The 144,179-nt window shown below is 43.5% G+C and overlaps 1 protein-coding gene across 3 annotated transcripts; it reads left to right on the forward strand.

Moving 5' to 3' along the window:
* Positions 1–33,496: 33,496 nt before the first annotated feature.
* LOC147458351 (protein GAMETE EXPRESSED 1-like) lies at positions 33,497–109,154 on the forward strand. Of its 3 annotated transcripts, XM_086513006.1 has the most exons (10): positions 33,497–33,638; positions 59,719–60,413; positions 60,724–60,964; positions 62,117–62,403; positions 67,558–67,684; positions 67,782–67,968; positions 68,054–68,210; positions 108,311–108,549; positions 108,641–108,875; positions 109,020–109,154. In XM_086513006.1, the coding sequence occupies exons 2-10, from the start codon at positions 59,794–59,796 to the stop codon at positions 109,057–109,059; spliced, it is 2,133 nt and encodes a 710-aa protein (XP_086369132.1). In that variant the 5' UTR covers positions 33,497–33,638; positions 59,719–59,793; the 3' UTR covers positions 109,060–109,154. The 3 variants fall into 3 exon arrangements, with proteins under 3 accessions (XP_086369132.1, XP_086369131.1, XP_086369130.1); XM_086513005.1 differs by lacking the exon at positions 109,020–109,154 and having other exon boundaries at positions 33,497–33,642; positions 108,641–109,003; XM_086513004.1 differs by lacking the exon at positions 109,020–109,154 and having other exon boundaries at positions 108,641–109,003.
* The last annotated feature ends 35,025 nt before the right edge of the window (positions 109,155–144,179 follow it).

Below are 144,179 nucleotides of genomic sequence, written 5' to 3' on the forward strand. Positions count from 1 at the left end.
AGAGAGAGAGAGAGATGAAATGAAATGTGTGTGTGTGTGTGTGTGTTTGTGTGTGTGAGAGAGAGAGAGAGAGAAAGAAACAGGGAAAGGAACATGAGAGAGAGGACAGGGAGGGAGCATACCTGGCTCTCCTTGCGTGTGTGTGTGTGTGTGTGTGTGTGTGTGTGTGTGTGTGTGTGTGTGTGTGTGTGTGTGTGTGTGTGTGTGTGTGTGTGTGTGTGTGTGTGTGTGTGTGTGTGTGTGTGTGTGTGTGTGTGTGTGTGTGTGTGAGAGAGAGAGAGAGAGAGAGAGAGAGAGAGACGGGGGAGGGGCGGGTATACCTGTTTCCTCCCTTTTGTTTTCTTAGGGTGCATGGGCACTAGAAAAAGGAGATATCTTACACACAAAATGCTAGCTCCCAATTGATTCCTTTTCTCTTCCCTAGGGGGAAATGCAGTAATACATGCAATATGAGTTACGATTCAAGATGCAACTCATGGGGGAGAAAATTAAAAGGCAAGAGATGGAAATTTAAGCTAACAGATCAAGAGAGAAGGTTTTAGGAACCTATAGTACTCAACAAGAGACACGAACTTGAAGGTTTCATATATTGATCTCAATTGATTTGATCCCCAAACAAGGCATCAAGATCTTGAGAAATTTTTCATGTAAATTTTATGTCTTTTTGACATGCTCATTCTTATGTGACCTTAGCAATAATCTCTTGAGATTACATCTTATGCCTCATTAACCCTTCAAAGCCATGATAAAGCTTCCACTGATAAAAGGTTTTCTCATTACTTGGACCTATGCATTCAAGAGATTGATTCTATTACATTGTTGTTACCACTAGGACTACATCATTCCAAGAACTGTTTTCCTCTTTTGGTCCAAATTTCTAATTTCCCCTTGCTCATTTGGTCCTTTCTCTACAGCATATCCAACCCATCATCTCCCCCATATGCAAGCTTTGACCATGAATCCTACTAAGAGAGGTACCTATTATCTCCATGTTGAGTTGGAAGATGCATATTCCCCTCTCCAATTATGACATTGAAGCAATGAGATCAGAGAAAAAGAAGAACATTGACCTATGGATGGATGGTAGAATGTATCCTGTAGACCCCATCTCTAAATGCACCGCACCCCACCATTTTCAATTGCTCTTCATTGATGAGATTGATAAGATTTGTAGGAGATGGTAAGTATGAAAGGGCTATTAGGGTATACACAAAACCTTGCATCAATAGAGAGGGGCATTCTTAAGCTGGAGAATCATTTGCTACCATTCACTTAATCATCAACTTCAAGAAAAGAAGGGGAAGGTAAAAAACTTGCAATCATTATTGAATATAGCCAGAAAAGAGGACAGAGCTTGGGCTAAGACAAAGATAAAGGAAGTTGAAGAATATTCAGAGTCTCAAGAGAGGAGGTGGATGCTGCAGCATAAGAATCAAAGTAGTGAGGTAAAACTTATTTATTTTTTGAATTGGTATCTTTGTTTTACAAGTTGGTATCTTTGGGTGCTATAGTCTTTGTTTGTGTTTATCACAGCTCCTTAGTTCATCATAATCATTTTGTGAAGTGATTCAACCTATTCTTACTGGTAACCTATTGGATGAAAGAAGATTTAAGAAGGCTAGGAAGAAATGCATCAATGGATTTTTAAATATTTTTACCTTGGACAAGGCTGAAGTTCAAGGCACTATGAACAAAGTTCGAATTAGTAGGGAAAGTTACCAAAATCTATTCAAAATCATGAATAAAAACCTAAAGCAATTAAGAGTGAAGGGCTCCTTGCTACCAAAGCCATCAATACTTCAATAACCAAGGCTCAGCATTGATTCTAGAGTCATAGAGATACTTGGAGAGCCTTTCCACACCAATATGGTATATATCCAGGAAAGAAGAGAGACCTCAAGTTTAACTCTTTCAATAATCTGTTCTTTGACTTGAAAATTTTGCAAAGGGCAATGATACAATTCTATGATCTTCAATATACTGAGGTGAATGGGCAAGCCATTTTTGTGATCAAATTAGATGAAAGTGAAATTGTACAAGGTAGAAAACTTGAGAGAGTATCAATAACCTTCATGAATAGAGCTCTTGATACCATAGACAGAGAAAAGACCCTAAAAGTGTGCAATCAAAGAAGAATATATGGTGGCTGGGTGCCTTTGAGGTTGATAGTGAGGATTTTGATGTGTTAAATTGGGTGTTCCACCACACTAATATCCTTGCGTCCACCAACAAGCTAGGGAGAAATTAGATGTCGAGGATTTTGGAGGTACAAGGTGGAATGGCACATGGGGGGAGACCTAAATACATTAAAGTGTATGTAAAATGTGTCAACGGGTGCCAATGCTAGAGAAACTAACATTAAAATTATTGAAAGGGAATTGTCTGATGTTGGACTTCATGGGGAAAATATGGTGATTGAGCTAGATCCCAAGAGATCATCTGGTGGAAATAATGTTCTTAGAACAGCTCCTATTGGTGGAAGTACAGGACCTTCTTAGGATTCCATGGAAAAGTGGGTAGGGGTGCATATTCTAAAGTCCAATACAATGTTAAATGAGCCACCGTCAATTAACAAAAGCTGCTAAAGACCGAAGATGTACAAAGGCACATCAAAGATGAATACAAAGAAGCACTGAAGATTGGGTTACACATTTTTTACAATTTCCCAAAATGGCTATGTATTGTAATTTCCCGATTTATTTCAAGCCATTGTAATATTTGAAATGTATTACGAGCTCAATGAGAGTTCCAAGCTATAAAGAATAGGTCAGTTAATTTGCCTAGGTGACAGATTCAGTAAGTTGTGGAGCCCTAAAGGCCTTGGGCACTCGGACATTGCATATTTTTACCCAACGTATATATGTAAATGAAATTATGGTTCTCAGTCTCATATGTTGAGACCACTCTTTGGTGAGAGCTCATGAGGTGTATGGCTATGGAATTCTTGAGCTTCTCCTTGCTCATGTGACTTGATTAATACTAATCAAAGCTTAATTCTCTTTCACTATGCCTCTCTCATAAATCTTATGATTGTTAATGGTGCTTTGATTAGCTAGATCATAACTAATTAGTGGTTAATCTTGCTCTGATCTTGTGTCATTTCCCTCTATTCTTTGTGTGTGTATGTAGGTTTGATTGGAGTGTGGATTCTCAATGGATTATGTGTGTGCGCTTGTGATTAGTGTGTTGCATCATGAGATTAGTGATGTGTGTGTTTTTCAATCGTTAGTGTTTGTGATTGGGTTGATTTGAGGTGAAGAGAAGTGGATGTGGAGATTGCCAATCTTTGTGGCTTAGCTTCTCCATAGGCCGAGAAGCCCACTTCATAGAGTTACCGTTTGTGTTGCCATGACTAGCTCACTAATCGGTGAGTGTTTCCATGCCCTAGCCGGGTAGCTCATCCCTCCGGATTGACAATTATTGTTGGTCATTAGAGCTATGCTACGATGGAACCCCCAACATACAACAAATAAAAGGCTCTATGCAATGCTAAAAAGGACCTTGGAGTTGATGGTAGAGCAAGAAACAAGAAGATAGAAGTGTGAGAAGCATTGGAACAATATTCTCTTACTAAATTCATTGGGAAAAGAATGTTCTCTCCAGCTTCGAGAAAGAGCTCAACAGATCCCAAAAGGCTATGACAAATGCTTCGCACACTACATGGTGATAATTATGAATTTTGATTCCGGTAATTTTCTGCATTATTTGCATAACTAGCTAAAGAAAATCTCTTATTTGTGTAGCATATTATCTACAATCACACTCCTTGTTTTATAAAGAAATATAGAAGCTTGTCAATTTGGTCTACTCAAGGTATGGAGAAGTCCCACTACCAAGCAAGAACCAAGTTTTTCACACACATTATAATGGAGGAGCTCAAAAACCTAATAGCTTCCTTGAAGTATTCTAGTGGTTTTTTTGACAATTGTGGCACAAAATAAGAACAAAGAAGCCAAAAAAATATTAGACGATTCTGATATTGCTACAACTATACAAAGGAGTATACAAAAAACGAAAGATGCATATAGTAGGTCATCTATAAGTGAAAGGTTCTGATAATGGCTTTCCACTAGAGGAGAGGCAAAGTAGAAATGGGGAATAATACGAGGATCAATTGTGGATTGTGGTTTTTTAAGACAACATTATTGGACTTTTCATTTGTTCCCCTCCACTTCAAGTACTCTCACTTCTTGTAACCCTGCAACGAATTGCCTATGTCACCGGAAGAGGCAAGGACATTACTAGCCATAGTTCCATAGTATGCACTTCTTGAGTAGACAATACCATCTCTCTTTGAGAATACAAAAAGGGACAATTGAGGGGGGGTAAATGAAACTCTGTGATTACAAACATTATTGCACTTTGCATTGGCTTCTTGAGAAAATAGATAGGGTTAAAGTCAGCGAGGTGCTCAAGCCAATGATTGTGTGAGCTCGTCGAGTAGTTCATCTATGTTGAACTTAGTACTTCTAGGCTTGGGAGATGGGTCTCCAAGTCCTTTTTGAAAAGGAACAAACTGTTCTGGCAGAGGTCCGTACAACGCGGCATATTGTTGCAGCTTGGCTTGGACCTCTGATAGCTCTATCTCAAGCTCAAGGATTTTGTCGTGTAACATGTCAGGTGTCTCTCCTTGGCTTGCAAGATCCTACACTGGTTCGCTAATGCGACAAGCATCTCTGATTCTTTGGGAAGTAGAACTATAGGATGTTTGTGTGCAAGCTTTGGGTTATTAGCGTTACTTGCTGCCACTTTCACTGTAATCCAATCATGCCCGATGCCAAGCTTTTTTGGGCGGTCTAACCAATCTACCCGTCTCCCAAGGATATCGTAAACATAGCACTGTTGTTTAAATTAAAGTGCCATTTGGTTATTGTTTGGCATGATTCCCTCTCTCTCGTTGTATGAATCTTTGTAGTGGTACTCGTGCTGGCTTTTTGTGCGGCAAAATCTGATAGCTTTACTGGAGCTGATTCCTTTGCATTGCCGTTGATTCAAAATAGTTATTGACGCACAAAGTGGTTTGGGCATAGCTTCCTGCACTCTTTGAGGCTGAGAGGCTCGCCTTGCAACCCAGACTCGCAACCCAGACTCGTCCTCTTTGATTCTAGAAATAGCTTTGAGGTCTTTCTCCTCACCATAGCTCTCTCTCTCTCTCTTCTTTGTATATCACCTGAGCTTCAGCATGGTGAAGTTATTCTTCCATATCTACAAATCAAGAGAATATGTTATCATTAAAAAGTCAAATCATAAAGTTAACAAGTCATCACATTTGAATTGCTTATTGAATACTACTTATAACCTTGAAAGAAAGAAAAAAAATAACTTAATCATGCTGCAAAAAAGAGCAGAATATCTATCACCATGTCATAGGAAAGAGACAAGATAACTTGATCAATTATATAATTTACATTTGCTACTAGAGATAAGACAACAATCAAATCATCACTTTAGTCATTAGCTGGTCGTAGACCAGAAGTCACTACAATGTCATAGCCCACTCTATGGGCATCATTTAGACAGAGAGAAAGATCAAAAGCGTTAGGTCGGGTTGAGGGATTGTTTTGCTTGCCACTCTCAAGTTGGGTGAGTGCATTGCTTTAAAAATCCCTTTTGTTTTGCTCTTGAGACATGAACATGCACGTTAAGAGACATTTACAAGTATGACATATGGAGAAGATGTCCATGGCTTTATTCTAGGGAGGGGGATTGGTAGATATGCATTTCAAGGCGGCCCATGGAAAATCTCTCTCGCTTTGCTTTCTAGTTTCTATTTGCAAGTCACGGAGAGGAGGAAAGCATGTTGTTATTGTGGTCTTTGTACATGACCCCCAATCCAAAATTCCTGTATAGACCCCCTTTTGTCCAAAATGAAGCATCATGTTGCAGGAGTGCAGGTCATTGTGGAGATAGTCATACACATGTAGATACTTCAGGGTCTAAAGAAGAGCGTTAATTTTTTGCAAAATGTTATTTTGGAACAACTCTTTTGTTCCTTCAATGGTCACATAATCGCGTTGACTGCCATTTGCATTGCACTCTTTTATCCACTGCTCTACATGGTCACCATTCCAAAAACATGAAATGAGCATTGGATGATCCATGTGGCAAACCATGGAAAGTGGATAAATAATTATGCGATGAGCGATGTCCAAAACTATGGCCTCATCTTTAACCTATTGATCCAATGTGGCTCCATGCAAATGGACTTTGAAGATCTTTGCCGCATACAATGGATCTTTAAATGCAGGATGGGTGACACCCACAAGCTTCACATCTGCCCATCTCCCTTCTCCCAGTTGTGGAGCCTGTATGTTAAAGATTGCAATATCTAGTAAAAGATGCAATACAAAGGGGAGATGTGACTGGTCCAGAGTGAGAGCGGCACTAGCAATAGGCTCTATTCTAATGGTAGCTCCTGGATCTTTGCCAACATCGGAAGAGCTAGCTTCCACTCTCATTTGCTTTGCTGATCTTTTCAGCTTCTCCTTGCTCTTGAACTCGGTATACAATTGTTGTACAAGTTGTATGCGAGTAGCTATGTCTAGCAAAGTAATGATTTTGGGATTTTTTAGGTCTTAAAAAATCTTTGCAATCTGCCCAATAGACTGCTTGACCACGTTCATTAATGGACCTAATTTCATTAGAGATATGTCAAAAGCAACCATATAAATATGAGTTGGAGCTCCTCAAATACAGCCTTTGCTAAGGCCTCTGTGAACTAGTAATGAGCTGAAGGGTTTAGGCAATGACGAATCTTATGCTCTGACATGTGATGAAAGTGGTGTACTTTAACTTCGACGATGAACTTTTGCTGATGTTTTGCCAACTTGGCATTCGCCATATTTGTAAGATATAATTTTAAAACATTAATTTTATAAGATGAGAGGGCAAACTATCAAAATTGTGTCATGATCCTAAACCATAAACAACTAACATAATTTGTAGCAAAAAACACTATGTTATGATTACAAACCAAACACTATACAATAAAATGATTGAAAGTTTAAGAAAAGACAAAGCACACACAAAGAGAGAGATAGAGAGAGGTGAACATGCTAGGAGTGCGAGGAACGTTCATCTCACAAGAATTGGACCCTGTTACGTGCATTATAGAATACAAATAAATGATCAGAGCGTACATGTGAACAACCCAGCTTGTGTGAGGTACGCTCAACACAAGTCTTGGACGTTGTTGTAATGTTGACTAATAGTTTAATCAATTTAATCCCTGATGAAGTGTGTGGAATGAACATCACAACCATCACTAGTAGTTTAACAAGCTCAGATTGTGGCCAAACATCATACGTATCTACATTCAAGACAACACGAAGTCATCTAGTGATGAACATTGGCATATCTATGGATCAGAAAGTACAAGGGAAATGTGCATCATGCTAAGATAAAGAGGGCATATGTATGCATCCCTCCACTCTTAGGTAGACGAGCATAACCCTCATATTTCTATGTAATAAGAATGATGATGTGACCTAATCTGATTTCTGATGAAGTGTGTGGAACTCACAACACAAACATCAACAGGACAACTTAACAATCTCAAATGTAGGCCAAATATCATATGTATCTACATCCAAGACAACACCAAGTCATCTAGTGATGAACAATGACGTATCTTTGGAGTTCAAAGACAAGGGTAAATAGTGTGTCACACAAAGATCAAGAGGACATGGAGTATGCATCTCTCCACTCTCTGTTTGACGAGCAATACTCTTGTGTTTCTATGTAGTACAAATGATGGATGGTGTATCGTGATCTAAAATTGAGAAACCTATAGGTCACTCCAAAGTGAGAGGTGTAGCATCATGCCTAGTGCACTCCACAAGCCGACCACTAAATTCTAACTCAGCTCTGTGGTGAGAGATAAACTATTGTACCACACGAGTGAGAATCTAAGTCTATCATAAAACCCTTCCCTATAGTGAGCCATGTGGTTGCACAACACGAGAAGAGCGAGTAGATTCTACTCACTTCTGGAGTGATCCATATGGATAGCATGCAAGCCAACTCCATGGTGAGAGAAAAATTGTTACACCACACGAGTCTGGCACAACATAGAAAAACAAGTTAGGATGCATAAGCGTTAAAAATTATAGCTCAATAGTCTCTATCTATCGGTAAATGCATTGGAGCTCTTCAATTTGGTAGTCTCTCAAAACTCTACAATGCAAAACACAGTCCCTGATTTTGATCAAAATTGCCGCCTGTTCTTTATATAAGTAGTTTTTCTATCAAAAGATACTTTGATCGAAACTAAAAAGGTACGAGTATTTAACCATTATTCCAGATTTCAGCATATAGTAGTGTTTTATATGTATAATTTTCAGCAGTAGATACTCCTTAGTGTTAATTTTGTAAGTGGGCATGGTTGCTATACATAGCAAGGGATCAAGCTCTTCCTCTTGAATATGAATGGACTCCTCTACCTTGGTAATGTTCCTTGCCTTGAATTGTGCCATATCCAAAATCTCTTTGCTTTGGAGATTCTCCATTCTTCTTTGAAATCTTTAGGTATTTCTTCAACATCTATGTCATTCATAGCTCTTGTGGTTTGCAAGGGCTTGGACTCTCCTTCCTCTATTGGAATAAGATTTGAAAAGAGAAAAAATGCAATGTCTTCAATCACAAGCTTACAACCATACTTTCCATACTTAGTACTCACAAGTGTTATGAACCTTCTTCCATTCATTTTAAAGTATTGTCAAGTTCTTAAACCATGTGCTCTTTGTTAAGGTTCTTGCTTTATAAATATCATTGTAATGTACAAAGTTACCAACCTTATGCTCCTTGTTAGGTCAGTAAAAACCTTATGAAAGTCAAAAAACTCATTGTTGAAGCCTTCAAGAAAGCCCTCCAATTGAAAGGGAACATTAAATATTTCCCTAACATATGCAAACTTTGATAAATGCTTTACTTGGTAGAGTAGGTCCATCAACCTAAAATCGCTTGCCTCTTCAACATCTTTAATGTCTATACCTTCCAAAATCATTTTGCTAGATGCCTTTTATACAAAAAGAGAAAAGCAGTCAACCATATACATCACACCATATTCCACAACTCTATACATATGGAAGGTGTTCACCTTAAGTAATTATGTATTTAATACATGTGTATTTTACACATGGGTCCTCCCTACGCCAAAATGCAATGCATAGAGAGCCATCCGTATACACATATTTCACACAAGGAGGACACACGTTCAACAAACTTGATTAAAAATTCTACACTCCAACATGTCCTCTGTATGCAACTTTAGAAGGCTCGACGAGCATCCAACTACAAAGAATTCGTGTAGGGAGAAAAAGTGAGAGATGTGTCCTCCCTACGCTACAATACAAGGTGAGGAGAGCCATCCGTATACACACATTTTGTGCAAGAAGGACACGTGTCCAAAATACTTGATACAAAGCTTACACTCCAACATGTGTCCTCCCTACGCGGTTTCTTTGTAAACGGATGCCCATCGAGGCCTTTTGAAATCGCATAGGGAGGACACATGTTGGAGTGTAAACTTTTGAGAGATGTCTCCTCCTTTACGATTACTCTAAATTCGTTTAGAGATGATGCAAGTTCATTGATGAAAATAGATTTTTTTTTAAAAATTTATTAAGGAAAAAATGCAGCTTTATGTCCTCTAATCATCATTGTAGATTGAGAGTCACACTCAAATATTTTGGCAAAATAGAGAAGAATGAAAAAAAAAGATTTATAGGAATTTTGAGCTATATAATATAGCATGTCAATTATGAGCTTTGATGTTTGTGCACAATAGTCAAATCCATGCTTCATAATTCGAGCAAGCGAGACACTATTTTTAAACCTTTCTGAAAAGAGGTGTGTTCTCCTTGTACAAAATATGTATAGATGGAGGCTCATTTGACTACGCATATTTTGTGTAAGGATGAAACATGCTTTAAGAATTTATAAAAGAGGATGTGTAAAAAGTTTGTGAGAAAAAAATCAATATGTGTCTCCCTTGCGCGAAATATGGGTAGTCAATTTTTTGTGCAAGGGAGACACATCTTTATCTTACAAGTCCAAATTCTTACTGAGCTAGGTAGCATCCAAGGCTTTGAAGAGGATATTGAATAGTAGTTAGTGCTAGTGTCAAAATGTCATTGTAATTCAAGCCTCCGAAACATATAGAACTGAATATAGTGTTGAGAATTGTGAAGCATCCAAAAAGGTTGAAGAAAGGAGACGGAGAGGAAGAAGTACTTGCTCAAAGGAAATCTAAAAAAAAACTGTGCAAAAATAAAGCAGTTGAAGCAACCTCTGGCTGCCCTATTGCAAGGGGGACACATCTTTCTTTTCCAAAAAAATTTCAACCTAGCTTTTGATTACTCTATTTTTGCACAAGGGGGATACATCTTTTTTTCATGACATGACATGTGTCCCTCTTGCGCAAAAACAAAGTAGTCGGACTAGCTTTCGTCTACTTGATTTTCGCACAAAGGAGACATTAATTAATTTTATAACTATCAATACATTGTTTCTAATACTTGAATATAGTGTTGTACTATATTCGAGATCTTGTTATGGCAAGGATGAAATGAACTGCAAGGAAGGTCCTTAGAGACGATATCAAACCAAGAGATGCTAAAGGAGAAAGCAATGAGCCAGATAAAGGTGAGAGGTCGAAGGAAGTGAAAGGTGTTGCACCCTCAAAGCAAGAGATACCAAAGGAGCACCCGATGAGCCAAATAAAGGTGAGAGCTCAAAGGAAGTGAAAGGTGCTACACCCTTAAGAAACCAAAAAGGGAGTTGATATGAAGCCCCCACCTGCAAACAAGAGGAGATTTTCTCTGAACGTGAATGTTTGAGATAGATTAGGAGAGCACACAAGGCCCTTACTAGTTGCAATTCCTAGGCTACCTTTTCAAAGGCTCTACAGGTAGGTAACAGAGCAGTTTAAGATCAATATGAGGTGAACACGAGGTGCCTTAGATTGTGTGCAATAGGCTGATGAATACTTTTCAATTAATCTCTTCCAAGATGCATACATATGTAAAGCCTACTCTCACAAGGTCATAATTTATGGACAAAGATACGATTATCTTGAGGAGATTACGGTATAGATTCACCAAAATTCTTGAGCCAATATCTCTATAGGATGAGAAAACCTTCAACATCCTTAACCTATCTCTATTGAGAAAGCCAAAATAGCTTGACATTGTGATTTAGGAGATCATACAAAAGGAGTATGATGATGTGGAAGAAGGGGCGGAGATGAAAATTGATAGGGAGGAGCTAAAAACAAAGGAGCTTAGGGAGATTGGATTTGAACTCCCTTCATTGGTGAGAAGTGTCAATACCAATGGCTTCAGGGTGGTTGCCTTCTTAGAGGAGGATGACCTTCTTCAAAGGAAAGATTATGTTTCCTTGGATGTTGAATCTCTTGACATTCTTAAAGACTAGCAAAAAGAGATTAATGATTCTATTGTCTTTGCATCCTTTAGGTTTGCTTTCCCACCCAACTCCTTGCATTCAAGAATTATATTGATAGTTCATAATTGTTCTTTGTTTTCTTTTTGTAGATTATTGATGCATGATATAAGTTAGATGACCACCAACATAAAGTGGATGTGGTTGATCCAACCATCTCTCACTTTTTAAAAATTGATTCTGACATTAAGAATTGGGTAGTCAATATTGATTTTGAGACTTGTGAGCTTCTTCTATGTCCATATCATGAGAGATATGGTTTTTTTGCAACCCTTGTTCAATATGAGGTTTGATTCTAGCATAAAGAATTGGCCAGCAAATATTGATTTTGAGTGTGCATTTTCTCCAACTTTAGTTCAATATGAGGGTTTAATCTTTGAGACTTTTAACAATGTCCTTTGCTCTTGCCACAACTCACACTAGATTCTTATAGCAATTGATATCACTGATAAAACATGTTTCATATTGAACTCCCTTGAGGGCCACCATGAAATGGATGGGTTGTTACTGTAATTGTCCAATACTTAAGCTAATGCTCCCACTTTTAGTTTTCTTGTCTTTGGTTAAGCCAAAGCTTTAGATCTTTGTTATTAGGATTGCCTCAAGGATGATAGAGGCACTTGAGCAGTATCCTCCCATCATAAAGCTCTTGGATGACATAAAAATCTTAAATGTGACGGTATGGTGCTGATAGGTTGTAAAAGTAAATATTTTTTTAACAATAAATTAATGCTTTCCCTTGTGTTTTTGTATCCCCTATCCCCCCTTGCAAGAGGAGTCTTTCTCATGTGGCTGAAGAGTGATAACAAATGCAAAGCAAGTGGTTGACAACACCTATTGCAACCCAAAAAAGAATGCTAGGGTAAGCATGTGACCATATATATATATATATATATATATATATATATAGTTGTTACGTGAAATTCTCTTGTCAAGAGCTAACATACTCATCATTCTTGGCTAGATCAATAGGAATTGCTACACCCACAACCATGTTTGGTGGGTTAGAGAAAATTTGATTAAATATATGGTCATTGTCTAGATGCCACTACCCACAACAACATCAAAGGCAATCCCAAAGGGCCAAAGGAAGAGGCTAGGCACCAGAGATGGCAGTAAGGCACACCCATAGAAAAGAGCAAAGGGGAAGGAAGAAAAGCCCAAGGCAGAGGAGGTCCAAAGGAAGGGAAGAAAGCAAGGGAGCTTGTTGCCCTCAAAAAGATCCCTAGAAAAACACAAACACATGCCAAAGAGGAGTAGAAGAAGGAGACAAATAAGAAGTAGATAACGACACCGAAAGAAGGACACAAAGAGGGTAGTAGAGAAAGACACCAGAAGATCCAAATCCCAAGAAGGAGGAGGAAGAAAAGTAGAAGAGGACACAAAAAGTTCTAGAGCCCAAAAAAGAGGGAAAAAAGGAAGACGAAGAGCAGAAGAAAGAGCCAAACACTCCAAGAAAGAGCCAAAAAAGAACAGAGGAGGCCAGCACAAGGAAGAGTCTTGGGACTCCTAAAATTCCCAAAACATTTTGTAAAAACCTTTTATAAACATTACATATTCTCTCCTTGAGAGCATTTTGTAAGCATTACATATTCTCTCCTTGAGAACCAATACTTTTTGTAAAGAGCAAACATTATTTCTCTTGTAAATTCTATAACTTTCATTGGCTCCACCAGCACTCACGTAGCTCCAAATATAGTCTTTTAGTTTTTGTTGTTTTGGTGGAACATAAATACGATCTTAAAAAAATAGCCCTTTTTCTACCAGAGACCCATGAGTTCTACCTTTGTAAAGCTCCTCACCAATGGATCCATGCCAGGCATTCTAAATATCTATGATTCACTCCGCAGATTGACATTTTTCTATGCTTGAGGGATATAGGTTTGTAACAATCAGAAATAATCTAATGTGTACATATGCACCACTTACAGTTAGCTCTATGCACAAGATTCGAGCTCTCAAGATGGAGGTGAAGCTCCTTGTGCATGTAAACATGATGATGGGGAGGAGCTGGGAGCACAACGGAAGAAGAATACGCACGCACACACTCACACACACACCACCATAGCTACACACAGTTTGAAGGGGGAGAGCCAACGTACTGTATGCCCCCTTTCTTTCTTCTCTTATCTTATGCACGAAGGAACAATACACATTGTACTTAGTGTTAGTGGCTCACACAAGTGTATAGCTGTACACTTAGGGTTAGCTGCAGTTAGTGATGGGCGGTCAGCCACATGGCCATTAAACCTAACATTCTCCCGCTTGATGCCCAATGTGGGAGACTATAAAAATGGAAGAGCACCACTCTTCACCCAATGCCCATCAACTCATGACAGTGTTGAAACTGATGGCTGGAGAGACTCTTAGTGAGTGCATCCGCTGTGTTCTCTGACGTAGGAATCTTCACTAAATCAAGGCTCTTGTTTGCCAAGCATTCACGACTAAAGTGATAGCGCACATCAATGTGTTTCGTTCTGGAATGAAACACTGGATTGTTAGCCAAGGCAATAGCACTTTGACTGTCACAATGAATAAGTGATGTACACTGCTCCAATCCAAGATCTTTCACTAGGCGAGCAAGCCAAATAGCTTCTTTGCATGCTTCACTCAATGCAACATACTCTGCCTCTGTGGTAGAAATGGATGTACAATCTTGAAGAACAGATCTCCAAGAAATAGCAGAACCAGCAAATGTGTAAATCCAACCTGTTGTTGATTTACGAATGTCAACACAGCCTGCATAGTCACTGTCTACAAATCCCTCAATGGATGACTCTCCACGACCATAGCATAATTGTCTATCTACAGTGCCACTCAAGTATCTGAGAATCGACTTGACAGCATCCCAATTCTTTTTACCAGGGTTAGACATAAATCTGCTGACAACTCCCACTGCATGTGCAATGTCAGGTCTTGTAGCCACCATGGCATACATGAGACTACCACAAGCTAAAGCATAAGGAATTTTAGCCATCGCAGCTTTTTCCTCAGCAGATTTGGGACAATCGTTCTTGCTAAGTTTCAAATATCCAGGCAATGGAGTACTCAAGGCCTTCCCCTTCTGCATGTTGAAACGATCAAGAACCTTGTGCACATACTCTTTTTGAGAAAGGTACAACAACCTCTTCTTACGATCACGAGTAATGCACATACCCAAAATGTGATTGGCTTCACCCAAATCTTTCATGTTGAATTGACTTTTCAGCTTGGTTTTCAAGTCAGCAATGTCCTTCTTAGAATGACCAGCAATAAGCATGTCATCTACATAAAGGATAATCATAATAAGTTGTCCATTTGGTTGTCTTTTCATGTAAAGACATGGATCCTCATTACTGCGCTTATAGCCTAGGGAACGCATAAATGCATCAAACTTTTGATACCATTGTCTGGACGATTGCTTCAATCCATAGAGACTTTTCAGAAGCTTACAGACCAAATGTTCCTTGCCCTTGAGCACAAACCCTTCAGGTTGCTGCATATAAATCTCTTCCTCAAGATCACCATGTAAGAAAGTTGTAATGACATCCATTTGATCAAGTTCCATATCTTCAGTGGCAACCAAAGCAAGCAACATTCTTAGTGTCGTCATCTTGACCACTAGAGAAAAGATTTCCTGGAAATCTACACCATATTCTTGCTTGAAACCTTTGGCCACTAAACGAGCTTTATAATTCTCAACATTGGATGCAATCTTCTTCTTGTAAACCCATTTACAAGGCAAAGCTTTCCTACCTTTTGGCAATGGAACAAGTTCCCATGTTTTGTTCTTTGCAATACTGGATAGCTCATAGCATGTTCCCACTGAACCTTATCATTGGCTAGCATAGCCTCTTTGTAACAAGAAGGCTCACCACTATCTGTCAGCAACACAAAGTCCACGTTTGGAACAAACTGTTCTGGTGGATGTGAGACTCTTTGAGATCTCCTGGGCTGATCAGAGCTTGTACTAGCATGTGTAGTAATTGGCTCTGGAGCTATCTGTACAGGAGATGATACATCGGAAAACGTCATTTTCCGAAATTCAACCTCTTTCGTTGGCTGCCTATGCATCTTGGTCTCATTGAAGACAACATCACTGCTACGGATTACTGATTGACTTTCCGGATCCCATAAACGATAGCCAAATTGACTATCTACACCATAGCCAATAAAGATGCATTTCCTGGACTTAGGGTCAAGCTTAGCACGCAACTCCTTGGGTACATGTGCATAAGCTTCGCAGCCAAATGTACAAAGTTTTTCATAAGACAACTTATGTCCTGACCATAACTCCAAAGGTACACGAAACTGTAATGAAGCATGTGGTGATCTATTGATCAAATACACAATAGTGTATAATGCTTCAGCCCAAAACGCTTGCGGTAAATTAGCCTGCAATAGCATAGACATAATCCTCTCTTGGATGGTCCTATTCATTCGTTCGGCAACACCATTTTGTGCAGGCGTATAAGGAGCTGTAAACTTGTGTTGAATTCCCCTACTTGAACAGAAGTCTGCAAACTCTTTGGAGACATATTCTCCACCATTGTCTGAGCGTAAAGCTTTCAACTTATGTTCAGACTGAGTTTCCACACTAGATAAGAACTTTTTGAAACAAGAAAAAGTCTCATCTTTAGACTTCATGGCATAAACCCAAACATGTCGCGTTGCATCGTCAATGAATGTAACATAATAAGACGCACCACCATGGGATTTAGAAGTCATAGGCCCACATAAATCACTATGCACAAGCTTTAAGGGCTTTCTTTCTTTGTCAAAAGACTGTGTACGATGTGCTCGTGTTTGCTTACCATATTGACAGTGTTCACAAAAGGGAAAATCAAAAAATGATAAAGACGATAAGTAGCCCAAACGAGAAACAATTTCCATTCCCTTCTTTGACATATGACCTAACCGGCTATGCCATAAAGCAACATTTGGCATCTCGGTTACAGAAAGAACACTGTTCTTGTCAGATACATAAAGAGGATAAAGTGTACCAACTTTAGAACCATGGGCTAAAATAAGATGACCTTTCGCATACGCCAAGACTGCTGATGAAAAGTGACTTTGTAACCCAAGTCATCAAGACGTCCAACCGAAATCAAATTTCGTGTCAAAGCTGGAACATGACGCACATTATGTATGGTAAACCTCACCCCATTTGCCATAACCATAGCAATATCACCTATGCCCACAATGTCACAAGAGTAGCTGTCACCTAGCATAACAGTGCCAATGGTTTCCTCATATGTAGTAAACCAATGCCTATGAGGTGTGACATGCAACGAAGCGCCCGAATCAAGAATCCATGTATGGGACACTTCACCACTAACAAGTAGCTCTGCTGGCATAGAACTCTGCAAAGATAGAGTTTCTTGTGCATCATAAAATACATCATTATTTTCAGTCAACATATTGATGTCTTGTGCATCACAATCATCTTGCACTATGTTCAGTTCTTCAATCTTAACCGAACTCTTCGGTTTCTCCTCTTTATCATCATTGTCTTTGCCTTTGCCTTTAACTTTGTCACGCTTCCAAGCATAACAATCCTTCTTTATGTGACCAAACTTATCACAATAAGGGCATTGAACATTGCGACGACCAGGAGACTTTGATCTACCCTTTGAAGCATCTCTATTGCCCTCTTTCTTGGATTCACGATTCCAAGAACGACCTTTACGCTGTTTTCCATCCTTTTGCACATAATGAGCTTCGCCATGATGCGAGCTATCCATAGCCTTGCGGCACATTTCCTCTGACAAAACTACCAAAAGATCCTTGGAAATTTTCGGCAGAGTCTCCTTTGTATTTGGGACTATGTCAACCAAAATACGAGACAAAATGACCAAGTATGTCACTCATAAAGCATAGAAGAGAGCACTCCCTCTCAAAATCACACTGTATAGAGACCAACTGAGGCGCATAAACAGTCGAACTGACCATAGACCGCCAACTCGGCGTCAAAAGCACCTATACCACTCTATACATGTCCTATGGCGAGGCCTCGTAAGGGATGCTCCAGCTACCTGTATCACCGAAGGTATCTCCACATTTGAGAATACCCCAGCTGAATAAAAACCTCACGCTATCAACCCTCAACAACGTAGGTTATGCAGCAAAAACGTATAGCCAAGTCTCAGAAATGGCTACTTTCGGACCAAGTCTCCGAAATGGTCGGGACTGCCGTACTAGCCAAAAGATGGCTCCACAAAAGCGTACAATGGCAGTATCCACAAAGACGTACAACTCTGTCAAGACGCTCAAACAGGCGTCAAAAGCATGTGCCTGCAACTAAACATCCCTGCGGGGAGTCAATTTGCTCTCAAAAGAGCTCAAACACTGTCAAAAGTGTCAACATATGCATGAACGCATAAACAATTGCTCCCACTGGAACCATAATATCGCAAGCACTGAAACCTATAGCCTGTACCTGTACCCGTACTACCTGTACATGTAGTCGACGAAGACAATGCTGTCAAGCTTCCACTCTATGTGTGTGTGTATGAGGCCACTCCGAAAGAGGCTACACACTCCCGAATGAGCCGTGGGCTCTCGTAGATGGAAGAGACTGCAACAAAGGTACCTGTAACTGGCTATGGAAGCATTGCAGCAGAAACTACCACAAGAGGGCTGCAAATTTCAACTCTTGAACCGTAGCTCGAATGGGGTTTCTGATGGCTCGAATGGCTCCGAAAAGGCCCAAGGACACCTAATGGAAACGCTCTCGGGAAGCTGAACTTGCCAATGGCGAAATCGGAATCCTGTTTGCACTCTTGAAATTGCACGCGCACGCGGAAACGATTTCGAGAATGAAACCGCTCTGATACCAGATGATGGGGAGGAGCTTGGAGCACAACGGAAGAAGAATACACATGCACACACTCACACACACACCACCATAGCTACACACAGGTTGAAGGGGGAGAGCCAACGTACTGTATGTCCCCTTTATTTCTTCTCTCATCTTATGCACTAAGGAACAATACACATTGTACTTAGTGTTAGTGGCTCACACAAGTGTATAGCTGTACACTTAGGGTTAGCTGCAGTTAGTGATGGGCGGTCATCCACATGGCCATTAAACCTAACACATGATGCATTGAAACCTCCTTCACCGTCTTCTTGGCTCCAACAAGTCAAAAGTTTTTCACTCTTCCTTTCCAACGTGACAAGGCACTACAACATGCCGTGCAAAAATCGACGTGGATATCGATGACTCAAAGCTAGTTTTAAAACTAAAATGCGTTGGAATAAGCATCGAAATAAACGTCGGTATCGTATCGTCGATATATGCACCGGTATATTAAACGTCAGAATAAGCAATGAAAAAGTATCGGAATAACTGCTTGTATATGCGCTGGTATGATATTCTACTATACCGACAGCTATTTCGATGCGTATACCAACGTTTGTATCGAACTCTGTACCGACGGTAAAACCTACAAAAAATAATTTGGGCAGAGAGGGCTGGGAGTTGATACTGCATATACTGCAGCAATAGAAAACAACACTCTCTGCCAAAAGAAAGAGTGCACAAGCAACCGCACTCCACTGGTAGCTTGACGCTAAAGAGCAAGTGTATACAGATTAGCAAATTGTAAGAAGAACAAAACCACAAAATCAAAATCTTAATCATGGCAAGTTCCCAAAAGCATAACCATAATGTCGACTCCCAAACCATAGGAAAACGGCGTGAAGATTTTATGGCCATAATTAAAACATGATTCAAAAACTGTAAAACCATAAACATAGCCCACTTGCCATACCATTACTTGCTTGTCATACCATAACCATAGCAGCCATACCATCATTGCAAAACCATAACCATAATTAACCATAATCTGATTGCCAAATCATAACCATAACATGATTGCCATACCACCATTGCAAAACCATAACCATAATTTGATTGCCAAACCCTAACCTTACCATAATTGCCATACCATCATTGCAAAACCATAACCATAACTTGATTGCCAAACCATGACCATAACCTCTGTGCCATACCATAACCATAACCTCTGTGCCATACCATAATTGCAAAACCATAACCATAATCTATGTGCCATAACCATAATTACAAAATCATAATCGTAAACGAAATGCAAAACTATAAACATAAGCGTGAAACTGTACATATATACAATGAATGAGTACAATTGTATCAAGAAGACCACATCTACAAAAAAAAAAAAAACATATATGGAGGATGTCACCCTCATGGTAATGCCTCCCAATGACGGCCTCTCTCTCCTCCTGCAGCTGGGTCAAAAGGGCCACAAGTCCATGCTCGGTGTGTCAGAAGCACTCACGGCAACTTCCTGCAAAATTATGGTTTAATCATTAGATAAATATTCAAATAACATATACATTGTCGATAATTTAAAGCATACGTATAATACTTATAAACTCATGCCGAAGTGTGTCGTAGCCTCCACTCCCAAGATGTGACGCTCCAACAAACTCCAAACGTGCTCTGGCTACATCTCTCTGCTGAAATCTCTCAGAATTATCTTGTGTCTCTCGTGCAATCCCCGCCCACTCCTCTACATCCAACCATGCTGGCTTTGGAGTGCCCTCCTCCCTGTACCTGTCTCTTGCCTCCGACCGACGGTGTGACATTGTGGCAATCACCCGCTCAAAATCCAGTCATTCAAGACTGGATCATATCCCTCTGCCGACCTGTACTCTCTGTGAATGGCCTCAACGATATAATTCTTTCTTTCATTATCTTGATTCTCCCAAGTCTCCATCACAGAGTGGCCAAACTGAATTGTACAGAGCTGTCGAATTCTCTGTCGCATGGCCTTTCCTACCCTATCCGTCACAATAGCCCCATCCCTACTATTGTACACCTTGCTAGGATCATGCTCGTGTGATCCCCAAGGTGTACGTGGTGTGCTAATCGGTGAACTATCTATTGAAGAGAGTGGTGGAAGCTCTCTCGGTGGTGTGGATGCATCGGTAGAGCCGCTACCACAACAAACACCGCCTCCAGATTGACGCCTATCTCATCTCGAAGATGAACCAACCGTCGGTGTAGGGAGCACACTCGGCTGAGGTGTGGGGCCAGTTGATGTAGAGGGCACACTAGTCCTAGGCATAGGGGTGGCAGTAGTAGGTCTAGAGAAACCAACTGCCCAAAGGTTCTGTGCGTAACTAATCTGCTCTGGTGTGAGCAGTGTCAAAAAGGAGTCCATGCTCAGGTGACATGTCGACCGAAGTGACAAGAAAACTAAAACTACGAGAGTATGTATCATCATCATCGGCCATGGCTACAGATATACAAATAACACAGATAAAATACGTTAGTTTACAAAAGAAACGCTTAAGCAATACAAATAACAAAAAAACAAAGCTGCAACACAACTCAATGAATCTATCCAATATTGTAGACTAATAAAAAGAGTTTTACAACAGAGTTCCTAGCAAAAATCAGTAGGTAATCTCTCATCTTCTATGAGAGCTGATGCACCAAAGATGTCTATCTCAATATGTACTTATGCATCTTCGTCATCAAACTCCACTTCTTCATCGCTCTCCGTATCAACTTTAGTATTTGAAAGCTCATTTGTAGGTTCAGGCATATGCTCACCACTGACGTGAAACTCAAAATCCAAGCTTATATCATCCGTCGGCCCTGTACTTTGTTCATGAAGCTCTTCGACCTCAACTTACAATCCTTTACACACTTGCTTGCTCTATGGAGCAACTTGAACAACTTAGAGCCACTGCGGTTTATACAAATATTTTTCATCATTTTCTCTCCATAGTGGATCTAGTGTGAACACAACTTGTTCACAATGCTGCGAAAGTACGAATGTATCCCGTGCATCAGTCCACACCTGCCTAGAGTTCACTTGAATCAATCCACTCTTGTCTTTGCGTACAGTTGCATTAGGGCCGCTGGTAATAACTTTGAACCACTTAACATCAAAGATAAAAATATCAAACTTTCTAAAGCTAATCTTCAAGATGTTTTGGATGTAGCCAAAGTATTCAAGCTGGCTAGTCTCTGTGTTCTCATCCCTAGCACTACTCCTACTTTCTTGGACGAAGCTTGTCACCACTATCGAAGGTGACCCTTTGTTCGTCTATCCGTTGCACTCTAAGTGTTTTCCATGCGACTACAAAGCTCCATATTTGTGATACTGCAGCCACAAAATTGAAAGAAGCTTAAAGTTATTAAAGTAATGTGATCATGTGGAGCTTGAAAAGGAAGTTGTGAAAATTTAGGGCCAATCGCTACCCCTTGACATCTCCTCTTCGTCTTCAATAATCAACACTTCATTCCTCTTTGCCTCTGAGATTGTTGCATCTAATCACCACCCAATTGGAAAGTCAGACAATTTCTGAAGATGATCTGGAAAAGAAAGATTTCTAGTGGCACGGTTGCACTTGAATTGCAAGCGATCTGTCAAGCGTTGTTGCTTTTCCCCTTCATACCTCTCTAGCCACTTTTGCATGATATCTAAGTTGAGAAGACAAAATCTCATAACCTTTTCTCGCATTGTGATATCCATCTTCCTAATGATGCCTTGTCCTTGCAGCTCGTCCCATATCACCTTGACGTTGACCTCCGTAGTCCACATTCGAGGCATCTTTGGATAAATTGACCCCAAAAATTCACCAATGAGGACAAGAGACTCTTGTACAAGCCATCCTTCGGCCATGCTACCTTCGGGGTGAGCCCTTTGACGAACGAACCCCTTTAAAATCTTCATAGATCTCTCCAAGAAGAACATCCACCTGCTATGGACTACCCCAACAACTGGAACTTCATCGACCACATGCATAAGTACATGCATTTGGATGGTAAGAATGTTTGTTGGAAAGTACTTCTGCACCATACACAATGCTTCAATAACATTTAAGCGTGCTGCATCGATGTTATCTTCTCTTATCTCTTTTGAACTGATCTAGTGTACGAACTCACTGATTGTTCTTCTAATGTCATCTGTCAAACAATCCTTTATGGAAATTGGTAAGATAAACTGTAAAAATTTGTACCAAAACCACTAAGATTGTCATCTCTCGTAAAAGCCGTTTTCAAACATCACATGCACCCAGTGGAAGTATTGAATGAAGATATAGTCTTCTTCACTTGTTGCTCTTCTGCACAACTCAAAACCCATGGACCTTTTGGTATAGCAAATTTTCCATTGGGTTTAATCGAGGCCACATCTCTGGCATCGACCCACAGCCTGCAGGTCATCTCTTTGGGCCTTGCTCTCCCTTTTTCTAGTGATGATTTTCCATATGATCTCCCCCACATTCTTGAAGATGTGCATTGGGTCGAGCAGATGATTAATCAGAAGGTCACTCCAATACGGGAGTTCATGGAATATTGAAAGTCTTTTCATTCCAGGTGGCATGAAATCTCCCCTCTCCAGCCACATGTTTTTCCAATCGCTCGCTTTCAATGGAAGCATGTCATGTTTGCATATGTTTGGTCCACGTAGCTAATGTTCTTCAAGCAAAAATCTACCATGCTCCTCGTAAACTGTCTTACTCAAATGATCAAAGCGGTGGAAGACAAGTCGAGGACCATAGTTCGGACATGCATGATAGCTCGAGTAACTCAAGCCTGAAAATTCATAAAATCAAAATATAAAAGCGTTGGCATAGCCAGGAATAACATGTATGTGAAGGTTTCAAAGGCACTTACCTGAACACTCACCGAAGCCTGGCCAATCGAGCATGGTCCACATGAGAATGCCTTGTACATGTACATTTCAACGTCCGATTGGTTGGGACATGTCAACCACATTGCTCTTCTATAAGTGGTGCCAAATAGATGTCCATGTTCTTTGCTTTGTACTTTCTTGGGACGATCACTGACAACAAAAAATGGCCCTTCTTGATAGCCACGGTGGAAGATTATAATTAACTCTGTAATCTAAATGGGTTTACTCCGTCCATTGCCAGACCAAAGAGGATACATCGAGACTTGTTCTTAATCTAGGCCAACTTTTGTCTATGTGCTTCCATGCACAAGAGTCAGCAGAGGTACCCGCATCACATCATTTGTCAATCTAGTATTTGAGTGCCATGTCATCAAAGCGGCTATAGACTTGCACCTGAACATGCTCTTTAATCTTGGAATGATAGGAAAGTGTCGAAGGACCTTTGCAGGGATAAATTTTCCTTGTGTGTCCTCTCCATACCTGCTTGATCCACAATTGGGACACTGTTCCAAATTTGCATACTCATTGCGAAAAAATATACAATCATTAGGACATGCATGTATTTTGTGATAATCCAAGCCCAAATTAGTAAGAAGCTTTTTAGCGGCTGGACGGGTAGGAGGCATGTAATTGCCTTCCGGTAAGATTTGCTCATATAGCAACCTGTCGTGACATGAATAACTCAACCCCTTGATCACATTATTGAACTATAATTTGCACTTTGGCATGCTTAGGATACAATGTATTTACCTGGAAAGCTCTGTGACGGAGGCATCAGACCACCCATAGACAAACTGCAAATTAAGCATTGCCAAAGCAGTACAGAGAGCTCAGATTTTTGCACCATTGTAAAGTGACATGCGTGCAAGAGTTTGCATCATCTCGTCCTCATGCCGTCGATATTGACGGGATGTCTGAGGTTGGTTCACAGTATTGCCTTGAATATTGTCGTACTTCTATGTTTTCAATGATGGGATCCATGTCAAAGAACGTGTATAACATCTACTCCATGTATAGCATCTGCTCCATCTCTACTTGTTGAAATGCCACATCAGGTATTGGTTGGGTGGACTCAATCGATGGCTGTTCGTCTGAAAATCATCTTCTCTGGGATGAAGTTGGAGCAATATCTACTTACAAAGGTCGATGTAATGTCTCCGGACCATGAGATCGATAACGCAGGTCTTGTAGTTGCTCTATGGGAAAGAGACCGTTATTGCGTATGTGCTAGTCGCAGATTTTTTGTTTTTGAAAGATCTGATGCTTGCAGTGCGCACAAGGACACGCCATCCTATCATCCATACTTTATCTACCAATGATGAAACAAATAATTAAACCACTCTTGTTATAAGTACACACTACTAACTACATGACAATACATGACAACCTCACATTCTCTAGCCATACTCGATCCCCACACACCTCGGTCTAGAGGTGCATGGAGATTAGGACCATAGAAAAATAATCTCGTCTTTATTGGTCAATGACTATATATTAGGATTTTTGAAGTCTGTGTGCGCTATTGAAGTCCGATTGCATTATTTTACTTCGTTTATCAAAGTCCGTTTGCGTTTTTGAAGTACACAAGTTATTTCCAAAGTCCGTTTGTGTTTTTTCTACTATTTTCCACTAGATCTAACAACCTCACATTCTCTAGCCATACCCGATCCCCGCACACCTCGGTCTAGAGGTGCACGGAGATTACGACCACAAGGTAATAATCTCGTCTTTATTAGTCAATGACTATATATTAGGGTTTTTGAAGTCTGTGTGCGTTCAATTGAAGTTCGATTCCGTTATTTTACTTCGTTTATTAAAGTCCCTTTGCGTTTTTGAAGTACACAAGTCACTTTTGTTACCATATACATGTGGTAGTGATGTGTGTGAACACACTAGGACCGCCGGGGCATTTTTTCCCTCTTTAGGAGGTTTTTTCCCCCGTGCATTGTATATACGCCCATTACTCTAGGGCTATCAATCTTTCCATTCCACACTAAGTAACACACTCTCTATCATGTGCCTTGAGCTTCCTTCATCTTCTCCAAGCTGTGTGTGTTTCTCTGCAACCCTAATTCCAACAATTGGTATCAGAGCAGGTCACGTCCTCCCGGGCTTAGTCGCTAGCTGCTCCAGCACACGCCTGCTCACTTTCTCCGATTTCAATGAGCTTTGGCGAGCGTTCGCAGGTCGACAAATATTTTGGGATAGTTCGAAGAGCTTGGTCTGCTCAGAATTTTGATTTGGGCTCATTTCGACCTCCGTTTCCACTACAGGCAGTACTGCACAGGCTATTTCGTCATTTTGTGCAGAATTTCTTTCAGTGCCGTTTTCTGCATAACAGGTGCCTTATAGTCTTCTACGGTTTGTGCTATATAGCACAGGTTGTTCCCGCTCCATTTCTCCTATTTTCGGGCAGTTTTCACATCAGGTGCAGCATTTACCACGGCTGACAACAACAACACAGATGTGTTCAAGATGTTTGCTGCTGAGGACAGGTTGGATGGGGACAACTACCCTATGTGGGCTTATATGATGCAACATGTTCTTGCGTCAAAGGGAGTCTGAAACATTGTGCAGGGCATTGATGTACGTCCTGGTTCTGAGGATGTAGGCGATGTTGAGGATGTTGCAGGTCTTGTTGCAAGGATTGCAGCTGTTAGAGTTGTTTTGCTTATGGCAGAACAAGCTCGTTGGGATGTTAAGGATGCGCAGGCTCATGCATTGATCCTCACATCCGTTCAGCAAAATCTGCAAAACAGGCTTGGGATATTCTAGAAGGTCTTTACGCAAGCCGCAATGAGGCTAAAATTGCTTTGCTGCGTAAAGAGCTAGAGTCGAAGATTATGCATGAGGAAGATGATATGGACACTTTCCTTGCTAGTGTCAAGGATATCAATGAGCAGCTTATCTCTGAGGTGAAGTCATTTCAGATAGTTCCCTTGTGCAGACTGTACTTGATGCCTTACCAAATTCCTACCAGACTTTTGCTAGTACTTGGAGACTTATAACCCAAGGAAATCCTGAAGTTGTCAAGTTTGATGCATTATGCACATTGTTGTTGCAAGAGTCACTTTCTAGAAAAAACAGGACTAGGCAGCGTGCAGTTGAACAGGCTTTTATTGCTTCTCAAAGAAAGGGTGGTAACAGTAATGCAGTCACTTCTTATGGTTCTGCTGCGAGTGGCAAAAATTCTGTTCCTAATGCTTCTGCTAGCAGTACTTCGTCTGGCAATTCTGGTGATAAGGGCAAAAAGAAGATGCGTTGCCATTATTGTAAAGCCAATGATCACTTGATCAAGTCGTGTCCTAAGTTGAAGGCCAAAGAGGCTAAGAAGAAAGAGGGTGGTTCCACTACAAATGCAGCCATTGTTGAGTCTTCTATGAAAGGAGACTGTGTTGCTGATGTTGATGCAGAATGGGATTTTAGCGCAGAGTGCACTTACAATCCTGTTGTCCATGATGCATGCTTGTCAGTTACTGCAGATTCACATGTGTGGTATTTCGACAGTAGTGCTACAAAGCACATTACCTCACATCGTGAATTGTTTACCTCTCTCGAGTCAGTCCCTCATGGGAATTCAGTCACTTGTGCCAACAACGCCTCTTATCTAGTTCAGGGAGTTGGAAAGATTGTGCTCACTGCTGCTAATGGCAGTTCCTTCACACTTGTTGATGCACTTTATGTACCTAGGATCAAGAAGAATCTCTTATCTGTATCCGCACTTGCTAGACTTGGACTTGTAGTCAAATTTGTGGATGACAGATGTACAGTTCATGATCTCAGTTTTGGTGATGAAATTGTTGCATCTGGGCTTTTGTGCCGTGGGCTGTATAAGCTCACTTTGTATGATAAGTGTGGACAAAATTTTGCAAATGCTGTTGCAGATTCAAGGGCTATTTCAGATGCAAAACTTTGGCATGCACGTTTTGGTCATCTGAATTTTGTCAGTTTGCTGCGTTTGCAGACATCTGATATGGTTGCTTCTTTGCCCCCTCTTGAAGCACCTGTCAAACATGTTTGTGAAGGCTGTATTTTGGGTAAGATGCAGCGCTCTAAGTTTCCAAAGGATGGTTCAGTTCGGGCCACATGCAGGTTGCAGCTTGTGCATAGTGATGTTTGTGGGCCCATGCAAACTCCGTCCTTGGGCAATTACCTGTACTTCGTGACTTTCATTGATGATTACTCCAGGCATGCATGGGTATTTCCGCTTAAAGCGAAGTCCAAAGTTTTTATGTGCTTCAAACAATTTTTGGCTATGGCTGAAAATGTCTCGAAATGTACTATGGGCACCCTCCGTTCCGATCGAGGGGGGGAGTATATGTCTCATGAATTTAATGCATTTCTAGCTAGTCGTGGGATAAAACACCAATGTACAGTGCCTTATACACCTCAGCAAAATGATGTTGCTGAGAGGAAAAACAGGTCACTGACGAAAATGGCACGATGTATGGTCAAAAGTCAAGCTTTGCCGCATTCTTTTTGGCTTGAGGCCATCATGTGTGCCACTTATGTACTTAACAGGTGTCCTACGAAAGCTTTGCAGTCTATTACTCCATATGAAGCATGGCATGATATAAAGCCTTCTATTGAGCACATGCGTGTTTTTGGCTGTTTGGCATATGCTTTGGTGCCACAAGTGCAGCGCAGAAAATTGGATGATAAGGCTGTCAAATGTATTTTTGTTGGTTATAGTGCTGAAAGCAAAGGTTACAGGTTGTATCATCCGCAAACAAAACGTATTCTGGTTTCTCGGGATGTAGTGTTTGTGGAAGATTATGTTCAGCCCTTGCTGTCATGTACTAGAGACAGTAATGTAAGCTCATAGGACATTTATGACACTTTGTTGCCTCTTTTCAGTGGTGGAAATACGAATGTAAGTTCCAATGAGGAAAATGTACAGCCTATGGGGGTTTCTGAAAATGTTCTAGATCAGCCTATTACTGATGCAGATGTACATGATGTACTTGATGAGGAAAGGGATGAAAATGAGCAGGCTAGAGGTATGCCAAAATGGCTGGTGCACACTTTGCGTGACAATAAATTGGATGCACCTTTGTCTAGTCGTACTCGTTCAGGCTCTCGCCATGCATCTTATGCATCAGATTTTTATGCTTTGGCTGTGTCTAGCTTACATGATGTTGAGGAGCCTCTGACTTTTGATGAAGCACAAAATTCAAAAAATTGGATGGCTGCCATGAAATCAGAATATGATGCACTTATAGAAAATGACACATGGACTTTATGTGATTTGCCTCCTGGCAAAAAGGCCATTGGTACGAAGTGGGTTTACAAGTTGAAACGCAAGCCGGATGGTGAGATCGATCACCATAAGGCTCGACTTGTTGCAAAGGGTTATGCACAGCAAAAAGGCATAGATTATGAAGAGACTTTTGCTCCCACTTGTCGTATGACTACTGTACATTTTCTATGTGCATTGGCAGCTCATTTTGGTTGGGATGTACATCAATCAGACATTGTTACTGCTTTCTTGAATGGTGACATATTTGAGGAAGTTTATGTAACGCAGCCTCGCGGTTTTGTCATAAAAGGACAAGAGGACAAAGTGTGCAAATGTAACAAGGCTTTGTATGGGTTGAAGCAATCTCCTCGTGCTTGGTAAGAGAAAGCTGACACTCACTTGGTCAAACAAGGCTTTCGTAACAGTCCAACAGAAAGCACATTGTATGTAAAGCGTGAGGGTGATGTACTTCTCATTGTGGTTCTTTATGTTGATGATTTGGGTTTACTCCCCTTTGTGGACTGATCATGTCCTCAGGGCATGGCACTTCCCTTTACTCATGTGCTAGCTCTCATTCACCGCATCACTCCAGGGGGGATTTGTTACCATATACATGTGGTAGTGATGTGTGTGAACACACTAGGACCGCCGGGGCATTTTTTCCCTCTTTAGGAGGTTTTTTCCCCCGTGCATTGTATATACGCCCATTACTCTAGGGCTATCAATCTTTCCATTGCACACTAAGTAACACACTCTCTATCGTGTGTTACTAAGCTTCCTTCGTCTTCTCCAAGCTGTGTGTGTTTCTCTGCAACCCTAATTCCAACAATTTTTAAAGTCCGTTTGCGTTTTTTCTACTATTTGTCGCCTAACCCTAAGCCGTTAACTTTAAAAATATGCATGGATTGCACACGGCTTGCCATATTTGCTTGCTACTTTAGTATGGCTTGCCCATTTTCCTATTGATGGTTTGGACAAGACATATGCGTTCTTGTTAGCACAAACGACAAGAGAGCAATCCGTTTCTAAAGTCCGTTTGTATTTTTTCTTAAAAACCCATATAGACTTCAAGAACATCTTTCTATCTTTTCGTTTTTGCTAACAAGAACGCATATTGCTTGCCCAAACCAAAAACAAGCAAATGGGCAAGCCATATACAAAGTAGCAAGCAAATATGGCAAGTGTGCAAGGCATTTCTGTAGTCCGTTTGCTTTTTTCCCTCTAAAAAACGTAGCTGAACTTCAGAAATGGCATGCACACTTGCCATTTCTTCTAGCCACTATGCCTATTGCTTGCCCCAAGTGCACAAGCGGTTTTTGAAGTTTGTTTGTGTTTTCTTCTAGCCACTATATATGCCTAACCATGAGATTGATAACACAGATCAATCTCATCGGCTAACCATAAGCCGATTTAGAGCGGCCAAATCAAGAGCTAGAACTTAAGCAACTAGCCTTAAGCGAATTGAAACAACCCAATTGCTTACCCTAAGTAGCTAACCCTAAGTGGATTACTGAAATGGCTAAACTAATGTGACACTAAGCTGATTTAGAGCGACCAAATCTAAAGCCTCTAACCCTAAGCGACATTAATCAATTAAATTGCAAGAATTAGAACCTAAGTGGCTAGCCGTAAACGGCCTTAAACAACCAAATTGTGAAGAACTAGAACCTAAGCGACTAACCCTAAGCATACTAAAATAGCCCAACTGCTTATCCTAAGCGACTCACCGTAAGCGGATTATCGAAATGGCTAAACTAATGCAACACTCAACCAATTTAGAGCGGCCAAATCAAAAGTTGCTAACCCTTAGCCCTAAAAGACTGGAAACAACCAAATTATGAAGAACTAGAACCTAAGCGGCTAGTCCTAAGCGACGAAACACGACCAGCCCTAAGCGCCTTTACAAGGCCAATTTCGAGCAATCAACAAAGCAAACGTCGCTTTACCTAAGCAACTAACCCTAAACAGACTGAAACAACCCAACCATTTACCCTAAGCGGCTAACCCTAAGCCGATTACTGAAATGACTAAACTAATGCGACACTAAGCCGAGTTAGAGCAGCCAAATCAAAAGCCGCTAACCCTAAGCGGCTTGAAAAAGACAAATTGCGAAGAGATTTGGCAACATAGCTTTACCTCATCAGTACTTGTGTCCTTTACCTTCAAGTTGTTAGCTTGTAACATGTTAATATATATGTGATAACACAAACTAATCAAAACTACTCAACACTAAACCGACTTTATAACTTGAACATTTTTACATTGACATTCATAACACCTACGATAAGCCACAATTTAAGATTCCCTCATAATTTTAAATAAATTCGCATAAAAATTTATAAATTTAAAACGTGATTGTGTGTGCACGTAGTGTGTTTAATTATGTGTGTTTAGTATATTGTTTAATGTGCATTTTTATTTACTTGCATGCATGTTTATGTGAATGTGTGTATGTACGTGTATGCAACAAAAAAGAAAGTTAGAGCACTCACATGCGGCCTATTTGAGAAGGAAAGACTTGGAAAAACGTCTTCAAACCTGCAAAAACGTCTTCAAAACGTCTTTAAATCTGTAAAAACGTACACACACACGCGCGTGCGCTATGTTAAACGCACATACACTTAATTGCACAAACCTACAAGGAAACTTGAAAAGAATCTCACCTTGATGATGGGGAGTAGTCCACGAGTGAGAATCTCACCTCCGGCAAGTCGTTACGCAGCATATTTGCAGCAAGTGAGGAGGAGGAGGGCAAGAGAAGAAGCGAAGAAAGGAAGCAAATGCGCAGGAAAGACCCGCGGTTTTGTTTTTTGCAGGGTCCGCCAATACATGTGTCAGTATAGACACCGGTATGAGCATCAGTATGCGCGTCGATACAGTCATCTATATAGGCATCGATATAGGCGCCGAAAATTCAAAAATTATTTTTTTAAAAAACTTGATCTCCCTCCAGATCTACCTACACATATACCGACGCCCGCCATTGACGCCAATAATTTGGCATCGAAATTTAAGGGAGCTCTTGTAGTGAGGATGGAATTTTGTATGAGATTTTTCTTCTCCTACTCTGTTGCATTATAATCCAACTACTGTTGGTTATAAGTGTTGGAATCCATTAGTTGTGCTTGTCTGATATGGCATAAGTGGTGATCAATGGATGTGCTGGGACATTTAGACCAGGTGGACTTCATTGCTTGAGGAGAATAGGATGCACATTAGATGAATGTAAAGAGAGGGCATCAGAAAGAGGAGAAGAAGGTGGTGAGACAAAGAGCGAGGTGGGAATAGGAGGGAAAAGAGGACCATGAGAAAATTCAAAAAATCTTTTGGGTAGGTGAAAGAGACCTTTTTGAGGTAAAAATACCACGTACTTGAAAATTACCTCATATTGTGGCTCAAAGAAAATTTATTCTTGAAAATCAAAAACAATTTTTAGAAAGAGGTTCTGTAATGGAAGCCCTTCTCTCATTGGCTTAGAGCACTCTCTCTCTCTCTCTCTAAATGTTAAGAGATGAAAACAGACCTCAAACTTCTCCTAATGTGTTTTCCAAAGAATATCTCCTTAAATACCCTCTATTATATAGCGCCCTCCCAGAATCGTCACCTCGTCACCACATCTGAATGCATTTTGACCTCTCTAGGCTCATTCTTTTTCATTATAAGATGTATCTAGCTATTAGAATGCTTACTATGAGGTAATCTTTATCATTGTGGTCTCATATAATCTCATCAAGATTACACCATTGTGTGCAATATGATTTCTATTGTGTACATACTCACTCCAATCTCAATTCATATCTCCTAAGATTCCATTTGATGGCCTCAACCCTTCAAAGCCACTATTTCACTTCCAAGTATAAAAGGTTTTCTCATGATATGAACCTACGCACTCATGAGATTTCCTCTATTGTACTACTCTGAACAGTAGGCTTGCTATGCGCCATCGCTTCTATGTCCCAGCATTATCTTTAAAACAAAGAAACTTTCCCTCATGTCCACCTCTGCGTCCTCATGCTACAGTCGTGCTTACCTCCCCCAATTCTCCCTCCCTCCCTCCCTCCCTCCATCCCTCCTGGATGCTTGCATGCGATCATCTGGCTCTTTCCTACACATGGCAACGGCTCACTGGAATATCGATCGACTACCACCAAGCATGCCCTAGGTGACGATCTGGCTCTTTCCTACAAATGCCAACACAACACTAGCATACCCATTGCTTGCCGTTAAGCATGCCTCCCTCATGCCACACTGTCACGTCCCACGCGTCGTCTCCACTTGACTGCCTCCCCACCATTGCCCTTTTCCTTCCGTTTTCAAGAGGGTATCTTCTCGGAAATCCTTTAGTAAAGTGTGCTCTCAGAATTTTCATCACACACGCGCCAAGAACCCCTAAGGAATTCCCAGTAGCTTTTGAATGTTCAAATATTACACCAGTCTCACTCTGCCCCAACTTTCTCATAACCATTCGTGTTGATTTTGTGACCCGTTTCAGGTTAATATGGTTTTCTAGGCTAAAGCCAAAGAGAGAATCTTATTTAAATCCATTTCTAAATAATAGAAAAGTTCATAATGGATTTTAAATGTTTCAAAATTCTCTAGCTCTTTTAATGACCAATCCCATACGAAATCTCTCTCTAGCCTAAAGAAAGAGTAATATGTTAAAAAATGGAAATTTTAGGAATACAATTGCTTGGGCTCTTCTTAAAATACATCAAATGAGGGGGTTGGAGTGGCTGCTACCATCATGTGCTCTAAGAACTCTCGCACACTCTCATGGTTCTATTGCTGGGTTCTTTTCAAATTTCTTATGTCATGGTTGCTTATTATTGGACGTCATGTTTACTGTTTTCTATTTTTGTGAATAAAAACATCGATGATCTACAAGTTTTTGTTTTTGAGTTGTCTTTTGTAGGGCTTACGGAGTAAAAGTGGGGCCTCTATATGAGCATGGATCCTCTATTTGCTCTAGGTGGGACGCAGCTCTTAGAGAAAGCCTTCAGGTTGTGAGCGCCCAAGTTTTGGCCGCGGTGTGAATACATCCTGCACCCTTTACGTTGCGAGGGACGTATGTTTGAAAAACATTTGTACAGCCAGCTTTCAAGTTTGAACAACACGTCAAGTTTCTTCTCGTTCACGCCGCGCACAGCATATATATTTGTATGGGCTTCTTCAGCAGAAATTGTGGGCTTCTTCAACGCCCTTTTACTCTCTGAGTCGTGCAGTCACGATCGTGGTTAATGAAGATTGCTTCTATATTGTCGCAGGCAGGTTCTCTCTCTCTCTCTCTCTCTCTCTCTCTCTCTCTCACACACACACACACACACACACACACACACAACAACAACAAATTGCACGTAATTATCTGCTGCCTGTTGTTAGTGTGTGTGTGTGTGTGTGAGAGAGAGAGAGAGAGAGAGAGAGGCGACGATAATTTTCAAGCGCTCCTGCCTATGTGGCACTAGCCATCGCCATTCAAAAGTCGAATATTGCTGAAATCAAGGACTTTCGCGGCACTAGTGCTCAAAATTTAACGCAATGAGAGAGAGAGAGAGAGAGAGAGAGAGAGAGAGAGAGAGAGAGAGAGCGATTCAAATAGCTATTAAATATATTCAAGATCAGGGTGTCTAGTATCATAATAAGCCTTATCATTTATGTACAGAATTTTGTTAGATACCACTACACAAATAAACGATGCTCTTCATTTGCATGATACCACCAATTCATATCCTTGTTTGCTTTAAACATCACGCATTAGTATGTGTAGATAATGCTTAGTGTGCATTGTTTCCAAGCAGATCGGCTGTAACAACATCCAATACTATATGCCATGATCTTCTATAGAGCAGTGCAGTATAGATATACATAAGTACTACAATAGCTTTAAAGTAGATCACGTGCTTGCGGTAAATGGGAAGATGGAAAGGTCAGTACTTGAAGGTAGTAGAGCTAGATAAGTTAACATGCTAAGCTCAAAGACATTGAAGCAAGGAGCCTAGCAAGTAGTACAGAAAAACAAAGCATGGAAGTTTTTGGGGCTTATTACTTTGTGGAGCCTTCCAAGGAGGTATAGGATATTACGCTACAATGTTGCCTGTGATGCTTCAAAAACAACAATGCATTGCCATTGTTGTGAGAAGCTTATCTTCACAAGGTAGCACTTTTGCGAGGCTCAAGCGGTTGCTTTGTGCTTCCTTGAAAAAGCATAAAGAATCTATTGAGTCTTTGGAGGATGGCCCGGTGGACAAGGCAAAAGTTGTACATCTTTATGATACTCCATTAGGGGACACATGTATGTCGTCTTTTGGCATTGAGTGCGGGCCTATGAGCATGTTGGCTCGTCCCGGAGGATGCACAACTTTTCTTTGATCACATGCCCAGCAAACATGGTGTACAAGTGGTGAAGTTGTTGCGTGCACACAGGTAGTACCAGGGAGCCCTATTGATTTGCGATTGGTGGACAAGATTGTCTATCATGGTGCCTTGTGAGTAACTTTGCAGAGCTAGTATTTCTGATGGTGGGGTGGTTTTTGATGTTGGTGATGAGTTGTCAAATTCCTTCATGACTCTTTGTAGCCCCCAATTTATTCAACTTTGAGAGTTTTAGGGCTCATTTTCTCGGTTTTGCCTAGATCTAGGGAGAGAGGGCTTCTTTGTGGTTATGCCCAATCGTGAGGGGCTAGATCCTAATTTATTTGACTTGTGCAGTTCTTATATGTCCCTCAATTGCAACAGTTCTAAAACGTGCATGTTGAATCATCCACACATTTTCCATATGCATTTTTATTTTCCAAGAAAAAGATCCTTCTACTAGTTAATGGAATTGCCCAATGGGCTACAATCTGTCCCTGCTAGAGGGCTACAATCTGTCGCTGCTAGAGGGGGCTACATCAGCATGTGAGTAGACTCTCCCAATGAAAAGACAACATATGTACAATGAGGCTAAATCAGGTGATGGGAGGAGGAACCAGCCACTTTGGTGGACGGTACTGCCATGGTGAAGAAGGGCCCTGGGCGCTAAAGTTGCAAGAAGGCCTTGCCGCTGTTTTGCATGCGGACCAAGCTGCAACATCCCAAGTGTATTGGCTAGCTGTAAAGATCATCCTCCTCTGCATTGCTATGGTATTTACGAGATTTTCTTTTTTGATCCGTTCGTCTTCTTCAGGACGATAGTAGCCCTCAAAGTGAACACGGCCATGATGTTTCCGTTTAGATCCATATTCTACAAGCTCCGTGAAAGTGGGTTGCCAACCCAAGTATCTAGGAAAAGACCTCGATTTCGTCCTTTTTTGTGAATGCTTTTGGCACTTCATTAACTTGTTGACCTGGTGTACCTAGCGCTCCACTTCTTCTTCGCTTTCGGGGGAGATTTGATCTCATTGCTGACTTGAGATGTTACAGGCTTGGACACTCCAAGCAAGAAATCACGAGAGAGAGAGAGAGAGAGAGAGAGAGAGAGAGAGAGAGAGAGAGAGAGAGAGAGAGAGAGAGAGAGAGAGAGAGAGAGAGATGAAATGTAATATTAACGTCTTCAAAAGGCCAAAATGACCTATTAGACCAAAAGGTTAGGTTTGGGTACAAAAAGTACAAAGAACTGAAAAGAAAATAGTGGGTAGGGGTGGGGTGAAAGCTGATACAAAGGGAAGACAAAGGGTGAGCTGATACAATGGAGCTCTCTGACAGTTGAGGCATCATATACATATACATCAGTATCCGGGACGGCTCCTACGTCGTGCCAGTATGGTATGGATCCTCTGTGCAGTCTGCGTCGATATCGAGAGGGCCCTCTCATCCATGGGCGACGGGACCGCCACAACTCTATCGCCCGATCAAGCAGTATGCCTCTGGTACCTCTGGTGTTGTTATGTTGTGGGGGCTGCTCGAACTCGTGTGTCTGTGACTGAAAGAAATCTGTGAATTCCGTTGTCGTTGGATCTCTCATTGTGCCCCTCTTCAAGAGGTCCTCTCTGTGTTTGCGAATCTCCACTAAGTATAATCCAAGGCATCTCTGATCCTAGTATCTCATGACTATAGAAAGTGGCCTAAAACCCTTAGACAGTGAAAGCGGCCTCGTATCTCATAGTATATTGGGCAGTGACATATGTAATGTAGCTCTGTCTCTGGCTCTATTTGGCACACCTGACAAATCCTGGACTCAGTGGGTACTCCTCTAAGTCTGTCTGTCTCGATCTCTGGCTGATGTGAGGATGTGCATATCTGACCAATAGCACATCGTATCCCGTGGGATAGATGAGTATCCATGTATCCTGGTCTGATCGCAAAACCATCCTCCGTGAGTTGGAGAAGATGCTCTCTATAGAAAGTCATCTTCGTACCTAGCTCATGTGTAGGATGTATCATGTCCTCTTCGTATCCAACTGTATCAAGTCCTATCTGATGAACCTGGTAATCTCTGCTCTTGTGAGGGGGATGGAGGGTGCATCCAAAGAGTACTGAAATGCGGGTAGCCGGTCCATACTAAAGCCATGCAACTGAAACCAAGATGCCATTACTGCATACCAACATGATCTATCTTCCTGCAATGCCAGCTGTTGCGAAGACTCTAGTGCTAATCGAGCATATCTGTCTCTAGGGAGAGCCCAAGTGCTATGCATAAATAAAACTGATCGAGTGAGTGCCTCCACTACCAATGGAGGAGCAGCGAGCTCCGCCCTAACAATGTCATGTGGTACTGAGGCCTTGGCCCTAATCATCCAAGAAATTATAGACACCAATGGCTTCTCCATACATCTCTATCCATCAATACTGTCAGCTCTGCTATGATGATCAACTGAGAGGCCCCATATCTCCACTCCGTACAACATGGCCCAAGTGACCAAAGTGTCAAAGAGCCAAAGCTTTGTCCGAGGTTCTTGGAACTGAACCTGCGAACATATCCTCTCAGTCTCCCCAATGCTGCATAGGCTCTGGTCAATCGCGTATGTGCTGCACGCCTGAGGGAAAATACTGGACCACTGAAAACCGCCCCAAGATAAGTGTATGTATCTGCATACTCTACAGTCTCTCGACCATATGTAAAAGTGGGGGCAGACCTCCTTAGTGTCACGTGACACATCCAACCCTATGTGTCCGTGGACAAGCTACAGCATGATCAGGGTTCAGTCAGTCCAGTCAGTCTAGATTTAGAAGTGATCTTGCACTTTTGTGAGTATTCGTAGACCGTGCATGCCCAATCACTTAGTGTAGATGCATATCCTTTGGTTGCACGCAGCATGATCATCAGTATTCCCATCAGAATCCATCATGGGAATTTTCCAGTGCATTTAGCCTATTTTACCTATTTTTGACATTTTTCACTTATTATTTTTAAGTGACTTTTGTTGGAAAGTACGAAGGGCGAATTGAGTAAGTTTGTGTATAAGCAAACCTAGACTTGCACTTTTTGGCAGAAGAGGCAACAGGGGCCAAGCTCAGCAGGCAACTTCTCCAACAAGACCTTGGCGGTTTCCCCCTCCAAGCAAGAAGAACCATCGCATCCCCTAGCGTTTCCACATTCAACATCAGCAACCATCGCCAAGCAAGTCCCAAGCCTAGCGTTTTGCATCAGCCTCATCGTAGCGTTTTTTATCCCAGCAAGCTAGCGTTTTTGAAGACACATCAACCTAGCGTTTTTTGCAGATTTGCAGCGTTTTCAGCCACAGCAATGCAGCGTTTTCAGCAATGAAGAACCTGCAAGTTCAGCCCCTAAAAGAGTAGCAGATTCGGCACGGAAAGACCCGCAGCTTTCAGCCCTAAACCTGCAGATTTTCAGTGTCAAAGACCTACAGAAACAGCCCCCAAAATCAGCGTTTTTGGACTATAGCAGATTTCAGCCCATAGCGTTTTTGGACAGCAGATAAAAGATTGTAGACTTCAGCCCTTAGGTCGGTCTCGTCGTCATCGTCGACATAGCCTAGACTTGCATCGGTTTCATGCATACAGTTTGTGCAATCATAAGTAGACCACTCTCACCGACGAGAGTGGGGCCTTCGGAGGAGGGTTTTACGTCGTCTCTGGTGTCGTATTTCTCTTCTCTCTCTATCTCTTAGTCTCATACACTTGCACGCACAGTGTCCATTCACTTTGTTTGTGATCATAGCACTCTCTCATTAAGAACGGAAGGCTCTACCTTCCATAAGAACAAAAGGAACCTTGAGCACAATTCGGAGCACTCATCTTGAGCAAAGCGCAAACATTCATTCCGCTGCACCTAACATTGGTATCAGAGCTTTGGCAGTGTTCTGTATCATTCAAGGAAAGAACCACATAATTTTCTTTGCTTGTTGAGGTCGCACGAACCCAAGTTCACTTGGGCGTGTCGATTCCTAATCGTGTTTTTGAAGAGTGATAGGGATCCCAAGAAAGAAGGGCTTGTCCAGCCTCCCCTTGTGTCTCTTTTCACTCATTGAGAGCGGACCGTGTACTTAGCGGCCGGCCAATCGATGTGAGGTGGGAAAAAGCAACCTTGGTGTGAGCGCAAGGCCGCCAAGGGGTGCGCCCGCGGAAAGGAGTAGCAGTCGAGTGAAGAGAAGATCCTTGTCAAACACGGTTTGCAAGCGAAAGAAGAACCTCAAGACCCTCAAGAACACAAGAACCCAAGTTCCTCGTGAACGTAAGAACCCAAGACCATAAGAACCCACGACTTCAGAATGGTCATCACTCGAAGCGGAATGGATACTTTGCTTGGAGGTGATGAGCATGAGAGAGATGAAGAAGAATTTTCCACACCAGGAGGTTTTTCCGACCCTCCCCCTTCCCCATCTACGTCAAGAATTGCACTAACTCCTATGGAGGCTTTAGACCAGATGATTCTGGAAAGGAGGTTAGAACGCGAAGCAAGAAATGCAGAAAGAATGGCAGAAATGAATCGCAGACACGCAGAAAGAAAAGCAGAAATGGATCGCAGGCACGCAGAAGACAAAGCAGACAGAGAAGCAGAAAGAAAGGCAGAAAGAAAGACAAGACAAGAACAGAGCGAGCGACGTATGCAAGAGTTCTTGCGACTTTTTTCTCAAGTGCAGGCACCGATGCAAGAGATTCGGGAAAAGGAGACGCTCTCGGTCTCTTCTTCTCCAAAGCATGACACACATGATTTGAATGATAATGATTTGCATGATGATAAGCATGATGATGATTTGAATGATATTGATAAGCATCATGATCAAGATGTGATTTTTCACCAGCATGATGATTTGCATGCTCAAGATGTGATTTCTCACAAGCATGATGAGTTGCATGAAGATGATGTGATTGTTCACAAGGATGATGTGTTAGTGGATGCTTTTTCTAGCGAAGCTAACCTCGTTGTAGATTCGATCAATCACGAAGAATCGATCTTGGCTCTCGAGTCGGGGTCCACAGAATCCCCACAGGAAGATCCGATCAAACAAGAAGAACTGATCTTGGCTCTCGAGCCTAGGTCCAAAGAACCCTCACAGGAAGTATTATGTGTTCGCATGATTGATACGCACACATTGTTCGAGTGTTTCATTCGTGATCGTTTCCTGTATTTTAATCAGCGTCTTTATGTGATCCCTTTTCCTAGGCATGATATATTGCACGTTGTGCACGTTTCACTCATGAATGAGCACGAATGTATGCGGATTGTTCATGAAAAGCTGAAAAGTATGCATTCAAGGACGTCACATTCCATGTCTCTTCCTTGGCATGACACATTTGTAGAAAGAGCACATGAAAGTATGAGCACCAAGCATGGGCATTTCCATTGTGAATTGCCACAGGTGATTGCTCTAGATCCTAAGAGAACGATTCGATCTCATTGTTTGTGTGTGTGTGGTGAACGGGTTAGCACTCCGTCTCTTGGTTCATCTACATTGCATGCACGGTCTTTGAGGAAGACAAGATTTTTTCCAGTCACTTTACATGGAATAGGTATGTTCATGGTTTTGTGTTGGAAATGGTTTCAGGAATTTTCAGCCATGGAGATTCTTGAAGAAGAAAGAAGCATGACTCTAGACGAAGTTGAAGCATTGAAGGAGCCACAGAAGACTTTGTGTCGCTTTCTGCGCGGCCCAAAGAAGCAAGCGTTGCAGACCTTTATGAAGTTCAAGTACCATACGACCCACACATCAGAGTGGGCCGACGAACAGTCCCTTCCAAGATTCCGGATGCTATTGGCGATCTCCCTCGACGCCATACAGTTCGGTACCAGTACCTCACTTTGAAAAGGAGGGGATGTCACGTGACACATCCAACCTCATGCGTCCGTGGACAAGCTACAGCATGATCAGGGTTCAGTCAGTCCAGTCAGTCTAAATTTAGAAGTGATCTGGCACTTTTGTGAGTCTATTCGTAGACCGTGCATGCCCAGTCACTTAGTGTAGATGCAAATCCTCTGGTTGCACACAGCATGATCATCAGTATTCCCATCAGAATCCATCAGATTCCATTAGGAGAATTTTCCAGTGCATTTAGCCTATTTTACCTATTTTTGACATTTTTCACTTATTATTTTTAAGTGACTTTTGTTGGAAAGTAGGAAGGGCAAATTGAGTAAGTTTGTGTATAAGCAAACCTAGACTTTTTGGCAAAAGAGGCAACTGGGGCCAAGCTCAGCAGGCAACTTCTCCAACAAGACCTTGGCGGTTTCCCCCTCCAAGCAAGAAGAACCATCAGCATCCCCTAGCGTTTCCACATTCAGCATCAGCAACCATCGCCAAGGAAGTCCCAAGCCTAGCGTTTTGCATCAGCCTCATCGCCATAGAAATCCCTGACCTAGCGTTTTTTATCCCAGCAAGCTAGCGTTTTTGGAGACAACTCAACCTACCATTTTTTGCAGATTTGCAGCGTTTTCAGCCACAGCAATGCAGCGTTTTCAGCAATGAAGAACCTACAAGTTCAGCCCCTAAAAGAGTAGCAGATTCAGCCCGGAAAGACCCGCAGTTTTCAGCCCTTAAGAGCCTCAGTTTTCAGCCCTAAACCTGCAGATTTTCAGCGTCAAAGACCTACAGAAACAGCCCCCAAAATCAGCGTTTTTGGACTGTAGCAGATTTCAGCCCATAGCGTTTTTGGACAGCAGATAAAAGATTGCAGACTTCAGTCCTTAGGTCGGTCTCGTTGTCCCCGTCGTCATCGTCGACATAGCCTAGACTTGCATCAGTTTCATGCATACAATTTGTACCAGTTTGTGCAATCATAAGTAGACCACTCTCGCCGACGAGAGTGGGGCCTTCGGAGGAGGGTTTTACAACGTCTCTGGTGTTGTATTTCTCTTCTCTCTCTATCTCTCAGTCTCATACACTTGCATGCACAGTGTCCATTCACTTTGTTTGTGATCATAGCACTCTCTCATTAAGAATAGAAGGCTCTACCTTCCATAAGAACAAAAAGGAACCTTGAGCACAATTCGGAGCACTCATCTTGAGCAAAGCGCAAACATTCATTCCACTGCACCTAACAGTTACCCACTGCGCCGTGGTGTTAAACACCATTACCTTGGTCCTACCAAGGTTCACAAACAATCCACTGTCCCGTGCAAATACATGCAGTGCATCCAAATGACGCTACATCCCTTCTGGAGAATCGGAGATCAGCACAATATCATCAACATATAATAGCAACGGAATCCATGTCCCTGCAAGCTGAGCACCTCTATCACCCTCGGTATGTACATAATCTGAAAACTCATCTACATATATCCCAAAGAGAGTTGGAGATAGGGGACAACCCTGCTTCACCCCAATGGTGGAGTGAACCATGTCGGACATGCCCTGAGTAGTGCGTACCTGTCCTACCGCTGTCCTGTATAAAGCTAAGATCCCCTACATCAGTTCTGTGGACATCCCCATGTCTTGCAATCTACGTATGAGTCTGGCTCGTGGCACTGTAGTCTATATCAAAGGCTTTGCGGAAATCCAAAAAGCTACAATATATCCTCCTGCCATGGTGTCTACCCTCCTCAATAATGGCTCTGAGTGTCAAAATCTAGTCAAGAGTGGAGAAACCTCTCCTAAACCCTGCTTGTCCTGTTGCCCCTGTCTCAACCCATCCACTTAACTCATGCTCAAGAATTGATGCATATAGCCTAGCCAGAGTGTGACCAACCATGATGGTTCGGTAATTCCCCGGAAGCATAGGATCTCCCAACTTGAAGATAGGCACAATAGTAGACATACTCCAAGTCTCAGGGAAACCCTCATACATGGCTCTATTAAACATCATAGCAAGAGGCTCTGCAAGCATATCTCTGGCATGGATAAAGTGCTCTGCTACTAGACCATCATGATCTTGTGCTTTTCCTATCTTCATCTTGTCAATGGCTTTCCTTACCCTCTCAACAATAAAGAAAGTACATGTTTCTGGGCATGCCTCTGAAGGGTCAGGCAAAGGTGGCTGCCCCAATGCTGTGTAGAGAAATGTAGCATATTCCCCCCATGTCTCTGTGGAAGTGATGGCTGGCGGTGGAGAGTGCTCATTGAAAAGCCTCCATGCCTCACTAGAGTCCTGACTCATAAACAACTGATACAGATCACGCTCTAATTGAGATAGGTGAGCCCTCTTCTTTCGTCACACTAGGCGGCGGAAGATAATACGTGACTGTCTATGTGTAGTAGTACCCATGAGCACCTCACTCTGTAATCTGATCCTCATCTCTCTCCACTCCTCATCACACCAACTGTTCTGAGGCATGCTCCCAGATCGTCTGCGTGTAGGCTGGCTGTTCGGATATGTCTCTGATGCTACATCATGCAGCATCTCTGTCAGAATCTAGGTGAGCTCATCTAGTGGTCGTCCTGGCTCTTGAGTGCATAGCTACCTGTATATCACATCAGTGTACATGTGATCCGTCTCCCTCATGAAGGTATACCGAGTATGTGTGGAGGCCTCTCCCAAAGGAGCTGTGTTGAACTGGAACGATACAGTGAGACAAGATAGCATGATTGACTGCTACCCCAACCGGTCTAGTTCCCACCACGAAATCCTGAAAGGAAGGAATGAGTCCTAGCGGAACGATAACATAATCCACTGTACTAGCGCCATGCCGATGTGGAAAGCATGTAAAACCACCACTTGCAGGGAATCTGTGTAGGCCATTCAAAATGGCCAATCCATGTGCAATCCTCATATCAATCAAGTATCTGCCATACTCAGTGTGCTCCTCATCTTGTGATAATGTAGATAGGCCCATTTCTGTAATATCAAGCTCCCGCATCAACTCCTTTGAGGTATCATAGAATACTGTCTGGTGGTGGGTAGTCCTAGCATTGAAATCCCCCAAGATAATAATGTCGCCGTCTCTGGAAAACTCCCATATATCATCATCTAAAATAGAGAAGGGGGACTGTCCTCTAGGAGGAAAATAGCAAATAGCGATGTAGAGATATCTGCCTGTCTCTGCCTTCAGTCTCACCCACAAGTACCTCGCATCATTAGGAAAAATATGAACCCTCTAGGGGCCCTTTGGGATTAAGGTTAATTAGAGGCCAGCCAATGAGAAGAGGGTGGTGGACACACTCTATGCCCTCAAAAATGTAGGGGGACAAAGTAGTCTTACACTTCTTAAATGGGCTCTTACCTAGTGAGAAGGTGGGGTGGGGGGGGGGTGGGCCATATGGAACCTCCAACTTCCCTCCTTTTTGATCCGGTTTTGAAAAAATCCCAAAAATTTGAAATTTTTCAAAAATTTCAAAACTCAAATTTCATCTTCTGAAAACCCCCCTAAAACTATTTTATGGTCAAAAAAGCATTTTTTGATCTCAAAAAGTCAAAACGTGCATCCAAAAACCCTAAAATTCAAAAAAAAATCTTTTTTTGCTATCCAGAGCTCCCCCAAAAGTAGTTATTAGGCAAAAAGTGATTTTCTCTCTCTAGAACCCCTTTTCCAACCCCTCCTTGGTTGCAACCATCACACTCATCCTCTACTCCAACACTCTCTCTCTCTACACCATCTCCATTGCTGCAGCAAGGAAGCTCCTCTCTCCTCCCCTACTACCTTCCATTGCCACACCAAGCAAGGGTTATCCACCTTCTCCTCCCAGTGCCACACCAAGCAAGGGTTGTCCACCTTCTCCTCCCATTGCCACAAGGGTTAACCACTTTCTCATATCACTTTATCCCACCTACATTGTAGCAACAAGCAAGGTTCTTCTCCTTCTCTTAGTTTGCTTTGCTCAACCATGGCCAACTCTACTTCGCAAAGGCGGCCAAAGGATGAGGTCACAGCACTTGCATGCCACAACACTAGAGGTGTAGATGATGAGTGGGTGCCACAAGAGTTCACCAAAGGTGCTTGGGTATACATGCAACCATCTGCTGTTGACCCTCATCGTGTGCGGAATCGTGCAAACTTGGATCTTCATTGGAAAGGAAAGCTCCTTGGCTTCAAGAACCGCAAAGACAAGGGGACCGTAGCCATTGTGCAACATGTTTTCTCAATGTCAACCATGTACTTGCAACAACCACCTCGATTTCCAACACATTGTAAGTACATGTTTTGAGAATACAAAGCTAGGTGTGAAATCACAGTGTAATGTTATTATGGATTCATACTTAACATTTGTCATGCATTTATAGTCATATTTCCATCCACGTTGGTGGAGGAGCAGCCACTACATAGTCTCTCCGGCACATTCAATGCTATACATGCGGATATTGGAGCAATAATGTTCCCACATCTTTGCCCAACCAAACTGGTTCAAAGAAGGATTTTCTTCTATTCTCACTCCTATATTGTCCCTACTTCTACACAAGCATTTGGAACGCTTGAACCCATCAAAGTAACTTCCTTATTAAGTATGGAGTGGCCGGTCCCAGATTTGTGGTCGGTAGCATCTTTCAAGCAAAAGATGATAATGGATGTCCAAAACTCTTTGAAATACTCTAAAGCTTCTAGGTCTGTAGGCTTGAGTTGGTGTTTGCCTATTCATTGTTTTGTGCACATTTTTAAAGAGTTTGGATTTGTGGAGACTACCACAATGCTTGTATGTAAAGATGCGCATTACGAGGAATTAGGAAGGCTTTTAGAAGAGGACTGGGGTTTTGTGGAGGGTATGCACAACGGGGACCGGTACCGTTGTAAGGTTGGAGCTTCAGGTATTGGAATGCGCTATTTGAAATCCCGCACCTCCTTGTACATACGATTTCACTATGATCTTTGGATGTGCAAGCTTGGAGTGTGGACTCCCTTACAGAGTGTAGACGGCGCTATTGCAAGCTTTGACATTGCAGTGAAGATACCCAACGATGCTTTGGAGGCAGTCCAAGTGAACAAGCATTGGACTCTCAGTAATGTTCGAGAACATTTGGTTATTATGGGTTTTGAGGCCCTTCAACAAGCACAATTTCGTTTACAAGGTCACAAGGTGAGAATCCTTCCACCACATTTTCATACATCATGGTTTGTCGATCATTAGATGCTTATTGTAATGAATGTCCGTAGATTGGGAAGAGAATGGAAGACAAATTGAAGATCGAGGAGGACTGGGGGATAGATGGAACTATGCTATCGATCTTATAACTTTGTAACTCTTGCAATTTTCATATTGATCCCCGCTGTAATCAACATGATTTGCTTCGGCAAATCATGCCTTTGAATATAATTTTTTGCATTGGGATGAGAAATCATTTTTTGGTGAAAGTGCCTTTTTTTTTATGTCTTAAAAACAGGGTCCATTATAAAAGGGGGGCCACCTAACTCATTCACTATTTTCACTTTTGCAACTCTTGAGCTCCTCCACTCTCTATCCACACCCCAGGTTAGACATGGATGCTGCCACAGCCTCTGCATCTGCACCCACATCCACCCCTTTGTCACGCTTCATCCTCTTCCTCGAGGACACCAAATACAAAGGGAAGTTGGACCTCACACCTTTTTTACTCGTCTCCCTGACCTTGACGCCACAGTTGCCCTTCACATGGATGCATTTGAGGAGATTTTTGCATTCATGGAGGAGCACATCATAAAATATTCTGTATCTATCTCCCCACATGCAGGGATTTGGGTGCCTTGCGATCTTTTGCGCTATATACACAAAGGTGATCGTCCATTCTCCAAGCGGTTGCAACGATTCCAAGAAATTGCAACCGATGCAGGCCATTACTTGGACGAGCAAGCCCCTGGGGTGTCAGCGCTCAAGAAGCGCAAGTTGGGGGTGGAGTACCTTTCTCGACTCGCAACATTTATCTTCTTGGTGAGCGAGGAACCTGATTTAGAGGAGCTCCGCTTACCACACCTTCAAGTTGGGTCCTTTATCAAGGACACCAAGGAGCAGTAGGTTATCCCCATGAACCCTGCAGCGGAAGGAAAAGCACACCGGCTCGAGTACCCTAGGGGTCTTGAGGAAGTGGTTGAGAAATCCATAGTTGCGGCTGGCCCTAGTGACACTCCAGTGCCACTACAACTGACAGATGTGGCAATCCCAGAGGTAGAAATCAGCCGCTTCTCCTCAATGTTAGTGGATGGGGAGGAGTATGTGTTCCTGCATGATTTGGAAAAAGCATTTGGCCAGCACATGGATGAATGCTTGAGCGTGCTATGCAATAGCAGCAAATGTCCCTTAGACAATACGCCAGATGCCCTAGAAAGCAAGCTCTTGCCAGATGGGGACTCTGTTGCTGACACTATTGCAGTTGTATGTGCGGAGGTCCTGGCAGCAGAGCAGTTGCACGTGGCTGATGAAGATTTCCAAGCTACCCAAGCCAAGGTTGAGGCTGCTAGGATGCCTATGCCATTATGCGACCTCCCATCTGATGATCCAAAGCTTGTATCTGTGGTGCATGGGAGCATTGACTTGGATGCAAAGGGCAACAGGGAGGAGGACGACAAGGAGCAGGAGGTAAACTGTATCCTAATTTTCATGTTACTATTTTATCCTTCATTGTCTTTTTTCTTTACCTTCATAGGTTTATGACAGGATGTTGTGGAGGTTGATGATTTTGCTGCAAGGACGGGTGGCAAGCGGACGGGCTTTGGACCTCAAGCTTCCCTTGCGCATTACCTAGGACAACTCCCCTTGGCGATGTGGCCATTATCCATAATGAATTTACTCCCCAAGCCCATTTTATGACTTGGTCGTTAAAAGCTTTGAGCAAGTTTTTGTGTTTGAGCACCATTGCTCAAACTGCGCATCAAGTGTTCCTAGTGCGTAGATCCCTTGTATGCACAGCGTTTGGCACTGGCTTTCGTGGTAAAGTGCTTGCCCAGATAGGGATACATGCTTCCATTGGCTCAACTGACCCAAATGCCATAGCGCAGTCTCTCTTGATTGGGGAGTTGCCTTACGCGCAAAAAAGGCGCCAGGAAATGGTCAAAAAAATTATGAACTCCTCAGATACATGATGTAAAATCACCGTGTTGGAAGGAATAAAAAATATTTGAAATTGTCTCTCTATATTGCAAATTCTTTTGAATCTGATTTGTCAATCTTGAAAATTGTTTCAATTGGTGATATGAATTGTTTTTTGATTGGTGACTTTGTTATTTCAAGTTCTGTATATAATTGCAGTCAATTTTAGTATATTTGTGCTTTTTAAGTACCCGAGGGGGTAGATTAGCCTATAAGGGGCAAAAAAATGCCTGGCCACAAGTGCGCGCAAATGGCCCATCCATCAGTTTTGGATGGGCCATTTGCGCGCCCTTGTGGCCAGGCATTTTTTTGCCCCTTATAAGCCAATCTACCCCCTAGGGTACTTAAAAAGCACAAATATACTACAATGGATTGGTTTTGCATCATTCATTTAAATGCACCCTTTTTATGGCAATTCCAACATATGTTCAGACTCAAGGACACTAGAAAAGCTGAAATCAATTATGAAATGAATTTTCCAGCACACTATCACCTGCTTTAGCTCTACCTAGTACACCCCTCCACCAAAAAGTCCAATTACATTGGACATTTGAAAAATCCAAATTAATGTTGCATAGACACTTGGTATCACAATATGTTATTTGTTTTGATATCCTATAAGGAATTCAAAGCTTGAAATGACCAAAAAAAGGTGTCCACAAGGATCCATATAAAATATTGATGCAAAACCAATAGGTTTTAGTAAATTTGTGCATTTTAAGTACCCTTGGGGGTAGATAAGCCTAAAAGGGGCAGAAAAAGGCCTGGCCACAAGGGCGCGCAAATGGCCCATCCATCAGTTTTGGATGGGCCATTTGCGCGCCCTTGTGGCCAGGCTTTTTTTGGCCCCTTATAGGCTTATCTACCCCCAAGGGTACTTAAAATGCACAAATTTACTGAAATTGACTGCAATTACATACAGAACTTGAAATTACAAAGATAATAGACAAAGTAGACACAACTGTTGATCATATTGTCATTGGAAAGTCAAATCATTACAAAGATAAGGGTGTGCAATACAAAAAGAGAAATAACTTCGGCTAATGCTCGAAGTCTCGTCGCAATCGACGTGCAAGCTGCTTATCTTTTGGTTGTATTGTCACTTGCTTTGCATGAATGGCGCATAGGTTGGTATCTTCCAACACCGAAATGATGTGGGCCTCTGCAGCTTCTTGAATAGCCTCTAGCGCTATTGCTTGCATTCTATACTGATTTCCATAGCTTTGAAGCACCTCCTTCACAGTGCGAGCAAAGGGGGCGCATCGAATCAAGAGCTCCGTCGTCTTCTGGTAGTGGCGGATTTCTGCAAATGCCCTTGCTATTTTTCGGCGCCGCTGCGGTTGTCTTGGGGGCACTTGCACATTTGCTGGCGGGCGGCGTTTAGGCTTCTTGAAAAACTTAGACTTGCGCCTATTTACATGCTTAGGGGCTGGTTCTGCAGCCTCTTCTGATTCTTCTTCTTCCCTTGGTTGCCAATCTTGTCGTGTGGGGAGAGCTCCCTAACCTTGAGGCAATGTCTTCCCCCCAACGGCCACCCGGTGTGTGCGCGGTATTTTTTCTCGCAGCCATGGTGGCTCACTCTCTGATTCGGTGTCTGTATGGACCACCCGAGTCCTGGATGGTCCTGCTTGTGATTGGGGGCGCGACGGCTGCTCCCTATCGGACTCTGATGTTTGTTGGCCCTCTGCTTCTCTCCAGCGTTGGGCACGTTGCTTCATTCTCTTTCTAGGTGTTATATCTTGAGGAGGTGGAGATTCAACAGTCCTTGATGACTCTCGTGCCCTACCACCATGCCCACTATCAGAAGAGTTCCTAGAACGGCCAGGTGTTCGTGGCCGTTTTCTTGTGCCTTTAAGCCATGACGGCTTCTCACATCCTTGGAGGGTGTTTTTGTTGGCAGGCGGATGCTCTTTCGCGGTTTGTTTGGTGCGCGCCATTTCATTGGTAAGAGCTCACCTGTTCTTAAGAAATGAGTGATTTATGAGAGCATGCAATATTTATAAGGGCCCATTTAAAAAGGGCCCTGTTCACACTAATTTTTTTAAAAGAAGTATTATTTTTTAAATAAACATGTCGCTAAGAGTTGGACCCTGTGTTCACGTTTAGTGACTCGCGTAGTATCCACTTTGATCCTTGTCGCACTCTGCATCGCCGCCATGCAGCATGCTCGGTGGGACCTTGCGACATTTGCCACTTGTTGCTATGCTCTTGACGACTCCATTTGCGCACTTCAATAGCAATCTTGGATTGTCGCGCACGCTCCATTGTGAGCTTACGAGCAAATGTTGTGCGAAAAAACCAGTTGAACATCTCCTCCAAATAATTGGATTGCACCATTCCACCACCATGTCGAGTATTTTTGAAGTACACTCCCCTTGCTCGATAATGGGACTTCTCCATGCCTTGAGTGCTAAAAATTTCAAGCGATCCATACTTGTGCATAAAAAATGCACCATGCGTAAACAAGATATGCTATTCACATGAGTAAACGATCCACATTATTAAATAAAAACAATCCTTAGTAATGAATACACCATGAATGACTTACCATGTAATGTGTGATGTTATTTTCACCCCAAGAAAGGGTGAAGACCTTGGTAAAATCCGCCAAAGCTTCTTGAAATGATTGACGTTGTTCTTCTGTTGTGCTGTTAAGTCCCATAAGCTTGACCATTTTATCAAAATGGGCCCAAACTTGCTTGCGCTTGTTTGCAATCTCGCCATTTGAATCATTGTCAGTAGTAGCTTTGCATAACTCGTTCCAAAGCTCCCAAAGGTTACCTGTCTGCTGGTTGGAGTTGTTTTGAGCCTCATATCGACTTGGATTTCCTTGGGAAACTCTCTTCAAAAAGTGTCTAGCTTTTTGTCCACTCATTGACACTTGTTGAGCAATTTCATGGGCCTCCCCTGTGTTCTTTGCAGCAACTATAGACACATTTCCACCGTGACAGCCAATGGAATTCAAGAGTACCTCTACTCTTTCGATCGCTTCCTGGGACTTTTCCAACGGTTTCATTGTGAAAGCATAGTCAATGTGGAGCTTCAATAGCCTATCAAAAATACGCATGAATGCGTGTAATGTACAAAAATGTACATTCGATAGAGGAAATCGAAAGATTGGATTCCAAGCGTGGTCCTTTTGATCACGGTCTGGGGCATTGAGCATGGGACATCTCAGAATAGACGCTTCCCATTCTCTACCTTCATCTCCGACATCACGACAATCTAACCCTTGTTCTCCATGCCCTTGCCATGGAAGCATGTAACCGGCCTTTGCAGTGCTCTTATGTGATTTTTGTCCATTAGGTTTGTACCCTCGAGTGCAAAATGGACAAGGCATGAGAGAAGAAGCCCCTTGTTTGCAGCCAAGCAAACACTTTATGGTCTTCAAATCCCCACCTAAGTGCCACTCCACATCATAACTACCAAAGCCCTCAATCTCTAACTTCTGACCTGCAATTTGGGAGTGTATTACTTCTGTGATCCATGGAGTTCTCTCAAAAATCCATGAAAGTACTCCATTGGTCTCTTTGGGCACCTCAATAGCACCCAACCACCAAATGTCCTTCTCTGATTGCACGCTAAAAGATAGGGTGGGATATGGCTCGACTGAATCTCTTCGCTTGGTTTGCAGAAGGGCCTCGTTCATTAGAGTGACACTTAGCCTCTCTAACCTTCGGCCTTTCACTATTTGACACTCATCGAGTTTCAGCACAAAAGCGACTTTTGTGCCAAGCACTACAAAATAAATAGTGCTAAGACCTTAAACTTCAGCGTCTATGATAAGAATAATACCAAAGAAAAAAGTAAAGTGTGTCACCTTCTTCAGGTAACTCGTAAAATCTAAGCATGGCTTCTTGAAGTCTTCTAAGATCCACGAAAATATTGTTCCACATTGTGTAAGGAAAGCCCTTCTCCGAAGGTCTTATATATTGTTTCTTACCTTTTCCCCTTGTCTTTGTTGCGCACGAAGCATAAAGGGAAGTTGGCATTGTGTCCTCAATGTGTAGGTATGTCCCAATGCGGGAGAACACATCTTCGTTTGTGGCCTTCTTTGCGAGCTTGACCTTGTGAGGAACGGGAAATAGGTTTTCCACAATGCCATGTTCTTTGAGGGCATCCTTTAGGAGTTGAAAAATAGCCTGATAGGCTTTGGTGCTGATTCCAGCCTCATCACAAACTTGTTGAACATCATCATCACTAACCACATTTCTTAATTTACGCATAAGGTCCTTGGTGACTGCATCCTTAATGTGCTTACCTCCAGGTGATTGTAAGGTAGAAATCACGTCCTCGGTATTGAGACAACTAGTGAGAAGGTTGACTCGATTATCTTGGCTTGTTCCACCGCATGCCTCCTGGATGAAGTTTCTGGCAACAAATAAACATAAATGTTAGAAAATAGTGTGAAGTAAGAATGCATCATGGAAGTAAAGACCAAATCACCTTGTGGCTGTAACTCGTCGTTTGCGTGCTCCTCCGGAATGTGCAAAAGTTTCAATGGATGAATACGGGCGTTTGCGTTCCCTTGCACCGAGGGGTGTTTCTTTCAAGTATGTGATAGTGTTGGTAAGCTTCTGGATGTGGGACTCATTTTCTTGCATTTGTTGTTCAAGACTTTTAACTACCCTCTCCGAAGAGGCAACACTCTCTTGTAATGCCGTCGTCTTGAGGTGAAGAGCTTGACATTCGTGCATCCACATATGCAAAGAAGCACCTGCACCCATACACAGCCGCTTGCAATAGCCTAACAAGCCTGCTTCTCCCCTCCCAAGAAATTGAAGAAATGTGAAAAGGCTATTAAACGGTGGATGGAAGCGGCTTATAGGATCGTAAGGGTACAAATGGCCATCCACTCAAATGTCAACATTGGTCTCACAAGCGGTGCGACGTTCTTGTGATGACCTTTGATCACCCTCACTAGTGGTCTTCTGTGCAAATGCCGTGGGTAAGCGAATATGTATGCTTTTGGTGTGCGGAGTACGTGGTGGTGGAAGCAAACCATTTGTGATGTCCGTGAGCACCATGGAAGCTGTTGCGTGAGGAAGCAAATGATGAAAAGATAGAGGAGGAAGGGTAGAGAGGCCGAGCAAGATGGGAGGAGAGAAGGAGGGAGGGGGGGGGGAGGGAGAGATTGGGGAGGAGGAGGAAGGTAGGGGCAGAGAGGGAGAGGAGAGGGAGAGGTAGAGAGGAGGGAGGAGGGAGGAGGAGGAGAGAACAAAATGTTTATTACTTTTTGGGGGAAAAGATTTTTGAAAAAATGGACTTTCTAAGCTTCTGGATTAAAAAATGGGTCAAAAAATGATTTTTGGATATGTATATATGTTGGGAGGGAGTTTTAAGTAAAAAACAAATAAAAATGAATTTTTTTTTAAAAAGTCAAATTTTGACTCTTTTTGACCCACGGAATTGCTGATGTGGACACACCCCTATGCTTCCTTCACTTTAAAAAAAGCTAGAGAGAGAAAGCAACCCTTTAGTCCCACATCCTGCATTTGTCTAAAAAAAAGGCTAGAAAAGCCTACTCAAAACTACCTTCTTCAATGCCCTTGCCCCCTAAACCCCACACAACATTAGCCTTAATCCCTAAAAATTAGGATTCCTTACAAGGCCCATGCAAGGTTCATATTTCTCCTAATGTGCTCATCCCTTCGAGCTATATGTATCAGAGACTGTAGCTCCATCCTGAATAAGACTTCCACTCCTGAACCTCGTCCTCTGCACTCTGATCGAGTCTCCTATTTGCAAGTTGTCTCCCATTTGTATCCGCTCACATGGGGCATGGACTGTCCCGGGGCTTGATGCGTCTCAGAGTAGAAAATGATGTCTCTCCTTGTGAAACTATCCTCAAAGGCCCCTACATCAAGGCGCAAAAATCCATTACAATTCCATGTAGCCACTCTGAGTGTGGTCCCACAGGTCTCGCGCCGTCATGCTGGGCGCTTCTCTAGAATAACCACTCGTCCATTCCTGTAGAAGGCCACTTTCCCCTTCTCTTGAGCTGTCATCTCAGGCATAACTTCTTTCATATGAGCAAGCTGTGTGAGTGTGAGGTCATCTCCAAGGAATATGCCCATTTTTAGTGTAGGACGCTTCTTCAAGAAGTCCTTTGCCTCCATGGATGGGAAGCGCATGATTAGAGCTCTTTCTTTTGAAGTCTCCCCATTTCCTTGTGTCTGCTTCCCTACCCTCCATGCCTTCGTATGAGTAGCCTCACTACCCATCATGCGGAGAAGTTCTTTGACTTCCCTTCCACATCATCTCGGTCTTTTAGACCGGGTATTCGTATGTGCAAAGCTCTAGTCTTCCTTTGCTGCTCTTCTTCTAAAGTCATGTTGATGATTGTAGGAGTGGGGATAGACGTGGTTTCTTTCTCTTTCCCTTTCTTAGCGACTTCTATCCATTTCTCGGCCTCATCCTCCTTCTGTGTCTTCGTGATTACATCCACCCACAAAGACGTCTTGGTCCCATTCTGTTTCTGTTCCTCTTTGATCATCCGTACCTGTTCCTTGATGACCTCGATTTTCTCTATCACCGAGGGCTGGAATTCACCTTTCTCTAGTCCATTGAGCAAGCTCTCGCTTGAGGGCTGGGACCTCTTCTTTGAGTGCTTGTGAATCCGCCTTAAGTGCTTGTATCACTACGTGCAGGTCCTCTTTCTCCTTCCATTGTGTGCCTTCGTTGAGGAACATTTGAAGAAGGTTGGCATTCTCCTTCCACCATCTTTCCATCTTTGCTTTCCATTCCTTCATCTCCCTTTTCACTTGTGTTATCCGCTTGTTTGTAAGCATGAAGGTCGCCTTCGTACGGGACTTGCAAACCGGTGAAGCGCTCATGACCTCCATCGTAACGGCTACCGTGCACAGACTAGCAGGGCTGCGCGAACCAACAAGTCTGTTGTTGTGTGCCGCCTTATTACTGCCAATTGCCAGAGCAGAGACAATCCCAGCTACGAGTCTCCAATCTGGCGATGGTCCCAAAGTATCACAAATGCAAAGGAGCAACAAACCTGTGCAACCGATGGAGATGATGTCCTAAAGAGATGCGTTGCGACCCCTTTTGTGTAATAGAGCCAAAAAGGGGACTCAATTCGCCCTGTCCTTGCCAATTTTGCAGCTTTAATGGAGACCTTCGTTAAGAGCAATTTCCTTTTCACTTGCGCTCAAAATACAGGCCTTCCTGGGCTTCCCTCTGCAAAATGCAGCGTCTCCCTTTTTTGAACAAGATTCTTCTTTTATTGAGAGAAGAAGAAGAGGATTTTAACGTCGTAGGATTTTAGAGAGAGAGAGACTCTAAAACAACCAAAAAATACAAGAAACCCTAAAAAACAGCAAGAAACAATTGTGAAACCCTAAGAAACAGGAAAAATCGGCTTTAAAACCCTTGAAAACATCAAAAGCCAATGGCAAAACCCTAAAAAACAGCAAGAAATAGTGAGACGAATCACTAAAAGACGGCCAAAAAAAAAAAGTTTCAAAACTTCGAAAACAGCAAAAAAACCCTAGAAACAATTTCGAAACCCTAAAAACAGTGAGAGTTCAAACCCATGAAAGAGAGAGAGAGAGAGAGAGAGAGAGAGAGAGAGAGAGAGAGTCACACAAGCGGCAACAAGTTGCATGGGAGAAAGGAGAGTGTGGCGTTTCATGCAAAGAGAGCGTCCACTTTGTGTTTTAGCGCTTGTTTGAATATGAGAGAGAGAGAGAGAGAGAGGATATGAAAATGAAATGAAATGTTATATTAAACGTCTTCAAAAGGCCAAAATGACTTATGAGATCAAACGGATACAATCTTGGTGGATCTAATACAATATCTGGGTATGTAACAAACTTGTACACTCCAAGTCAAGAATCTACCGCGACACAGCACAAATTCACTTCAAAACGGTTCACAGTTGATTTGACACGGCCCGGCGGAGTTCCGTGCCAAGAGGTATTGGCCCCAAAGACTGGCGCCCCTTTCGGTATTTCTTTTTATTTTAATCTTCGAGCAAAGTACAAGGGTTGTTAAAAACAGAGTCCCAAAAGCTACCAATTTAAAAGCATACAAAATAAAGGAAATTGCGTAGAATTTCAGCCAGCCTTGCGTAGAGTTTTTACTGCTTTTCTTTCCTCAACGCAAAAGCTGCAATTTCGTACAGCAGTGCCACATCAGCAGTCCGTACTTCTGTCCACGTTTTCCGGGGGATCCGTACATTGCTGCCACGTCAGCCCTAACAACGGATTTTCCGGACATCACTGCCATGTCATCATTTCAGCCGCATGTGAAGGGCCCGTTCCCGGGGGGTGTGTGGATATGTCCTCTGCTGCCCCACATTGTCCAGACACGTCACCAATTTGTGACAGGGTACAAAAATAAAATGAAGTAAAATCTTAACTGGGAGATGTGAATTAAGCAGCTAACTGGAACTGTGTAGGATATGAGTAGGGGGGTGAAAGTAGTGACTGGGGGCTAATACAACACAATGTGGGTGCGCGTGTGGGAATATAATGGGTGAGAGCTGAGTGTACAACTTCAAAAGAGCTAAATCATAGGAGATCCATCCTCGGTCGTTGGCGGATCTTATCAATCTCCTCCATGGGTTAGCAGTCTGACCGGGCGTCGTGCATCTCGGGCCAAAGTGATCCAAATCCTCTGATGCAACCTTCGTTGATGCTGTGTAGTCCTCCGCAGTCGTGGGCATCGGGATCTCTCTAGCTCGGTTGCTCGATCGATCAATGTGCCTCTGGTGTGAGGAGAGCGTGAGCTTGCTGTGGTAGTTGCTCCTCCAACTGCCCAATGTCCGCTTTAAAGAAGTGTATGATCCGTCTCTGAGACTGGCTAGCCTCTCCTCTTATCAAAAACAGACCCAGACATCTCTGGTCCTCATACCCATGACTCTAGAGAGTGGTCCAAAGCCCTCTCTGAACAAGCAGTGAAAGCGGCCTTGTATCTCATAGTAAACTGGGCAGGGCTCCATGTGACATACGGGATATGCCCTGGCCTTTGCTAGTACTCCGTTGTATCTACCAGTCTTGATCCGAAGCAAGTGTGAAGATGTGCGTATCTAGCCAGTAGCACATCGTATCCCATGAGATAAGTGGGTGTCTATGTATCTGGGCCTCATCACAAAACCATTCTCAGTAAGCTGGAGAGATGCTCTCTATAGAAAGCCATCTTCGTGCCCAACTCCTGTGCCGACTGTATCCAAGTCCTAGTATCTAACTGAGTCAGGTCCTGGCGGGTGAGCCTGGTGATCTCGGACTGTGTAAGAGTCAGAGAGGGTGCATCAAATGAGTACTGGAAGGGGGGTAATCTGTCCATGCTGAACCCATGTACCTGAAACCATGATGTCATCTCCCCATACCAGCATGTTGTGTCTCCATGCAAAGCTAACTGTCGAGAGGACTGAAGTGCTAGGCGGGCATATCTGTCTTTGGGGAGGTCCCACAAGTGCTGTATAAAGGAGACTGATATGGTAAGTGCCTCGGACCTCAATCACTAGTGGGGGGCAGCTAGCTATGCTCGAATAATGTCATGTGGTACTGAAGCCTTGGCTCTAATAAGCTGCAAGATCATAGAGACCATCAGTGCGACCCGACCTCCCGTGATGGTCCAATGAAGGCCCCATAGCTGAACTCCTTAGAGCAATGTGGAAGCCACCAGACTCCAGAGTGTCGAAAAGGCAGCATCGAAATATGCTACGTCAGCACGTGCATAGCCATTGTCACATCTCAGCTGTGCGGGCTTGTGTTTGGAGCACCAATCGGTTTCAGACTTTCAGTGGTATCTGAGCTCAGCCAATTGTTATTTAGGGGGGCAATCCATATTCCAGTGTAATCGGCTTGGACACTCCAAGCGAGAAATCAATAGCAACACACGAGCAGAAACTTCATAATCACTGACCTTCAATAGAAAGAGAGAGATAGAGAGAGTCAACACGGCCTGGCGGAGTTCCATGCCCAGAGGTATTGGCTCCAAAGACTGGCGGCTCTTTCCGTATTTCTTTTTATATTAACCTTTGAACAATGTACAACTCCCGCGGGTGCTCGCTCTCAGAGCTGCATCTAGATGCTCTACAGAGTGAGCCCTTGGGTCACTTATAAAGATTTACAAGGATTGCTAAAAGCCCCCAAAAGCATTAAAATTAAAAGCAACGTGGCCCAAAAGCTTTATGGGCTAAAATCAGTTAACAAAAAGCAGTTAGCACCAATTGCAGAAATCCATACAGCCAGGCCACGTCAGCACCAGCATAATACGCGGAATTCCGTAGGTTCTGCCACGTCAACAGGCCAACATAAATTACAGGATTCCGTACAACCGCCCCACGTCAGCCAGTCAGCATAAATGCCGGGAATCCATACGGTCTGCCACGTCACCCACGCGTGCATGTGTGTGTGTGTGTGTGTGTGTGTGTGTGTGTCCGAGCACTACCACGTCATCAATTTGTGACATCCAGTCCAGTTAGAGCGGAGTAGATTTGAAGCATGGGCTCAATTCTCAACACGATTATGGGAAGGAAGTGTATGACAAAGTGGAAGTCAGGAGGAAGTGGGTGAAGAGCATACGGCGGTTTTCCTACATGTTCTGGTTTGGCAAGCAATACTCTTGGTCTGAAGCCAATGGGTATTGTGCTCTGAGAGCAACTGTTAGGATTATAGATAGGGACTTTTGTGAGAGTATGGTATCATAGAATGATGATATGGCAGTTTCCCACTGTAGAGCAAGAAGACCAGGTTATCAGCTGCATTTGCATTGCCATGTCAGCATCTGGGCTTGTACAGCTCTGTCCAACATTTGTATAATGCTCCATTTGGTGTGGTAGCACGTGGATCAGATACAAAGAGGAAAAGAGAGATATTTTCTATGTCTTCAAAGGAAAAGCGGATTTTTTTTTCTAGCGCAACAGTGTTCGGGAAAAATGTGTCTCAGCTTGATAGCATGCCGTTTGGGAAATCCCTTGCATCGTTTGGAAGCAATGATCGGGAAAAATGTATCTCAGTTTGAATATCGTGCCGTTTCCAATTTCAAAAATTTCGGTTGAGGGCAAGGGAAAAAGGAAAAATTCCAAAAAATAGTGTAAAAACCCAAAATATACCCCTAATTTTCTAAAATTTCATCTGATTTCATCTTGGCAAACAGGAGGAAAGGAAATTTGTATGGTTGGAAAAATAATTTTTCTCGAACACTGCTTGGAAATGAAAAAGCGAGGAGGTATGGCGCGTGGAGGGGAGAGAGAGAGAGAAATGCCAGAAATGGGATGCATCATGCAGATCGAGGGAGATTCAACCGACACTGACGCGAAGATTTGTTTTTTTTGCTGTCGATTGCAGACTCACGATGTTGTGGGTTACATGAGAGGCTAGGCTCTCTCTCTCTTTCTCTCTCTGTCCCTCTCTCTCTCTCTCTCTCTCATCCATTCAAGAGATGCTGGGTAAGCACAGGGGCAAGTGAAAGCAAAGGGGGTGAGGGAGAAGGAGATGGAGACGAGCAACTTGCGAAGCTGCTGCAAGAGAGAGGGGCTTGGAATGCTTTCATGAACAACGCGAGGACTGCTTCTCGAAGACGCAGAGAGACAGCGGTGGACAATGAACGAGGGCAAGGGGTGGAGGGGGATGGATTGGACCAATGCTCTCTCTCTCTCTCTCTCTCTCTCTCTCTCTCTCTCTCTCTCCGTCTCTCCGAGCACAAGCAGAACGGGACGAGGGCGATGGCGATTATTAAAGCCATGTTCAGCTCAGCATGGGTAGTGTCAGAGCCGCTGCGGGTTATGGAGATGGGGAGATAGACACAGTGTGCATGCCCCCTTGGGGGGTTGCTGACATGGCAAGGGACTTTCGCCCTTGAATTCTTGATTCCAAAAGGAATCTTCCATTCAAATTAATTAATGGAAGTGAAGGTAGACCCAGTAGTAGTGAAAGAATATGTTGTTCTTGTAAAAGTAGAGTACTATCCTTGGCATTGTGGTACAGTAATTAATAGATATTTTGACTTCTATAATTTTGTGGAATGGATTTCTTGATTTGCTTGCCACTTACATTTTCCACACTATTTGATAACATTGCAGATTCAAGTGTTGGTCAATTTTGCAGCTGCAATAAAGACTAAAGCTTTTCTTTAGAGGAGTGAAAGTGGCTTGAAGATGGAGATGAGGAGAGGCAATGTGGTGGAAGCGTTGTTGATCACAGTGATGCTTTTTTTTATGGTGATAGAAAAGGGGGAGGCTTTGGGATGGCCATGGGGAGGCTCATCATCATCTCAAGATAGCCAGAGCAACCACAGGCAAAAGAAAAGTGGAGGTAATTGGAATGTAGGTGATAGTGGTGGCCGGCGAAGAAACACAGAAAGGCAGGGGAGGGCTACCTTTGAGACCGTAAAAGAGAGTTTGTATCAGACGCATCGGCCTCTGATACAAGAAGCACAACAAATGCTATCGTTGCGTGCATCATCAAGCTATGTCAAGAAAAGCAATGGTGGAGGAGGTGATGAAGAAGGGGAGTACCGATTGCAGCCCTCATGTTGGCAAAGTGCTTATCGCAAGCTCTTCTCAAGTTGCAAAGAAATCCTTCGGGACGAAGACAAGAAATGCAGGCTTGCTTTTGAATTCACGCATTGCTTCCTCGCCATGACCGGCTGGCCCCCTCCCCCGCCTTGTCCCGAGTCCGTGCCCATCATATCTTGCACTGAGAAATTTGACAGGCACACCCATGAAGTCTATCTCGCCTTCTTTGTGGATTCCCTTGCCATGTGCCATCACCTTCAGTAAGCAGTTATTGTTGCTGTATAGTATTATAACATGCATGTATGGAGCATGCCTGAATATGCAGGGAGACATATAGACATGGATACTTAAGGTAGATGTCAATGAGCATATGTACATTGTGTTACGTACACATCCATGTGTGTTGTCATTCATAGACAATTAGCCTTGCTTACAAGATGAGGGTTTAGGGTTTAGGGTTTAAAACTTGGAGACATACATAGGTGGAGATGTTTGTTGCTTCAGAGTAGATCTATCGCGTACATTGCTAGTTGGCAACTTTTAACTTAGTTGTCTCTTTGTACATTTCAGGAGTGAAGCCTTTCAACAAGAGACTGATGAAATGATTAATGAGCTCAAGCACTCTGGGCATTGGATATTAGATAGGATGAAGGAGGTAGAGGGGTTGTCCCATCAAATACTTGATGACACACTTGAGCAATCGGAAAAATTGCAAGAAAAGCTTTCCACTGTGGAAGCCCATTCAGAGATGCTGCTCGAGCAGCGTAGTGAGCTTGAGGAATTGCTCAACACGACATTGGGCACTGTGGAGGTGCAAAATTGCTTCACCTACATTGATACATGCATTCCCTCAACACATGTACTAAAATCCAATGTTCTATAGCAAAAGCAAGGGCCTAAGCTTAGCGAGAGAGTAAAAAAAAAAGGTAAAAAAGGCATGCACAAATAAGGTTCGGACAATACTAATGCAAAACATTAAGAAGGTACTTGGGATTGTAACTTGAGGATTACTAGATAACCTAGTTCAAGTCTTCATATACCTTCTACCACATCATACTACACGCAGAATTTTCCCTTTTTTTTTTCCCCAAAGCTCAAGTCGTTGATCTGTACTAATTTTAATCACCAATTGCTACGAAACCCATGACCAGTTGCTAACTATCGGCAAAACCCTAGTGCCATTCAAAGCGATAAAAAACAATCCATGCAATGTTTACTTGTTTAGCATCTTAACAAGTAAAGAGAGCCTCATGAAAGAATTCAAGACATTGAGAAGTCTCTCTCTGTCTCTCTCTCTCTCTCTCTCTCTCTCTCTCTCTCCTTAGATTGATTGATATAATTCTATCCATACATAAACATCTACATTTATATCTATCTATCTTGTATATGTGACTCGTTGTTAGATAGATCTTCATTCCTTCTCTTCTTTTGCTCCGCTCTATTGCTGGCACAATTGGTTCCTTAATCCTTTTGTTTTCCTTATCTAGGAAGGGTAAGGACTCTTGAGAATTGGTTGAGAATTGGCTGTCTTTTCCTTCCAACTTTTTGTTTGCAACCCGTCCTAACAACTATTGAGAAATGGTTTTCTTGCAAAGGTAGTGTGTATATGTTTGTGGATTGAGAGAGAGAGAACACTTGAACTCGAGACCAATTATATGAGAGAGAGAGAGAGAGAGAGAGAGAGAGAGAGAGGCCCCTCTTGAACATTACATAAGAAATAAGACAACAATTTGTTTACCAGCATTAACTTTGTCATGTAACTAATGTGTTCAGGCTGACCAACTGTCCACCCTATAACCCTCATGTAAGACAAAAAGAAGCAATCAAATCATCAAATAAATCTGTGTGTGTGTGTGTGTGTGTGTGTGTGTGTGTGTGTGTGTGTGTGTGTGTGTGAGAGAGAGAGAGAGAGAGAGAGAGAGAGAGAGAGAGAGAGAGAGAGAGAGAGTATTGCTGAATGCAGGCGGTGTACAGCAACTCGGATGAGGTGATGCAGATGCAGAGGGAGCTGAAAGGCATGCACAAGGACATGAACACTACGCTGCTTGCAGGTTTCAAAGAGCTAGACCACGCAGCAAAGCACACCCATCAGCAGCTCCACGACATCTCACAAGGACAGCACGAGATTGCACGGCAGCAGGTCCACCTTGCTGATACCCTTGCACAAAACATTCAGCGACTGAAGGAGAGCGCCCTTCACAGCTTGGATGAGCTGAAACTCTCCCAAGTTGTGGCCATGGAGGAGACAAGGTAGCTGACACTTTTTTCTCTCATTTTTCAATGGATGCATTTTATTAAATGCTTGGAGCAGGGTATTGGTCTAGTTGCTTCTGCAATATGAGATAGTGCTTTAGGGTATTTGTAGTACTGTATTCTTTTTATTTTTTTGTAATAACATCTCTCTGCTCATTCATGTTGAGAAGAAGAAGAAGAGAATTTTAACGTTGTAGGAAACTATCCCCAGAGACCTTAAAGAGAGAGAGAGAGACAGAGAGAGAGAGATGAAATGACATGTTATATTAACGTCTTCAAAATGTCAAATGACCTACGAGACCAAATGTTAAATCATGTGTGACTCTAGTACAATGTCTGGGAACATAAAAATAAAAAAAACAAATGAGGATACCTAGAGTGGGTAGGTATGTAAGCCTATCCTACATCCTCATCAGCAGCATCGCATAATACATCATCTCAAAATATATGGCGAGGGGTACAATCACATGAGGGCTACAATGATGATCATCCCATGAACTCTCTCATCGGCAGTATGGCCTCAATGTCCTCCATAGTCAGCTCTCTCGAGGGGAGTTGCTCAATGTCGCTCAAAGATGCTCTGTAGCCTTCGATGCTATAGTCATCCACGATATGAAAATCCTCGCATCCTCGGGTGTCCTGAGCAGCCAAGCTGGATGGCTCGATCAAGAAGGATGCCCCAATGAGGCTGTAATTGGGTAACCTGTGGTGGGCCATACTGAGTAGTCCCTCTGTAAAGAGAAGTGATCTGCCTTTGTATGGGTCCTCTATGTGTAAGGTCCTCTGCTCCTAAGATGAGATGCGTAGCTGACCAATAACACATCTAATGCAATGAGATAGGTGGGTGTCCACTTACCTTGGGTGTGACAATCCACCTCACCACCAAAGATGGATAAAGCTTTTGGAATGTTTGTGTAGGCTACTTGAGGCCAATTCAAGATTCTATACCATCCTCATGATTCATTGAGTATCTTGTGGTTGTATGGCTGTTTTCCCCATGATGTCATTGGATATCTTTCAGGGTTTTCCCCATAGTTCTTGTATATTTGCCTGCAGTGGAATTTCATGTAATGCGAAGTATAAAAGGGCCACTCTATTACAAAATAGTGAATCTGATACCATGTCTGGGTACAAAAGAACTAGAACAAAAATACTACTGCTACAAGCTGGAACTGTGTGGATGTGACAGGTAATACAATAGGTACCCAATAAACTGGATGTAACAATGTGTGAAACAATGACAGGGGGGAGAAATGGTGAGGACCCATCCTCATGTGCACTCTGGGTGTTGAGATAGTATAGCTCGAATCCTCTGTTGTAGTCTTCGTCGATGCTGTGTAGCTCCTCTCCTCAGTCGTGGTCGTCTAGATCTTCGTAGCTCCAGTGCTCGGTCAATAAGAGTGCCAGCAGTGGTCGAGTGAGTGTGGACCGAGCTCTGCGGCGGTGGCTGCTCCTCTGGCTGTTCCATATCTAGTGAAAAGAAATCTGTAATCTGTCTGTCGAATTGTCTCTCTAGCTCTCCCCAGTAAAGTGTCTCTATGTCTATGTAACTCAAGTAGATATAATCCAAGACATCTCTCGTCCTCATAACTCATGACCCTAGATGAAGGACCGAAACCTTCTCTGAATAGGCAGTGGAAACGGCCCCGTATCTCATAGTACACTGTGCAGTGACAAATGTAATGTAACTCTGACTCTGGCATAAGCGGCATATCCTGTTGTCTGTTGGTATCCCTCTGAATCTACCAATCTCAATTTCGAGCTGATGTGAGGATGTGCGAATTTGACCAATGGCACAACGCAAACCATGAGACATATGTGTGTCCATGTAGCTGGGTCGAACCACAAACCCATCTCTTGTGAGGTGGAGAAGATGCTCTCTATAGAAAGCCATCTTCCTGCCCAACTCTTAAGGCGGATCTATCCATGTACTCCTGGTGTCCAACTGGATAAGGTCCTGACGAACGAGTCTAGTAATCTCCACCCGTGTAAGAGACAGCGAGGGTGCCTGAAGAGAGCATTGGAAAGGAGACAGCCTCTCCATGGTGAAGCCATGTGCCTGAAACCATGATGTCATCTATGCATACCAGCATGAAGTGTCCCCTGTAGAGCTAACTGTCTGGAAGACTCAAGGGTCAATCTAGCATATCTGTCTCTAGTAGTATCCCATAGGTTGTGCACAAGACTGATCTGGTAAGCGCCTCAATCTGCATGGGGGGCCAGCTAGCTCTGCTCAAATGATAGTGTGAGGTACAGAGGCCTTGGCTCTAATCAGTCGAGAGATCATAGATACCAAGGGCCTCTCCATACGTCTCCAATCATCCTGCCCTACTGAAGGTCCCCATAGTTGCACCCCATACAGCATAACCGAGGCTACTAAAGTATCAAAGAGCCATAACTTTGTCCGAGGTTCCTGGAATTGAACCTACGAATACATCCTCTCCAAGCCTCGCAAGGCCGCATAAGCTCTCGTCAATCTAGTCTCTGTTGCTCTCACCAAAGAAAACCTCGGTCCTACCCCAAGGTAAGTGTACGCATCTGTATCCTCCACAATATCCTGACCATATGTGAAAGTTGGTGTTGATCTCCTGATCCACTGTGGTGTGGTGTTAAACACTATAACCTTGGTTTCACCAAGGTTTACAGACAATCCACTATCCTCTGCAAAACTGTGTAATGCATCCAAATGTCGTTGCATACCCTCTGGTGAGTCAGAGATCAACACAATATCATCAGCATATAACAACGATGGGATCCACGTCCCTGCCAGCTGAGCACCTCTATCGCCCTCTCTGTCAATGTAATCAGACGCCTCATCAACAAACATACCAAATAGAGTAGGAGACAATGGGCAATCCTGTTTCACCCCAATAGTGGAGTGAACTAAGTCAGATATTTCCTCCGGGGTGCATACATGTCCCATCACTAATCTGTATAAAGCCATAATCCCCCAAATCAACACTATGGGTACCCCATATCCTGCAGTCTGCGCATCAATCAAGCTCTCGTACCATGTCAAATGCTTTGCGCAAATCCACAAAGCCACAATAAATCCGTCTCCAATGCCTCCTTGATGATGGCTCTGAGTGTCAAAATATGATCAAGAGTGGAGGAACCCCTCCTGAAACCAGTATGACCCTTTGCCCGTACACCCTCACCCTCTGCCCAATTACTCAATTGCTGCTCAAGAATGGATACATACAATCATGCCAATGTGTGCCCGACCATAATAGTGCTGTGATTCCCAGGCTCTGTAGGATCCCTACCTTGAAGATAGGCACAATAGTAGACAAATTCCAAGTCTCAGGTAATCCCTCACACATGACACGATTGAACGACACTGCAAGAACCTCTACCAGCATATCCCTAACATGTATAAAGTGCTCCGCTACTAGACCATCATCATCATATGCCCTCCCGGTCCTCATCCTGTCAATGGCTCTCTTTACCATCTTAGTGGTAAAGAAGGTGCTCGTAGGTGGGCATGGCTCTGTAGGATCTGGAAGGGGTTCCTGGTCAGGAACCGTATATAACGATGTCGCATACTGGCCCCACACATCAGGAGAAGTAATCACTGGGGAGCGGAGTGCTCATGAAAGAGTCGCCATGCTTCTCCGGAGTCTCTACTCAAGAACCCGATACAAGTCTCGCTCCATCAGGGCCAAGTAAGCTCGATTCTTCCGGCACACAAAGTCTCAGTGGTTATATAATTATTATCCACTTCCTGGCCTGATGACACAACTTCTCAAGTTAAAGACATTGGTGATTTATATCTTGGTACTCTTTCTTTAACCAAAATTTTGCAAGAAACCCAAATGAATGAACTTTGAAAAATAAGAGAAAACAAAGCAATGTTGACTCCAACAAATTGAAATGGACATCAAATGGTTCATGCCACAAGAAAATGATGAATTGTCCAAGAAGTTATAGGAAAATTCAAAGAAGAGCTACAAGAACATAAGGTCCGCTTCATCTGAGTAGGTCGTCTTACTAATGGATGACAGGCAGTGAGCGTAAAAGAGGAAGACGCAATAGAGAGAAGATGAATACACTCCGTGGCATACAATAATTTTTAGTAACTTATAGAGAAGCCATACCACTTGCGGACATTGGAATTCCATTGATCCTTGTCAGAGACTAGCATGTACTTCTTTATTATCAAGAGTTGCATGACAAGATTTAAGTGATGAGCCAAACAAGATCTTTGGAAGGAATCAAGATTTGGATGGCAGATGAGCTCACCCTGACCCAGCTTTAATAACAAGAAACAAGAACTTGTAGTCTTTCCGAGGTATATAAAGGAAACAAGGCAAATGGGCTGTCTACTGTTGAGGTAGAGTAGTTACTCAGCAATTTTGGTCATCCAAGAAAGATACCGAAGAGGATGCCTGACTACTGAGATGCACCATTTTGCAATATGTAGCTCAGCCTTACGGAGAGCATTTCCTATGAGGATTCATTATTTCTGTTAATGTGCCATCCATGTCATCCCCAAAGTGAATGCACTGACAATGATATATTTGATTTGTCCTTTAGGTTAGTGTGGTAGACTAGTGCAAATCTGTCAGGCCCGTCATAATATGAGACTTTAGTGCTGAATGGTACTGGTTTACCGGAACTGTTGTTGACAACACCCTAAAAATTGGAAGAGGCAAGCAGGATTAGGACAAGGGATATGCAGCACCTTCTCTTTGCTCCTGAGACAAATAAGGGCAAGTGCCGTCACTGCCTAAAGAGCAAGAGTCAGAAACTTGATGTCTTTATGTATGTTTGCTGCAAGTATGCCTTAGACGCTCTTACACACCGCATTTGAGTCCATCTACACAGACCTGCACATACATGCGTGCGGGTGCACACACAGACACATACAAGATGAAACTAATAAAATGGCTTCTGAACTTGTTGAGGTAAAATCTCTACACATTTTTTCAAGTAATTATCTGCAACTGCAAGGCTTGCATTACAATCGGAAGAAAGACTGTTTTGAGTTTAAATGGCTTGCACTAGTGAGTGCTGAAATTTGAAAAGATACAAGGGAAGATGACCAGTTGTCTCCAAGAGGATAAAATCCTAGTCCCTCTCTTTAGAGCGAGTGTTTATAGACTGTAAGGCTTAAGCTCGTAACATTCTGATTTATTAACCTTGCATTAGGTCTTCTTTGAAAGGTTTGTCTGAGGGTGCTCGGAGAGCTCAAGTGAATTTTGAAGTCTGGAGGATGGAGTTGGATCAGAAGAACCAACTTTTGCTAAGGGGCTCAGAGGATATGCTAAAAGCACAGGTACTTGAGTAGAACCTGATTTATTAGTTTGCAACGTTGCATAAATTCCTTTCAATGAATGAGGATTAGCAATCTTATCGGTTCTTTCTTGGTGCAGGAAGCATTTGTGGCCAAACAGGGGTCGATCATGGCCACCTTGGACCGCCTCTTTTCTTTATATGACAGCATTCTCTATGAATCAAGAGCTCTTAAAATGTTTCTTTTCTACGCTCTTTCTCTGGTCTTCCTTCATTTCATAACCAGCGCCAAACAGGCCAACAGTGCCAGACCCCTTGTGTACATAGGTAAGTATTACAGAGTGCATGTTTCTGATCAGCTACCTTCCAAGTCAGTATGTTTTACTCATTACATTGTATCTATATTGACTAGTGCTCTGCATATCTATGGCGGCCGAACTTCATCTTATGAGGACTCATGGTGCTCTTTTGAAGAATCAACAATGGTTGAAAACCCAGTGCTATTGGATAAGGGCGGCATTTGCTGCATTCTCTGCCTTCTCTACTGTCCTTTTCATACTGACATACAGGTCTCTCTCTCTCTCTCTCTCTCTCTCTCTCTCTCTCTCTCTCTCTCTCTCTCTCTCTCTCTCTCTCTCTCTGTGTGTGTGTGTGTGTGTGTGTGTGTGTGTGTGTGTGATGCCCCTTGTCACATCCGTTGCCCATAGTTCATTTTCCTGGTATCACACATGATGGTTGTAACTTTTGGGCTCATATTTATTTTGGCCTTTTACACACGTTAATAGTACATTTTATTTCATTTCATTTCTTCTCTCTCTAGGACTACATGCCGCCAGGTGGCTTTCTTTAACACATCATAGGAGGACTTCTGAGAGCATGACAAAGCAGATCTTGACATTGAGAGATCCTCACAAGATGCAGAGGGATACACAGAGTATGATAGACATCTTCTAGGGATGGGAGCTGCACCCATCCTTAATGGCATGGCTAGATGGCCATTGTCTAGAGGATTTACATGCTACCGACACCGGCATGGCACTAGTACAGTAGACTATGTACTTGCTTCACTCAAGCATTAGCAATTGCAGACGCTTATGTAACTCTTACAGATTTGACTTTTATGCTCATAAATGCCATCCACATCGCAGCAGCAAAAGCCTTTCCCCACTCCCGGGCGACAACTGCACATCGTACTAGAATAGTTGGTATGATGATGAGTGTAGGGAGACTCAAGCACGGTTATAGAGAGAGGTAGCTCTGGAGATTACTCATGGACAGCCACAAACTATCTTCCGACGCTTGGTGAGGCAGAAGAAGAGGGCCTCTAGCGCAGCTTGAGCAAGACATCTATCAGCTTCAAAAAACTGAACGAAAAGAGATGCATTGCACACGAGACACGGAGTGGTGGAGTTCCACCCCAAGAGAGCATTGACCCCAAACTGGCGCCCCTTCGGTATTTCTTTATATTGCTTCAACACGTTACAAATTTGGCAGCACTCCTCTGCACCTCCACACGGTAGGATGCCACAGAGTGAGCCTTCTCACATATTTAAAGGCCCTTGGCCTACCAAAGGCAGTTTACATGAAAAGCTGAAAGTCTAAAAGCATCTGAACCCCAAAAGCTAGTGCCCTTAGGGGTGGTGACGGAAGTTAGGCCAATTAATGTAACAGGACGGCACCACGTGCCAATGGAAAAGAACACACTGAACAAACTTTAGACGCTTCAAAACAACTGAAGGTGGAAGGAGATGCATCGCACACGGCGGAGTTCCACCCCAAGAGAGCACTGGCCCCAAGCTGTGGTGCCCCTTTCAATATTTCTTTATATTGCTTCAACACGTTACAAATCTCGCATCACTCCTCTGCACCTCCACACGGTAGGATGCCACAGAGTGAGCCTTCATACAGATTTAAAGGCCCTTGGCCTACCAAAAGCAGTTTACATGAAAAGTTGAAAGTCTAAATGCATTTGATCCCCAAAAGCTAGCCCCCTTAGGGGTTGTCCGTACAACAACGCCACGTCATCAATCTCCGCAATTCAGGGGCGAATGTACACTGCCATGTCAGCGTGCTTATGGGCATCCGTACTGTTGTCCTGTCATCAGTTTTCACACGAAGTGTTTGTGTGTGTAGTGTCTTGCTTTATTTCAGGCCTCATTGGACCGGGGTCCCATAAGTTGTTGGGGGTTAGGGTTTTAATCCCCACTCAGCGAGGATCAGTAAGTTCGTGAGAACCTCGTCTTCTTCTGCTTTTGCTAGGGTATATGCCCCTTGGCCGGAATCTGTAGGTTGGCTAGAGTTAGGGCTAGCGTGCCCAAACCTCTAGGTCTTCAACAGTTTGTGACATCCCCCCTCTTGAAAGAAGAGTAATCGTCCGTGATTACATCTACAAAACAGCTCAAGTTAGCTCAAAAAATATCTAGGGTCATTCATTTTGTCATATTGGAGTTCTTGATATTCCTGCATAGCAAAATTAGCCATCACACCCAAATCGCACTGACCTATAGTGGGTGTCTCAATGCATACATCTGCAAAACAGCTCAAATTAGCTCAAAAATATCCGAGGGTCATTCAGTTTGTCATACTGAAGTTCTTGATATTCCGGCGTAGCAAAATTAGCCATCACACCCAGATCGCGCTCAATGCACTAAAATTATATACCCAAGCAATCTCACTCTGTTGAAATCAGGGTTGCACGAGTGCACACACAGCTTGGAAAAGACGAAGAAGCTTAAGGCACACAACAGAGTGTATTGCTTGCTGCACAATAGAAAGATAACTTAGCTCTAGAATGATGTCACTACCACATATATAGTAACAAATCTCCCCTGGGAGTGATGCAGTGAATGAGAGCTGGCACAGAGTGTTTAGGAGAATGCCATACCCTGAGGACATGATCAATCTACAAAGGAAAGCAAGCCCAAAGCTTTGCGGAAAGCTTCAAACTTCTCAAGGGGCAATGCCTTTGTGAACAGATCTGCAAGGTTGTCCTCTGTCGGCACATAAGCCAAGTTGATCTCTCCTGCTGAGAGTCTCTCTCTGACATAGTGATAATGCACCTCAATGTGCTTTGTGCGAGCATGAAAAACTGGGTTCCTCGCAATTACCAATGCGCTCTAACTGTCAATGTAGATGATGTTGGCAATGTCTTGTCCAACACCCCAATCAGCGATAAGGCGTTTGAGCCGTACACACTCAATCGTGGCTGTAAAGACTGCCTTGTACTTAGCTTCATAACTGGAAGTGGCCACGATAGGTTGCTTCTTGCTCAGCCATGATATGCATAAGCTACCGAGCATGAATTAAAAACCACTTGTCGACACTCGCGTATCATAACAACCAGCCCAATCTGAGTTCGAAAAAGCATGCAAATCTGGAAGCAATGATCTCCCCTTGGGATAAAACAACCCAAGATGTAAAGTGCCACTCAAGTAGCGAAAGACCCTCTTGACAGCCTGTCAATGCTTAGATCCTTGACTGTACATAAATCTACTAACCTATGAGACACCAAACTGAACCTCGTATTGCATACATAAATAAGGCATCCTGATAAAGAGTGACATTGGCAAGATCACCAAAGACTTAATTTCAAATCTGTTTCCATTATCATAGCAATTCGTTTGCAATCCTCAAGTCCAAACTTACATAGTAATGTCTCTATGTAGCTTGTTTGACATAAAGCAATACCTCCATCAGACTCCTTAACCTGTATACCCAAGTAATGATGCAAAAACCCCAAGTCTTTCATCTTGAAAGTAGCATTCAAATCAACCTTGAATTCAGCAATGTGTGTCTCATTCAGACCAGTAATCAACAAATCGTCTACATATAGAACGACAATGAGAAATAGATCACCCTCACGCTTGACATACAAAGTGCTTTTAGATGGACTATTACGAAAGCCTTGTCTAACCAAATAAGTGTCAGCTTTCTTATACCAAGCCAGGGAGACAATAAGAAATACATCACCCTCACGCTTGACATACTAAGTGCTTTCAAATATATCACCATTCAAGAAAGCAGTAACAATGTCTAATTGATGTACATTCTATCCAAAATGAGCTGCCAATGCACATAAAAAAACGAAAAGTAGTCATATGACAAGTGAGAGCAAAAGTCTCTTCATAATCAATGCCTTTCTACTGTTCATACCCTTTGCAACAAGACTAGCCTTATAGCGATCAATCTCACTATCTGGCTTACGTTTCAACTTGTAAACCCGCTTCGTACCAATGGCCTTTTTGCCAAGAGGCAAATCACATAAAGACCATGTGTCATTTTCTGTAAGTGCATCATATTGTAATTGCATAGCAACCATCCAATTTTCTGAATTTTGTGCTTCATCAAAAGAAAAAGATTCTTTCTCATCACATAAACTAAAAACAGTCAAAGCATAACAATCTGACGCATAAGATGCATGGCGAGAACCTAAACGAGTACGACTAGACATAGGTGCATCCAATTTACTGTCACGCAACGTATGCACCAACCATTTTGGCATCCCTCTCACCTCCTCATTCTCAGCCCTTCCCATATCAACTACATCATGTACATCTGCATCAGTGATAGGCTCATTCATAACATTTTCAAAAACACCTATAGGCTTTACATTTGCCTCATTGGAATTTATATTGAACGGAATCTTCCATAAACACAACATCTCGTGCGACCAAGATACGTTTTGTTTGCGGATGGTATAACTTGTACCCTTTGCTTTCACTAATGTAACCAACAAAAATGCATTTAAAAGCCTTGGCATCCAATTTTTAACGTTGTGTTTATGGCACCAAAGCATAAGCTAAACAACCAAAAACGCGCATGTGAACTGAAGTGAAGGCCTGCCATCCCGTATCACAATCATCCTGCTAACTCGAAACGAAGTGCTGGGCCCGTAAGCGTGGACCAGGCAGCAGCATCCCAAGTATACTGTCAGGCTGGAGAAAGCGCACGTATCAATCGCAGGATCCGAAGCCACACCTGTTGTCCCATGGAACAATCCCACAGATAATGTCGCTGGGTCTCAAGTGAATGGCCACAAGCTACGCATGCTGCCGATAGGCCACTATGTACAAGCCAACTCCCGACTGCAGTAGCTCTGTGTGCCACTAACCACTGAAACAAAGTCACTCTCCTCAATTGTCGACTGTCCCACAACCGCTCCCAAAATCTTGCCAAAAACTCTGCCCTGAGACCCTCCTCTTGTCAGTGGGTCACTACAACAGGACGAGCCTCTCTCCGAGCTGTTAGTATGTGACTACAGCCACTCCATCATTGAGTCCAGAGTCCACTCACTGGTCTCTGCCACATAGGGGAAACGAGAAGCCAACCGCCGAGTCCAGAGCCTCTATCCCTCTAGCTGTAACGAACTGTACATGAACTCTGAAACAAGCTGCCTCAAAGTCTAATAAAGGGTCGTTGAGAAAACGTGTGAAGTCGTAGGCAAAGAAGTCCCACCTACGACAAATGTCTAAGCTTTTCAGTCCACAAGGAACTGCTGCAAAGGGAGACGTCTACACCGGAAGGGGGGTTCGCAAGAAAGATTGTCCCTCTCTCGCCAGGCGACTCGTAGAAAAAGCATTGCCAAGAGATCTCCTAGCAACCGAGGAAGGTCCTATCCCATGGGTCGGCCGCGGGGTAGGAGCGAGAGAAGATGTGAAAGCAGGGGGGCTAGTGGGAGATGGAGGAGTGGGGGGGGCGGGAAGCAGCAGAGGGAGAGGGGCGAGGTGGGGAGAAGGAAGGAGGTGGGGGGAGGGAGGGGCGGAGGGAAACTCGGGGGGGGGGGGGGGGGGGGGGCTATCGAAGGTGAGGCTGAGGTGGAGGGTGGAGCTGGGACCTCATCTTGCTGAAGAGGGTCAAAACGGTTCCCTATGGGAACCCACTGCTACTGGCCTGAAGCTTGGCGACCATCCTGAGGGCCAGGCTGATGTGGTGGCCCCTGTCGACGCCGACCACGAACCTGCTGCCAGCCCTCCTCTGCCTGAGCCTAAGGCTCGGAGGGTGAATCTGCCTCAGTACCCTGTGACTCTATTGTTGTTGCAAGCCAGCCCTTGGGAAGGCTGGGACTGAGCATGAGGTGAAGGTCAGGGCCTCCTCCATGGACAGGCCTTCGCAAGATGGTCCATCTGACGACAAATGAAACACTGATTCGGGAGGCCCGAATACTTCACGCTCTGGCGGAACCAACCACCACTCACCCGAGGTAGTAGGATAACCTTCGGGAGGGTGTGGGTGTCCCGAACCAAAACATGTACTATGGGAATGCCATCCACCTTGGCAGCTACAGAGGCTGTCGTACGAGCTGTCTCCAAAGCAGTCCCAATCTCTGAGTCTATCATGGAAAGGAGCCAAAGGTACTCCCTCCTCAAGCCGAGGAAGCAGATTGTGACAAGACACAGGAGCACAACAAACTGAATAACAGAAATTGTAAGTACACAGAGTAGACAAACAAAATCAGATATCTGTATCGATGTAAATTCACGGGTACAAGAAGAGCGTAGCTTGTGTTGAACCTCCCGACCAACCCCCAGCTATCTCTCAATCTTGTGTACAGTTCTCAATCTCAATCGCACTCTCACTCTCACTCTCATTCACAATCTCAATCTCAAGGCGCCATCACAGTAGAATAACCTTCTTCTAAGTATGGGGCTGTCTTCTTCATGAAAAGGTGGTTATTTTCGATCTCTCTCCAATCTTTAGCAAAGCGGCCCAAAAATAGGCTCGAAAAGCGGAGTCCTGCACACAAACGCATAAGAACCACAAAAACATGTCCCACACACGTGAGTTAGCAAATTTAGAAACTTTTTTTTTTTATAAGTCCACAATTCTCGGCCATTTTCAACGAGCCGTAACTCCTAAACGGTTCAGAATTTGCCCAAGGCCGTGATATATGAATTTATTCGTCTCGTCAAGCTCTTCGACAGTCATGATGCAAAAAATCCATATCCTGCTCAGTTTGGCCGAAAATTCACCTGCAAGTTAACAATTTATACAAAAACAGCGTAAAACTGCATTTGCTTACTTTTTCCCTAATCTACAAGTTGAAACAAGCATCAAAATGAGAACTCAAAGAAGCAATATTTTTCCTCATATTGAGGACTACTATTCCTCATACAAAACTTTTCCAAATTTTGACCCTCAAAACTCGCTCCCAAGAGGTGTCCCGGGTCAAAATTTGAAACTTCACGGAAACGATTAGAATAAAGTCCTAGACTGTGAAAAAATGCTGAAATGAACAAATTTTGCTCCTGCATTTTCTTACTTTTTCCCTAATCTACAGGCTGAAACAAGCATCAAAATGAGAACTCAAAGAAGCAATATTTTTCCTCATATTGAGGACTACTATTCCTCATACAAAACTTTCCCAAATTTTGACCCTCAAAACTGGCTCCCAAGAGGTGTCCCGGGTCAAAATTTGAAACTTCACGGAAACGATTAGAATAAAGTCCTAGACTATGAAAAAACGCTGAAATGAACAAATTTTGCTCCAAACAAAATATATATCAAAACTTTGCAAAATAAGTCCTAATTACACAGACTGAGATGGGAAGGTCTGCCTCCTCAACAAGAACGTCAGTAGCTAGATCGAAACCATGGCGCCATTGTCGAAAGTGAGCCCGAACTGCTCGGATGGCCAGGGGGCTCATCACAATGACCTTGGACGCCATCTCAAACTCTATCTGGTAGTTGCCACGCCCAAGAAGCTGAACGTCGAGGATCTTACCCACCTCTGCTAAAAGGCGGGCCTGGAGGAGATCACGCACCTCTCCTCTGCTAGGTCAGGTGCCGATGATCTTGCAGATGACGGAGGTCGCTTGGAGGCGCTGCATCTCTGAGGCTAGGCTCGCTTGCTCTGTTGGCGAGAGAGTAAGTCGGATGGTGAGCTTCTAGAGAGTCCCTCTGGGACGGAGCATGAGCCTCCATCTGTGTCTACTGTTGTGAATGTTGCGGATGAAGAGAACCAGACGACTTCCGAGAGAACTCCAACGGTGAAGGACAAGCCCTCAAGGCCAAGGCACCAGCAGAAACCGAAGGCACCTCGGGGGAGGGGGAGGAGAGGCTGCGCGAGGAAGAAACAGGGGAAAGCTGGAGGCAGCAAGCGGGAGGCGGGACTGGCGCAAGGGGGCAAGGGAGGGGGGGGGGGGGGGGATATATGCTGAAGTGAGTAGGTGAGGCAGCGAACGCGGATGCGGGGCAAGAGCGTGAGGGCGCGAGGAGGGGGCTGTAGCGAAGGGCAGCGTGAGGGAGGCTGGGGCAAAGGAGAGGCAACGCAAGCTACGCAGGGGTGGAGGCGAGATAGCAGCAACGAGCAAGGCCAGTTAAGAAACTCATTTTGTTACCACGATGCTATTCCGACAAATTTTTTTTACACGACCCTCAGTGTGACATTGAAAGCATCTTCCTTCTTTACCATAAACGAGTCGTTCTTCAAGAGTTAACCTTCCACCTAAGATTCCTTGAGCAGAATTTTCATCAGGTGTCAACTTAGCCTTTCCTTTATTTTCATTGAGATTTAGCCCTTTCCTTTATTTTCATTGTGAGAGTTCTGTGCTCTAGGTGTAGAGGAAGATTGAGTCTTACCATTCGGTGCGTTTTGAAGGTTCTGCAAGGTACTTTGAGACAACTTGTTCTTCTTAGGCTTGCCTTTGTTGTGCTTCATTTCTTGAGTGAGGGCTATCGCCACTGCGGCATTGTAGTCCGTAGGGCTGAAAACTTGTACATCGAACTTGATGTACTCATCCAACCCAAAAATGAAAGCCTCCTTTGTTCTACATCCGATTTGCGCAATTGAAAGCCAATCTGTAAAATACGGTTAGAAAAAGACATAGCACGAGTGCCATTTTGCTTAAGACCACACCAATCTTCTTTTAACCGATCTAGGTACAGCGGTGGCATAAAGCAAGCCTTGAGCTTGTCTTCGAAGTCGCCCCAACTAAGAGAGAGGGGTATGTCTTCCTCAGGATGCTCAGCCAACTGTGACTCCTGCCAAGCTTGATACCAATTGATGGCATCACCCGCTATATACATGGCAGCAGTCAAAACTTTATTGTTGCTTGTTTTCTTGTTAGTTGCAAAGTAACCATTAAATTAATGCAACCAAGAATGAATCACAGATGCATCCATCTTACGATCATACTTACTGAACGTCAACTTCTCAGTGACTGAATTGTTGGAGTCGTCGCCTCTACTTGTGCTACAGGATGACTTGCCAGCCTCCTTAAGTAGCTCGCTCTTCGTGGAGAGTACCAATAGGACCAACTCCTGCATGCGTGGGTCCCTCTGCGCCTCTCGCTCTAACTTTATAACCGCTCGCCTTTCTTCGCCCGCTATGTGTTGAGTGAAACCGGCCTGTACTCTCAAAAAGGGCGGTAGACCTTAGACTTAAACCTTATTTGCTTTCACCCATTTAATTTGTCGCCCACTTTACCTGTACTTTCAAGACACAACTGAGGGGAAAGGGATACACGCTGCTAGAATGCACCTGTATGAGAAGATCGACACCATATTGGCCCCTAAATTAGGCGCCCCTTTCGGTATTTCTTTATTGTTTAAAAGAGGGAATAACGTTGTGGTTCCCTACAAGCTGCCCCGCACAAGCTTGGCTGAATTTCAACTGTTCCGGCCCGATTTCGGCAGCATAACTGTACTAGGACCCTTCACAGTCAATATTCCCACGCATTGAATGACTTTCCCGACGCATATGAGCACTTTGCAAAACCTGGCGAGAATCTGCAGCACGCTGAATTCTATGTTTTCAGGCCCGAAAATGCGCCAGATCACCTGTACAACAGTCCCCTCGCGTCCCCGAACCTCCTGGGGGTATTAGGGTCCGTTTAGCGCCAAAACCCTAAACCTGCAAAAATACACAGCAGGCTGTAATTTACTGTTTCGGGCTCCGTTTCGCATGCCGGTAGCATCCGTAGCAAGTCCTCGAGCTCCCGCACCTGTAGGGCTACTTGCCCTTTGAATCGGACGAGATGTCGGACGTGAAATCTCTCCGAATCACCTGTACCTGCGGGGGATTAGCTGCTAGCTAATCCAGTACCTGTGCAAGAGGCTCTTGCCTCGGCAATCGCGCATGAACCCACACAACTGTACATTGGTCAATTGAAAAGCCCACTAGAGGGGCATAACATACTGCCATAGGAGAGAGAGAGGGCAGTGCGTAGCGTGCAGGGCATCACTCTTGGCACCGCACTGTACATAAGAGGGAAAGGAAGCACTCCATAGCTCTTAACCTGTGATGACAAAAACTGCAAATCAGCCTCCTCTCTCATTTTAGGCGCCCCCTTCTCTGGCCAGGAGTAGCAGAAATGCTCACAGAGTGACACCTCGCCCAGTTTCCGATTTTGGCCAACTGGGCTAAAAATATCTCAACTGGTGCGTCAGTTGACTTGGCAGCAGAGTAATAAAATGTTCCTCTTGTCATTCCGGAGGTAACGACGCGAACACATTTTCAGGTCCCAAAATAGCAGTTCCCTAAATTTTAGGAGATGCTGCCATTGTATCTTTCTAGGTCATCTGACCCTCTTTGTACACTGCAGCCACACCACGAACTGAAATGTAGCTCCTGTAGCAAAGGATTCCACTTTGGCTAGTCAATGACCCCACTTTGGCTAACCATAGTCCTTGTCCAACCTTAGTGCTCTCTTGCCCTCAGGCCTTGACTCCCTCTGAACAGTTCCACACTAGCTATGCAATGCAGAGCAGTTAGATTTCCCGAGGGGTGTTTCCAAAAAGTGAAAATGAATAAATAATAAGAAAGAAATCCACAAAAAGGATAGATAGTAGTCACACGCTGGTGACATACCCCCCTCTTGAAATCTCAAACGTCCTCGTTTGGATCTATGTCGTACATGCTCACACTCAACACTGGTGTATTCAACACCTGTCGACACATGTACGACACATACATGCTCATTGTCAACCCTGGTGTATTCAACACCTCGTCGACACATGTATTGCTTGCATGTGAACCTTGTCCCAATGACATAGTGGTAGCTTCGCACTCTGCCATTGCTTTGAGTCATTAACTTTCCAATGACAAAATGGTAGCTACGCATTTTGCCACTGTCTTTTAGTACACGTTGGATCCAGTAACGCTTTCGAGTACCCTTTAATAGAAGCAATTACTGTATCCTTGACAAACTGACAAGAAATACTCACTTCTATAGCACTAACCACACTTTTGGACATTCCGTAAGAGCAATTGCCAAACTGACAATCTGTACATCTCTAACATTCATGTAACATGTACTTGATTTGAGCTCACTTTAAATACCATGTACATCATTTCTTTCGGAAGCCATTGTCACACTGACAATCCATGTAGCTTTGAAACTCAAGGGGTCAAGGTAGGTTGCAAATCGAATGCTTCAAGGTAAAGTGATAACACAGTTGGTGACTCTGCAAGTTCACCTTCTTCCATCCACTTAGCATCCATTGGTAGATAGTTTCTGAACTTCACCAAGTAACGCCTAGCAACCTTGCCTTTCACTTTTCTTTCTTTATGTGCCAAAATCAGTTCCGGGACCAAGATCTCGTCAAGTTCCTCGACTTCCGGCTGATCTTCAGCTGGCATATCCTCTGGCACATTACCCACATAGGGTCTGAGAAGACTCACATGAAACGCATTGTGAATCTTCCAACTCTCAGGAAATTTCAGCCTATATGCAATATCATTTATTATGTCGCATACTTGAAAAGGCCCATAGTAACGCATGTTGAGCTTTGGAAACAGTCTTTCCTTGCCCTTCGTCTTCTTTAACCTTGCCTTTTCAAAGCGTAGAAGCACCCAATCACCAAGTGAAAATACCACTTCACGACGGTGACGATCAGCTACTTTCTTTTGCTTTGCCTGAGTCTTTTTCAAGGCCACTTTGACCTTCTTGTACATTTCATCCATGTCCTGAACATACTTATCTGCTTCAAATATCTTATCCTTTGTATGCAGTATGGGAGGAACTTTCTTGCCACCTTCAACTATCTCAAAAGGTGCCTTGCCAGTTCATGAATGCACTGTATTATTGTATGCATACTCCACCAATGGCAAATACTGCTCCCACTTTCCTTTATGCTCTGACACGTAGCACTTTAGCAGATCTAGGACAGTAGAATTTGCCTCTTCTGACTACCCATCTGTTTGAGGATGAAATGACGAAGAGAATTTGAGCGTGGTGCCCATATTCTCAAACAAGCCTCTCCATAACAAACTTGTCATGCGTGGATCACAGTCGGTAACAATCAACTGTGGCATGCCATGATACTTGAAAATATTGCTCATAAACAAGCGTGCCATCTGATTTGGCTTTATCTTCTTCCTGATAGGAATAAAATGAGCCTGCTTGCTGAATCTGCAAATGATGGTCCAAATACCATCGTTTCCTGTCTGCGTTCTCGGAAGATCAAAGATAAAATCCATAGCAATACTTTCCCATGGTTTATCTGGAATAGGTAGTGGTTGCAATAACCCTGGTGCCTTTTGCCTGTCAAACTTGACCTTCTCGCAAATTAGGCATTCTCGCACAAAGGCATCCACATCTCTTCTCAATGTAGGCCAGTAGAAGAATTTCTCAACCGCTTTAACTGTAGCATCGATACCACGATGCCCTGCATACGGTGGGACATGACTCTCTTCCATAACTTTGCGTCGCAATGGCTTTGTGACACACAATCTGCCATGCATCATCATGAACCCATCTTTGAGAAGATAAGTGTTCATGACGTTGTCCATCCATTAGCTGCTCGAAGACCCTTGCAAAATCTTCATCATTTGCATACTGTTCCCTCATATCATCAAGTTCATGATGATAAGGAATTGACACAGCTGAAATTTGTGGCTTCCTTGACAAGGCATCAGCCACAACGTTCTTCTTGTCTTCCACATGCACAATCTGAAAGTGGAACATGGACAAGATATTTGCCCATCCCATATGCTTCTCAGGTAACTTTGCCTGTGTCAAGAAGTATCGCAAGGTGTGATGGTCCGTTTGGACAACAAAGTCTGCACCTAGCAGGTAGTGTTTCCAACTTAAGAGCGCATGAATCACGGCCTGCAGTTCTTTTTCATAGACTTGCATAGTCTCTTCTGGCCCTTGCAAGATTCTACTCTCATAGACTACTACCCTGCCATCTTGCATTAGCACTGCACCAATGCTACTACCGCAGGCGTCGCACTGGACCACAAATGACTTCGTAGGATCTGGCAACACAATGACTGGATCAGAAGTCATCTTTTCCTTTAAGAGATTAAAAGCTGAAATCTCTTTCTGTGTCCATCTGAAGGTAACTGCCTTCTTTTGAAGAGCATGTAAAGGTGAAGCAATCTCAGCGAAATTTCGGATAAACCTTTTGTAATAGGAGCATAGTCCCAAGAAACTTCGGACATCGTGAACCGTCTTCAAATCTGGCCATGACTTGATCGCTTCAACTTTTGCAAGATCCATTCTGACACCATCCTTTGAGACAATGTGTCCCAGAAAGTGAATCTCTTCCAAAAAAAATTCACTTTTCTTTGCATTGATGAGCAACCTATGGCTGCGTAGCTCTTTGAATACAATGGCCAAGTGATGCCTATGCTCCTCTTCATTCTTTGAGTAGACTATCATGTCGTCAAAGAATGTACCAACAAATTGCTGGTGTGGACGGAAAATTCTGTCCATCATCCTATTGAACGTAGCAGGAGCATTTGTGAGACCAAAGGGCATCACTAAAAATTCGTAAAGGCCAAACGTCGTTCTAAAAGCAGTCTTGTGCACATCCTCTGATCTAATGCGGATCTGATGGTACCCACTCTTTAGATCTATCGTGCTAAACATAGCTGGTCCTTCTAACTTGTCCAGAATATCATCAATTCTAGGTATAGGGAACCTATTCTTGATGGTATTCTTGTTCAGTGCACGGTAGTCGATGCACATACGCCATGAGCCATCCTTTTTCTGCACCAACAGCACTGGAGAACAGAATGGAGATGAACTAGGCTGAATCAGCCCCTTTTCTAACAGCTCCTGTACTTGGCTCATTATCTCTTTCTGCTGAGCCGCACTAACCCTGTACGGAGGCTTATTTGGTGGGCTACTGCCTGGCACCAAATCTATCGCATGGTCCTCGGGTCTCTCTGGCGGTAATTGAGACAATAATGAATCGGAAAAACAGTCACTATACTGTTGTAAAAACATTGACCTTTCTTTATCTAACACAGATAAATTTGATTCATCACAATCTGACACTTCACGTGCAAAAACCAAGTACGCAGAAAGATGCTTTTTCATTACAGAAGTAATAGCAGAAGCTGATACAGTGGGAATAGACTCCCCTTTAGGCTTTACATCCAGAATGTGAGTCTTTCCCCTGCTCTGTATATTGATCTTTTTGTTGTAGGCATCCATGATTCCCTGTACACGAAACAACCAAGGAATACCTAGCAACTCTTCAGCATCTACATAGGACTGGATATGTAGGCGCAACTTTCCAATGATGGGTGTCACAGCCTCTGTATGGCCAAGACATGCCAAACCTGCCTCTGCTGTATACCCCATCTCTTCAAGTCTGGTTCCCAACTTTGAAGCCAATTCTCGGGAAATGAAGTTGGCTTTGGCACCTGGATCATGTTACCATATACATGTGGTAGTGATGTGTGTGAACACACTAGGACCGCCGGGGCATTTTTTCCCTCTTTAGGAGGTTTTTTCCCCCGTGCATTGTATATACGCCCATCACTCTAGGGCTATCTATCTTTCCATTGCACACTAAGTAACACACTCTCTATTGTGTGCCTTGAGCTTCCTTCGTCTTCTCCAAGCTGTGTGTGTTTCTCTGCAACCCTAATTCCAACAATTGGTATCAGAGCAGGTCACGTCCTCCCGGGCTTAGTCGCCAGCTGCTCCAGCACACGCCTGCTCACTTTTTCCGATTTCAGTGAGCTTTGGCAAGCGTTCGCAGGTCGACAAATTTTGATTTGGGCTCATTTCGGCCTCCGTTTCCACTACGGGCAGTATTGCACAGGTTATTTCGTCATTTTGTGCAGATTTTCTGTCAGTGCCGTTTTCTGCATAACAGGTGCCTTACAGTCTTCTACGGTTTGTGCTATATAGCACAAGTTGTTCCCGCTCCATTTCTCTTATTTTCGGGCAGTTTTCACATCAGGTGCAGCATTTACCATGGCTGACAACAACAACACAGATGTGTTCAAGATGTTTGCTGCTGAGGACAGGTTGGATGGGGACAACTACCCTATGTGGGCTTATATGATGCAACACGTTCTTGTGTCAAAAGGTGTCTGGAACATTGTGCAGGGCATTGATGTACGTCCTGGTTCTGAAGATGTAGGCGATATTGAGGATGTTGCAGGTCTTGCTGCAAGGATTGCAGCTGTTCGAGTTGTTTTGCCTACAGCAGAACAAGCTCGTTGGGATGTTAAGGATGCGCAGGCTCATGCATTGATTGCGTTGTCTGTGAAGCGCACCATTATTCCTCACATCCGTTCAGCAAAATCTGCAAAACAGGCTTGGGATATTCTAGCAGGTCTTTATGCAAGCCGCAATGAGGCTAAAATTGCTTTGCTGCGTAAAGAGCTAGAGTCGAAGATTATGCATGAGGAAGATGATATGGACACTTTCCTTGCTAGTGTCAAGGATATCAATGAGCAACTCATTTCTGCAGGTGAAGTCATTTCTGACAGTTCCCTTGTGCAGACTGTTCTTGATGCCTTACCAGATTCCTACCAGACTTTTGCTAGTACTTGGAGACTGATGACCCAAGGAAATCCTGAAGTTGTCAAGTTTGATGCATTATGCACATTGCTGTTGCAAGAGTCACTTTCTAGAAAAAACAGGACTAGGCAGCGTGCAGTTGAACAGGCTTTTATTGCTTCTCAAAGAAAGGGTGGTAACAGTAATGCAGCCACTTCTTATGGTTCTGCTGCGAGTGGCAAAATTTCTGTTCCTAATGCTTCTGCTGCCAGCACTTCGTCTGGCAATTCTGGTGATAAGGGCAAAAAGAAGATGCGTTGCCATTATTGTAAAGCCAATGATCACTTGATCAAGTCGTGTCCTAAGTTGAAGGCCAAAGAGGCTAAGAAGAAAGAGGGTGGTTCCACTGCAAATGCTGGTTCCACTACAAATGCAGCCATTGTTGAGTCTTCTGTGAAAGGAGATTGTGATGCTGATGTTGATGCAGAATGGGCTTTTAGCGCAGAGTGCACTTACAATCCTACTGTCCATGATGCATGCTTGTCAGTTGCTGCAGATTCACATGTGTGGTATTTCGACAGTGGTGCTACAAAGCACATTACCTCACATCGTGAATTGTTTACCTCTCTCGAGTCTGTCCCTCATGGGAATTCAGTCACTTGTGCCAACAACGCCTCTTATCCAGTTCAGGGAGTTGGAAAGATTGTGCTCACTGCTGCTAATGGCAGTTCCTTCACACTTGTTGATGCACTTTATGTACCTGGGATCAAGAAGAATCTCTTGTCTGTATCCGCACTTGCTAGACTTGGACTTGTAGTCAAATTTGTGGATGACAGATGTACAGTTCATGATCTCAGTTTTGGTGATGAAATTGTTGCATCTGGGCTTTTGTGCCGTGGGCTGTATAAGCTCACTTTGTATGACAAGTGTGGACAAAATTTTGCAAATGCTGTTGTAGATTCAAGGGCTATTTCAGATGCAAAACTTTGGCATGCACGTTCTGAATTTTACCAGTTTGCTGCGTTTGCAGAAATCTGATATGGTTGCTTCTTTGCCGCCTCTTGAAGCACCTATCAAACATGTTTGTGAAGGCTGTATTCTGGGTAAAATACAGCGTTCTAAGTTTCCAAAGGATGGTTCAGTTAGGGCCACATGCAGGTTGCAGCTTGTGCATAGTGACGTTTGTGGGCCCATGCAAACTCCGTCCTTGGGCAATTACCTGTACTTCGTGACTTTCATTGATGATTACTCCAGGCATGCGTGGGTATTTCCGCTTAAAGCAAAGTCCGAAGTTTTTATGTGCTTCAAACAATTTTTGGCTATGGCTGAAAATGTCTCAAAATATACTATGGGCACCCTCCGTTCCGATCGAGGGGGGGAGTATATGTCTCATGAATTTAATGCATTTCTGGCTAGTCGTGGGATAAAACACCAATGTACAGTGCCTTATACACCTCAGCAAAATGGTGTTGCTGAGAGGAAAAACAGGTCACTAACGGAAATGGCACGATGTATGGTCAAAAGTCAAGCTTTGCCGCATTCTTTTTGGCTTGAGGCCATCATGTGTGCCACTTATGTACTTAACAGGTGTCCTACAAAAGCTTTGCAGTCTATTACTCCATATGAAGCATGGCATGATAGAAAACCTTCTATTGAGCACATGCGTGTTTTCGGCTGTTTGGCATATGCTTTGGTGCCACAAGTGCAGCGCAGAAAATTGGATGATAAGGCTGTCAAATGTATTTTTGTTGGTTATAGTGCTGAAAGCAAAGGTTACAGGTTGTATCATCCGCAAACAAAACGTATTTTGGTTTCACGGGATGTAGTGTTTGTGGAAGATTTTGTTCAACCCTTGCTGTCATGTACTAGAGACAGTAATGTAAGCTCACAGGACATTTATGACACTTTGTTGCCTCTTTTCAGTGGTGGAAATACGAATGTAAGTTCCAATGAGGCAAATGTACAGCCTATGGGGGTTTCTGAAAATGTTTTAGAACAGCCTATTACTGATGCAGATGTACATGATGTACTTGATGAGGAAAGGGCTGAAAATGAGCAGGCTAGAGGTATGCCAAAATGGCTGGTGCACACTTTGCGTGACAGTAAATTGGATGCACCTTTATCTAGTCGTACTCGTTCAGGCTCTCGCCATGCATCTTATGCATCAGATTGTTATGCTTTGGCTGTGTCTAGTTTACATGATGTTGAGGAGCCTCTGTCTTTTGATGAAGCACAGAATTCAGAAAATTGGATTGCTGCCATGAAATCAGAATATGATGCACTTATAGAGAATGACACATGGACTTTATGTGATTTGCCTCCTGGCAAAAAGGCCATTGGTACGAAGTGGGTTTACAAGTTGAAACGCAAGCCGGATGGTGAGATCGATCGCCATAAGGCTCGACTTGTTGCAAAGGGTTATGCACAACAAAAAGGCATAGATTATGAAGAGACTTTTGCTCCCACTTGTCGTATGACTACTGTGCGTTTTCTATGTGCATTGGCAGCTCATTTTGGTTGGGATGTACATCAATCAGACATTGTTACTGCTTTCTTGAATGGTGACATATTTGAGGAAGTTTATGTAACGCAGCCTCGCGGTTTTGTCATAAAAGGACAAGAGGACAAAGTGTGCAAATGTAAGAAGGCTTTGTATGGGTTGAAGCAATCTCCTCGTGCTTGGTATGAGAAAGCTGACACTCATTTGGTTAAACGAGGCTTTCGTAACAGTCCAACAGAAAGCACATTGTATGTAAAGCGTGAGGATGATGTATTTCTCATTGTGGTTCTTTATGTTGATGATTTGCTGATCACTGGACCAAATGAGAGACATATTGCTGAATTTAAGGCTGATTTGAATGCTACTTTCAAGATGAAAGATTTGGGGTTGTTGCATCATTACTTGGGTATACAGTTTAAGCAGTGTGATGGTGGTATTGCCTTGTGTCAGAAAAGTTACATAGAGACATTGCTATGTAAGTTTGGACTTGAGGATTGCAAACCTATTGCCACTCCCATGGAAACAGGTTTGAAGTTGAGTCTACATGATGCTGGCGATCCTGCTGATGTCACTCTTTACCAAACTGCTGTTGGCTGCCTCATTTATGTATGCAACACGAGGCCAGATATTCAGTTTGCAGTCTCGCAGGTCAGCAGATTTATGCATAGCCCAGGGTCTAAGCATTGGCAGGCTGTCAAGAGGATTTTCCGCTACCTTAGTGGCACTTTACATCTTGGCTTGTTTTATCCCAAGGGGGGATCATTGCCGCCAGACTTACATGCTTTTTCGGACTCAGATTGGGCTGGTTGTTTTGACACGCGAGTGTCCACAAGTGGTTTTTGTTTCATGCTTGGCAGTTCATGTATATCATGGTTAAGCAAGAAGCAACCTACTGTGGCCACTTCGAGTTGTGAGGCTGAGTACAGGGCAGTCTTCACAGCTACGGTTGAGTGTGTATGGCTCAGACGCCTTATGGCTGACTTGGGTGTTGGACAGGACACTGCCAACACTATCTACACTGACAGTCAGAGCGCATTGGCAGTTGCGAGGAACCCAGTTTTTCATGCTCGCACAAAGCACATTGAGGTGCATTACCACTATGTCAGGGAGAGGCTCTCAGCAGGAGAGATCAGCTTGGCTTATGTGCCAACACAGGACAACCTTGCAGATCTTTTCACAAAGGCATTGTCTCGTGAGAAGCTTGAAGCTTTCCGCAAAGCTTTGGGCTTACTCCCCTTTGTGGACTGATCCTGTCCTCAGGGCATGGCACTTCCCTTTACTCATGTGCCAGCTCTCGTTCACCGCATCACTCCAGGGGGGATTTGTTACCATATACATGTGGTAGTGATGTGTGTGAACACACTAGGACCGCCGGGGCATTTTTTCCCTCTTTAGGAGGTTTTTTCCCCCGTGCATTGTATATACGCCCATCACTCTAGGGCTATCTATCTTTCCATTGCACACTAAGTAACACACTCTCTATTGTGTGCCTTGAGCTTCCTTCGTCTTCTCCAAGCTGTGTGTGTTTCTCTGCAACCCTACTTCCAACAGATCAAAGAAGATAAGCATTGTTTGATCCCTGACCTTTCCCCATGCTCTGCAAAGCTCACTTGCATCTGAATTTGGCTTGTCGCCCACCATATCTGGCACTAGACCAGCCATGGAGCTCTTTCGTTTCTTGTCCTCCTTGTCTTCAGAATCAGCTGGCCTTTTCTTTTGAGGACAATTGTAAGCAATGTGGCCAGGCTGCTCACAGATAAAGCATTTGTTCTCTGTCCTCGGGACCTTTTGCTCTTCCGACTTGCGAGGAAAACGTCTTTTCCATTTCTTTGCTGGTCCCTTTTCTGATTCAGCCGTTGCTTTGTGTTTCCCTGCGTTGTCTGGCTCCTGAGTCGCTTTAGGAACCTCCTTGGGAACGTACTTCGCTGAATTTTTCTTGGTTGATCCTTCCTTGACGCCAGTATTAAATTCACAATCTTCTCCCTTGAGCAAACCATTGCCAGTGTTTGCTACCTCGATGAGCTGCGTCAAAGTAGTGACTTTGGTCTTCGTGCAGTACTTTCTCAATCCTTTGGGTAGGCCACAACAGTATTTTTCAATATGTTCTGTCAATGGCACAAACCTATAGGAAGTTACTCGAAGTAGAGCTTTCCAAAACTTCCGATTATAGTCATCCAAATTCTTGCAAGTAGCAGCATTAAGCTGGTGCCATTCTATCATGACATCTGCTTCAAAGTCGTCAGATAAGCATGCTGCTGCAAAAATCTGCTTGAAGTAAATCCATGTGCACGGAGCTTGCCCTTGAAGCAATAAAGTTGTCCACCATTGTCCCGCATTCCCTGTCAAGAAAGTGGCTGCCTTGCGGACCTTTGGAGCCTCTGTAAAGTTTCCCCCTGCATATGCCTTGTCAAACTGCTGGAGGAATGAGAGAGCCTTCTTCTTGTCCTCAAACCCTGTAAAGGTCGTGAATGTCACACCTTTTCCACCTTCTTTGTACGGAGTTGGCCTATCCAGCGGCGTTAACTTGTCATATGGAAGTGACTGAAACATTGGAACACTGTTAGGGTTCATCTGTGTTCCTTGACCGCTATTAAGTTGACCTGGAAATGCCATATTTGGCTGTTGATTTAATATTCCAGCCATACCAAAATTTGCCTGTGGCATCCCAAATTGGCCCTGAATGCTTTGAAACCCTGGTAGCATACCCGTGACACCATACATGGGGTTAGGCATCATTGTTTGAGCACCCCCGAACACTGTTCCTGGCGTGTAAAACTGATTTCCAGGTTCATTGACCAGCCATGCTCTGGAATACTTATCCACCTCCAAAATAGCCAGGGTGTACTGAAGGTGGTGGGAAGACTTGTTGCATAGCCTGTAGGTTGCTTCCTTGCCCATTAGAACCAGCTATAGGCTGCTGAAAAGTGGCTGGCTGAACTGGTACAGCTTGAAAGACTAGCATCTCAGCCACCTGTTCTTGCACCTTAGGCACAGGTTGTGGAGACTGCATGTTCTCCGTCAAGTGTACAAGTGTTTCCATTGACTCTACAGTATGAATCACCTGTGCTTGAGCCTTAACAGGCTTTTGAATATGATCCAGTGACCCAACTTGCTGAGACAGAAGAGGAGGTTGCAGAAAGGCTAAAAACCTCGGTCTGCATTACTTGTGTGAACATAGCCACAGCAGTAGCCAACTGGGTCCTGAATATATCATCATCCATCTGTGGTGGTCTTGAAGACTCACCCACTTCATGTGTCTGTCGACCCTGTGAAGAGGAAACCTCTTCAATCACATCATCTGGTCTGTCAGCCATAATTGCAATTCCCTGTGTCTGGTCTATGATCCCCTGTGTCTTTAAGCCCAAATTGACCAAGGCTCACTTCTATGGGAAAAAGTGATTTAATCCCGGCGATGGAACCATGAAACCGGTCTGTACTTTCAAAAAGGGCGGTATACCTTAGACTTAAACCTTATTTGCTTTCACCCATTTAATTTGTCGCCCACTTTACCTGTACTTTCAAGACACAACTAAGGGGAAAGGGATATAGGCTGCTAGAATGCACCTGTATGAGAAGACCGACACCATATTGGCCCCTAAATTAGGCGCCCCTTTCGGTATTTCTTTATTGTTTAAAAGAGCGAATAACGTTGTGGTTCCCTACAAGCTGCCCTGCACAAGCTTGGCTGAATTTCAACTGTTCCGGCCCGATTTCGGCAACATAATTGTACTAGGACCCTTTACAGTCAGTATTCCCACGCATTGAATGACTTTCCCGACGCATACGGGCACTTTGCAAAACCTGGCGAGAATCTGCAGCACGCTGAATTCTCTGTTTTCAGCCCCGAAAATGCGCCAGATCACCTGTACAGCGGTCCCCTCGCGTCCCCGAACCTCTAGAGGGTATTAGGGTCCGTTTAGGGCCAAAACCCTAAACCTGCAAAAATACACAGCAGGCTGTAATTTACTGTTTCAGGCTCCGTTTCGCGTGCCGATCGCATCCGTAGCAAGTCCTCGAGCTTCCGCACCTGTAGGGCTACTTGCCCTTTGAATCAGACGAGATTTCGCATGTGAAATCTCTCCGAATCACTTGTACCTGCGGGGGATTAGCCGCTAGCTAATCCAGTACCTGCGCAAGAGGCTCTTGCCTCGGCAATCGCGCATGAACCCACACAACTGTACATTGGTCAATTGAAAAGCCCACTAGAGGGGCATAACATACTGCCATAGGGGAGAGAGAGGGCAGTGCGTAGCGTGCAGGGCATCACTCCTGGCACCGCACTGTACATAAGAGGGAAAGGAAGCACTCCACAGCTCTTAACCTATGACAAAAACTGCAAATCAGCCTCCTCTCTCATTTTAGGCGCCCCCTTCTCTGGCAGGAGTAGCAGAAATGCTCACAGAGTGACACCTCACCCAGTTTCCGATTTTGGCCAACTGGGCTAAAAATATCTCAACTGGTACGTCAGTTGACTTGGCAGCAGAGTAATAAAATGTTCCTCTTGTCATTCCGGAGGTAGCGACGCGAACACATTTTCAGGTCCCAAAATAGCAGTTCCCTAAATTTTAGGAGATGTTGCCATTGTATCTTTCTAGGTCATCTGACCCTCTTTGTACACTGCAGCCACACCAAGAACTGAAATGTAGCTCCTGTAGCAAAGGATTCCACTTTGGCTAGTCAATGACCCCACTTTGGCTAACCATAGTCCTTGTCCAACCTTAGTGCTCTCTTGCCCTCGGGCCTGGACTCACTCTGAACAGTTCCACACTAGCTATGCAATGCAGGGCAGTTAGATTTCCCGACGGGTGTTTCCAAAAAGTGAAAATGAATAAATAATAAGAAAGAAATCAACAAAAAGGATAGATAGTAGTCACACGCTAGTGACATTGAGCCTCACGTGCTTGCTCACGCTCGAGCTCCATGGTTGCCCTTCTTTCTTCAGCCGCAATGCGTTGAGCTTCGCGTGCTCGTTCATGCTAAGCTCCATAGCTGCCCTTCATTCTTCCCGTTCTCTATCCATGGCGGCATGTTGAGCCTCTTGTTGTAGCATCATCTCCACCATCGACTTGACCACAGTCTCCATAAGGCTTGGCACAATCCGTGGCATAGATTGGATGGAGGAGGATCAGGGAACAATCCTCCTGGAGTAGAAACTTTGTCTCCTCCAACTCCACTATCATCACCTTCACGCAAAGAATCCATTCTACTTCGAGTGATAACCATGCACTGAGTTCTTGGGTACTTGGGGTTCTTTGGTTCTTAAGTTCTTGAGGTTCTTGGGTACTTGGCTTCTTGAGGTTCTTGGGTACTTGGGTTCTTGGCTTGCAATCTGCGTTTAAGAAGCTTTTCTCTTACCCAAGCTCAACTCCTTCCTGCGGGCGCACCCCTTGGCAGCCTTGCACTCACACCAAGGTTGCTTTTTCCCACCTCACATCGATTGGCTTGCCACTAAGTACAAGGTTCTCTCTCAATGAGTGAAAAAGAGGAACGAGGGGAGGCTGGATAAGCCCTTCTTTTCAGGGTTACCTGCTACTCTTCCAAAACAAAGATTAGGGATCGACACGCCCAAGTTGCCTTGGGTTACGTGCGATCACTGTCGTTGTCGACGACGACGGCTGACAACTGAAAAACGCTGGCTGAACTGAGGGCTGAAAGCTGAAACGCTGTCTTGGCCGCGATAGAAAGATCGACTGCGACAAAGAGAGGTATGATCAGATGGGGTACTGCGGCGGTACACCGAGGCTAAGCAAAAATGCTGCTGGCTGAAAAACGCTGAAGCCAAAAATGCTGGTCTCGTGAGAAAAACGCCAAGAGAGGTAGGTATTGTGGGTGCTGCTTGGTACTGCTGGCCGCTTCTTGCTCCTTTATGTCTTCTGCTTCTTTTAGCGCCCAATGGGCTCCTTAGCTAAGTGCAATAATCTGTGTGTCAAGCAGCCCCATGCGTGCCCCCACGACCTTGGTAAGTGAAAAGTCACTTTAATAAATAAAATGACTGCAAGAGGTGGTTCACATGCCGTTTGGGAAAAACATAGTTTATATTTGAAGGCCCGTGGCCTACCAAAAGAAATTTACATGAAAAGCATCGAATCCAAAAGCATATGGTCCTAAAAGATACCAACACAATTCACAAAGCTCCGTACAGTTTGCCACATCATCAGCCAGGTAAAATACGGGCATCTGTATAATTGCCACATCATCAGCATGTCAGTGCAATTTATGGAAGATCCGTAGGGCAACCACGTCATCATCTTTTTACGCCAGTTCATTTGTATGTGTGTCTGCTTTATCTTGTCACAGTTTCACTTCCAGATTGTCCATGTACAAAGACAGAAGAATTTAGTGACAGATACTTTGTCTCGGAAGCCGTTGGTTCTGGCTATTTCCGCGATACATTATAGGAGCTTCGAGGATATGGTCGATCAGTATGCCACAGATACAGATTTTGCAAACATTTTCACACGGATACGGGATGGGGAGACAGTAGCGGGATATTCCATTTAAGATGGCTACTTGATGAGGAAAACCATGTTGTGCGTTACACAGCCGTTGAGGGAAAAGGTTATGACCGAATGCCACTGTCCACCTTTTACGGGTCACCACGGCATTGCTACCACCTTGAAAGGGGTAAAGAAATACTTCTTTTGGCCGAGACTCAAGAAGGATGTGGACGAGTTTGTGCGCAGTTGCTTGGTATGCCAGAAGGTCAAGTTTGACAGGTATAAAGCGCAGGGATTGTTACAGTCTTTGCCCATACCCACCCGCCCCTGGGAAAGTATTGCAATGGATTTCATTTTTTATATCCCAAAAACAGAGTGGTCACGATGGTATCTAGACTGTTATTGACATATTTAGCAAGCAAGCTCATTTCATTCCAGTGAAGAAAACAGTCAAGCCGGATCACTTAGCGAGCCAGATCTTCAGATTACATGGCATGCCCGAGACGATTGTCTCCTCGACATGGACCCCAGATTCACGAGTTTGTTTTGGAAGGCAATTTGGGAGAACATTGGCACGCGGTTGCAGTTCTCGTCATCTTTCCACCCGCAGACTGACGGGCAATCTGAGATTGCCAATTCAATGGTTTTAGATTTATTGAAGTCTTACATTCAATGTGTTCCTAATGAAACCGGCCTGTACTTTCAAAAAGGGCGGTAGACCTTAGACTTAAACCTTATTTGCTTTCACCTATTTAATTTGTCGCCCACTTTACCTGTACTTTCAAGACACAACAAAGGGAAAAGGGATACAGGCTGCTAGACTGCACCTGTATGAGACGAACGACACCAGATTGGCCCCTAAATAGGCACCCATTTCGGTATTTCTTTATTCTTTAAAAGAGGGAATAAACGTTGTGGTTCCCTACAAGTTGCCCCGCACAACCTTGGCTGAATTTCAACTGTTCTGGCCCGATTTCGGCAACATAACTATACTAGGACCCTTCACAGTCAATATTCCCACGCATTGGATGACTTTAACGACGCATACGGACACTTTGCAAAACCTGGCGAGAATCTGCAGCACGCTGAATTCTCTGTTTTCTGCCCCGAAAATGCGCCAGATCACCTGTACAACGGTCCCCTCGTGGTCCCGAACCTCCTTGGGGTATTGGGGTCCGTTTAGGGCCAAAACCCTAAACCTGCAAAAATACACAGCAGGCTGTAATTCACTGTTTCGGGCTCCGTTTTGCGTGCCGGTTGCATCCGTAACAAGTCCTCGAGCTCCCGCACCTGTAGGGCTACTTGCCCTTTGAATCGGACGAGATTTCGCACGTGAAACCTCTCCGAATCACCTGTACCTGCGGGGGATTAGCCGCTAGCTAATCCAGTACCTGTGCAAGAGGCTCTTGCCTCGGCAATCGCGCATGAACCCACACAACTGTACATTGGTCAATTGAAAAGCCCACTAGAGGGCATAAGAGGGAAAGGAAGCACTCCATAGCTCTCAACCTGTGACAGAAAACTGAAAATGAGCCCACCCTTCTCTAAAATCAGCGCCACTTCTTCATGCAGGAGGAAAGTGCACAGAAATGTGCTACTTGGCACATTTACAGGCTATTTCCCGTTTCGGGGTTGCCGCCTAAAAATCTCCCGACCGGTTGCCCAGTTGACTTCACGGCAGAGTAATAAAATGTTCCCCTTGTCATTCCGGAGGTAATGAATCGAACACATTTTCAGGTCCCAAAATAGCAGTTCCCTAAATTTTAGGAGATGCTGCCATTGTATCTTTCTAGGTCATCTGACCCTCTTTGTACACTGCAGCCACACCAAGAACTGAAATGTAGCCTCTGTAGCAAAGGATTCCACTTTGGCTAGTCAATGACCCTACTTTGGCTAACCATAGTCCTTGTCCAACCTTAGTGCTCTCTTGCCCTAAGGCCTGGACTCGCTCTGAACATTTCCACACTAGCTATGCAATGCAGGGCAGTTAGATTTCCAGAGGGGTGTTTCCAAAAAGTGAAAATGAATAAATAATAAGAAAGAAATCAACAAAAAAGATAGATAGTAGTCACACGTTGGTGACACCTAGTGCGTCGGTTCTAACAGACAGTGTTTGCTGAGACAGTTTATGGCTTTTGTCTGTTTTGCAGGCGTAATCGAGGGCGATTACAATGCTTTCAAGAGGGGGGTATGTCACAACTCGGTGACGTGGCTGCCCAGTACACACACACACTCTGGCTGGCTTGTAGAAATGATGACGTGGCAGGCCCGCACGAACAGCCCTGAAATGCTGACGTGGCAAATTGTACGACAGTCCCCTGAAAAGGCGGACTTGTTGACACGTGGCAAGCTGTACGGACGCCCGCGTTTTGCGGCGGATTTTGCGGCACCAGGAAAAGCAACGCCAGATTATGGGGTTGCTTTATTTTTGGCTACGCAATTAGAGAGAGAGAGAGAGAGAGAGAGAGAGAGAGAGAGAGAGAGAGAGAGAGAGAGAGAGAGAGAGAGCTTTTGCTTTATTTCTCTCAAGAGAGAGAGCTTGTGAGAGAGAGACACGCTTTGATTTGCAGCTTTTGGGGCTCTGCTTTTGGCACCCTTGTAAACCTTTAAATAAGTGGGCAGACCTCCCACTTCTGAGAGCATCTGGACGCAGAGCCTGAGAGTGAGAGCCTCCCACTCATTTGTACTTTTGCAACATATTAATACAAAAAGAAATACCGAAAGGGGCACCAATCTTTGGGGCCAATATCTCTAGGCACGGAACTCCGTCGGGCCAGTGTCGAATCAATTGTGAACTGTGAACTGTTTAGAAGTGAATTCTTGTGGTGACGGAGTAGATTCTCGACTTGGAGTGTCCAAGTCTGTTACATCCACACTCCAACAAAAAGAGTTCTGTCATTGTCGGCTTAGAGTCTGGCACCACATGCTCCACCTCTATACCTCATCCAAAGCAATCGGATGATCAAACAAGATTTGGTTCTAAAAATAGAAGTATCCCCCTCTGCCTGTCAAAGCCAACTTCAACACATGCACCTGAAATGCTGCATACCGAATGAGCAAGGGTCAATTGAAGAAGGAACTGGAACTTCCATCCTTAGATGGACAATGGAAAATCAAAGAACATCCTCTGCTTCAATAAAGGAAGAGATCCCCCTCTGTCATCCATAATCCACAATTTGGTACAAAAGTGCAATCGAATCATCAACCAGATAGGTAGCTCTGTCGACAATCCCTACAACAAATCTGCCAATCCATCTCCTCGAAGAAAACACAGCCATAGAAACTTGCTCCATAAGTGTTGAAGAAGATCCTATTGCTGTCCAAAAACTTCTCTTTGAAGAAGAAGCTTGAAATGAATGACTCCCCCTCTGGATCCAACAGCCGCATGCTTGCTCCCCTTGTGGGAGGGCACGGAAACATGACTCCATCTAATCCAGCACTGCTACACATCCTGAAGCCTCCCCTCGGTGAAGTGAGGTCAGGGTAATCAAGGATAAAGATGGGTAAGTCGTAGACGAGGATCCAAAGCCTTCACATACCCAAATCTGCCCCAAACTTGAGAAAACCAGAAAAGAAAAACAGCAAGCTTCTTCTCTCTCAATCATGTCCAAACACGCACCGGATTGGCCAAATCTGAGCCTCCAAGGTGGTCGGGACACCTAAGGCTCTTATACACGGAAGATGCAATGAAGATAAGAACTGGCCGTGATCTAGTGGACACCTCGACTCTCATCTAGAACACTTGCAATGCCAAACACATGAACAAGGCACACCTGTGAAGAAGAGAGATCACTGAGGTAGAACGAGATAGGACAACTGAGAATGAGAGAGAGAGAGAGAGAGAGAGAGATCTGAGAAAGGATCTCCATGCTGATAACAATCTGCTCATAGAAGTGACCAAGGGTGGTCCTGACATACCGCACTGTACATAAGAGGGAAAGGAAGCACTCCATAGCTCTCAACCTATGACAGAAAACTGAAAATGAGCCCTCCCTTCTCTAAAATCAGCGCCACTTCTTCATGCAGGAGGAAAGCGCACAGAAATGTGCCACTGGGCACATTTACAGGCTATTTCCCGTTTCGGGGTTGCCGCCTAAAAATCTCCCGACCGGTTGTCCAGTTGACTTCACGGCAGAGTAATAAAATGTTCCCCTTGTCATTCCAGAGGTAATGACGCGAACAAATTTTCAGGTCCCAAAATAGCAGTTTCCTAAATTTTAGGAGATGCTGCCTAAATTTTAGGAGATGCTGCAATTGTATCTTTCTAGGTCATCTGACCCTCTTTGTACACTGCAGCCACACCAAGAACTGAAATGTAGCCTCTGTAGCAAAGGATTCCACTTTGGCTAGTCAATGACCCCACTTTGGCTAACCATAGTCCTTGTCCAACCTTAGTGCTCTCTTGCCCTCAGGCCTGGACTCCCTCTGAACAGTTCCACACTAGCTATGCAATGCAAGGCAATTAGATTTCCAGAGGGGTGTTTCCAAAAAGTGAAAATGAATAAATAATAAGAAAGAAATCCACAAAAAGGATAGATAGTAGTCACACGCTGGTGACACCTAGTGCGTCGGTTCTAACAGCGAGTGTCTGCTAAGACAGTTTATGGCTTTTGCTGTTTTGCAAGTGTGATCGAGGGCGATTATAATGCTTTCAAGAGGGGGGTATGTCACAACTCGGTGACGTGGCTACCCAATACACACACACACCCTCTGGCTGGCTTGTAGAAATGATGACGTGGCAGGCCTGCATGGACAGCCCTGAAATGCTGACATGGCAAATTGTACAGTAGTCCCCAGAAAAGGCGGACTTGTTGACACGTGGCAAGCTGTACGGACGCCCGCGTTTTGCGGCGGATTTTGCGGCAGCAGGAAAAGCAGCGCTAGATTATGGGGTTGCTTTATTTTTGGCTATGCAATTAGAGAGAGAGAGAGAGAGAGAGAGAGAGAGAGAGCTTTTGCTTTATTTCTCTCAAGAGAGAGAGCTTGTGAGAGAGAGACAGGCTTTGATTTTCAGCTTTTGGGGCTCTGCTTTTGGCACCCCTTGTAAACCTTTAAATAAGTGGGCAGACCTCCCACTTCTGAGAGCATCTGGACGCAGAGCCTGAGAGTGAGAGCCTCCCACTCACTTGTACTTTTGCAACATATTAATACAAAAAGAAATACCGAAAGGGGCGCCAGTCTTTGGGGCCAATATCTCTAGGCACGAAACTCCGCCGGGCCAGTGTCGAATCAATTGTGAACTGTGAACTGTTTAGAAGTGAATTCTTGTGGTGACGCGGTAGATTCTCGACTTGGAGTTTCCAAGTCTCTTACATCCACTCCAACAAAAAGAGTTCTGTCAAAGGAACTTCCGTTCCTTATTCTAAATCCTCGAGAATCAATGTTCTCGCCTCTGGATCTCACCTTCCAGACTCACGGCATGGAATCCCTGCAACTCTTTTCTAACTTTGTTTCCAAAGTCCTCTTCTCGAAAAACAACTCTGCTTTCCCGGACGCAAAGTCCTTACTTGGGAATCTCAACTTCCGGATGACAACTCGAGAGACTACCTCTCTCCGATCCATGGATCTACTTCCCAAACTTGGGTACGAAACCCTTAGGCTGATCTGGATCTAGTTCCTCAGAGCGCTTTCTCTTGTAGAGGCTCATGCCTTCCTCTACTCCCTCGCTAAGAGGAAGTACACCTACAAACAAATACTCAGAGTTCATAACATGAAAATCGTTACCTTCAAAGTCTCGACGCTCGAAACGCAACTCGGTTCTCGAAAAGCACTTCCCCAGAAGAGATCTCTACATAGAAAATCATCTCTTCCAATCCTACACACAAAAGAGGTGTGTTCTCGGGTTGCTTCTCGTAAATCAGCCCCATCTACGATGTTTATGGGCTGAAAACAGAGAAAAACAGCAACTCCTCTGAGTGAGGGCATGTGATGCTTTTATAGCTCCTGGCCACGGCACAAATAGCTGAGCGTAGGTTGCTCGCATAGAGATCGCGGCCTTTTTTTTCGCCTTATTCTGCCAGAAAGAGAGAGAGAGAGAGAGAGAGAGAGAGAGAGAGAGAGAGAGAGAGAGAGAGAGAGAGAGAGAGAGAGAGAGAGAGAGAGAGAGAGAGAGAGAGAGAGAAATGAAATGAAATGTTATATTAACGTGTTCAAAAGGCCAAAGTGACCTATGAGACCAGAAAGTTACAATGTGGTGGATCTGATACAAAGTCAGAGTAACAAAATAACAACATAACAAGATAAAAATACTATGGAATCCTAAGCTGCTCGATGTGAGCTAGGCAAAGTAGAGTAGCAGCTGGCTGGGAGAGCTAAATCACAGGAGATCCAACATCGGTCGTTGGCGGATCTCATCAATCTCCTCCATGGTGAGTAGTCTGACCGGGCGTCGTGCATGCCTGGCCAGAGTGATCAGAATCCTCTGATGCAGCCTCCGTCGATGCTCTGTAGTCCTTTGTAGTCGTGGGCGTCTGGATCTCCCCAGCTCAATCGCTCGGTCGATCAGTGTGCCTCTAGTGTGAGATGAATGTGAGCTCTGCCGTGGTAGTAGCTCCTCCGGCTGTCCAGTGTCTGCTCTGAATAAATCTGTGATCTGCCTCTGAGACTGGCTAGTCTCTCCTCTCATGAGGCTCTCTCTGTGTCTGCGCAGCTCGAGCAAAAACAAACCCAGGCAGCTCTGATCCTCGTACCCCATGACTCTGGAGAGTGGTCCAAACCCCTCTCTGAACAAGCAGTGGAAGCGGCCTCGTATCTCGTAGTAGATGGGGCAACGGCATGTGTAATGTAACTCTGTCTCAGGCTCTATGCCACACAAGGGGCATGTCCTGGCCTCTGTTGATACTCCGCTGTATCTCCCAGTCTCGATCCGTAGCTGGTGTGAAGATGTGCGTATCTGGCCAATAGCACATCGTATCCCATGAGACAGGTGGGTGTCCATGTATTTGGGCCTCGTCACAAAACCGCCCTCTATAAGCTGGAGAAGATGCTCCTTGTAGAAAGCCATCTTCGTGCCCAGCTCCTGTGCTAGCTGTATCCAAGTCCTCCTGGTGTCTAGCTGAGTCAAGTCCTGGCGGATGAGCTTGGTAATCTCGGACTGTGTAACAGTGAGAGATGGTGCATCTAGTGAGCACTGAAAAGGTGGCAATCTGTCCATGCTGAACCCATGCGCCTGAAACCATGACGTCATCTCCCCATACCAGCATGCTGTATCTCCCTGCATGGCTAGCTGTCTTGAGGACTCAAATGCAAGGCGGGCATATCTACCTCTCGGAAGTTCCAAGCGGTGTATGAAGGAGACTGATCTGGTGAGCGCCTCAACCACTAGAGGGGGGGGCGCTAACTCTGCTCCGATAATGGCCCGTGGTACTGAAGCCTTGGCTCTAATGAGCCGCGAGATCATAGAGACTAGAGGTTTCTCAATGTCTCCCCATCCATCAGTGCGACCCGACCTCCCGTGATGATCCAGTGAAGGTCCCCACACCTCAGCTCCACAGAGCAATGTAGAAGCCACCAATGTGTCAAAGAGCCAGAGCTTCGTCCGAGGCTCCTGAAACTGAACCTGTGAACACATCCTCTCCAATCTACCCAAAGCTGCATGGGCTCTGGTCAATTTGGTCTCTGCTGCTCTCCTCAATGAAAATGCTGGTCCGCTAAAAACCACTCCAAGGTAAGTGTAAGCATCGGTATATTCCACCGTCTCCTGGCCGTATGTGAATGTAGGTGCTGAATGTAGGTGCTGACCTGCTAATCCACTGTGAGGTGGTATTAAACACCATAACCTTGGTTTTACCAAGGTTGATAGACAAACCACTTTCGTGGGCAAAGCTATGCAAAGCATCCAAGTGACGTTGCATCCCCTCCGGAGAGTCGGAGATCAACACAATATCATCAGCATATAACAGTAGTGGAATCCATGTCCCTGCCAGTTGTGCACCTCTATCACCATCGCTCTCAATGTAGTCAGAAACCTCATCCACATACATACCGAATAGAGTAGGAGAGAGTGGGCAGCCCTGCTTCACCCCAATAGTGGAGTGAACCGACGTAGATAGACCCTCTGAGGTGCGTACATGCCCCACTATTGACCTGTATAATGCCATGATCCCCCAAATGAGCTCTGTGGGTACTCCCATCTCCTGTAGTCTGCGCATCAATCTAGCTCTGGGTACTGTGTCAAATGCTTTGCGGAAGTCCACAAAGCTGCAATAGATCAGTCTCCCATGTGATCTGCCCTCCTCAATGATGGCTCTGAGTGTCAAGATATGGTCGAGAGTAGAAAAACCTCTCCTGAACCCTGCCTGCCCGGCTGCGCGTATCCTCTCCCTCTCTGCCCATCTACTGAGCTGCTGCTCAAGAATGGATGCATACAAACGTGCCAATGTGTGTCCAATCATGATAGTGCGATAATTCCCAGGCTCCATAGGGTCTCCTGACTTGAAGATAGGTACAATAGTAGATAGGCTCCAAGTATCAAGCAAGCCCTCGCACATGGCACGGTTAAACATAACTGCTAGAAGCTCTACTAATAGATCTCTGGCATGCAAGAAATGCTCAGCCACTAAGCCATCATGATCATATGCTCTCCCAGTCCTCATCTGTCAATGGCCTTCTTCACCATCTCAGCGGTGAAAAAAGCACATGCGTGTGGGCATGGATCGGGAGGGTCGGGAAGGGGCAGCTGTCCAGGAACTGTGTACAAAGATGAAGCGTATTGGCCCAAGGCCTCTGTAGAGGTAATGGCAGGGGGGAGAGAGTGCTCATGAAAGAGCCTCCATGCCTCACGTGAGTCCTGACTCAAGAACAGCTGGTTCAGATCCTGCTCTAGTCGGGCCACAAATGCCCTCTTCTTCCTCCGCACAAGGCGTCGGAAGTCAATCTGTGACTGTCTGTGAGTGATGTCCCCCAAAAGCACCTCCCTCTGAAGTCTGGCTCTAGTCTCGCGGCATTCCTCATCATACCAACTATTCTGCGGCATGCTCCCAAAACGGCGTCTCTGCTCAAGCTGAGTGTGTGGGTATGCCTCTGCTGCATCATCATGTAATGTCTGTGTCAGTATAGTAGTAAGCTCCTCTAGAGGTCGTCCTGGCTCCTCAGTGCACAGGCGTTTGTATATCCCATCTATGTATACAGAGTCCGTCTCCCGTGTGAAGGTGTAGCGAGTAGGGGCTGCTGCCCGTGGCCTGTGTGCTACCCTGAACTGGAAAGAGATGGTGAACGACACAAGAGCATGATCCACTGCCACACCAACAGGTCTGGGTCCAACCGTGAGATCCTGGATACTAGAGATGAGGCTCGGCTGTGCCATGACATAATCCATTGTGCTGGCTCCATGTCTGTGTGGAAAGCATGTGAAACCTCCCGCGGCGGGAAATCTCTGTAGGCCATTCAAGATGGCTAGTCCATGTGCAGTCCCCATGTCTATCAAGTGCCGCCCATACTCAGTGAGTTCCCCATCCTGTGATAGTCTAGATAGGCCCGTTTCTGCAACATCCAGCTCTCTCAGCATCTCCTCTGAAGTATCATAAAATACTGTTTGATGATGGGCAGTCCTAGCATTGAAGTCCCCTAGAATGATAATGTCACCATCTCTAGAGAACTCCCATATGTCATCATCCAAAATAGAAAAGGGGGATTGTCCTCTGGGTGGTGCATATACTGACGTACTCGGGGGAAAGTAGCAAATAGCAATGTAAAGATATCTGCTTGTCTCTGCTCTCAATCTCACCCACATGTATCTAGCTTGCTCATCTCTGCGGGCTATATGTATCAATGGCTGCAACTCCTCCCTGAATAACACTGCCACTCCTCCTGAGCCCCGCCCTCTGTGCTCTGATCGTGTCTCCTGTCTACAGGCTGTCTCCCATCTGTATCCACTAATTAGAGGCATAGACTGCCCAGGGGCCTGATGTGTCTCAGAGTAGAAAATGATGTCTCTCCCGGAAAAACTCTCCTCAAAAGCACCCACATCAAGGCGCATAGATCCGTTACAATTCCAGGTAGCAACTTTGAGTGCGGTCCCATAGGCCTCACACCGTCATGTGGAGCGTCGCTCCAAAATCACCACTCTTCCGTCTCGATAAAAGGCAATCTTACCTTTTTCCCTTGCCGCTCTAATCTCTGGCATCATCTCCTGCATATGAGCGATCTATGAGAGGGTAAGGTCATCCCCGAGAAAGATACCCGTTTTCTTAAGAGTTGGTCTCTTTTTCAAAAAGTCCTTCGCTTCCATGGAAGGAAAACGAAGGATGAGTGCCCTTTCTTTTGAGGATTCCCCATTGTTCCCATTCTTCTTGTTGCCCACTCTCCAAGCTCTTGAGTGTATCGGCTCGTGAACCCCCAACAAAGCCATGAGTTCTTTTACCTCTTCGTCTACATTATCTTTGTCTTTTAGACCGCAGATTCTCACATGTAGAGAGCGCACACGCCTTCTTTGCTCCTCTTCTAGTGTCAAGTTGATAATGGTGGGTGTGGACGTTGTCTCCTTGCTTTTCCCTTTCTTGGCAACTTCAATCCATTTCGCGGCCTCATCCGCTTTCTGTTGAGTCTTTGTAATAGCGTCCACCCAAGAAGTCGTCATTTCTTTGTGCTGCTCTTCTCCCTCTTTGATGGCTCGCACTTGCTCTTTGATAGTGTTGAGTTCTTCTATTACTGAGGGTTGCCATTCTCCCTCCTCAAGTGTGTTTCGTGATCGTGTTTCAACGAGCGCCTTCTTGAGTGACGCAATCTCTTCGTCTTGGGCCAACACACGATCTCCCAGTGCAGTGATCTTGCTTTCTTGGGTCAACACGCGATCTTCAAGCATTTTTATTGTGCCCAAGAGGTTGCGATTAATCTTGTTAATTGTTTTAGTCATTTCTTCTTTGCACTTTTGGACTGCATCTTCTAAGGGGTCGAGCTTATCGTTCTGCTTCCTCATGCTTGGTCGCTGCCAAAAACAAGTTTGCGGCTCAAAGGAAAAGGCTCAAAGGAAACACACTACTTCCACATTATGCATACACGATCTCCCACATTAAGCATACATGGCGTAAATTTTCTGCAAATTCTGCCAATTACATTACCACCATCTGCAATAATCTGCAATAAATTCCCTGTTAACCAAAAGAATTCTGCAGGTCTTCTGTTTTCTAAATTCCCTGTTAATGAATAGAATTCTGCGGGTCTTCTGTTTTCTCCAAAATTTGAATTCTGCAGGTCTCTGAATTCTACAGATCCTGTAAATTGCAGGTCCTGTCAAAGCCCGAAATCTGCAGGTCCTTTTGGAAAAACTGAGTTCTGCTGGCGGGACAGGGGGGTTGGTGCGACAGTGCTGCAGAAACCTGCAGGGGGTAGCAGGTGCAGCAGGTTACGCGCTGAGGCTGCAGAGCAGGTCACGAGCTGGGCAGGTCAGTGCTGGAGCTGTTGCAACAAGTCGCGCTGGAGCTGCAGGTTGTTCACGCGCTAGAGCAGAGAGAGAGAGAGAGAGAGAGAGAGAGAGAGAGAGAGCTGGGTGATCTGTTGCCTTATTTATCAGATGGCTACCCACTTATTAAGTGGGCGACCGGCGTATTTTAAAAATAGTCTGAATCTGCCCAAAAACTCAATAAAACCTTATAAGTTAAAAACAATGCTTTCACAGCACTTCCCAAGCGTCCCTGGATGCAATCACATGCACAGTTGCAATGCAAGCATAGATTTCCGCACGGGAAAGCATCTACTTTCTCGAAAAGCAATCCCGCTTTCTCAAAAAGCATCTGTTTTTCCTCAAAGTTTCCTCTGAACCCATCTTCATTCAAGTGTTTGTTTTTCCTTGTGCACAATTCTAACACAGTTCGGAATTTCCTCCTCACTATGGATATCCCCTTTCCGATGCACCCGTCACCGACCTTGTGACGCATCATGAATACCCATCACCTAGTCCTTTCCTACCGAACTTACGGTACAATCTCCTTCACGATGTTTTCTATGTCACCCATCCTATGACGCATCAAAGATGTCCGTTCCCGAATGGTCGGATACTTCTTACTAATGCTTCCTGTCACCCATCCGATGTGACGCATCAGAAGTACCCATTCGTGGTGGCCTTACATATATTCCCTTTCACAGTGCTCCTATCATTACTCTGAATGACGCATTAGGGATACTCTGTACTCGGATGTCTCCAGTGAGAAAAACCCTTCCACTTAAAATTTCACTAATTCATTTAGAATTATTTTTCCTGGTGTTCCAAGCGGAAAACCCTCTAACTTATAAATCCAATAATTCATTTAGATTATTTTTTTTGTCAGATAAAGCCAATTTAGCAACAACCCAGGTCGGGGGATAAGTATGTTGTAAGGTTACCGAGAGTGAGTGTAAGCAACTCTGAAGGTAGCAATTCAAAGATCAAGAGTGTAGAAGAGCAACTGCACTACCATCCAAGCCAAGCTCTGGGTGACTCTGGATGCAGTCGCGTAATGCTGCTGGTGCAAAAAATGTTGATGTCCTGCACTTGCTGAAAACGCAGATGGAAGAGGGGGTTCCGCAATGAGAAGGTCTGTAGAGGCCAACGCTAGCAGCCAAAAGTAAAAACGCAAGTAGATCTGCCCTGAAAACGTAGGTGGAGGGGGGTCCTCCGCGACAAAAAACTCCATATTCCATCGCGTGCCTAGCTTTTGCAAAACGCTGGCAGATCTGTAGACAACGCTGGCTGATCTGATCTTCTTGGGAGGAGAACTTGATGAAGGTGCGCTGGGACCATGAAGAGGGTGCAGCTGCTGATACCATGTGAGAGCTCGTGTGTGTGGAAGAGTGGGGGGAGAGAGAGAGAGAGAGAGAGAGAGAGAGAGAGAGAGAGAGAGAGAGAGAGAGACGTTGGTTTGTGGAAGAGGGGGCGATCAATCCCCCCTGACTACTAGAGCATAAGACCAGTACAATGTCAATCTGTAATATGTGTACACCCCCCTAGCCCCATATATATGAGTGCCCAAGGTGGACGCCCAACTCAAGTGGGCGGTCGGCCCCAACAAACTCGGGCAGTCGGACAAGGTACAACCTAGACTATGGGTGGCCAACCCGGAGACACTAGCCGTACAAGGAAGTGTCCTAGACCTGTGTGAAGCAGCAGAGTGGTGTAAATCTAACACTCATGGCTCGGACCCTTGTGGTTATTTGCGGAGGGAGTATTGAATGTTTGAAAAGTGTTGTATTTACTCACGGCCCGGACCCTTGTGGTTATTTACGGGGGGAGTATTGTTGTTGCTATTCATGGCCCGTACTTGGATGGTTATTTATGGGGGGAGTATTAAGAAGTCTCAACAGTGGTTACTATCGACATCTCCAAACGACGTAGGCTGCAATCTTTGGGCGTTTGGTTGTAAACGGCCTCTATATCTCATGGCCCAGACCTTTTTAGGTTATTTGTGGGAGGAGTGATGAGGGAGTCGTTGACCAGCTCATGGCCCGAAACAAGATGGTTATTTGCAGGGGGAGTGTTCATCGGCAGCTTTATGGTTCTATGTCTTGTAGCATGCATATGTGAGCATTTGTGTTGCATTGTGATGTGCCAACCACTAAAAATATTCCTTATTGGATGAGATTTTTTTGGGAAGCCAACGACCAAGGGACCAGGATATCAAGAGCTCCGATTTGGAATGAGACTCCTTTTTGGATGAGATTTTTCTAGAAAGCCAACCACCCAAGATATCAAGAGCTCTAATCTGGATTGAGAAAACTGATTATCCCTCGAAATGACCCTCAAGACATTTTTTAGCTAACTTGAGTTGTTTTGCAGATATGCTCTAATCGCAGACGATTACTTTCTTTCAAGAAGGGGAGATGTCACAAACTGCTGACGTGTCAAGCCACTGAAGAACGGAGCCAACCTGCAGATCCCGACCGAGGGGCCTAAACCCTAGAAGATGCAGCAAAAGAAGTTTTACCAACTTGTAAAGTCTTGCCAAGTGGCCTATTTCTAAAGAGCAGTTCCTGCCAACTTATGGGACCCCGTCCGATAAAGCCCAAGTGACCTAAAGAGATCAAATAAAGCAGGACCTCTACACACATACACACACAAAGCGATGACGTGGCAGTTGTACAGATGCTCGCATTTTGCGTTGACTTGCTGACGAGGCAATCTGTATGGAATTCCGCCTTTCATGTTGACTGTGCTGACAAGGCAGCCTGTACGGATTTTTGTGATTTACGTTGGACAGTTTTTAGCGCGAGCTTTTGAGACCAGCTGCTTTTGAGTTTGATGCTTTTCATGTAATTGCTTTTCATGGGCCAAGGGGCCTTTAAATATGTACAGATTGCTCAGTCTCTGGCATGCTTCCAAGTGAAGGTGCAGAGCATGGAGTATCGGCTTGTATTGAGTTGAAGCAATATAAGAAATACCAAAAGGGACGCCAAGGTTTGGGGTCAGTGGTCTCTTGGGGTGGAACTCCGCCACTCCTCGTCTCGTGTCGTGCATCTCTTTCAGTTCAGATGTTATTTGAAGTACTTAAAGTTGTTCAATCTGTTCTTTTCCGTTGGCAAGTGGTGCCCATCCCCGTGACACCGCCAAGCAGCCATCACCCACATTTGGGGAAAGGAGGGAAAAAATAGGTAGAGGCACAATGGGCTACAGGAGAAATACCGGCAAGGCTGAGAAAAATACCCCCACCGAGCCAAAACCCAAGGCTCAACATGGCTAGACACAACCCAACATGACCCAACATGAGAAACCTACCTCACCCTGGCCACAAAACAGCCCTCACTCCCTAGCACCTGTCCCTTGGAGAAACTGGAACCGACTATATGAGACTAGAGAGATGCTTGAACTCTAACAGCCACGTCATCATCATTTTACGCCAGTTCATGTGTATGTGCGTCTACTTTATTTTTAGACCCCATCAAACAGGATGCACTAACTAAATACCTGGAGCAAGAAAGGGCCTAAGCAACTAAATGGCGAGCACTTTACCCAAGTGACCCCTAACTTTGGCCACCCTCATATCGCTTTGTTAAGGTCCTCGGTGTAACCAGCGACTCACTGACAAGGCGGTGAAAGAGACAACACCATGAATTAAATTGAAGCGGTGTAGATTCATTAATACATACATCCATGGTCCCATAAGTTGCTGGGGGTTAAGATTATTAATCCTAACCCAACTTGTTATTTGGACCACTCGCTGAGGATCTGTAAGTTGGTAAAGACTTCTTCTTCTTCTACTTTTGTTAGGGTTTAGGCCCCTTGGCCAGGATCTAAAGGTTTGCTAGGGTTAGGCTCGGGAAGCCCTAACTCGCTGCGTCTTCAATGGCTTGGCACGTAAGCAATTTGTGACACCATATGGTGTGATGCCGTGACAACATGGACGTGAGGTCGATTTTAGACCTCATTTATGAAAGCATTGACTTTCTAGGGCTTTTGGGCCAGCGTTTGATAGAAGCTGCTTTTGGGCCACGTGCCTTTGAACATGGGCCTTGGGTAAGCTTGACTCCTCACCAGTTGCAAAATTGGCTCACCCAGCTATTGTATCTGTGAAGATTAATTAATAAAGAAGTTCGCAAGGGGCACCTGCCACCACATCTTGAGTGGGAAACTCGGCCCCACTATGTCTTGTCTCTAGTTTCGAGTTCTCTTTCAAGTTCAAGTGTTTGTTATGGCTGTGTGCAATATGCTCCATCAACCCTCTTCCTCTCGATTAGGGTCAGTGACTCAATAGTCCCACAAATCCCAAGCTTCTCACCTGGTTTCACACGTGGCCAGACTTGGATCTATGACTGATCTTCTGGTCCAGCTGCACTCTCATTCCTCCCTTCTGGTAGACTAGTCCAGTTGATCATGCCAATTTTCTTGTCCCTATCCTTTGGTTTTCCCCCTCAGCTTTGTTTCCCTTCAAGATCTTGAGTAGTTTTTTCAGCTATGGTTGTATCTGTAATCTGGCTTCAGCCGTGTTTTTAAAATTACCAATTTTTGCCTTCCATGTAATACAAAGAATTCAAACCCCAACAAGAGAGAGAGAGAGAGAGAGAGAGAGAGAGAGAGAGAGAGAGAGAGAGAGAGAGAGAGAGAGCAAACAAGTCCTTACATCTCATACATCATTCTGCAGGGACATAAACTGGAGAAATCATGAGCTTCTTGTAGAGATTCTCCGGAAGATAGGTGAATCTGCATCTCAAGGAACAAGAAAAACTATTACAAGTCCCCATTCGTACTTGGAAGAGATGAAGAATTTCAACAGAGGCCCTCCACAAGCAATGTCATTTGCCCGTCCTTATGTGCCACGGCCTAGTTCTTGGAAGCAACTGCTGGCATCGAAAATAATATGTCGAGTACACAAATACATAAGTATGCTAGACTCAATTGAGAATTTGAAATATGCACAGCACTCTCTAAGAATGAAAAATGTGACATGTTTTCCTTTCTAATATGCATACAGGAAGACAGAGGAATAGGGGGCCCAGGCCTCAAACATATGGCGAGCGTGATCCTTTAAAAGACTGGATGGCATCAAGAGGCATGGATCTGTCATCCCTTGATTGCTCTGACAACTCTGATGACTCTGAGGATGATCCTGACTATGACTGCCCACCTCAAATGAGCTACCAGACAGCTCTTCCCAACCAGCTTCCTTGTTCGAATCGCTACTTTCTTCGTTCAAAATGTGACAACAGGTTACCTCTTTCACCCTTCCCAATCCCCATTTTCTCTTTTTTCTAAGAAGGGCTCATTACAACAACCTGTGCTACCAATTAAGCTAGAATCATTAGCGTTTGCACATGTAGTGAACTACTAACCATCATGAATTTTATGTACAGGCATTGTCGTGTAGCGTCATGGAGGACGGCGCAAATGTAGCCAGGTGTTGAATAGTTGTCTGTTGCCATTTTCGACTACAGATCCATAGACTTGATAATGAGCCATCAGATCACTTCTCTAATCATATGCTTGCGGAGGTGGCTTGGGATAGCTTGCCTCTGTGCTTTTGGGCAGAATGCTTGCAATTGAGTCCATACTTCAATCAGCAGTTTGTTGGTGCTCAAGGTGAAGAGAGGCTGGCCCAAGTCGGTACCTCCGTGGCGAGACTTGGGAGTACTACAATGGGAAGTATGACAGCGATATGCAGAGAGTTGGATAGTGCAAAGGAAAATTTGTACCTTATAGGTTAAGGTAGTTTGTTTATGCCTCCATTGGGACCATTCATCCGTTGTATAGGATACCTAACACCGCCCATGATCTATTTGAGAGAATGTCACCCTATTTGTACATACATGGGCATAGTTGGCCTTCATATGAGAATCTACATAGGAATTATTTTCATGCCCTTGTAGAGGATTATGTAATCCTCGATAAAGATTTTGTATACACCGTAGAGCTCTGATTTTTGCCATCTTTACAATGAACCTCACCAAAATGGATAAGCGCTTTTCTAGTGGCCTAATCAAATAATGAGAAGCGCTTTTGAGCATCGTTCAATCTTGTGTGTGTATACACTTGCTTGTGTATATGCATACACGCGCACGTTTTTTTTTTGGTGGTGGTGGGGGGGGGGGGCGGGGGGAGATGTAATTTTAAACATTGAAATTGTATTCCTCATGTTTATTATTCATTTTTAATAGATAATAACTTTTCAACAAGTGATAAAATCACGAGGCCTACCTACAAGTATTGGTTGGTCAGGTGAGAATTTAGAAACTACAAAATGCTTCAAATTTTAAACAAGCAACTATAAGTGGCCGTGTGTTCAACCACTATGTGCCCCTACTTTTGATTAATCCACCAATGGTTAACCACCTTCGTCGCCGGCTGAGATTGGGGTGGGGACCTTTTGAGGCACCCCAAAACTTATATAAAAATCCTTGGTGTTTGACGTATGTAGTTGGCGGGGAGGACACAGAGGTTGCAAATGATAGTGATGAAGGGATTGTAGCCAAAAAATGGCAAGGAGTTGTATTAAGAGGTCTCGTGCTTGCGATTATGGATGAAGACATGACTTTAGAGTTCTTTGGTTGGCAAAGCACGAGGGAGTAACAGAGCAAGGAGGCTAACAATTGAAGAGGCAAATACCCGACAACCGATTCAAGTGAATAGACATGCCCAATACACACATCTATGTTACAAGAAATGCCAACCCAAGGGCTAGAAACCTCATCGTAGGATTGTACATGCCATGTGTGTCCTTGTATGAAGCATCATCATGCTCTCCTTTGAAACATCATCATCTTGAACCACCTCACCCACCTTTGTGGCCCGCCCATGAACCCAACACATCAAGCTTGCTGCTTCCCTCTGTCAACCATCACCCTGTTGCAACTTCACAACGCTTCATATTCACATTAATGTGGTTAGTAGGTTAATGAACCTTGTAGCATTGGTGCTGGTGTTTCTCTTGGCCGTCATCCATGGAAGATGCAATGGATGTTGCATAGGGACTGTGATCCCATTGTGACCGCCAAAGAACCTTTGGAACCTACTACTTTGTCCTAACTTGCAAGTTCCCAATCTCCTCGCCCATGGCCCAATCACATGTGCTCTTGCTCTTTGCGTTTGCCATGGAATGGGGGGGGGGGGGGGGGGAGGGGGGAGACTAGACTTGTCAAAAGAGTCGAACCCAGATTCTGAACGTTGGCCTGCTAGGTATTTACGAATTAGTACTAGTAGTGGCAGTGACGATCTCTCTCTCTCTCTCTCTCTCTCTCTCTCTCTCTCTCTCTCTCTCTCTCTCTCTCTCTCTCTCTCTCTCTCTCTCTCTCTCTCTCTCTCTCTCTCTCTCTCTCTCTCTCTCTCTCTCTCTCTCTCTCTCTCTCTCTCTCTCTCTCTCTCTCTCTCTCTCTCTCTCTCTCTCTCGCAACCCTAGCAGAGAAACCCCTCTCCTTCACACTCGTCACCAGACAGCATCCTGTAAGCCCCTCCTCCACGTCGTAAGACAGCAACCTGCTCGTCCTATCACTGCTAAGACAGGACAGTTCACTGGTTGGCATGCTAATCTCCTCGTGCTGTGTCGGCTTCGCTTTCCTCGATAGTCTGAGCCTGTCAACCCTTCCTCGTGCTGCCTACCGACTTAGCCTTCCCCGACACTCTGAAACTTTCTCCAAGTTTTCCCACTAAGGTTTACCTTACATCCAAGGATTCATTCCCACAAGATGCAGCGAGAGAAGTCCTCCACACCAATCAAGCTGACATGCCTCTTTGTGCCCACGCCACGGGTGGATCCGACAGACCTCCTCTGAGCGCAACTCGAGAACTCAGAGATGAAAACACGGAACTCAAGGGGTGTCTTGAGGCCTTGAAGACCCGCCTCACCCTCTTGGAGTCACAAAAGCAAATCGACACAAAGCATATCCTTGCCCAAGCAAAGGAAGTTGAGCACACGCTCATCGCAAGTATGGCAAATCTTGCCACTCAAGTCAATGAAGCAACCACCGTCGTATCTTCCAAGGTAGAAGAATGCATTCAAGAACGTCACTGACAAAAAGGATTGGCGATATCCCTCCGCATCGTGGGCTTACCCTCTACTTGGTGGAAGGATGATGATTGCACTTCCACCTTAGCCAAGCTCAACCAAGCCATTCACCCGACCGAGTTTGATCCCAATACAATTGAGAAGGTCCATCATCACCACCACAACAACCAAGGCACCCTCATCTTCATAAACAAAGAGGCTCGCAAAGCACTTTTACAGCAAGCTCGACTACTCAAGGGCTCCAACATCTGGATCAGCGAGGCCTTGACCCCCGCTCAACTCAAAATCAAGAAACAAGAACTCCAAAAGGTGCGTGATGCTCGAGAAGCAAGTAAATGGGCCATCTATCGAGGTGGCAAGGCCATTATTGAGGAATTTCGAGTTCCAAGGACTCCTAGACCACCCTCCCCCCACTCCCTAAGTGACGTAGGTCACAACTTTGTTGTATCCGCATCTAGTCATGTTCCAATGTACCCTCTTGGTAAGAGGCACCACGTATGTTTTCTTGGTCCCATAGGTCATATTTGACCTCCGAGGACGATAATGACACATCTCTCTCTCTCTCTCTCTCTCTCTCTCTCTCTCTCTCCCCCCCCCCCCCCCCAAAGACTCGTGTTGATCACGGCAAGCGAGCAATGACATTGTCTAGCAGCGGCCCTTACTTGTCACGGCTAGTACAGGCTTGTGACTTGCGTCCGACGGGATCAGCATTCGCGACTCATATCTTACATCCACTCAACACTAATGACATTGCCCTCTTTCAAAACCCTCTCCGTGCCTATTACACTATACTCAAGCAGGCGCGGCTATGGTTGGATGTGGGCACGGTGGAGGTTATGGCTAGAGAGTAGGCATGCGGTGTCACGGAAAGACATCGACGTCAACCTCGGCATGTAGTTGGTGATGTATAAGTCAAGGGAAAAGGCGTCGTGGCAGAGGCAAAATATTGATGAGCCCCTTGGGATAAAACCCAATGCTTAGACCCTGGGCTATGCATAAATCTGCTGACCTGTGAGACTGCAAACTGAATATCCGGCCTCGTGTTGCATACATAAATGAGGCAGCCAACAACACTTTGGTAAAGAGTGACATCAGCAGGATCACCAGCATCATGTAGACTCAACTTCAAACCTGTTTCCATGGGAGTGGCAATAGGTTTGCAATCCTCAAGTCCAAATTTACATAGCAATGTCTCTATGTAACTTTTCTGACACAAGGCGATACCACCATCACACTGCTTAAACTGTATACCCAAGTGATGATGCAACAGCCCCAAATCTTTCATCTTTAAAGTAGCATTCAAATCAGCCTTAAATTCAGCAATATGTCTCTCATTTGGTCCAGTGATCAGCAAATCATCAACATAAAGAACCACAATGAGAAGTACATCACCCTCACGCTTTACATACAATGTGCTTTCTGTTGGACTATTATGAAAGCCTCGTTTAACCAAATGAGTGTCATCTTTCTCAAATCAAGCACGAGGAGATTGCTTCAACCCATACAAAGCCTTCTTACATCTTCACACTTTGTCCTCTTGTCCTTTTATGACAAAACCGCGAGGCTGCGTTACATAAACTTCCTCAAATATGTCACCATTCAAGAAAGCAGTAACAATGTCTGATTGATGTACATCCCAACCAAAATGAGCTGCCAATGCACATAGAAAACGCACAGTAGTCATACGACAAGTGGGAGCAAAAGTCTCTTCATGATCTATGCCTTTTTGTTGTGCATAACCTTTTGCAACAAGTCGAGCCTTATGGCGATCAATTTCACCATCCGACTTGCGTTTCAACTTGTAAACCCACTTTGTACCAATGGCCTTTTTCCCAGGAGGCAAATCACATAAAGTCCATGTGTCATTTTCTATGAGTGCATTATATTCTGATTGCATGGCAGCCATCCAATTTTCTGAATTATGTGCTTCATCAAAAGACAGAGGCTCCTCAACATCATGTAAGCTAGACACAGCCAAAGCATAACAATCTAATGCATAAGATGCATGGCGAGAGCCTGAACGAGTACGACTAGACAAAGTGCATCCAATTTACTGTCACGCAAAGTGTGCACCAGCCATTTTGGCATACCTCTAGCCTACTCATTTTCAACCCTTTCCTCATCAAGTACATCATGTACATCTGCATCAGTAAATAGGCTCATCTAAAACATTTTCAGAAACCCCCATAGGCTGTACATTTGCCTCATTGGAACTTACATTCGTATTTCCACCACTGAAAAGAGGCAACAAAGTGTCATAAATGTCATGTGAGCTTACATTACTGTCTCTAGTACATGACAACAAGGCTGAACAGAATCTTCCACAAACACTACATCCCGAGAAACCAGAATACGTTTTGTTTGCGGATGATATAACCTGTAACCTTTGCTTTCAGCACTATAACCAACAAAAATACATTTGACAGCCTTATCATCCAATTTTCTGCGCTGCACTTGTGGCACCAAAGCATATGCCAAACAGCCAAAAACATGCATGTGCTCAATAGAAGGCTTTCTATCATGCCATGCTTCATATGGAGTAATAGACTGCAAAGCTTTCGTAGGACACCTGTTAAGTACATAAGTGGCACACATGATGGCCTCAAGCCAAAAAGAATGCGGCAAAGCTTGACTTTTGACCATACATCATGCCATTTCCGTCAGTGACCTGTTTTTCCTCTCAGCAACACCATTTTGCTGAGGTGTACAAGGCACTGTACACTGGTGTTTTATCCCACGACTAGCTAGAAATGCATTAAATTCATGAGACATATGCTCCCCCCCTCGATCGGAACGGAGGGTGCCCATAGTACATTTCGAGACATTTTCAGCCATAGCCAGAAATTGTTTGAAGCACATAAAAACTTCGGACTTCGCTTTAAGCGAAAATACCCATGCATGCCTGGAGTAATCATCAATGAAAGTCACGAAGTACAGGTAATTGCCCAAGGACGGAGTTTGCATGGGCCCACAAACATCACTATGCACAAGCTGCAACCTGCATGTGGCCTGAACTGAACCATCCTTTGGAAATTTAGAACGCTACATCTTACCCAAAATACAGCCTTCACAAACATGTTTGACAGGTGCTTCAAGAGGCGGCAAAGAAGCAACCATATCAGATTTCTGCAAACGCAGCAAACTAGCAAAATTCAGAAGACCAAAACGTGCATGCCAAATTTTTGCATCTGAAATAGCCCTTGAATCTGCAACACCATTTGCAAAATTTTATCCACACTTGTCATACAAAGTGAGCTTATATAGCCCACGTCACAAAAGCCCAGATGCAACAATTTCATCATCACCGAAACTGAGATCATGAACTGTACATCTGTCATCCACAAATTTGACTACAAGTCCAATCCTAGCAAGTGCTGATACAGATAAGAGATTCTTCTTGATCCCAGGTACATAAAGTGCATCAACAAGTGTGAAGGAACTGCCATTAGCAGCAGTGAGCATAATCTTTCCAACTCCCTAAACTAGATAAGAGGCGTTGTTGGCACAAGTGACTGAATTCCCATGAGGGACAGACTCGAGAGAGGTAAACAATTCACGATGTGAGGTAATGTGCTTTGTAGCACCACTGTCGAAATACCACACATGTGAATCTGCAGCAACAACTGACAAGCATGCATCATGGACAACAAGATTGTAAGTGCACTCTGCGCTAAAAGCCCATTCTGCATCAACATCAACAACACAGTCTCCTTTCATAGAAGACTCAACAATGGCTGCATTTATAGTGGAACCAGCATTTGCAGTGGAACCACCCTCTTTCTTCTTAGCCTCTTTGGCCTTCAACTTAGAACACGACTTGATCGAGTGATCATTGGCTTTACAATAATGGCAACGCATTTTCTTTTTGCCCTTATCACCAGAATTTCCAAACGAATTGCTGCCAGCAGAAGCATTAGGAACAGAATTTTTGCCACTCGTAGCGGAACCATAAGAAGTGGCTGCATTGCTGTTACCACCCTTTCTTTGGGAAGCAATAAAAGCCTGTTCAACTGCACGCTGTCTAGTCCTATTTTTTCTGGAAAGTGACTCTTGCAATAGCAATGTGCATAATGCATCAAACTTGACAACTTCTGGACTTTCTTGGGTCATAAGTCTCCAAGTACTAGCAAAAGTCTGGTAAGAATCTAGTAAGCCATCAAGAACAGTCTGCACTAGGGAACTATCTGAAATGACTTCACCTGCAGAAATGAGTTGCTCATTGATATCCTTGACACTAGCAAGGAAGTGTCCATATCATCTTCCTCATGCATAATCTTCGACTCCAGCTCTTTACGCAGCAAAGCAATTTTAGCCTCATTGCGGCTTGCATAAAGACCTGCTAGAATATCCCAAGCCTGTTTTGCAGATTTTGCTGAACGGATGTGAGGAACAATGGTGCGCTTCAAAGACAACGCAATCGATGCATGAGCCTGCGCATCCTTAACATCCTGTTCTGCCGTAGGCAAAACAACTCTAACAGTTGCAATCCTTGCAGCAAGACCTGCAACATCCTCAACATCGCCTACATCCTTAGAACCAGGATGTACATCAATGCCCTGAACAATTATCCAGACACCCTTTGACACAAGAACATGTTACATCATATAAGCCCACATAGGGTAGTTGTCCCCATCCAACCTTTCCTCAGCAGCAAACATCTTGAATACATCTGTGTTGTTGTTGTCAGCCACGGTAAATGTTGCACCTGATGTGAAAACTACCCGAAAATAGGAGAAACGGAGTGGGAACAACCTGTGCTATATAGCACAAACCGTAGAAGACTATAAGGCACTTGTTATGCAGAAAACAGCACTGACACAAAATCCTGCACAAAATGACGAAATAACTTGTGCAGTACTTCCTGTAGTGGAAACGGAGGCCAAAATCGGAGAAAGTGAGTAGGCGTGTATTGGAGCAGCTGGCGACTAAGCCCCGGAGGACGCAACCTGCTCTGATACCAATTGTTGGAATTAGGGTTGCAGAGAAACACACACAGCTTGGAGAAGACGAAGGAAGCTCAAGGCACATAATAGAGAGTGTGTTACTTAGTGTGCAATGGAAAGATAGATAGCCCTAGAGTGATGGGTGTATATACAATGCTCAAGGGAAAAAACCTCATAAAGAGGGAAAAAATGCCCCGGCGGTCCTAGTGTGTTCACACAAATCACTACCACATGTATATGGTAACATTAGTGTCCTTTTTTCGCGAATTTAAATAAAATGGTACATGAAATCTAGAACACGTATCAAAAAATGCTTTTTCAAACTTATAAAATGTTATTCAAAGTACTCATAGAAATTATGATCCCTCACTTTTGATCATAACCTCAATAGTAACTACACTCATGAAAAGAACGTATGCAAAACAACATTCAATGTTTCATTAAAACTCGTACTCTAGCCTAAGAAAAAAATGAGCAGGGTGCATGCAATAATCAGTGGTGACTTCTTATATATGTGTTTGATATTTTTGCGATTATCATGTGAGAAAAAAAAACATTTGTGACTAGAATTATATATAGAAAGTCCCGTGGGTCAAATATGCAACGTTCACAAAAAGCATTTAGTTTATCTAAATTTACAATTTCTTATGATGCATATATACTAGATCTATGACTCCATTACATAAGGTGATAATTTTTAATGGTTATGCAAGCCACATTTGGTGATTTATGGCATACCAAAAAACGCATGTTGTAATTATGATTTTTCATTTATAAAAGATAAGCCCTAAAATAAAGTCCACTTTTGGATTTTTCCGTTCATCTCACTTATTTGTATACAATGCCTCATATGGACACAATTGGGAGATTATATACACACTTTCATTAGTTTTTCATAGCAATGTTTTTTTTGCAAGAAATTACGCACTACAAATTTTTTTAAATGAGGTTACATTACAAGATGCCTATGAGTTTGAACCCTTGAAAAATGATTAGTTGATGGGTATTGACCTATAGATACATTATACACCTTAGGTTTTGTCCCATAACCTCATCATGTTAACGAAAGAGGCCTTGAAATTTCCTCTTTGTCAGCATTTTCACGATTTTGGTCTTTTGATTATAACAAAAATCTAGTCCCATAACTAGGTAATGAAGCTCGATTTCTTGCTATAATAAGTTTTTTGCCTATCCATACACATTGGAATCTATGCAAAATCTTATTTTGATGAGAAGTTATATTCAATTTATGAAAATTTTGTTAAAACTGCACTAAATTTTTATGAAATTTTCATCTTAAAACTTATCATTGTAATTTTAATTTGGTATTAATTTTGGCAAAAGTAAAGTTTGGCTATGTTCTTCACCTCATAGCTGACCTAAGTTATGAACGTGACCTATGAATTGTTTTTCTAGATTCACCAAATAATTATGACAAGTTGCTAGAAAAACAGGACACTTTAGTGTCTCATGACATTTGAGTGTTCGTTTACAGAAGTAGTGTTAAGCGATGATGAATATTGCTTGTATTTGTAATGAGTAACATGTGCCTTCACCAACCAATCACAAAATTGTGGATTTTAAAATAATAACCTACCATTTTTCATTAGCAAAAATGGGAGGCACCACTAAGGCCTCCTCAAGGCCTCACCCCTTTAGGGCAGGTCAAAAAGAAAAGATTATCCTCAAAAACTTAGTTTTTATGCCTACTATATAGAATAAACAAAAAATATATAGTAGAAAAGTTATAGTTAAAACCAAGATTGGGAATCAATCTTACATAAATCTTCTTTTTTTTGTGCACGTCAGCTAGTTGTATGGGAAGCATGACACATGGGTTATCACCAAAGAAGCATGTTAATGAGATTACATATGCGGTAATTGTGTTCTTGTTGGCAACTTTGCTTGAAAGTAAGCTCATTTAATAGCTAATGTCAATTTCATTGTACACAACTTTGCAATGTAACAAAATCTACATGTCTAGTAACATGATGCAGGTAGAAATTATATAATTAAAATGCTTTACTTCAAGCATAATCAAATGCAATTGAATGCAGCCTTGAATCAATTTCTATCAGGCAAAACTTTAAAAAAAATGTAGCAATAGTTAATTGTCTGCAATTTTTGTCTAAGCCATAGTATTTTTCTAAGCTTAGGCGACCTATTCTTCAAAAACAGCCCATGTTTGTGAGAGTACAACGAGACAATTTTCACAAATACAACGATCAGTGTATAAAAGTCACTCGAAAAGGATTTTTTGAGATTCTTTTTAATGTGCACGTGGCGTTTTCTTCAAATTCCCATAAAAAGGGACAGTTAAGTGTCACGCTCTTGTACCAAACAAGTGTTAAAAATTCACTAATCATATGATACAAATTGATCCCCACCCATATCACCCTAATGATCCCCACATTAAGGATGTATTTATTCAATAAATTATCTTAGATATTATGTTAAAATCCCTCATTGCTTCTAGTATCAACGAGAGCATGGTATAGTTTATAACATACTTGTATTACAACTAATGCCATATTGACAATTATAGCATCACACCAAAAAAATTGTAACACGTATCTTCAAGATGTTCGTATACTTGCATGTTGTTTCACACGAGCTTTTAGTGAGTTAAAATGAGAGAGAGAGAGAGAGAGAGAGAGAGAGAGAGTTGAGAGCAAGTTTGAGAGAGGGAAAAGTGAAATGAGAGTAAGTTTGAGAGTGTGTGGGTGTGTGAGGGAGAGAATTGAGAGCAATCTTAAGAATGAAATGAGAGTAGGGTTGAGTGTGTGTGTGCGTGCGAATGCGCGTGTAAGTAGCTTATTTCACATTAGAAATAAACATCATAGTTAATTACAAAAACATGGAGACGTCGTCAACTAATAGAAACCATTGAAATCAATTAAAAGTCTAATGGGAGAGACACAACTTGGCAAGTATATACAAGTGAGGGAAAGTAAATAAAAAATCTTGCAAGTTCCATAGATGTTATTTAAAACCATCATGCAAACAAAAAAATTATTAGTTTTCTTGTTTAAACATGGAATGCAAGTGTCGGGTCTATGAAGCCCTTGTTATTGGAGTCAACCACATTAGTTATCTATTGCTTCCCCTTGCAAGTTACCTATTGTTACATGGTAATGGCTTATTGGTTGGAGAAAAATGTTCAAGAAGATAGTCTTCTAATGGCCAAGAATCACTATTAAAGGTAGCATCCCTTAAACAAAATTGTATGGGAGGTTCCATGCTTTCAAGTAGTTGTGCGGCTATTGTGTGGTGTTTTGGCCCACAATGTGCAACAATGGGAGGTTAAAGGCTCCTCCCCCCCATGTCATAATAATGCAAGGTTATTTGTGTGATTCTAAGTGTGTGTGTGTGTGTGTGTGTTGATGTATTAAGATATCACTTATAGACAAAAGAACATTACGTTTAAAAGACAACCGGCTTTAAACATTTGGAAGGTGGTTTGTACAAAAACAATTATGCATTTGGTTAATTTTTGTACAATATGATCAGAATGACATCTTATTCGAGTTATGCTATCCAACAAGACTAAACCATATTCTGAGGATGAAATACACCTTCATCATCTAGGTTGGACTGCAGCAAAGCTAAACCTTTTTAAGCAAAGATAGAATTCTCACTTGCATCCATATGAATAAGAAAACAGATTGTTAGACTTAGCTAGGTATGGAAGGTATCAAAAAGAACCTATCAGTTGCTATCCATGCCATACTTAAAAATGGTTGGACAATCTACAATCCTAAATGTGCAAAATCAAGGTAAAAAAATTGATCCCATTCTTAAGCTTTAAACAACCATCCTTTCCTTTGAAACTTTCTGCAAAGTTATGCAATTTTAATAGTGAAACTTAAGTTCTTCAAAGAAGCTTAGGAACTTCTTATTTAACCGAGAGGAAACACCTTTCATAAATTCCAAGAGTTATCACACTGCCAAATCATGTTTTCAAATCTCTCATAATCTACCTAACAGGGAATCGTTTCACCAAAAACAAAAGCCTCAGTTAAGAAATAGCCCACCAGCTAGTATCTAATTTTGAGTAAACCTAGGATACATCAGTCTAACATTCATAAAAAACAACAACCTCAACAAAAGGTCATCACTCCTTTTGCGAGGTGGTCGTGTTGAGTTCTTCTCTCTTTTATTATGGTTTCCTGTCTCTTTTCAAGTCTTTTGCAGATACTCCCCACTTAAGGCTGTGTAGCAATTCTTACTAGAGACCTCAAGCCAAAAGATAATAATGCCAAGAAAACATCATTAAGTAAGTTACACCATGAGATTTAAGGACATTAAAAACTTAAACAACCAATTTTCTTTTTTCTATCAACTCCAAGGAAAATATAATGTTGTAGTAGCCATATATTCTTGCTTGTCTTTAAGAGCATCAAACAAAAAGAATACTTAGTTAGTTAGTGTAATTCCTAACCAACACTCCTTTAAGTAATTAGTCTAGAGCGACACTTACCAAAGTAATAATCAAGATCAAATGCTTTAGGGATAATTTTCACTACAAGAGGCTATTCATATTAGCGACGCTCACACAGCGACGCTCAAAAAAAAAATCCCGGCGTCGCTATGCAAATTTCTTTGTAAATTTGTGACGCTCATAGCGACGCCGGCTGGGCTAAAAAAATAACCGAGCGCACCCAAAAACTCAGATCTCAGATCTGAGTTTTTCGGCGTCCTCAAGCAAGGAACAGGTAACGCTCTCCCTCACTCTCTCTCTCTCTTTTTATTCTCCACACACATGAGGAGAGGAAGGAGAGCCAGGTATGCTCCTTCCCTCTCCTCATTCTCATGTTCCCTTCCCCTCTTTCTCTCTCCCTCTCTCTCTCTCTCTCTCTCTTTTTCTTCTCCACACACACACACACACACACGAGGAGAGGAAGGAGAGCCAGGTATGCTCCTTCCCTCTCCTCATTCTCATGTTCCCTTCCCCTCTTTCTCTCTCCCTCTCTCTCTCTCACACACACACATACACACACACACATAGTGTTTTTGAGAGAGAGAGAGAGAGAGAGAGAGAGAGAGAGTACAAACAAAAACAAAAGCGCACACACACATACATAAACAAAGAATGCACACACACATTGAGAGAGAAAAAGAGAGAGAGAGCATGCATAAACAAAAAACGCACGCATTGAGAGAGGAAAAGAGAGAGAGAACATGCATAAACAAAAAACGCACACATTGAGAGAGGAAAAGAGAGAGAAAACATGCATACGATCCAAAAAAACGCACACACATTGAGAGAGAAAGAGAGAGAAACTAATTTAACGTCGTAGGAAACTAATTAAAATTAAAAGAACTAAAGATCTAGCCGACGAGGAGTTGAACTCAAGACCTATTATTCAAGAGGGAAATGGCATAATCAATCTATCATACTTGGCATGGGTGATAGAAAGGTTATACCATTTATCTATTTTTATTGGCACACACATCCACACACGCGCACACACACAAGAAGAAGAGAGTTATAACGTCGTAGAAAACTATCTTAAAAGACGTTAAAGATTAGGTTATATGTAGACTTACATTAAATTAGATTTAGGTTTATTTTTAATTAGATTTACGTTTATTTACGCTAGATTTAGATTTACGTTATATTAGATTAGATTTAGGTCTCCATAGACTGCGATGCCTGCATGAAGCGGGTGAAGAAAGCCCTCAATGGAATATAGGGTATTGCTGCCTTCACTCATGGTGGGCTCCGTCGATCCAAAAGTACTGGTGAAATGTCTTCAGAAGATAGGGAAGAAGGTGGATCTTCAGGGCGGCAAGAGTCACTACATCCCCGACACAATGACCATCTAGACAACCTCTAGTCATTCAACAGCAACTTCAAAGTTAGTAACAAGAGCAAGAACGGTCTAAAGGGCCAATTGCTGTCGTCAGATGTGGATGGAGATGAGGCAGCGTCACCGTCGGAAGTTAACTCTCACATCTTTAGTGATGAGAATGCCAACTCTTGCCGAGTTATGTGAAAAATTATGTGTTAAATCAGTTTTAAGGTTCTTATAATCCCTGTTAGTTTAGTTCTTTGTTTTTAATATAACATAATTTACGTTAGATTTAGATTTATGTTATATTAGATTAGACTTAGGTTTATTTAGGTTTACCCACACACACACACACAAGAAGAAGAGAGTTTTAACGTCGTAGGAAACTATCCCAAAAGACGTTAAAGATTAGGTTAGATGTAGACTTACGTTAAATTAGATTTAGGTTTATTTTTAGTTAGATTTACGTTTATTTAGATTTACGCTTATTTACGTTAGATCGAGTCCACGCAAGAATAACTTACGGTTTAGGGTTTAGAGTTAGACGAACAGTGAAAAGATCTACTGTGAAAAGATGTTTAGATGCTGTGAAGTGCTACAGCTACAGAAGAGGCAAAGGGGTTTTGTCCACTACATGCAGTATCATGTAGACGTGGGTGTGTAGATTTCTTGTATCCACAAATATAGGTATTGACCAATAAAGACGAGATTATAACCCGGTGGTTCTGATCTCCGTGCACCTCTAGACCGAGGTGTGCGGGGATTGGACATGACTAGAGAATGTGAGGTAAAGAGATAGATAGAGAGAGAGAGAGAGAGAGAGAGAGAGAGAGAGAGAGAGAGAGAGAGAGAGAGAGAGAGAGAGAGAGAGACACACACACACACACAGAGAGAGAGAGAGATAAGACGAAGAATGCCAATAGAATATTAAATTTGTTGTCCAGGTTATAAGTTTTTTATCCTCATTATGAGTAGCGACGAGGATGTGGGACCGTCCAACCGAAACACCTATCTCTCAACGAGGGTCTTATGTCCTTGTAATCAATGCAAGCATGCTGTGCGACGGACAAGACGTGTTTCTTTGCAGCACGTTCGTGAATTTGGCGAGTTTGATCCATCTATTATAGATCGAGTTGTTGCCAATTATAACTCGTCGGACTCTGACGCTGGCCAACAAGCAGCAATCTTGCAACCCAATAGACGTGTTCGCAGGCGCTTTGGTCAAGCAGCATATGTGAGGCCACAAGATGTAGCCTCTGACAGCTCGGGGGATGATCATGCAGAGCACATTCCCAACGAGGCAATGTTTGAGCCCGAGATTGATGAAATGATCGAGACGATCATGGATTCAGAAAGGCTTATCTATGATGATATGAAAAGTGAAGCCGATACGCCATTGTATAATGGAGCACGTATGTCTAGATTGAAAGCACTCCTGGTTCTTCTCAACATGCAGGCAAAGTTTGGATGGAGTGACACTAGCGTCACAGCGCTTTTCAGGTGATCTATTACAATTAGTTTACTTTAATAAAACTCTAAATGTATAATGATCTGATAGATTTTTACACGACTGTATCATATTTTTATGTTGTGTAGATTGCTGAAAGAGCACATACTACCAACTGACAATGTGATGCCAGATTCCCGAGATGAAGCAAGAAAGATTTTGCGAAACTTGGGGATGGATTACAATTCTATCCACGCTTGTCCTAATGACTGCATTCTTTTCAGAGGGGAATACATAGACATGGAGAAGTGTCCGAAATGTGATTCCGAAAGATATCGAGTAGATCTCCACGGGACAAAAATTCCACAAAAGGTTTTGCGACATTTCCCTCTGCTTCCTCGCATCAAGCATTTCTTCGAATGTAAGTCCATGGCCGCCCTAGCATCATGGCATGAGGAGAATAAATCTTCGGATGGTGTGCTACGAATTCCTGCAGATTGCGTAGCATGGAAACATATAGATGGAACATCGTCGGATTTTGCCAGGGAAGCTCGAAATTTGCGCTTAGGCCTGGCTATGGATGGCGTAAATCCATTTGGTCAAAGATCAACATCTTACAGTGTATGGCCCGTTGTCATCGTCAACTACAACATTCCCCCGTGGTTGACTACGAAGAAGGGGCACCTATGGCTAAGCTTGACTGTGCCAGGGCGATATAAAGTGGGGAATATGGATGTGTATCTTCGTCCACTATTGGAAGAGCTACAACAATTGTGGATTGGCATAGAGGTGGTGGATATGAGCCGACACATAGGACGACGGAATGCTTTGATCAGAGGCATTCCAATGTGGACCATGCATGACTATCCCGGGCTAACAGAATGCTCAGGTGATCTATTGACACTCCTCACTCAGACACTGTAAATCTTGTTTTTTCCCATAGTTGATCTATTATCATGTGTATACATGCAGGGCTTCAAACAAGCGGATACAGAGCATGTGTCACATGTGGACCTAGACTGAATGCACGTAGGGCACCCTCACTGAAGAAGCAAATCTACGAAGGTCATCAAGCGTATCTTCCAGAGAATCATGTGTTACGTGACAGCTTTTTGGGAAGAGAGCCACCAAGGATGTCTGCACAAGCATGGTTAGAGCAGAAGGAGATGTGCGATGACGGATTGCCTCCAGGGATGAAGAGACTATCTATGGTACGAGTTACCATACTGGCCCCGACTCATGATCAATCACTTGCTCGATCCAATGCACATATTCAAGAATGTGGGTAATCTACTATGGGACCATCTGATCGGCAAGAAAGATACTTTGGGAGCCAGAGTTGACCTTAGAAATGTGGATCGTATGGAGCAATATTGGCCGCAAACAGCGTCTGATGGATCGATAAAACTCCCTAAAGCACCATGGATTTTCACAGGAGCCCAAGAACGCAAAGTAAAAGAGACCATTCAATCTTTGCGGACCCCCACTGGCGTAATGCACTCGCTCCGAACGTGTTTTACTAGAGAAGGAAAGCTTACCGGTTTGAAGTCACACGATTGGCATAAAATGTGTCAGGTACGTTCATAGTGGACTTTAATATCATTGCATAAAATGTGGACTTTAATATCATTGCTGCACATACTTTACAGTTTATTTTACCGGTTGCCATTGAGGGATGTTTGTCTCTCGACATCCGTAACACAATCTACAAACTTGCAAAGCTGGTGCAATGGATCTCACAAAAGGAGATCAACGTAGACTCCATACCATTCGCCAAACTAAATGCTGCGGAGCTTGTGTGCATGTTTGAGAAACATTTTCCTACTACAATGCTAACCATTCAGGTGCATCTTCTTGTTCACATAGTTGATGAGGTGGAAATAGCTGGCACAATTCATTCCAGATGGATGTTCTTCTTAGAGCGTTTCATGAAAATGCTTAAGGGATATGTGCGTCAAAAGGCACGTCCGGAGGGTAGCATGGCAGAAGGTTGGTTGGTATCAGAGTCCCTAGTGTACATTGGAGAGTGGCTAGACGGATTTGATAAATCCCGGGACACGCTATGGCGAACCATAGATGATGAGCGCATATCTGGGATTGTCATGTGCAATCTCGGTGTTGAGGAGAAGATGACGGAAGATCTAGAGGCTAAAATCAACCGATTTTGCATGCTTCACAATCCAGTGATGCAAAAGTGGATTTCACAATATGAGGATGCAAAGCAAGAGCGACAAAGGGCACGAATTGAGTGGAGACGGGGAAGACGACCATCGATGCACTATCCAGCGGTTCTGGAGAGCCTACCAACCTTCATGAGCTTAAGATGGTTGCACAACCAATTGAAAAGCGCAATGGTTCAAGATAATCATGGAGGGTCGCAACGCTACTGTGCGTAGAGGAGAGTCTGGTTTTCTTGAGGTGGATTCTACTAAGAAATGGACTGACCTAAGAGACACTTTCGTACTACCCGAGCATTGTAAACAAGTAAGTATGTAAATAGTTAACATCCCCCTTTTACAAGTTATGTGCTTGAAAGCTCTCATGTAAGTTATGTGGCTCTGGCAGGTAATATTTCATCCTACAAAGTCTACATCAAACTGGTGGTACGTCATAGAGGTAGCCCCTCGTAGTGCAAGGACGTATGAAGGCTACCATGTGCCAATCACAACGACATCAATGGAGGAGATCAGAGAAGATGCTCAATCAGAAGCCGCTGCGGTGGTGCGAGACGAGCATCAAGATGCTACTACTCTATATGGGGTGCATGCAGAGGAGCTACAAAATGAAACAGAGGATATGTGTTTAAACGGAGAGCTCTATATAGATATAGGAAGTTATGCTGAGTTATGCGAGGATGAGAGAGAGATCTCTTAAAGCCACAAATATTGTATTTGAACAATTTTGCTCCGTGTTGTAAAAGCTCTGGCTCTCTAAGTACCTTCCATGGTGTATAACGCTCTTTTCTACTCGCGCTCACATCTTTTGATTGAAAATTCTGAGTTTTCGACTTGCCTCTTCTATCACTCAATTCATTGCGTCATTGTATTTATATGCGTCATTACGTCATTGTATTTAATGGTCTTTGCGTCATTGTCTACTCTATTCATTCAATATTAAGTTTAAATATTCGTGTGTTTAATGCAGGTATGGATGATGAGGAGTTTCTTTCTTCTTTGTCACCGCAGCAGAGACAGTGGTACGTGGAGCGTCATCGCTCTGGCGCATCATCGCGCGTTCCTACTCCATCCGCATCTCCCTCTCTTTCGGAGCATTCGGCGCTCTCCGAAGCTTCTGCGTCGACGAGACGAGCTTCACACTCGTCTAGACACCGGCGCTCTAGTGGTGGTGGTGGCGGTTGTTGTGGGGATTCCGCCACCGATGCCTCCACACCGCCTCGTGTTCGACGAGGCTCTTTACCCTCCCCTTCTTTGCCCGCCCCCACAGCAGCCACAGCATCGCCATCTACGCCAGGTTTTGCACGGCTGACTGTTCCTAGAAGCTACACACATCTACCTACTCCGCCAGGAGCCACCCCACTCGACACTCCTCGCTTCGGGGCCCAAACGCCGGTGGAGACACCTGACGTCCGTACCCCCATCGACACGCCGCTAGAGACCCCTGTCGGGACACCCAGGTTCACGCGTCACCGGCCAGAGGGCTTGCCTTACTCCGTCGACATCAGCGGCGGCATCATCATGGATGATGACGGCAAGAAGGTGATCTCGCGCATGCGTGGTCTTTGCTCTCAGCTGTTTAGACACTACATACTAAACAAATGGAGTGAAGTACCAAGTGATTTAAAAAACAGAGTCATCAGCATACTTCATGATGAGTTTCCCGTTCCAACACGGGATCAGCGCTTCAATGAAGACCTGATGAAGATTCGAATGCGCGAATACTGCAAACACAAGCGTTCCCAAGTGCAAAAAGCAATCAAGAATGGGTGGAACAGGCCAGATTGGTTGGCCAAAGAAGATTGGAAGAATGCGAAGAAAGCAGCGCACGAGAATCCCGACAAGTGGAAGCAACAAAAGGATGCAGCCAGAGCGCGAGTAGAGGCAGGGAGCTCGCACCACTTGGGGAGCGGTGGATGGACATCATTTGAGGCCGATTTTGTAAGTGTTTTCACATTGCTCTTTATGTTCGATAGTTTAGGGTTTATGAGTTTTTTAATTCTAACATAATGAAATCTTTGTATGTTTTGACAGTGGTCGATGATAGGACATGATCCCACACCGTACGAGCGCGAGTACGCAGGCAGGAAGGGCTTAAACGCCCTGATGGACATTCTCAGTTCTCGCGGCGGCATGGTTAGTATTAGGGTTTACTCTTTTTTATTTTTTGTATTGTTTTATAAATGTCGTTATATGTTTATACTTACTGAAAGCTGTCTTATTGTCTTTTTTTGCAGAATCCGACAGATACGCCGCTTGGACGCGATGAGACGTCTGACTAGACGACGTCAGTTTAGCCGTAGCTAGATAGCATTAGTTTAGGGTTTCTCATAGCTTATGTATCATGAGACGGATTTTATACGTCTTTTTGAACCATGTATATTATTACATTTGTCACCGCAGTTCCTTTTGCCAATCAATTCTTTATGCCTATGATGTTGTACAATTGTCATTATTACATTTGCCAATCAATTCATTTTGCCTATGATGTGTACAATTGTCAATTTTGCAAACAATGCGTCTTGTGGGTGACTATTTTGGGTCTATTATCTACCCTTGCACTTTTTTTAAAAAGTGAATCAAGTACAATATGGTTGATGGGTGGCAGGGCATTCAATGCCCTGCCACCAAAAAAAAATTCTCTCGGGCGTCGCTATAAGCGTCGCTATTTATGGCTCTGTAGCGTCGCTATAGTCTTTAGTGTAAACGTCGCTATAACCGTCGCTATGAGCGTCGCTATATAGCGACGCATATAGCGACGCCTATAATGACGCTCTCGTAGCGACGGTTTTAGCGACGCCGGGGGTTATAAAAACCCAGTGTATTTCCGTCGCTAACAGCGTCACAAGAGCACACAACCTCTTGTAGTGTTTTGGTGATTAGTGAGCATGCAACTACCTTCAAAGCCATAGTATATTAAAAAATCCAAAGTACAATCAGAAAATCAGAGAAACATAACATATGCAAGTTATGGTTCCCTTGGTCTAAAACAAAAGTACGGATCAATCCAAGTGTTGAGAAAAATTCTAGACATAACATATGCAAGTTATGGTTCCCTTGGTCTAAAACAAAAGTACGGATCAATCCAAGTGTTGAGAAAAATTCTAGACAAACAAGAGCAGAAAAATAGCCAGGTCAGCAATTATTTAAGGTTAGGCAATAGAGTCCAGCCAAGTTTGAGAGTGTTTTCCATGCCATCTCTCTCTATCTCTCTACGCTTTTACATCGTTGACTTTGACATGGTATCAGAGCTTCATGCTTGGTGATCGTTGGGTGAAGAGAACGCAAATAAGAAGAAGAGCATCGGAGAAGAGCATTTTAAATGTTGTTGGAATGTGCTCTGCAAAGGTATGAGGTGTCTTCTGCATTTTGGGATGGACCCGTGAATTTGTAGGAGTTTGTGTGCATTTTGAAACATTGTGCAGCAAGTAGACCCACTAGCCTCAAAGTGTGCAAGACAATGGGTGGGTTTGCGAAGGTGTCCAAAAAAGCTCCAAGCATTTTAGGTGCTACTATAATAGCATTTTGAAAGTAACAGACATAATACTGCCTACGGAGAGCATTGTGAAGCACCAAGTACAATCTTATCATTGTGTTTGAAACGCATTCAACCACGTAAAATTTGGGACAATTGTTACAAAGTGGACCATGTTTTCTCCATTGGCATTTTGAAACACCCTACTGTTGGCCAATCTTGCGGGCATCGTTTGGGAATGCCTTTTGAAATGCTAGGCATCAAGGTACTATGAGATGCTCAAAAAAAGTGTTGTCTTGGCTTCTCTAGTGGCATAGGTGAGCCAAATTCAACTCTTGACTCTAGAAAGTGCTCAGACTAATACTCAATTAGCTACATCAGCCCTAATGACATCCTCAAGAGAGATGCATTTCCATTGGTGTTGGTGTTGGTGTTGTAAGGCTTAAGGAAATTGCAAGAGCTTGTAGAAGGACAAAGGCAAAGGCAAAGGAAAGCTTGACAAGTATAGCAGAGATAGTGTTTTTGTTAGGAAATCGGCATGGCATACATGGTGGCGGCCATGACAATAGCTTCCTAGCAAGGTGGACATTGTTGCAACTTGCTTTTATAGAGAGGCTTGTGAGCAGTAGAGAGGGGCAAAAGGAGATCCCAATCCTTGATTTTGACCCCCATGTCAGAGTCTGTTATTAGTGTTTGAACCTTTTAGTTGGAGTTCAAGGCATATGCATCTGACAAGGAATTGACACGACATATACAAAACACTATGGATGTGCATAAAATCCATTGTTGGCCTGATTATGGACATAATGTGCACCAAAAGATCATTGTTTAGGAAAGTTTGGACATGATGTGTAATATAGTAGAAGGGAGGCATGCATGTGGCCTTGGGAGATTAGCCTAGTTCTTCCAATTCAATACTACACCTCTCAAGTCTTGATGTGCTTTGTCTCTTATTTTTCAGGCGATACAATTGTGAATGGAATAAGAATGTACAAAGACCTCAAGCACATTTCCTTAGTTGAGATCTAGGAGTAGGCATGTTTTTGAAAATGACCTCTCGATTGTTTGATGTGCTTTGTCTCTTAAAAAATTGTTCAAGTAAATAGAATTCCCCTCTATTTAGGCCCTTTTTTCTCTCCAACGGAAGGCAACTACCTACACCAATGTTTGGCCACAAAATATCCCACTACACAGTTACCTATGCTCACGAGCATTGAGTCTTTAATGTTTTTCTTCCATAAAAGTCTTTTCATCGATTTTAGGAACTTTTTCTAGTTACATTTGGCTAGCTTAAGCAACGAAATATTGAAGGCTATATAGGGAAACATTGATCACTTTCACTTTGCTTAGAAAAGGGAGGATCACATACTCCCACCTTTGCATCTTACTCCTAACCTTCTCCATGACCCAATGAAATCTTTGCTTGTCCACCCCGAGGGGGGCTTCAAGTGTTGGAAGATCTTCCCTTTTGAAACTACCTCCCCAGTCCACATTGATTGATCGAACGAGTCAAAGAGAGAGAGAGAGATCAATATGGATGTTTCAATACTACAATTTGACCCGGATGCTATGGCATATATTTGACAACCTTCAGGGCCTTCTAAATAACCTACGGGCACACTTTGAGGAAAAGTAGGGAGTCATCCACAAATAGCTTTGCCAATAGTTGGTTGTTGCTAGGTAGAGAGAGCCCTTGAATCTTCCCTCTTGCAGCACTATCTTCAAGTAATGTTGCCAAAGGGTGGGAACCAATTGCGAACATTAGAGGAGAGATGGGCAGCCCTATTTGATTGATCTTTTGACTTCAAATGCTCCCACTATTCTCTCATTGAACATGAGCTCAAAATAACCAGAACCAAGAGTGCTTACCAGTTGACACATCCGCAACCCAAAACCTAATGCTTTCATGACATCTTCAATGAACGACCATGTGATCTTGTCATAGGCTTTGTCCAGATCTAACCGCAGCAGGACACACTCTTGCTTAGTGAAAGCAACATATTCTATGCCAACCGCCACTACCAGAATATTGTCATAAATGGACCTTCCCTTGATAAATCCATGTTGTGGGGAGTAATGACTTTGTCTAGGAGGGGAGAGAGCATGAGGGCTACAATTTTGGCAATAATTTTGTAAGTTACATCATAGTTATGGGGCCGCCAATGTTTTAGCTGGGAGCAACAAACTTGATTGGGGGATAGGTTTGATGAGGCCCTTCTTAATGCTTGAGACCATGACTTCATCAACTAAAGCTTGGTTAGCCATCCGCATGATGGGGGACTTAAGACCGTCTCAATATTCTTTGAAAAACTCAGTAGTCAATCCGCCCCACCCAGGGGACTTCTCATTGCCCAAAGCTTGCATTGCCAGAGAGCACTCCTCCTCGGTGAATGCCTTCTCCAAAATGTTGGCTTCTGCGTGGAAAACATTTTTTGGATGTTCCCAAGAAGAACAGATCTGGCTTCATCCACCTCAAGGGAGCAGGCCTCGGGCTGACCAATAATCTACTTCAAGTGGTCGAGCATCAATTGGGCCATTTCATATGGGTTCTTAACATCATTACCTTTCACATCTGTAAGCAAGTGTACAAGGCTCCAATTTCTCTTGAGGGCCCTAAAGAAGCGTGCATGATTGGCCTCATCTGGCTGGTGATAAATTTCTCTGTATAATATTTTGGCCTTCCTTACCACCTCAAGTTGGTAATCAGTCGTCTTCTTTAGCTTCAAGCCATCTTTTATGCTCATCTTCCAAGGCAGTCCCTTCTTGTTTTATGGAGGTTCATAGCTTAACTTCATCTGCTATTGCTTCAGGTGCTCCTCCTAGTATTTCTTCCTTCTCAGGCCCCCATTTTTTTTATTGCTTTTTGAGCATTCCTGGCGAAGATATCCTAGGCCCTCGGCTTGCTGATGAGTCCACAAATTTCCGAAGCTTGCTCACAACTTTCAAGGCTAGGCTTTTGAATAGAGGGTCTTTGAAGAGGTGAGCCCCTATCGTAAACTCAGCAGCTTCTTAGACCCTTGTGGGAAAAGGTCTTCTCCTTTGAATTTTTTTACTTTCATGCTTAACAACATGTGACCCAAAAGGCATAGAGATATTACTACCTTCATTTCTACCATTGAGGGCATCCGGACGGCTTGGTGAGAGTAGTAGCAGCAGTCCAGCCTAGAAGATGTTCCAACATATTGTAGGTTGGTGTATGTGAACCCAGGAGTGTTGCTCCAAGGGCCTATCTCCCACATATCCACAAGCACCCATCTCTCACACAGACTTAGCCATTTGGATCTTTCAGATCCAGCTAACATGTGTGATGTACCAGTTATGTCCTTTCTCTTCTCCACCACATTGAACTCTCCAACCAGAAGCCATTCCCCTTCAACTTGGATGTTTTTCAAGTGTCCCATAGCTTTGCTCTTTCCTTCGTAGAGCAAGGTCCATAAATGTTGATGATGGTGATATGCTGCTCTATCCACTTTATCCTAATTCCTAGAGCTCTCCCAGAGGGATGATTAACCACCACCTTTGTCTCTAGATCCTTGTCCACAATAGAGAGGATGCCACGGAACCCATCAATACCTTCCTCATAGAAAGCGATCTTCTTCCTACAACTTGCTATCTTTTGCTTGCAGCATCAAGGTGATGCTCTTGGATAGCCCAAAAGTCTATACCCTTGTCTTTTCTAATTTCCTCCTAGAAAAGGGAGCTCTTTTTCTGGGTTTTGAGCCCCTTCACATTGCAAGATTGGAGTATGAACTCTTCCATTACTAAGAGAGGGATATGAACTCTTCCACCTCTAGGTGCTCACCTTCCTTTCCCTCTTTCCTGAATCCCTCCTGCACTAGTCCATTCCCATCCCCCTTGGTAACCATGAAGTTTTTTGGGTTGGTACCCCAAAGAACCTCAAAGATGCCTAGGAATCCTCTTTAACAAATGCCTCCATGTGAATTGTGTCCAACAAAAAATTAAGCTCTTCAAATGCCTTCATGCACTCAATGCAAATATAAGGGCCTATACCAAGTTGTGGCTTGGCCTTTAGAGTTTCCCCTATGGATGTTAGCTATGTTAGCTACCTCCATGCTATTACACTAGAAACTTAATGAGGCTAGAAAGATCCATTTGAGAAGGAACACACATTACTCTAAGCTCTTCACCCATCATTACAAGGATATGCTTCATGGACTTACACCACCATGAGATGGTGCTCACCTTGGGTTCAAGTGACTTTGTTGTCCTAATCAAGTCAAAAGCGAATGCAATTCTTAAGGTTGTATATCTATGATGGACAAATTTGAAACATTTTGATGTTAACAACAACCAATAACATAGATAATTTTCAAATATATATAATCAAACAATTTGTGTGATACCATAGTATGCCACTATTTACAAATACTATGACAAAAAAACTTTGTGAGATTGTAGAAATGAGCCTGAAGGATGCTAGCAATGCTACCCTAGACATTGAAGCCTACTTTGACACCAATTATTAGAAATAGGGTGGAAAAAACACACATAAAGATGGAGAATAAGTAGGGCATGTTCAAGGGAACACACCACAAGAAATTGTATTACTAAGTGTGCTTGTACAAAGATGATGATCGTCTTAGAATGGGTTAGAATGATGGACATATATACAGGCTAGAAAAAAACATCCTACCAATGGAAAGAGGATTAGGAAGTGAAATTTATTTGGAAACTTAAGGAAAACCTTAAAGGCTTAAACATGCTTTGACCAAGCTTAGAGATGTGGGGGCAAAGACCTATGATGTTCTAGAGAAAAAGTCTTTTTCTATTTTATTGCTTCTAAAATAAGCAATTTCTACTCAAAAGTGAAGTGGGTACCTCTATTAGATATACTTTTGAATTTTTCATTGCTCTTTGCCTATACATCTCCTCTCTCTCTCTCTCTCTCTCTCTCTCTCTCTCTCTCTCACACACACACACACACACACACACACACACACACACACACACACACACACACACACACACACACACACAAACCATTTTATCTTACCTATGGTTTATTTGGGAAGACTTTTCATTCCTCTCCCTCTCTTAAATATTCATTTTTTGCACTTTATCTATAAAACATGAGCTCTCTCTCTCTCTCTCTCTCTCTCTCTCTCTCTCTCTCTCTCTCTCTCAAATCATTAGTTTCCTCTTGCAATGATGAATGACATAACTTTCCACGTGTGGCAAAAAGTGCAAATCTTCAAATAGTACACTGTTCTCAAACTTTCACTTATTCTTTTCCTTTCTCTCCCTCTCTCTTGCTTCTCTATCACCACCTTAGGTGTAGAAACCATGGAAACTCCCAATCTTATAGTGTGCAAAAACATCAATGTCAACTACGTAAATGCCTCCATCTGGTCAACAAGGACCTCCTCTTCTTTGATCACCTCCTCAACAAAGGTTACTCTTGGCTCGGTGCTTGCTTTCTCTTTGTTCTTTTCCTGATTTTTTCCATCAAGCACTAGCAATGCCAAAACTAAATGCTAGTTAAGCAATTTGGTCCCTATACATCCTATGCAGAGAAGGATTTTGGAACAAGCTTGGTGAAGCGAGCTTTGAGGCAAACTTTTATTCCCCTTGCCTTTGTCGCTCACTAGCATCAGATGCCATTCATTGCCACCTCTACCACTAACAGCAAGTGACCCTTTCTTTGAGCCACCTCAACCCCTTTTTCTCTTGCATGTTGTACCACTAACTTCCAACCCCCCCCCCCCCCCCCCCCCCCTCCCTCCCTCTCTATCTCTCACATAATCTCTCTTGAGTTCTTTCCCTCCCCCTACTCTCTCTCTCTCTCTCTCTCTCTCTCTCTCTCTCTCTCTCTCTCTCTCCCCTTGCCCCTCTCCATCTCTCTCACTATATCTCCTCATTTTATTCCCTCCCCTTCCCCCCCCCCCCCCCCTCTCTCTCTCTCTCTCTCACACACACACACACACACACATGCGCGCGCACACACGCATACACACGTGCACACACACACACACACACATACACATACACACAACTGTTTTGTACTCAATAGACAATAGTTCACTATTTGGATCATAAATTATTCATCTAAACTCCAATTTGGATGATCTATAGCCTCAATAATCAAAGAGAACAACGGATTCTATGCATTGACGTTAAATAAAAAAGAGAGCAATGGAAGGCTTTTTTGCAGCATCATTTTTGAAGTGAATTGGTTCGGGGAAGTTGACTCTCATCTCTTGTTTGCATACAATGTATTGTGGCACTCACAACGGTTCTTATTCTTCAACAGGGTCTACAACCATTGTAAAAAATGATCCAAATCTCATAAGGATGGAGATAGCAACACAAACACTCCACCAACAACATAAAAAAACATGAGTATGACATACTTGGTATTAGGAGAGACTGTAAACAAGAAAGGTGAAGACTTATGAACACTTTTAATGGAGAATGGAATGCTAAGGGTTCTTGTCGTTGAGAATGAGCATCTCAAGAGGACACTTAAGGTGCAAACAACACATTTGGTGCAACTAAGAAGTGAAATAATGTAAACACTCTCTTGTTGACTGGAATGCTTTGAAGGAGTGCATGAGCAAAGTGGAGTATGACAATGTATTGAAAGAGGAGAAATTTGACACTATGAGTCATGATATATGCGAGATGAAAAATGTATGCACAAACAAGTCTTGGGCTGATGTATGTGGCAACAATGTGGTTTCCAATTTCTTTCTCTTCCAAGTTATGGCCCAAACAAAGGATGTTGAGAATGTGGATGTAGAAGAGTCCAAGAAACGAGAGCGACATTCCAAGTCAAATTCTTAAAGTGAAGCTAGATATACCTCTTTCTCTTGCCATTATTATTGAAGATTTTTCAAAAACTGCTTTGGCATGTCAAGAGTTAGGGTTTATGGGGCACACAAAGTGGGTAAGCAAGGAGTTTCTCACTCAAGAGAACTATCAATTTATGCACTTCTTGTTGAAATTTGGAAGTATAATGCACAAAGGATTAATGGGCTAGAGAAATACAATGTACATTCATGGATGTGGTCAGATGATTCTCAAGCAACAAAGAGGGCAAGGAGGGGTACCATGTATAATTAAGAAAAGGTTACAAGATTTTTTATCAATTGTAAAATATGACAAGCACAAATGTTATATATGGTTGAAAATTACAACACCAAAAAGAGTATCCGTTTTTGTAATCGGTTCCTACATTCCTCATAATGATTCTCCATTTTATGCTTGCATAGATAGAGATCAACCATTTGTGGATTTAAAGGAGGACATTGCTTATTCAAAGGCAAAGGTGATGTTATTGTCTTTGGGGATATGAATTCCCACATAAACACATTGCAACTTGATGCACGATTTGATAATGCCATACATTTGAAGGGAGTTGGAAGAAGTTTACTTGCATGATCGTACTTGAATGGATGAGAGAGTGATGGATCATTATGGAAATCTACTCTTATGCATGTGTAATAGTATGGGTATGCTCATTGCAAATGGTGTATCTTGGTGGAGTGGAATCGATGGATTTACATGTAGAAAACACAATGGGGATAGTGTGATTGACTATATGCTACTCTTTTAAGCCATCATGTATCGCATACAGAGTTCTATGCTTGGCTAATGGACCCTAGAAGCAGACTATTGCACCTTATGCATTCACCTTCCATGTGGAGAAACAACTAAGCATGAAAATTTCAGCCAAAGTGAAGAGAAGTTATCTCTTTTTATGGCTTTCAAACGTGCACCAATGTACTAATTGACATGGTTGAGCAAAAGTCATTGATGACAAAGTTCCAATATGATGCACCACTGGAAACTTAATGGGAATCTTTTTGTTCTTGCGCTAAAGAATGCTTTTTCATAAAGCATGTCCATGGTATCAACAAAGGAAGATCATGCAAAAGGTGGTTTGATAAAGAGTGTCAAGATGCTTGAAAGTCCTTGATAAAGCTAAATACAACTATGGACAAAGATAACTATCAAAGTCATTTGCATGCATAGAAGGTATTGATTAAAAAAGAGAAAAACCTAGAAGGAAAGTGTCAATTTGTCCAAGAAAAGGCACGTCATGTGGAAGATTTGGAGAACCTAAAGGGCAAACGGGTTTAGAGTTTTGGCAACTTGAGTCTTATCGATAGTATATGCATTGTAAGTAACTATATAAGCAACCAAATGCCATTTTATGGTTCACTCCCATGTATGACCTCATGTTTTTAGTATTGCGGATGTATGTGGTGGTTTGAAAAGTTCGCCACTTGCAAAGCGGGAGATATTCAAGGTATTAAACCAAAATGGACGAAAGATTTATCACACGAGTGGATGTGTGATATGTTCAACTTTGCACTTCAACATGGTATGCCTTGTGATTGGAGCACTAATTGGATCAAGCCTTTGCATAAAGGAGGGGATATAAAGAATGTAAATAACTATTGGACTACAATGATTGGGTTTCTTATGGAAAAGTTATGTGGGTGCATAATGGAGATAAAATTAAGTGATTGGGCTGAAAAGAATGGCAAATAACTACTAGACTACAATGATTGGGTTTCCTATGGAAAAGTTATTTGGTGCATAATGGAGATAAAATTGAGTGAATGCGTTGAAAAAGAATGGCAAGCATGCAAAAGGACAAGCGACTTTTCGTCAACATCACCATTGACCATCTTGTCACTCTTCATGTTCTCATGAAGGGAATTCGGTGAGTGTATTGCTTCTTTGTGGACTTTAAGAAAGCCTTTGATATGATTACACATAACAATTTGTGAAGGATGGAAAAACTCAAAGTGAGCCTTCGATATGATTCCACGGAACAATTTGTGAAGGATGGAAAAACTCAAAGTGAGCTTATAATGCCTATGGACAAGATTCTTAATCAAGAAAATTAAAAGAGTTTCTTACATTGATTTTCCTACTTAAGTTATTAATCTCAAGAGCTTTGATGTAGCCCGACTCCTTGGGAGAATCTTCAAAGCATGTACAAAGTAAGTGTGAGTGTGAGTGTGTGTGTGTGTGTGTGTACGTGCGTGCATACACGCATGTGCCTAAAGATTCCTATTTATAGATTCTATAGCAACTACCCAACTCCCCAACTAGCTAGGATTATCCTCGAGTTTCTAAGCTTTGTCTACAACCTTCTTCTAGCACCCAAGAGCTACATGCAAGGCTAGAGATGCATTCCAATTACATAAGTTTCACACTACCCCATGTGAATGCCATGTGCATCCCATGTGATATCTTATCCTATTAGCTTAAGCGTACATTTTTTTAAAAGTAATTCAAGAAGTTTGAGATGGGGAGGAAGCTTTAACTTGTTTAACTGTTTATGGATATAAATTTTTTTCCGATCCATATAGTAGCGATAACTTAGCTTCTTGTACTTGCCTAAGGATAGGTTTCTCTTTTTAAGTTTTATCCTTAAAAACACCTTGTCCCTTCCTTGAAAGACCTCTTAGACATCCTCTGATCTGCATACTTTTTTTGTTGATCTTGGATAGCTTGAATTTCCTTTGAATAGCCTTAGTTTGAGCCTTCATTTCCTCAAGCATTTGCTTTGAATCTTTGACCCTTATGGTAAAGGCAAAAAAATTTAAGGGAGATAGAAACTCTTGACCATAAAGGGTATAAAAAAAGCAGCATTCCAATACTTCTATGGATCAGAGAATTGTAGGTGTATTCCATTGAATTGACTCCCACTTTCAAGGTCCTTTATTACAATTGGCCTTTAGGATGTCTTTGATAACTTGGTTTACCATAATCAAATCTTAGATATCTTGAATCGATAATCTAGTGATAAACTCCATACTCATGTTAACTTAGTACACATGTTGAATACTACCATAATCGAATCTTAGCTATCTTGAATAAACAACAATCCAATGATAAACTCCATACTCATGAATTCCCTTTTCATCTAAGGAATATTCAATCGGAGTAGCTGACTTGGCATTTTCTATCTCTCACCCTTACCTCTTTGGCATCATAAACATTGTTTAACATAGCAAAGAGTATCACACTTTAGTCCTTAGGAAAGGTAGCTTTTTCAAATAATATTAAGGGTTTTGGTATATTTGGAGGTTCCAAAGGTAGGACTATTATGTCCTTCACAAAGAGTAACATTTTTTAGGGTAGAATCCATGTTTCTATAGATTTTGTTCCTATAGTAGAGACATCCATCTTCAAGAGAATAATTTAGATGCTTAGCTTCTTGATTTGAAGGGATCTTTGCGAATTTTGAAAAGTGTTTGAATCCTTGGAGGCGGATTCCTTAGCCTTGTCCAAGGTAGGGTTGTTGACAATTGTAATTGTACTTAAAATAACTTTGCAACCAAAGGCATTAGCTACTACATCATCCTTACCTGGTATGAACTTGATGTCAAGTTTGTATTCCTTTTGCAATTATATCATATTTGTCACCTCATGGTGAGGTTGGGTGGGGTGAAGATCCATTTCATGCTCTTATGTGGTCAATTACCAATTGAAATTTTCATCCAAGGAGATAATGGCTCCATAGCTTGAGAGCATGGAGAATTTTTATGAATTGTAAGGCACGATGCATAGCATAGTTAAACTTATGAACTCTAAATTTGCAAGAGTTGTAAGCTATAGTTATTCCTTCTTGAGTTATAACTACTCCTAAGGCTTGATTACTGGCATCTATAATTACCTCAAACTCTTGGTATCAAGTCCGAAAGCTTGAGGATAGGATTTGAAGTTAGATATATCTTAAGCTATTTAAAATGAGCTTCATGTTGTTCATGCCATAATATCTTAGTTCGTTTCTTTAAGAGATCTATTAGAGGATAATCCTTGACCAAAATATTACTATCCTCTGATATGTAACATTCCTATGACTTCACTTTGCAAGGTAGTTTGAGGTCAATCCACAATATCCTTTACCTTGTTAGGGTCGATCAAAACTCCATCAGGTGAAACAATGAACCCTAAGTAATTGACTTTAAAGATGAAGAAGGTCTACTTTATTTTCTTTGCATAGGGCTTATGTCAGGACGCGGGTCCTGTACTCTAAGAACTAGGCTAGGCAAGGACTACGGCCAAGGGCCGGGCTAGGCAGTGTGGACAGGGGATCCGTCTAGGGCAAGAGGCTATGCCCACGGCTTGCAAAGCTCCTCCCTTGCTAGGGGGCTTGTCCACGACCTGAGAGAGAGAGAGAGAGAGAGAGAGAGAGAGAGAGAGAGAGAGAGAGAGAGAGAGAGAGAGAGAGAGAGAGAGAGAGAGAGAGAGAGAGAGAGAGAGAGAGAGAGAGAGAGAGAGAGAGAGAGAGAGAGAGAATACCCATGCAACACCATGCATCTGCCATGCAATACTTCCTCCCTTCCTCCATAGCTCTCACCTCCCTCCCTAGGCTCTGATACCAAATGTCAGGACACGGGTCCTGTACTCTAAGAACTAGGCTAGGCAAGGACTATGGCCAAGGGCCGGGCTAGACAGTGTGGGCAAGGGATCCGCTAGGGCAAGGGGCTAGGAGCCCACCTATAAAGGGAGGTTGGGAGGAGGATCCAAAGGAGCCTAGTTGCCTAGTTTCTTACATTGGTATCAGAGCCTAGGGAGGGAGGTGAGAGCTATGGAGGAAGGGAGGAAGTATTGCATGGCAGATGCATGGTGTTGCATGGGTATTCTCTCTCTCTCTCTCTCTCTCTCTCTCTCTCTCTCTCTCTCTCTCTCTCTCTCTCTCTCTCTCTCTCTCTCTCTCTCTCTCTCTCTCTCTCAGGTCGTGGACAAGCCCCCTAGCAAGGGAGGAGCTCTGCAGGCCGTGGGCATAGCCTCTTCGATACACAGAGATCGGGAAGAGTCTTGAAAGCTGCGTGTGACGGACCCCTAGTGTCGAAGAGGGGGAGGACTTGAGCAGCGCCAAATCAGTCTAGAGCACACTCGTTAGGAGCGCGCTGCCACAAGGAGGCTTTTTCGTCACATGGAGCAGGCTGGGCGAGAAGCTTACAATGCTACAACAACGTTTTTGCCCTAGCGCAGAGCCGCCATGGCGGTCGATGCAGGTTTTTCGTTTTTTTTTTTTTTTTTTCCTCCCCTTTTCGGCTTTGGCCGTCGTCAATTGGGCGCCCTCCATTCTTGGCAGCCCGTCCCACGCCATGGGCTTACCCCGATTTGCCTAGATGCAATCATGCAAGGTTGCATGATCATGCAACGGCTTCTCCAAGGGGGACCACCTTTTGACACTGTAACGCTTCAAGCGCATGCCATATGCACCTCGCATGCATGGCATACAACGATGTAGGGCATGATTTACGACCACCATGGCTAATAGAACGGACGAAGTGGATTATCCACAATAATGCATTACATGAAAAGCACAGCCTGCAAGGCATGCAAGGTTGCACACGAGCTCGAGGACATCTGCCAAACTGTCACTGCTAAAGCCATATCTTTTGGTATGGAGCACTTTCGGATGCTCCAAAATGCAGGCACGGTGGCCGATACGACAAATTACTCGAAGGCATTTAGCAGAATTGCAGAATTGGAGACCTCGATAACGGGCCATGATTTGTCACACAAAGAATCGATGATGAAGACTGTGCTTGACCTCGGACAGGCACACGAACGGATTCTCAGGTTTGCAATTTCACGTTCTTGCAATTTTCATAGCTTTATGTACAATTGTATTGCAAGCGTATGTTATTATGTTAATATCGGCCATGGTGCCCTGAGAGATTTCCTACGAGTCAAGTATGACCAAGATCAACATATTACGTCCAATTTTGGTAGTCATTACCATGATTTGGACTAAGGAGCACGGCTCCAATAAAGATAACCTCTGTACGAGTTTTCCCACGAGGCATGGTTGTCTCATAGTAGAGGCAACTCGGGCATGGCCTATGCCTTATAAGGCAACGATGATTGGCAAGGCCGGTCCCGATTATAAATTCCATTCTCAACAGCAGCAGGCAATCAAAACAGGTGAAGTGAATCCATTGTCGGCCATGTCTATTGAACCAAACATCAGTATGTGACAAATCATTTCTCTATTTTCTTCTTGCTGGCAACTCATTCGATTCTTCCGGCGGTAAGCTTCGTCGACAGGTGTACTCAATAAGGTACGCAGTTGATATTTGTTTAATGAGCATGTGCTTCATAACTATGGTATCCAAAGTACGTCTACGATTGATCGTGGATATCATTCATACACTCAAGAACGTACGAGATGAACATACGTTGCAGATATAATTATGTTTTTTGAGCAGATCTACAAGTAGACAAGGTCTATTTTCTGTGCATCATCGACAAGGTCGAGTCTCTTTGCTAAGACATCTGTCGTCAACATAGTTCTATGAAGCAAGGCTTCAATTTATACATCTTGTATTGAAGCTGGCCAAGTTTGGCATATGCTATGAGCATACAAAATTGGGAAAGACTAGGCAATGTGTTCGCAGGTTATTTTATTATGTACCAGACGGGTGTATAGAATATATGAGGGCATCTATGTAGATATGGCTATGGGCCGTTTTGCAATGATTTTTCCTCCCAACTTTCATGACAACTGGTTGCAGCAACAACGACCAGGTTAGCCAAGTTTAAGTTTTTTGTTTTTTCCTGTTACACTTTACTCGGCAATTATTGTCATGGTGCAAAGCAAAGTGCTTAGGCAATTTCATATGAAGCAAGGCTTCGAGGAACTGGCAAAATAGGGCATATCACTCCCAGCAGCCCTACCAGTCTAAATGGTGCACATCACTTATGGTTTTGGTTCTCATGGTTGATGCCATCACTCTCCACAAGGGCTTACAATTCGGCATGCAAGGCGTGCTCGTGAGCTGGATTCAATTCCCCCATTTCATTCAATTACGTTTTCGCTATCGCACTTGCAACTCTATCAAGGACAGAATAAGTGATGCATTGTTTAACCTGATGGTTGGTTGCTATCAACACCCAACAACACTAAAAGGAACCCCAAATCTAGGACTTATTTCACAGGCAAAGTGCCAATGATACGTCATTTTCATACAATCACGACCCTGCAAGGAAGGTAGGTCAAGATGTGGTTGTGTTTTTTTTGTTACCTCTCTCAATGAGCGAGTCATACTGGAAAATTGTGGAATGCTTATACGATAAGCTCAAGTCAGGCATAAGATGCATAAGAGCACATAGCTTGGGCACACTCTCTAAAAACTTAAGGAAAGTTCCTCAGCCCAGCATGCTCTTCTTCTCTCGTTCTCTCTCTCTTTAAGGGAAAAATGAAAATCTTCTAAGAAGCTTTTGATATGTGTTTTGCTCGTGAGTCAGCCTGAGCCAAGGTGATCTAACTCTCAGCTAACACGTGGCTAAGATGCTACTCAAATTAGTCTTCATCAGTTCATCCATTGAACACTATTTTGCATACTGCTTATGAGCCAAACAGGCTAGGAGTTGTTGTCAGGCCAAGGGTAAGACCCATCTATTGGTATTCCTTGGATGATTGTTCTCACGATCAAACAGCTCTACCCAGTGGAGTACACATTGATGTTAATTGACAAGGAAGAGTCTTGTCATTACGGATATTTAGGATGTCATTTTTGCATTATAGGTTTCTAGTGCGATGCTCAAGTTGAGTTTCTGATACTCTTGCACTTACATCAGCTGATCTATACCATGGAGTCTAGAGACAACACACAGTTAAGACAGCATGGCTGTTAATACGAGCTAGACATATGACTTATGTGGATTTCTTGCTCTCACTA

Source organism: Adiantum capillus-veneris, chromosome 5, assembly GCF_014529385.1.
Source record: "Adiantum capillus-veneris isolate H3 chromosome 5, ASM1452938v2, whole genome shotgun sequence".
Classification (NCBI taxonomy): Eukaryota; Viridiplantae; Streptophyta; class Polypodiopsida; order Polypodiales; family Pteridaceae; genus Adiantum; species Adiantum capillus-veneris.

Coding starts and splice junctions, on each gene's coding strand:
- LOC147458351 (XM_086513005.1), top strand. CDS start 59,794: ATGGAGATGAGGAGAGGCAATGTGGTGGAAGCGTTGTTGATCACAGTG. Junction 67,685..67,781: donor AGGATATGCTAAAAGCACAG/GTACTTGAGTAG, acceptor TTCTTGGTGCAG/GAAGCATTTGTGGCCAAACA. Junction 108,550..108,640: donor TCGAGTACACAAATACATAA/GTATGCTAGACT, acceptor ATATGCATACAG/GAAGACAGAGGAATAGGGGG.